The sequence below is a fragment of the Tamandua tetradactyla genome, chromosome X (assembly GCF_023851605.1).
Source record: "Tamandua tetradactyla isolate mTamTet1 chromosome X, mTamTet1.pri, whole genome shotgun sequence".
NCBI classification, from domain to species: Eukaryota; Metazoa; Chordata; class Mammalia; order Pilosa; family Myrmecophagidae; genus Tamandua; species Tamandua tetradactyla.
The window spans coordinates 94,200,478-94,322,373 of record NC_135353.1 but is presented as its reverse complement, the minus strand read 5'-3'; the positions used below and the strand labels follow the sequence as shown (position 1 = coordinate 94,322,373).

The window sequence follows — 121,896 nt, the reverse complement described above, 5'->3', positions numbered from 1 at the left end:
TTTAATACGTCATAACTATTGTGTTTTTCATTTGCTAACTATGGTGTCTTATTGGGTTACTCTTTAAGAAAAAGTTGATTTGGGTCTTTTTAAAAACGAAGTTATATACTTTAAAATAAATGATTCAGATATGTCAAGACCTAAATTACCTAAGCACCTTTCTAGATTGAAATGCCAAGAATTACTTAAATCCTAAAACCCTTTAATTCATATTATGCTCTTAGTAGGGTCTGTGCCAACCTGTACAGTATACAAGGGAGATGGGATGTGTTTTGTATATATATATCTATATCTATCTATCTATATATGCCTTTGTATATACACATATTGAAGAACTTATTTCCTCATTAAAACATCTCTCTCTGTCCCATCAGTTACTCAACTCCAGAAGTTATACCTTTATCTTGAGCTATGTATAGGTAGAATAAGAAGGTCTTTTCATATAGTTATTGTATCAAAAAGTAAACAACATTCTAAAAATTAACATTCATTGTAATCAAATAATGTTATCTCTCCTCTCTTGAAACCTTGCTGGATTTCTTAGGCTACAATAAAAAAAAAAACCTTGCTCAAATAAAAATTAAAAAAAAAAGATTACTGTTAACTATAGTCCATGGTTCCTGAGCTTTTTGATGGAAAAATTCATAGCTCTCTGTCAGTTTGCCCCTTGTGTATGCCAACATTTGAAAAGAGAGTATCTATCAATCATATGCTCAAATAGTATGACATTGTTACACTTGTACCGGACAAAATCCGTGGATTCTTTTGCCCGATGCACTCAAATGACCAATTCCTGAGACACTGGGGTTTTAAAGAGAGAAAGGCTTTATTGGTCCATAGTAGGAGAGCAGGTGACCTACAGGCCCAAAATCTGTCTCCCTGTGTTTAGGGTGTTCAAGGTTTTTATGCATTTTAGCAAAGGGAGATAAGGTCGTTACAATTTCAACTAGCAAGTTCTAAGCAGAAAAGGAGACAATGTTATTATTATTTCTTAAAGTAACTTGTAGTGCAAAGGCCTTAATGCTAATGAAGAATTTGAAGTCAGGCATTAATTAGTTCTAGCCCCTCACATTTGTAAATACTATGGGCTAAATTCTGCTATTGAAAAGATAGCTTGTCTCCCTTCCTTTGGTTTACACCTTTAGTATTGAAATGATAGCTCTGCCACACCCCCTTTCAGATTACATTCTCTGCTAGCCTACTATGGAATTCCCCACCTGGGGATATTTTCTTAAGGGAAAGGGGCCCCCAATTTAACAAGCCAAGGCCTTAACCATGAGGCTTGCCCTTATGAAACTGATTTCTGTGATAACAAAATGAACCTACTTATAATTAGTGCCTAAGAGTCATCTCCAGAAAATCTGTGCTGTTACTGAAATGTGGGCACTCTCTCTATCCAAACCTTGACCTCCCCCCAGTCCCCGTTCTAGTTTGCTAGCTGCTGGAATGCAACACACCAGAAACAGATTGGCTTTTAATAAAAGGGGATTTATTTCATTAGTTCTTCAGAGAAAAGGCAGCTAACTTTCATCAGAGGTTCTTTCTTACGTGGGAAGGCACAGGATGGTCTCTCCTGGCCTTCTCTCCAGGCCTCTGCGTTCCAACAACTTTCCCAGGGGTTATTTCTTTCTGCACCTCCAAAGGCCTGGGCTGAGCTGCGAGTGCTGAGATGAGGTATGCTGAGCTGCTTGGGCTGTGCTGCATTGTGCTCTCTCATTTAAGCACCAGCCAATTAAGTCAAACATCATTCATTGCAGCAGGCACGCCTCCTAGCCAACTGCAGATGTAATGAGCAACAGATGATGTTCATGTACCATTGGCTCATGTCCACAGCAACAGAACTAGGTACCTTCACCTGGCCAAGTTGACAGCTGAATCTAACTACCACACCCCCTATGTGGGAAATAATTTTCAAGAGCGTAAGCCTGGCATTGTGGGACATAACTGGCCTTGGTATCATGAGACATAAGCCCCAAGGATGAGCCTGGTCCTGGCATCATGGTTTAGCTGATCAAAAGGGAGAAAAGAAATAGAGCTTCAGTGGCTAAGAGATTTCAAATTGAATCAAGAGGTCATTCTGGAGGTTACTGTTATGCAAAGTTTTAGTCAGGTATTGCAAAGTGCCACAATGTGGCAAACCCCAACAAACAGTAGTCCTGGAAACCCTGAAGATATCCTGGGTTCTATAAAATTTTACTTATTAAGTTTGTTTTTCAAAGACTTATAGCCTCCGGGTTGTTCTAATGCCAGAGAAGCTCTGAAACTCAGAAATACCAGACTCTGCCCCTTAATGACAATGCCTCTTTCAGCCTTGATAGAAAAGTTGTTGCCAGATTTTCCCTCAAGATTAAGAGATAGTCATCAAATGAGAGGGAGGAATTGTAACTGAGAAATTAGGATTTAAGGGATATTTTGATTACTAAATCATTATATAGTTATCCCTTTTTGCCTTCTGGTATATTAGAGTATGCAGGAGAATACCTGAAATCCTAAAGTGTAATTCAGCTGCCCTGATATCTGAAATGATTGTTAAAAGCCTTTATTTTGTGCCTTTGTGATTGTAAGAGCTGTTGCTCCCCTTATCCAGTCATTTCTTAAAGTAACTGATAGGGCAAAGGCCCTAATGCCAATGAAGTAAACCATTAACTAGTACAACCCCTTACATTTGTAAATTGTATTAGCTAGACTCTGCCTCCACTGTTTTCTGATTAAGTTCTCCTATTGAAATGATAATGGTAACACTGTCTCCTTTTCTGCTTAGAACTTACTACTTGAAATTGTAATGACTTCATCTCCCCTTGCTAAAATCCATAAAATCCTTGAACCCCCCCCCATGTTAGTTAGATTCAGTTGTCAACTTGGCCAGGTGAGCATAACTAGTTTTGTTGCTGCATACATAAGCCAATGGTACGTGAACCTCATCTGTTGCTAATTACATCTGCAGTCTGCTAGGAGGCATGTCTGCTGCAATGAGTGATGTTTGACTTAATTGGCTCCTGCTTAAATGAGAGAACGCAAAGTAGCACAGCCTAAGCAGCTCGGCATTCCTCATCTCAGCACTCGCAGCTCAGCCCAGGCCTTTGGAGATGCAGAAAGAAGTCACCCTGGGGAAAGTTGTTGGAACCCAGGGGCCTGGAGAGAAGACCAGCAGAGACCATCCTGTGCCTTCCACGTAAGAAAGAACCTCAGTGGAAAGTTAGCTGCCTTTCCTCTGAAGAACCGACAAAATAAATCCCCTTTTATTAAAATCCAATCTGTTTCTGGTGTGTTGCATTCTGGCAGCTAGCAAACTAGAACACCCCCTAAACACAGGGAGACAGATTTTGAGCCTGTAGGAGCCCATCTGTTCTCCCTTTACATACCTAATAATTAACTCTTTCTCCCTTTGAAACCTCGGTGTCTCAGGAATTGGTAGAGTGCATCCCGTAAAAGAATCCATGACCTTTGTCTGGCAACATAATCACTGTTAGCATTTAGTTTACTTCTCAGCAATCTGTTTTCTATGAGATGTGCTGTTACTTTTTTAAAAATACTGTAGCAACTTACCTACCATCCTGGGATTAAATGATGTCCTTTGCTGCAAACCAGACATTGTTGGATATGTGTGGCAACCTGGAGGAGTATCCACCACCCGCAGGCCCCTCTCCCACGTTGTCCATCATCCTTTATGGAAAAGAAGATGCTTAACCTCAAACTTACTCAGGCAATGAAAAATTTAACTCATAATGGGACAATGATTCTTTTCTATCAGAACACTATTTGATTTATGGACTGAAAGGACTAGTAGGAAATGACATCCTAAGGGAAGAAAGAACTATAAACCCAGCTTCATCCAGTAACATCTCTGCAGTTTTTTGAGGGAGGTGGTGATTCTGAAGACAGGAAGATTTTGGTTACTCAGCTTTGCCCTCATGAGCATAAATATGAATCCAAAGAGGGGCTAAGAGTAAAACCTGAGAGAGTTGTTACCATAAGACTAATGAACACTGCAAGTCATTTGGCACAGCCCGAACGGCTGCTCTCATGACACAGTGCACTCGGTAGTCTTGTGGTCAGAACAAATGATGTCCCTGGCCACCAGCACCACAGAAGCCAGCGGCAGAGAAAACTGCTGGTGATACCTGGGTCCAGAGTCCCAAATTCTCATGCAGATATGGTTAAATCAGGACAGAATAAACACCAGGTCGGCTGGATTGTAACCGTGAAGCTAAGAATTAACAAATGATTTTGATTATGCAATCAGTATATAGACACAATTTTTAAACTTTTTTATTGCATAGTATAACATATATACAAAGCAAAGATATAGAAAAGCAATAGTTTTCAAAACACTCTTCAAAACGTGGTAACAGGATAGATCCCAGAGTCAGTCATGGGCTACCATACAATCCTCTCATATTTTTCCTTCTAGCTGCTCCAAATACACAAGGTTAGAGGGCTTAAATACTTTTTTATCATCACAATCAACTGTTTTTTCCTTCTTTTTTTGTGAACAATGACATATATACAAAAAAACTACAAATTTCCACGCACAGCACCACAATTAGTTGTAGAACATATTTCAGACTTTGAAATGGGTTACAATTTCCAATTTTAGGTTTTCACTTCTAGCTGCTCTAAAATACTGGAAACTAAAAGAGATACCAATTTAATGATTCAGCATTCCTATGAATTTGTTAAGTCCTATCTTCACTGTATAATTCCACCATCACCTTTGTTCTTTCCATGCCTCTCACCAGGGTTGTTTGGGCTATGACAATTCTAAATTTTTGATACTTGAAGTGTCTGTCACTAATATGGGGTACGGAGATGGAACTATCTGATGTTCTGGAGAGGCTGGATTAGGTTTCAGGACTTATCTGGACCAGGGGCCCATCTGGAGGTTGTAGGTTTCTGGAAAGTTATTCTAGTGCCTGGAACACTTGCGGAATTTTATAAATTGCCCTAGGTGTTCTTTAAGATTGGCTGGAATGGTCCTGGTTGGGAGTTGGCAGGTTATGATGGGTAGTAAGGTCTACCTGAAGCTTATATAAGAGCAACTTTCAGTAGCCTCTCGACTCTATTTGAACTCTCTCTGCCACTCATACTTTATTGCACTTGTTTTCCCCCATTTGGTCATGATGGAATTGTTGATCCCAGGGTGCCAGGTCTGGATTCATCCCTGGGAGTCATCTCCTATATCACCAGGGAGACTTTCACCCCCGGATGTCATGTCCCACATAGGGGGGAGGGCAATCATTTCACTTGCAGAGTTGGGCTTAAAGAGACTCAGGCCGCATCTGAGCAACAACAGAGGTCCTCCAGAAGTAAGTCTTAGGCATGCCTATAGGTAGTCTAAGCTTCTATGCTACCTACATAAGCTTACAAGAGTAAGCCTCATGATCCAGGGCATGGCCTATTAATTTGGGTATGCCTAAGGTTTGACACAGTATCAGGGGATTCCCTGATGGTAAGGTTTAATAGTTCCATAGTCTTTCTCCCCTCCCTCGGGGGACTTTGCCAATATTTTCTGATTATCTGCTTAATGTACTTTAGGATGTTTCCAGGCATTACAATAATCTATACAGGATTAAAGGACCTCTTTCTCATTCTGTGCTCCCTGTGCTTCAATTGTTCAAATGAGCTATACAGATAGGTTGAATTCGATTATGCACTACAGAAAATTTCAGTTCCAGATCAAATAACCCTTTCTTTCATTGGTCTCAAAGAGTATGTGTGGTTCTAAAATACAGACACTGTCTTCCTTACCCCTATGTTCTGAATTACTTTAACCCCAATCTGTTCGGCTTTCATTCTTATCTCTAAATATCAGGTTATATATACAAAACACCCTCTCAAAATCCAGAAACTATGATCACCACTCCGGACTTAATGTGCTGCTCTAAAAGCTTAAATTCTAGGCTCCTGTTTTCTTATAAGCATTTTCTAAAAGTGACCATAATGTTGTTTATTTTGTTTCTGGCTTATTTTGTCTCACAAATGTCCCACATGTTCGTTCACATTGTTGCATGCCTCACAACATTGTTCCTTTTCTGCAGCAGCACAGCCTTCGTTCATTAGTACTGTTCTGGTTTGCTAGCTGCCGGAATGCAACATACCAGAGACAGATTGGCTTTTAATAGAAGGGGATTTATTTTGTTGGTTCTTCAGAGGAAAGGCAGCTAACTTTCCACTGAGGTTCTTTCTTACGTGGAAGGCACAGGATGGTCTCTGCTGGTCTTCACTCCAGGCCCTTGGGTTCCAACAACTTTCCCCAGGGTGACTTCTTTCTGCATCTCCAAAGGCCTGGGCTGAGCTGTGAGTGCTGAGATGAGGAATGCCGAGCTGCTTAGGCTGTGCTACAGTGCGCTCTCTCATTTAAGCAGGAGCCAATTAAGTCAAACATCACTCATTGCAGCAGACACACCTCCTAGCTGACTGCAGATGTAATTGGCAACAGATGAGGTTCACATACCATTGGTTTATGTCCGCAGCAACAAGACTAGGTATGCTCACCTGGCCAAGTTGACAACTGAATCTAACTATCACAAGTACACACCAGCATTCACCAATCTACTTCTCTGTCAGTGCATCCTTCAGCCACCTGCATTCACTGGGCATCATGTAGAGGGCCCAAAGTCCACAGTCCATCAGCATTCTCAATTTTAGATAATGTCATTGTTCCCAAGAGACAGAAAACCAATAAACACACCCTCACCAAATAGGAGATCAAAACCTCTTCTTAACTCTTGTCCCTCACCCCATTATTTATCTCTGCTGTTGCTGTGCGTGCTGATTTGAAAGGATGTATGTCCCCTAGAAAACCCATGTTTTAATCAAAATCCCATTTCATAAAAATAATTGAATAATCCCTATTCAATACTGTATGTTTGAATCTGTAGTCAGATCATCTCCCTGGAGATATGATTTAATCATGAGTGGTTGTTAAGCTGGATTAGGTGACGACATGTCTCCACCCATTTGGGTGGGTCTTGATTAGTTTCTGAAGTCCTATAAAAGAGGGAACATTTTGGAGAATGAAGGATATTCGGAGAGAGCAGAGAATGCTGCAGCACCACGAAGCAGAGGGTCCACAAGCCAGTGACCTTTGGAGATGAAGAAGGAAAACGCTTCCTGGGGAGCTTCATGAAACCAGAAGCCAGGAGAAAAAGCTAGCAGGTGATGCTATGTTTACCATTTGCCCTTCCAGTTGAGAAAGAAGCCCTGACTGTGTTTGCCATGTGCCTTCTCACTTGAGACAGAAGCCCTGAACTTCATCGGCCTTCTTGAATCAAGGTATCTTTCCCTGGATGCCTTTGATTGGACATTTCTATAGATTTTTTTGATTGGGACATTTTCTCAGTCTTAGAACTGTAAACTAGCAACTTATTAAATTCCCTTTTTAAAAGCCATTTTGTTTCTGGTATATTGTATTCCAGCAGCTAGCAAACTAGAACAGATTTTGGTACCAGACAGTGGGGTGCTGCGGTTTGCAAATATCAAACACGTTGGAAAGGCTTTTTAAATGGATAAAGGGAAGATTCTGGAAGAGTTGTGAGAACCTTGATAGAGAAGGCCTAGAATGCTTTGAAGAGACTATTGGTAGAAATGTGGACTCTAAAGACACTTCTGATAAAGACTTAGACAGAAATGAGGTGTGTGTTATTATAGACTGGAAAGAACATGAGCCTTCTTTTAAAATGGCAAATAATCTGGCAAAATTGGCTAGTGGCTTTGGCTGGAAGGCAGATGTAAAAAGTCATGAACTTGGATATTTAGCAGAACAGATCTCCAAATTAAATGTGGAAAGTGCAGCCTGGTTTCTCCTTGCAGCTTATAGTGATATGTGACAGGAAAGAGATAAGCTGAAAACTGAACTCTTGGGTACAAAGAAACCAGAAATTGAAGTTCTGGAAAATTCTGGGCCTGCAGAAAGGGAGACCCCAGAGAATAGTGCCCTGTGCGAGGATTTAACCAAATGTGGAATCAGCCAGCCATTTCAGAGAAAGCCAGGATTAGACATGGAGTTATCCAGGAAGGATTTGTGGAAACTCCTTATGTCTGATGGGCATGATCCAAGGCTACTGCATAGAAAGCCAATGAGAGTGTTGCAGGATCTGTATAAAGAGAACCACTGCCAATCAGGACTGAGAGGGACAGAGAAGGGACACATTGGAGGAAAAATAACATCAGAGCCAAAACCCTGGAGGCTGAGGTCTGAAGTCAAGAAGCCTTGGGCCAGGAGAGCGAACCCACCCAAGCCCATGGAGAGGGTGAGTTTGTCCTAAAGGCAGAGGATGGGCCTTCCACCTCGTTGCAGTGGAAGAGTCATGCTGCCTCAGGCCTTGGAGAGAGTGAAGCACATTCCTTGGGGTTTGGGGAGAGCCTGGCTGCCACCACATGGAGGGGTTGAGCATGTGCCCCAGAGAAGGCAGAGAGCCTGGGTGCAGTCCCGATGCTTGGAGAGTGTGGAGCCAAGATAAATGTGGTTTCCCCAGTGTCCCCCAAGGCTGCATTTGGAGAGAAGCAGTCCTCTGCATAGGCCTTTGGAAAAGATGGGATTGCTGCTTTCTAAAGCCCTGAGGATAAATGACTCTCAGACTTTGAAATCTAATGGACTTTGCCCTGCAGGTTTTCAAAACTGCTTGGGTCCAGTGTCCCCTGTGTTCCTTCCTTCCTATGGAGGTGTTTGTATGTCAGAGGGTGGGAAATAAGTCCAACAAAAATACAGGGGCCTTCTGCTTCAGTGAAATTTCTAGGTGTCCAGTGGTGTGGGGCATATCAAGATATCCCTTCTAAGGTAAAGGATAAGCTGTTGCATCTGGTCCCTCCTATGACCAAAAAAAGAGACACAATGCCTAGTTGGTCTCTTTGGATTTTGGAGGCAATATATTCCCCATTAGGGGGTGCTACTCTGACTTATTTACCAAGTGACTAGAAAAGCAGCTAGTTTTGAGTGGGGACCTGAACAAGAGGACTGACAGGTCTGCTGTAGAAGCTGCTCTGCCATATGATTGAGCCATTTGATCCAGCAGATCCAATGGTGGTGGAAGTGTCAGTGACAAACATAGATGCTGCCTGGAGCCTTTGGCAGGTCTCTGAAATGAGAACCACAAACGGACTCCTAGGATTTTGGAGTAAGGCCTCACCACCCTCTGCAAATAACTACTCTCCTTGTGAGAAATAGCTTTTGGCCTGCTACTGGGCCTTAGTAGAAACCGAACACTTAACCATGGGACACCAAGTTATCATGAGACCTAAGTTACCTATCCTGAGCCAGGTACTGTTTGACCCACCAAGCTATAAGTTGGGCATGCACATCAACACTCCATCATAAAATGGAAATGATATATACAAGATAGGGTCAGAACAGTTCCTGTAAGTTACCTAAGAAAGTGGCCCAAATGCCCATGACCCCCATTTCTGCCACATTACCTTCTCTTTCCCAGACCGGAGCTATGCCCTCTTGGGGAGTTCATTACAGTCAATTTTGACTGAGGAAGAGAGATCTCAGGCCTGGTTTACAGATGGTTCTGCACAATATGCAGGAACTAGTGGTGGTGGACAGCTGCAGCTCTGAAACCCCTTTCTGGGGTGTCCTTGAAGGACAGTGGTGAGGGGAAATCCTCCCAGTGGGCAGAACTTTGAACAGTGCACCTGTTCATTTTGCTTGGAAGGAGAACTGGCAGGAGGTGCATCTGTAAACTTATTCAATGATATTGCAAATGGCTTAGCTGGATGGTCAGGGGCTTAGAAGGAGCTTGTTTGATAATTTGTGACAAAGAGGTATGTGGAAAAGCCTTTCTGAGTGGGCAAAAAGCATGAAAGTACTTGTGTCCCATGTGAATGCATACCAGAGGGTGACTTTGACAGAGGAAGGTTTTAATAATCAAGTGGATACGATGACCCATTCTGTGGATAGCAGTCATCCTCTTTCTACAGCAACTCCTGACATTACCCAATGGGCTCATGAACAAAGTGGTCATGGTGGTAGGAATGGAGGTTATGCATGGGCTCAGCAACATGGACTTCCACTCACCAAGGCTGACCTGGCTACAGCCATTGATGATCGCCCAATCTGCCAGTAGGTGAGACCCACACTCCGCCCCTGATATGGCACCATTCCCCGAGGTGATCAGATTGTGACCTTGTGGCAGTTTGATTACATTAGACCACTTCCATCATGGAAGGGGAGTGATTTGTTCTAACTGGAATAGACACATACTCTGGATATGGATTTGCCTTCCCTGTACCCAATGCTTTTGTAAAAACTACCATCCATGGGCTTACAAAATGCCTTATCTATCATCATGATATTCCACACAGCATTGCTTCTGATCAAAGAACCCACTTTTCAGCAAATGAAGAGCAGGAATGGGCACATGCTCACAGAATTCTCTGGTCGTACCATGTTGCCCATTATTCTGAAGCAGCTGGATTGATAGAACAGTCGAATGGCCATTTGAAGAGCCAATTACAGTGCTGCCTATGTGGTAGTACCTTGCAGGGCTGGGGTAATATTATCCAGGAGGATGTGTTTGCTCTGAATCAGCATCCACTTTATGCTGCTGTTTCTCCCATAGCCAGGATCCATGGGCCCAGGAATCGAGGGGTGGAAATGGGAATGGCACCTCTTACTATTACCCCTAGTGATCCACCAGGAAAATGTTTTCTTCCTGTCCCCGCAACCTTGAGCTGGTCTCCAGGTTCTAGTTCCAGAAAGGGGAGTGCTTCCACAAAGATACACAACGACTCTTTTGAACTGGAAGCTAAGGCTGCCACCTGGCCACTTTGGGTTCCTCATGTCCCTGGATCAACAGGCAAAGAAGGGGATTACTTTACTGGCTGTGGTGACTGACCTTGACTATCAACAGGAAATAGGACTGCAATTGCCCAAGAGAGATAAAGAACATTTTCCCTGGAATACAGGAGATCCCCTAGGGCATCTCTTAGTATACCACGCCCTGTGCTTAAAGTCAAAGGAAAACTGCAACAACCCAATCCAGGTAGGACTATCAATGGCTCAGAAACTTCAGGAATGTATGTTTGTACCACCCACCAGGCAAAGAACCATGACCGGCTGAGGTGTCTGCTGATGGTAGGAGGAACATGGGATGGGTAGTGGAAGCAGGTAGTGATAAATATGAACTATGACCACGTAACCAGTTACAAAAACCAGGACTGTAATGCTATGAATATTTCTTCCTTGCTTTGTAATGAGTATCTATGTATTTGTATGTAAAGCAAATATCTTTGTTTTCCCTTCTATTTTATCCCCTTTATCATATGACAGAAGTTGTACTGGTCATGTTATAATATTTAAGTTGTAGGATATCAAATTTAAGAGCAAATGTTACCCAAGGACTTGCACCTTATTCTGGAGAGATTTAGTGTGTTTCTGGTTGTACACAGGACAATTGAGTATTGTTAGGTGAGAAAAAAAATGTGTCTGTTATTGCTTTCTATTTAGAGATTAAGTATGGTTTAGGTGATGTGTATAGTTGCCAAGTTGACAAGGGGTGGACTGTGATGTTTAGGTTCATGGGTCAACTTGGCAAGGTGATGGTGACCAGTTGTCTGGTCAAGCAAGCACTGGCCTATTTGTTGCTGTGAGGACAATTCTTGGACTTAAATCATGAGCAAATTGGTTGCATCCATGGCTGATTACATCTGAAGTCAGCTAAAGGGACTGTATTCTGCAATGAGAGATGCTTAATCTAACCACCCAAAGACTTTTAAGAATTCAGAAGAGAGATTCTCCTTTTCTGCTTCAACCAGCCAGCCTTTCCTGGGGAATTAGTTGAGGACCTTCATTGGAGCTTTACAGCTCCTAGCCTGCCCTACAGATTTTGGACTCTTATGTCCCCATGGTGGTGTGAGACACTTTTATAAGTCTCATATTTACAGATATTTCTTTTTGGCTCTGTTTCTCTATATAACCCTGACTAATACACCATTTATCCAGTTGTTCAACTCTAGAGTCTTGTAATCACAAAAGATAACCCCTAATGTTTGTTAATGAAGGAACTTGGATCTGCTCAGAACTAACCCACCTCAGGTCCAAAGTCATCTTGATAACCGAGACTGAATCTAACCAAAATGGGCCCAACTGATGTGAATAGTAGCTTAAACTTCTACCTACAAGTCACCTATACCTTATTCCACCATTTTCTTTTATACATTCTGTGACTAAGCATATAATCAATCTGCACCTGCTGAATAATTAGATCACCTCTAATTACATAATCTGGGGCCACCGTGCTCATTATCCTAAACCCTGCCCATCTTTTTCTCTAATAAAACTGTCCACATTACTACAGTTCAGGAAGACAGGTTTTGGGCCAATTGGCCATCTGCTCTCCTACTATGTGCCTAGTAATAAACTCTTTCTCTCTTTGAAACCCTGGTGTTTCAGTAATTGGTTATTGACTACGTCTGCAAAAGAACCCACGCCCTTTGTCTGGTAACAAGATGGGCTCATCACCATTCCCATTCCTGCCTTTTCTGGATACTCATGGTCTCATTAGCCCTCCTGGCTGAGCTCTGCAGTGGCCCCAAAGAAGGTGTAAGGGTCACTAAGGCTGTCATAAAGCTCAAGCAGGGATCTCATTTCTCTTTTCCCTCTTTTGGTTGTGAAGGTTTTCTCAATCTTTTTATGCTGGGTCTCCCGTTCTGGGATTTCTGTTCCATGTTGTCAGGGATATTTGCACTCCTGGGAATCCTGTCCCATGTAGAGCTGTTGGGCAGTGAGTTCCCTTGCCATGTTAACTCAGAGAGCGAGGCCTCATGTGAGCAACAAAAGAGGTTATCTGGGGGTCACTCTTAGGCATAATTGTAAGTAGGCTTAGCCTATCCTTTGCAGGGATAAGTTTCATAGGGGCAAACTTCAAGATTGAGGCCTTGGCCTATTGATTTGTTGTCCCCATTGCTTGCAACAATATCAGAAATTTTCCAAATGGGGAAATTGAGTATTTCCCCTTTTCTTCCCATTCCCCCAAGGGGACTTTGCAAATACTTCTTTATTTACTGCTCAAAATCTCTCTGGAATTTATCAGGGTATCGTCGTAACCTGGATAAACCACACTCATGCCCTATTCAAGATCCATGTGCTTATGGTGTTCAGTTAAACTGACCATAGAAGTTAATTTAGGAAATACATCATCCAAAATATAAATTTTGCAGCAAATAAACACCTCTCCCTTTAGTATCACACAGAAGTTGAAGTTTTAAAATATGGATGATATTATGCCTTACCCAGTCTTCTGATGTAGCTTAGGCCTATCCAGATAACTTCATTCATATATCTATTCAATGTCTGATCACTTTTTCAACTTTTTAAATAGTTCCTATATGGTGTACTGCTGACTTTCATAGCTTCAGAGCTCTAACTCTTGAGTCTCAGGTGTCACATAAATACCCGAAGTTCCTGGGAAAAACCATGTTATATACAAACAGCTCAGTATCTCAGAATTTAGAATTAACAGTTACACTTCCTGAATATATGTCACTGCTGTAAGAGTTTACAATCTTGGACCCTTTACAATATGCCGCAACCTGATATCCCATACTCTCAACTTTAGTTTATCGAATTTTTATATTACAGTTAGTCCATATGATTGAGGCATGATAATATTTGTCTTTTTGTTCCTGACATTTCATTCAACATACAGCTCTTAAGATTCATCTAGTTGCATGACTCACAACTTCATTCCTTTTTGTGGCCGCTCAGTAATCTATTGTATGTACACACCATAGTTTCCTTTCTGTCTCCCTCATTTTAATGGCCAGGTACTTTGAGTCCACCTGAAACAATAGGTATGAGTGCAAAGGCAAACCCTTATCCTGACACTTCCTGCCTAAGATGGTTCCCTTGACTGGCAATGAGAAGAGCTCTGGATGGCAGTTTTATCTCCTGTGGTTTTGGGGTACAGAAGCAGCTGGCTTTTCCATCTTGTGAGGATCCCGTTGTGGTTCCATCTTGTGAGGACCTGATTCCTGGTCTCTGCAAGCATCCAAATTTGTGAGCTGTTGGGAATACTCTCACTAAAAAGATTAAAAATAACCCTAGCAACCCATGCACATACTATGCATTTTAAAAATTTGAAATCAGTTAATCTGCCTAAAGCAGATGAAGAAAATTACCCAAGTTCTCCCTCAGGTAAAAGGTCTGTGGTGTCTTTGGAATTCTATTCATGTTCGCTAGTTAGCCTCCAGTTTGGCCGTAATTTGGAGGGAGTGCCAAAGTATACTCCTCCATTTTACTGTTTCCTATTGATCTCATGGCCAGGCTTCCACATTCACTAAATTTAGCATCCATGTGAAAGATCCATCTTACATCCAAGCCTCTGAATTCGATATGACCTGACACTCTGTCTTGAATCTTTGCTTAATTGTCACTGACAACTTGTGATGTAAAGCCTAAAATTAAGATTTAATATTATGTGCTGCTTTGGCACTTGCAAAAACTAGGAGGGCCTTGAACACCCTAACTACAAATCCCATTCACTGCTTGGCTCCAGAGGATAAGATCCCCTAGCCAAACAACCCTTTCTTATCATAGGGACCAGGCATACTTTCTGCTTACCCTTGAGGAGTGGGCTTCTGTTCTCTGCTAGCCTGCAGAATTATTCAAACAAGCCAATCACATCCTCTTTCAGGAACCAGGGGGCCATTGCATCCTCTTAATACTACAAAATCTGCCTCCCACAGCCCCTGGTTGCTCACCCTGTTCCCCAGTGCAACCCCTGTGTGGCGCTGTGTGGCATGCGATGTCCTCCTTCCTCAGGCTGTATGTGTGACTAAAAAACTGCTGCCATCTCATCTATCCAGTGCCAGGTGTCATGTTTTCAGTCATCCCTATAATTCTAGGGTGGGGATCACTTGTCCACCAGCAGGGTGAAGAGAAAGTGATCAAACCATGACTTGTTTTTTCAGTCTTTTCTGCTGGCTTCTCTTCTTCATCAGTGGTATTGCCCTTGGCCGGCTGCTGCTTGTATTGTTTACAGTTTCCTTGAGAAATCTCAATCAATCCTGAAGCACTAGCTATCAAATTTATATCCCCAATCAGATCTCCCCCTGTTTGGTTAAGTCTACCTGAAAGTCGTATAGGCTCATCAAACTGAGATCCTCAAACTGATCTCACCATCTCTCCCTCCAACCCTGCCCTTCTTATTTTCTAGCGCAGCGACATTCTCCCCACTCCGGTCCCCCCCAAAACCTTACTCTGAAAACTGGGAGTTACAATGTCACCCTAATTCTCCTTTATGCCCCATATCCAATTAGTCAAAAAGTCCTACTAATTCTATTTCCCTTAGTAATTCTCCAATACCATATCAACTGCCACTGCCTTGGCTTAGGGTTTGATCACCCACTGCCTTCTAGCTGGGCTCTCTGCCTCCAAATTTGTCTTTCTCAAATGCATCTTCCATATTGTGTTAGAATGCTCTTCCTAAAACCTAAGTCAGATCATGAGGCTGACCTTCAGTAGCTTACCATTGCGTTTAGGGTGATGTCTCAAGGCCTTAATAGTCACCATACAATGCCCTTCTCTTCCCCAGAAGAATCATAGATGAGTGCACTATTGCTCTGGCTATGCTACTTTTGCACTGCCCCGCAAGGTGTCATGATGATTAATTCATCAATGCCTTTGCACACCCGGTTCCCTCTGCCTGGAGTGTCTTTCCCAATCTACTTTGGCTACCTGGCTAAATGTCCTTCTCATAAAAGCTTAGGTGTCCCTCCTTGGTGTTGCAGAGCATATATGGTGCTATGCTGTGATCACCACTTTCATTCCCTCACTACATCTAGTTCTTACAAGGCAAGAACTTAGGTTTTCATCCCTCTGCCTCGCCTAGCGCCATGCCTGTTTGTGATGTATTCCTTTATTTCGGGTGTGAATTCAACTCTCTGTGGACAGACTGCGCGCTGGGGCCAGGAAAACCGCATTAAATGAACTCGGGCTCCTCCCGCAGTCTCCCCCCTCCTTCTCTGCGGCAGCAGCGACCGCCCAGGAAAGCAACTCTTCTGCGCCTGCGCAGGGCGCGTGAAGCCGGCCAGCGCCTACCGCCACCCGGCGGGGGAGGGGACGGTGCACGCAGACGCAGCAGCTCCAGAGCGTCCCTTGCCTGTCCCTCCCTTTCCAGGAAAAAAAAAAAATCACTTCCGGAGTTGAAGTCACGCTTTCCGGGCTGCAACATGGAGTCGGCAAGTGGAGCAGATGAGCTGGTGAGACGCTGCTGTGGGGCCGGGTGAGTGGGGAAGTCGAACCGGAGCGGTGCTTGAACTACAACTACCCCCTTCCCATTTTTTTTTCTTTCCCAGGTTTCGGGGGAGCTGGTGTCTGTGGCACAGGCTCTTTCTCTCCCAGCAGAGTCTTATGGCAACGATGTGAGTATCGGTCAACCTCCCGGCCAGCCGGGGGTCTCTGTAGGGCCTGTCACTAAATTAGAATCCCCCTGCTCCGATATCTTCTGCAGACTCTTCCCGGTTCCGCCAAAAACAGCACCGTCTTTCAGTTTATCTTAATCTTTTTGGTCCAATTCATCCTCATCTTTTTGGTCCACAAACGCGGGTCTAATGCCTATGCAAGTGACTTCCAAACTTCCTGCACTTGAGAATCACCAGGGGAGCTTTCAAAAATCCCTGTGTCCAGGTTGTAATCCATACCAATTAAATCACAGTGTCTGGGTGTGAGAACTAGGAATCAGTATTTTTTAAGGTTCCCGGGTGAGTCCCACGTGCAGCAAAATTGCACTGGCTTAAGGTGTGACTGGTTCAGAGCGTTAAGGAGAAAGCACATGATGTATTTTGAGAAACAACACCCAGGGATGTGAGAATAGTAGTAACACCCAAATGAGAATGTCATGCCTGCTAGATGAAGGGGTCAGGCCATAAGATCCAAAGGAGTTTAGCCGAAGGAGAGATCCCTAAGGACTGGGGCAGTAGGGGAAGGCTGCAGGGAGGAACTGGAGCTGGAGCTGGATCCTTAAAATGTAGGTGGACAAAGGATGTGGGTTGGCTGAGAGGAGAGTGGATTGCAGGCAGGAAAAGGCATAGAGGCAGAAATGCAAATGGCCTTTTCTGGCATGAGTGAAATAGAATGGGAGATTTCAGTGGAGCAGGTGGTGGGCCAGGCTTGGTAAAGATTGTTTATAACCTGGCCTGCTTCCTAGCACTGATTTACTGACTTGGTGCTATGGGATGGGGAATTAATTGGCTGTCTGATAAGCACAAACAGATAGGAGGTATAGCAGTCTTGAAGATGAAAGGTAGTTCCACTTCCGTTATCTTCCTTTGTCCTCACAACAACTCAGTGGTTTAAGTCGGTAAATTTGTTGCTATTTTACAATGATCAAAGTCATTCCTTTGGAAGCGATTTGTCTACTGCTTTATGTGTTTCTCAGGCTTTCACTAGCTTCTGGGAAAAGATGGCCAGTGGCTCACTGTTTATTAAACTGTGTAAGTAGCTTTCTTGGCTTGTCTTAAGGACAAAATAATTATATTATCCAAACCCATTAGAACGGCTTTTGTGCTTTGACAGTAACCTCATGCTTCGTAGCCCTTCTAAACATTGACTAGACATTCACTGACTTTCTTAGTTTGCCTTCCAGTAGCAGGATTGGGAGATTTCTTACCTGGCGTCCTTCATTCCTTTGCAGCCTGATATTGAGATAGCTTGGGCTATGAGAGCAATGCAGCATGCTGAAGTCTACTACAAGGTGGGTTGTGTGTCTTCATCATTATTATGGACAATTAAATATATAATTGTAGTGTGCAGTGTGCTCTGGTTATCACTCTTCTCAGCAAGCTAAGTGGTTGTGTTTTGGACATAATTTTTGTTACTACAGAATCTTATGCACGAGAAGAGGAAGGTAAAGCTATATATATATATATATTTTGGCCATTAGGATTTCTGCTTCTTTGTCCAGTTTTCCTATGTCTTGCTAACTGGTACAATAGTGCCTAACCCTTGGTAAGCACTTATTAAGTATTTGTTGAATAAATGAATGATCTACAAATGGTAACAACCAGGTAGTACTAGGGCCAAATGGGTTTGAATTGGTGGAAAGGACTGTAATATATTATGACTTTTTAAAACTGTGTCATAATTTCATCCTGGACTTAGGCTTTTTATACTTCCCAGTGAAATATTCTGCCTTGAGGACCATGTTTCCTTAGTATTTAGCAAATTAAATACTGGCATCTGTATATTGTCTTATTGTCTGACAGCTGATTTCATCAGTTGACCCCCAGTTTCTTAAACTCACCAAAGTGGATGACCAAATCTACTCTGAGTTCCGGGAAAGTTTTGAGAATCTCAGGATAGATGTTTTGAACCCAGATGAGCTCAAGTCTGAATCTGCTAAAGAGGTAAGAATTCTCTCTCTTAAATATGACCTAGCATCTGACCAATCATTATTTATTATGAATACATTTGCACATATTCATACTCTTGGTTTTAAGGAAACTACTTAAATAACGAGGGCTTTTAATTAGGTATAAGGAACTAAATAACTAAGTTGTGAAAGGAATCTTTATCTGGTTTATGGATTTCTTATGTTCACTGGATATTTTTTTTCTCCTTTTTGCCCTGACCATCTCATCCCCACGTACCTGGACTTTGCAGAGGAAGATAAATTATTTTACCTATGTGAATAGGTTAGCTGGAAGGTTTGCATGGGGAAATGGTAAATATAGTACAAGGAGATATTTTGATTCTCTGGATTTAAGTTCATGGTATCACAGGCCACCCATAATTGGAAAACATATGTTTTGCATTGCTTATTTGATTATCTTGTACTTTCCAGGGCACTAAAACTCTTTCAGTTGGGAAAAAATTTCCTTGAGAGTATGCCCTTGGCTTATGAAGAATCTGAACTTTTAAGTTCTAGCAGACTGTTACTGGTCTTTGGAAAATTGGCACTACTGAATGGACTTTTTTCTTAAAGTCTAACTTTGTAATTTTGGCTCTTTTGTCTCATTTGTGCGTTAGTGGAATGAATAACAATTTTGTGCTGAACTGGCCAGTAACTTAAAAATGGAACAGAGTGTCCACTTAAGAAATCATATTTTAATTCTGTAGTAAAAGATTTAGATTTTTTTTTCAGGTTGAAATACTGTTCATGTTGGGAAATACCAGTCTAAACACACAGTAAAGTGCACAAAAACTTGCACAGTTTCACTCTCAGTGAAATTAGCAGTCATCCCCAATCTTGGTCTCTTCCACAATATTTATCTCACTGGGGAAGTGGAAGCTGGCTTGACTACTTCATCTTTCTGCATTTGTCAGCTAAGGCATCATTTTTGCTTTTATAGAAGTGGAGGCCATTCTGCTTGAAGTTTGATGGAATTGTAGAAGACTTCAACTATGGTACTTTGCTGCGATTAGATTGCTCTCAGGGCTACACTGAAGAAAATACCATCTTTGGTGAGTTTCTTTGCCTGTGTAATTATTTATGTATAAGGAGATTGAGTGGTCTGGTTTTACTGATAAATCAGTTACATGGATAGTTAGGGGTTCATCTTATTTGTTATATCTAAAGATCATGTTGCTACTTCTTAAGGATTGTGACTTAGTTAAGTATTTTCAACTTCATTTAGCATAAAATTCCAGATCTGAAACTTATAATTGTACTTGAATGATTTAGACTTTAGTCCGGCTTTGCCAATAGATTTCCTGTAGGTTTAAGGAAGTAACTGAGGCTAGGACCATAATTAGTACTATTTACCTTCTAGCCCCCAGAATACAATTTTTTGCCATTGAAATTGCTCGAAACCGGGAAGGCTATAACAAAGCAGTTTACACCAGTGTTCAGGACAAAGGAGAGAAAATAGCTGACAACCAAGGAAATAAAAGAGCTGACAGAAAAGGAGAAAATGAGAAAGCCAGCAATGGAGGAGAAAAAGAGAAAGAAGCCAACAAAGAAACCAACAAAGGTGGTGAAACAGCTTTATCAGGTGGACAGGGAACAGCACTCTAGAAGCGCTGATTCAACTGAGCCTATAAGAACCACACTGCTACCTATACAGATCCCTTTGGATAAATGTATGTTTTTGTGCAATTGAAGAGTGTGCAGAAAGACATCTTTCTAACCTAATAATTATGAGCTGTTCTGGTCATTCCTTTTAGAAACTGCTTAAAGACTGTTAGTGGAGTCTTAGTTGATTGTTTCTTTGTTCTTACCGCTGGTTAAGAAATTTTATAAATAAATTTCTTGCAGTTCATACAATTATCTATATTTGTTTTTGACTATAAAAGGTATTTAAAATTATTTGGTGCTTTTAGCCATGTCTTATATAAAATGATTTATGCCCGTTTCTTAGTTCTTGACACTCTTTCCTATAATGAAGTTCTCTTATACCTAATGCATCAGTCAGGTTCCTCCAGAGAAAAAACACCAACAGGATATATGTGTGTGTGTGCATATATTAATAAAGAGATTTGTTTAACGAATTGGCTTACGTGATTGTGGAGGCTAAGTCCAAATTGTGTAGGTCAGGCTGGAGGCTGGAAATTCCAGGAAGAGTGATGTTGAAACTTTGAGTTTGAAATCCATAGAGGAGCCACCTGACTAGAACTTGGAGAACAGTAGAGGGTACAGCTTTTTGTTTTTTTTTAAGCTTTTTTTATTGTGAAAAATAACATATATAAAAAAAGCAAAAATTTCAAGTACCTTTTAACAAGTAGTTATACAACAAATTTTAAAGTTTGGTATGGGTTACAGTCCCATGATTTTTCATCTTTTCTTCTAGCTGCTCCAAGACCCCAGAGACCAAAAGAAATAATCAATATAATGATTCAGCAGTCATACTCATTTGTAAAATACTATCTTCTCGATTATATGCCTCCTTCTCTTTAAATAACATATATATATAAAAGCAATAAATTTCGAAGTACCTTGAACAGTTTGTTATGCTACAGATTTCAGAGTTTGGTATGGGTTATAATTCCACAATTTTGGGTTTTTATTTATAGCTGCTTTAAGGTACTGGAGAGTAAAAAAAAATATTAGTATAATGATTCAGCACTCATACTCATTTGTTAAATCTGACTTTCTCGATATAACTCCACTATCACCCTTGATCTTTCTCTCATTCTTTAGGGGTATTTGGGCTATGGCCATTCTAAATTTTTCATGTTGGAAGTGGAGGGTGCAGTTTTTTTTTTTTTTTAATGGGTAAAAATATTTTATTTTGTCATCATCAGTAACTAGTACGTTACCAAGTACACAATAAATTTTCAATAAATATTTTTAAAATAAATGAAGGCCTGAATATTTGAATCATCACATCCTTCATGACAATAAACATAAACCCACATTATTTAATGAGTGTTTTAAGTCATTGCTATGAATGCAAATTTATTTATCTAAGTTATCCACTATTGAGGAGCATTTAGATTGTTTACACATCTTGTCTGTTTTAAATAGCACCAGGTTAACACCCAGTACATTAATCTATATACACTTAACTTTGCCAATACCAGAAGTTGAGAATGAGAAAGCTGATGTACCACCTGCCAGCTGCAGGTTTCCATCACTTTACCTGCACTGTGCAATCTAAAAATCAAGAAGTAAACACCAGAACTGTTGGATCCAGAGTCACTACATCTTTGCTTACCAGGTGAATACCTTGCTTTTCTTTTATATTTTGTGTCTTGTATCTCCTCCTCCTCCTCTTTCTTTTTCCTCTCTCTCTGTCTCTCTGTCTCTTTCCATCCACTCATCCTTTTTTTTTCAGTGCAGTTTTATTGAGATATATTCACAGTACCATGCAATCCATCCAAAATATACAATCAGTGGTTCACAATATTATCATCACATAGTTGTGCATTCATCACCACAGTCAATTTTAGAACATTTTCTTCACTCCGAAAAATAAAAAAGAGAGAAAACTCAAAACACCCCATTTCCCTGACCCCCCCATCGTTGATCTCTAGCACTGGTGTGGTACATTTGTTACTGTTAATGAAAGAATATTAAGATATTACTGTTAAATATAGTCCATGGTTGGCAATAGGTGTGTTTTTTCCCCATATACCACTCTATTATTAACTCCATATAATAGTTCTGTACATTTGTTCTAGTTCATGGAAGACATTTTTTATGTTTGTACTGTTAATCACAGTCATCATCTACCACAAGATTTACTGAGATAGACCATCCCAACTTTTAACCTCTGACTTCTGGTAACATATGACTCTAAACTTCCGTTGTCAACCACATTCATGCCCAATTCAGCACTGTTAATTATACACACAAAAATGTGCTACTATCACCACTATCTGTTTCCACTTACTTAGGTTCAACTTAGTTAAAAATTCTGTACATCTTAAGTAGCCTCTCCCCATTCTCTAGTCTCATTCTGTCTTCTGGTAAACTATGTCTATGAGTTTACATATTATAATTCATATTAGTGAGGGCATATAATATTTGTCCTTTTTTGTCTAACTTATTTCACTCAACATAATGTCCTCAAGGTTTGTTCATGGAAGATGTAGTTGATTTTTTTTTTAGTTATAATGTGACGTTTTATTTTCACTTATGGATGTATAGTACATGAATTTAGAAATAAAATCATTGCAGGGTTCTGAAATATTGATACCCTAAGATCTAACACCCAGTAGGAGCCCATTCACTACAAAGCAGGCACATTAGCCATTCTGATTTGGTCTTTGTTGTAGTTGTTGAAATACTTTCTTAATGTGAAATGCCCAGTACCATTTGAGTAATATAGTACAGTAGACATGAACTAAGTTTCAATATTCAAGGTATCTTTGGAACAAATTATGCTTATTTACATATTAAGGATATGTAGCTGTATTTTATCTATTGTAAGTTTTAATGACTGATTTTAAGCTAGAGGATTTTCCAGCTATTATTTCCTTTAGAGTTTCTAAAAGCAACAACTCTTATTAATGTTTATAAAAGATAATATTCAAAAAAAGATAATGTTGAAACAAAGGTGCTTTTAAAAATATTTAAGGACAACGTGAGGTATTACTGTTGGAAAAATACTGTACATATTTTCAAGCACAACAAAATATTGGAGCAGTGTTTGTTTTAAAATAGCGGCAATTATATTATCTTAATACTCTTCTAACATTTACACCTCATAATTACAATTTGAATATACAGTCCTACTATAATTAGAACTATGCACAGCTGCTAAAGCTTATGTTTCACCCCCCCCATAATAAAGTTTAAATTGGTCCTTGATTAGGAGAACTATAACTACCTGGGAGCACTAAATTTGAGACACACATTGATAGCCAACACAAATCTTTAGAGAATGAAAAGCATCAACAGTACCATGCGTGAAAAGAAGCTGCTACCTCCAAATGAAACTTCAAATCTAGTACAAGACCCTCCCTTGGGTCTGCATGTCTTGACAAGTGATCCCCAAAGAAATAAAAATGTGCAGGAGGAAACAGCTCCCCAAACAAGGGTATTTTCCACACTAGGGCAATCCTTAAAATAGAGAAAGCTTTGGACATTTAACGTTAAATACCGAGTTTACATTCTTTGATTTCACTTGTACCTTTTAAAGTATATAAAATATATCTGAACTTTTTCATCATGCTTAAAACTGCTGGTCCAATTGCAGAAGTTCAAGCTAACTGAACTCATTGGGCAGTTCATCCAAAACTTCCAAAGAATACCAGACCCTATTCTTTTCTCTATCATGAAGTTACAGACTCTTTCATCAAATCACTTGATATATGAGAAAGACTTACATTTTATAAACATCATAAACTTAGCTTATTATTAAACTTTTAAGAAAAGGCCAAAGAAGTGTGGAAAAGTATGCTGGCTAACAAGCAACTGCTTCTTCAATGACAATGAAACTCAGGTAGAAAAATAATTCTACTGTTTTAAATAATGAAAGAAGCTAGAGTTTTAGTACATTTCTTATTCTATAACAGGTGATTTAACTGACAATGAATAGATTCCATCCATTCTGGTTAGTTGAATTTAGGTTGCATTTTTATTACAGAAGAGTTTCAAATTATAAATGTAACTATCCCAATTATAAAGAGATCAATCAAGGCAGTAACATCAGAACAATTATAAGTCATCACCAATGCAAAGAGCACAGATACACTTTTTCATAAAAGCTTTAAAAAAACACCTGGACTGATGTGGAAAGCAGGTCAGTAAAGACTCCAGTTCTGCATAATGGAATCTCCCAAGCCAAGCCACTTTCCACAGACACAAATTTAGTCTATCTTTTGTGTCTGGACCAATCCGGGAGCACCAACAAAATCTTTGCCATTGTAAATGATAATAAGAAATGTTCCAATACTTGTAACGCCCCAGAAGAGCACATAGGCAGTGTTTCTGTCCATGTGTCACTAGCCATAAGCAAACATAATGCACATTGAAAATGCAACAACCATGGTAATAGGCAAAGTCAGAAATTTCTAATCTCTTGGAACACTTAAAGGGCTGTGAGATTTTAATTCATCCACTAAATAGTTCCCAAGAAATGAGTCTATGGAATCTTGTCTAAATCCATTAGAAAAGTTGTTCTAGTAATACTGTTTAAGTGAGTTCCAGACATCCATTAGCAGTCCCAACTGAGTTCTCTTCCCAGTTCTGGTAAAATCAGCCTTTAAGGCACCAGTTCCTGCATCCTGTTCGGCACAGGCATTCACATTGTCAGCCCAGGCATTTTTATAAATCTTTTCAAATTCATCTTGTTCTTCAAGCTTTTATCCCACATGCAAAACTTCTAGTCTCTGAAGCTAGGCCCAGAGTGAACGACGTGCTGACAAACTCTGGATCCCATTGGTTCTATCTAGACAATCCATGCAGTTGCTGTGGAACATGCCTTCCTGGTTTGTCACTACCTTTCCAGCAGAGTCCACTACAAGATAATTTAATTCATCTAGCATTTCTGTAACCTGATCCAATAAAATACTTAGTCGATCCCATCTCATGTTTCTGCATTCCTTATGGAAATCAAAGGCAATGTATCCAATCATTCCACTTCCTAAGGAAGATACCATTGTTGCAAGTGTCTGCTCAAGTGGCTTCTCTGAGCCCTTCTGATTAACCAGGTTGAGTATGATTGTTTTCCATAAATAATTTCTTGTGAATCAAAGTGCCTTTGGAAACCATTCACATGATTTGCTACTTTGTTGATGGTTGGCAGTGGTTTGTACTTGAGATTTGGTCTTTGGGACCAGAAAACCGGTATTGATCCTCAAGTCTGTACGAATGAAGCCCTGCTCCCATTGTAGTGCAGAGTTTGTTCTGTTTCTACAAAGTTAGCTGCATGGCTTTCAGAATCAATCCCTCTTATGTAATACCACACAACCAGCTCTGAAACTACCCCTCCTTGATATGAGAATTGAATCAAAGTATTTTCCATTAATAGAACATAAATGCATAGTAATAAAGCCATGTAGCACTGGAAGAACAAACTGATGGACCTCTGGCTGAATAGAAAGTTCTTTTAGAAGATGACCATTCCATACAAACTGCTGATCTGCTCATTCCAAGAGACTCATTTCTTGGAATTCTGGACTAGTGCTGCAAAGTATGGGTCAAATCATATGTTGTTAAAAAGTAAAACCCATCCACACTTAAGACATGGTTTATCATTGCTAGGAAAGTTTTAGTAGCTTGTAGCTGAATATCAATTAAGTGCAACATTGTTTTAAAGAAAACATCAAAATCTGTTGCTTTCTGGTTTGTCTTTTTGGTAATGACAATAAGATCATTACCTGCCCCAGATGGATTGTGCCCAATATACCAAATATTGGTCTTGTGACAGCTGAAGGAGGAACATCTTTCTTGAAGCATCAGCTGCTCACAGACCATTGCCACCACCATCCTGCATCACTACCTCTTTCCTCCTTTCTCCACCTGCTCTGCCCCATGCTGCCACTTCAGCTACCATATTTCCAGTCAGCGAGGTATGGTGGCAGCAGCTGTAGTTGTTTTTTTCCCTCAGAAAAATTTTATTAAACAATTCCTATGGTTAATGAGACATATATGACATAAATTGTGGTTATATGTTGGGGGTCATGGGAGAACCTTGGAATCAGTGTGGTGGGGACCTTCATTACAGGTTATTTTCATAAATCAACATCATCCTTTAGAAAAGTAGTTTTTTCATTTAGGAAATCATATGTAGCTGAATATTATATCTCATCTAAATTGTAAAAATTGTTTAAAATCTTGAATTGTTGAAATTTCATTGCAGTAACTATCATGCAAAGTATTTAATCATTGATCTGAGATTAAATATATGCATTGATTGATTGAGTAGAAGGATATTATGATGTCTTGAAAATTATAAGAATTAAGTAGTTACTTTCTAAAACTAAGAACCATTCTAAACTAACAGTGGCCCTGTGATGGTTAGGTTCTCGTGTCAACTTGACCAGTTGTCTTTTCAGGCAAGCACTGGCCTGACCATTGCTGCAAGGATATTTCATTTCTGGTTGATAAATCTGAAGGCAGTTGTATTAAACCAACAGTCAGTTGATTACAGCTGTGGCTGATTACATCTGTGATCAACTAAGGGCGTGTCTCCTGCAAATGACATAATTCAATCAGTTGAAGACTAATGAAGAAGAGAGACTTTTTCACTGCTTCTTCAGCCAGCAAGCCTCTCTTGTGGAGGTCATGGAGACCTGTCATCAGAGCTGCCAGCCTCATGGCCTGCTCTACGGATTTTTGACTTTTCATTCCCACAGTTGTGTGAGACACCTTTATAAACTCATAATTACAGATATTTCCTGTTGGTTCTTTTTCTCTCAAGAACCCTGACTAATAAAGCTTGGTACTGGGAGTGGTTCTTGAGAAACAGAATCTTATTTTTTTCTATTATTCCCTCCACCCCAAAGGTAACACTTATTCTTTTCTTTTAATACAGTTTTATTGAGATACACTCACACGCTATACAAACCGTGTGAAATATACAATCCCTGGCTCACCGTATCATCACATAGTTGTGCATACATCCCAATGATCAATTTTGGAACATTTTCATTAATCCAGAAAGGAAACAAAAATAAAAAATAAAACCCAAATCCTCCCATACCCCTTATCCTTCCCCCCCACCCACCCATTGACCCATAGTATTGGTGTGGAACATTTGTTAACTGTTAATGAAGTAATATTAAATATTACTATTAACCATAGTCCATAGTTTGCAATAGGTACATTTTCCCCATGTATCCATCTATTTTTTTAACATTTGTTCCCCCTATTATTTATTATTTTTATTTTTTAATTTTTTAAAATTTTTATTGATACAACGTACAAGCACATGCATTCTCTTTTTTTTGTAGGGCCAACAAATATTTTTATTATTAGGTGTTAGATGATAAAACATTCAAATAAGAAACAGCACTGTGATTTCATAATATAAACAGAAGTGAAAGTCTACAAAAAGGAACTCAAGGTGTGTTAAGCATGTGAAAAGAGCAAAATAATGGCAGAACCTGTTTTATTAGATAACAAATAAAAGCTTTGATTTATTTTTTGTTAAATAACAATGATGTTGCTAGCAAAGGATGAAAGTTTCAGATAAAGGGGAATATAAAACTGCAGTAGATTGAAAGTCTGCAGATGTATGGTTTGCTACACAGCTACACTGTCATAAAACAGTCAAAAGGGTAAGATGTGCTAGTTCAGAACAATGACATAATATTTATAAATATTTATATGTATGCTGAATTAGACCATTACTAAGAGTTGCAACTGTGGTCTAGAAAGAAAGCTGGGACTTGTTTGGAGTTCCTCATTTTGCCAGTTACTAGGCTCCTTGATTTGTGTAAATCACAGTCTCTGAGCCTCAGTATCTTATCTGTAAAATAAATGAGATGCTACCCAGCTCAGAAGACTAAAGGTAAATGATAAAGATGCCTTGCAGACTATAAAGTACTATATAAATGTAAGTGATTATTATCATCATGTAGGGACCTAATAGAATCTTTTTTTTAATTATTATTAAAAAAATTTTTTAATTAATAAAATGAATCAACATACAATATGAACATTCTTTTTTCCCATCACATAGTTCTGTATTCATCATCATGATTGTTTCTTAGAACATTTGCATCAATTCAGAAAAAGAAATAAACAGAAAACAGAAAAAATTCATGCATACCATGCACTTTACCCCTCCCTTTCATTGATCACTAGCATTTCATCTACTAAATTTATTTTAACATTTGTTCCCCTATTATTTATTTATTTTTAACTCATATGTTTTACTCGTCTGTCAATAAGGTAGATAAAAGAAGCATCAGACACAAGGTTTTCACAATCACACAGTCACATTGTGAAAGCTATATGATTATGCAATCATCTTCAAGAGCCATGGCTACTGGAATACAGCTCTACATTTTCAGGCAGCTCCCTCCAGCCTCTCTGTTATGCCTTAACTAAAAAGGTGATATCTATTTAATGCTTAAGAATAACCTCCAGGATAACCTCTTGACTCTGGAATCTCTCAGCCACTGACACTTTATTTTGTCTCATTTTTCTCTTCCCCCTTTCGGTCAAGAAGGTCTTCTCAGTCCTTGTTTTTTTTTTTTTTTTTTTTGCATGGGCAGGCACCGGGAACTGAACCTGGGTCTCTGGCACAGCAGGTGAGAACTCTGCCACTGAACCACTGTTGCACTGCCCCAGCACATACATTCTTAACATGCAAACATTCCGTGCATGGTATAAAATCAATGGCCTGCAATACCATCACATAGTTGTATATTCATCACCATGATCATTTTTAGAACATTTGCATCACTCCAGAAAAAGAAATGAAAAGAAAAAAGAAAAAATGCATACATACCATACCCCTTACTCCTCCCTTTTATTGACCACTAGTATTTCCATCTATCCAATATATATATATATTTAACTTATCATTTGTTCCCCCTATTATTTTTTTCCATATGCTTTACTCATCTGTTGATAACATAGATAAAAGGAGCATCAGACACAAGCATCGCACAGTCACATTGTGAAAGCTATAGCATTATACAATCATCTTCAAGAAACATGGCTACTGGAACACAGATCTACAGGAGAAACAGAATCTTAAAAATGGTTTGTTTACGTTTGGTTTTCTACTCTGATTAGACTGAAAGGCACTAGTGACCATATCCAGTAATCAAGATTGCACTGACAGTCCATTGGGTTAGTTGGCAAGAGAGATAAGCAAAATACCACTATATGATTTTGCTAATTGTACACTTATATGAGGCAAGGCTCTGGGTGAGAGTGGTTTTTTTTTTTGTAACTTTTTTTAATTGTGAAATATAACATATATACAAAAAAACATTAGATTTCCAAGTACATTTTAACAAGTAGTTATAGAACAGATTTTAAAGTTTGGTGTGGGTTACAGTTCCACAATTTTTAGTATTTTTCTTCTAGCTGCTCCAAGACATGCAAGTTCTTTTTTTACTTTTTAAAATATTTTTATTGACAAAACAACATACAAACACAAACATTCTTAACATACGAACATTCCATACTTGGTATACAATCAGTGGCTCACAATATCATCACATAGTTGTATATTCATCACCATTATCATTTCTTAGAACATTTGCATCACTCCAGAAAAAGAAATAAAAAGAAAAAAACTCATATATACCATACCCTTTACCCTTCCCTCTCATTGACGACTAGTATTTCCATCTTGGGTGAGAGTGTTTTTGACACCTTCATGGAGTTTTGTGGAATGAAAAGGTATAATGATGCTGGCTGGTTGTTGTTAGATATGCCAGCTAGAGTTATGAGGTAAAGGGATGAGCTGAAGGTTTCAAATTTGCAACTTAAACACCATATGAATGATGTAAAAGTTTGATGTATGCCCTTATTGTCTGTGGTCGCAGACTTGAGATCTCTGAAAACCAGACACAGAGCTTTATGTGCAAGTAGCAGATTTAAAATGTAAACCGAAATCTCCACCTTGCAGGGTGTCTGCTGTTAAAGTAAGGGCTTTTATTTGGAAAAGAATGGGATCCTGAAACTTGGGATAGCAACATATGGCTTGATAATGATGGTAAGAGGAGATGGACTCCCTGGAATCTGCTGAGCCTTTGCCAGATAGACCTGTAATAGACTGCCCTGAGGAAAGAGCTTCCCAACCTCCAGTCTGCCCAGAGAAGTCTGCCATCCAGCCTCCATCCAACTAGATTAACTCTTCAGTGCCTGCTAACCCTGTAACCAGCCCTCATTCCTCTGTCTAGAGCCACGAATCCTGTTTCACCAGACCAAATTGCAAAGGAATGCCCTGAGGTAATTGGCTTGAAAGACAGTTCTATTTCTTTTTGTTATCCACCCCCACAACACCTCTTTTCTTCATGACCTATAACTAGCCTTAAGTCCCAACAGACCCTGAAAGGTGAAGTACAAAGTGTGACCCATGAGGAGGTATGTTACACTCCAAAAGAACTGCATGAGTTTCCAATCTATATAGACAGAAATCAGAGGAATATGTGTGGGAATGGACATTAAGAGTGTGTGATTATGGTGGAAGGAATGTAAAGTTGTATCTGGCTGAATTTATTGATATAGGCCCACTAAGCCAAGATTTTGCATTTAGTGTTGTAGCTCCAAGGGTTAGAAAGGGCATTAATGGTTTGGGTGGTTGGCTGAAACATGGATCAAAAGGTGGTCAACATTACCTGAGGTCAAAATGCCAAAACTGCCCTGGTTTATTGTAGATAATGTAGATGAGGAGATCCAGAGGCTTAGAGAGATTGGAATGTTAGAGTGGATCTATCATGGAAGACCTGCTCACACACCCCAGGAATGTCCAGAGGATACATCTTTCACCAGAACCTTGAGAAATAAATTTGTGAGATTAGCTCTGACATCCCTGAAGAGTTCTGTAATCGCTGTTCTCTGTAGGTCAAATAATACTCTGGGAACTACTATCACTGAGCTGGAATCCTTAAACACAATGAGGATGATGGGATCCCGAGTTGGCAGAAGCCATGTGGTGACACTTAATCACCATAGATAAGGTGTATGGACATTTTGCTTGGAAGGAGAACTGGCAGGAGGTGAGTTTGTATACTGACTTATGGGTTTTTCTTAATAGTTTAGCTGGACAGTCAGGGACTTGGAAAGAGCAGGATTGGAAAATTGGTGACAAAGAGTTCTGGGGAAGTGGTATGTGGGACCTTTCTGAGTGAGTAAACATATGAAGGTATTTGTATCCCATGTGAATGCATACCAGCGGGTGACTCCAGCAAAGAAGGTTTTAATAATCAAGTGGATACCAGTCTTCCTTTTTCCATAGCAGCTCCTGACATTGCCCAATGGGCTTATGAGCCAAGTTGTCATGGTGGTAGGGATGAAGGTTATTCATGGGCTCAGCAACATGGGCTTCCACCAAGGCGAACCTGGCTACAGCCACTGCTGAGTGCCCAATCTGCCAGCAGCAGAGACCCACACTTAGTCCCTGATAAGGTAACATTCCCTGAGGTGATCAAGCTGCTACCTGGTGGCAGGTTGATTACATTGGATCTCTTCCATCATGGAAGGGGCAGCTATTTGTTCTAACTGGAATATACTCATACTCTGGATATGGGTTTTCCTTCCCTGCAAACAATGCTTCTGAAAAACTACCATCTGTGGATTTATGAAATGCTTTATCTACCATCATGGTTGTATTAGTTAGAGTTCTCTAGAGAAACAGAATCAGCAGGAAATATTTGTAAAATATAAAATTTATAAAAGTGTCTCACGTAACCATGTGAACATAGAGTCCAAAATCTGTGGGGCAGACTGTGAAGCTGACGATTCTGATGAATGGTCTGGATGAACTCCACAGGAGAGGCTCGCTGGTTGAAGCAGGAAGAGAACTTATCTCTTCTGAATTCTCCTTAAAAGGCTCCCAGTGATTAGATTAAGCATCACTCATTGAAGAAGACATTTCCCTTGGCTGATTACAAATGGAATCAGTTGTGGATGTAGCCAACATGCTCATGATTTAATTCTATGAAATGTCCTCATAGCAAAAGACAGGCCAGACTTGCCCAACCAGACAAACAGGTATCACCACCTGGCCAAGTTGACACATGAACCTGAACATGAGAATGGTATTCCATACAGCATAGTTTCTGATCAAGGAACCCACTTCACAGCAAATATAGTGTGGGAATGGGCACATGCTCATGGAATTCTCTCGTCTTATTCCCTATCATCCAGAGCCAAGTCGGTTGATAGAATGGTGGAATGGCCTTTTGAAGACCCAGTTACAGTGCCAACTATGTGGCAGTACCTTGCAGGACTGGCACAATGTTCTCCAGAAGGCTGTGTGTGCTCTGAGTCAGTGTCCACTGTATGGTGCCGTTTCTCCCATAGCCACAATTTATAGGTCCAGGAATCAAGGTGTGGAAATGGGAGTGGCATCACTCACCATCACCCCTAGTGATCCATTAGAAAAATTTTTGCTTCCTGTCCCTGAAACCTTAAGCTTTGTTGGTTTACAAGTCTGAGTTCCAAAAGGAGGATTGCTCCTGTCCGGTGACACAACAATGATTCCACTGAACTGGAAGTTTAGACTGCCACTTGGCTACTTTGGGCTTCTCATTCCATTGAATCAAAAGCACGAAAGGGGATTAATGTACTGTCTGGGGTGATTGATCCTGACTATCAAGGGGAAATAGGACTGCAGCTACACAATGGAGGTAAAGAAGTATTTGCCTGGAGTTGAGCACATCTCCTAGGGTGTCTCTTAGTACTACCCTGCCCTGAGATTAAGGTCAATCAAAATCTGTAACAACACTATCTAGGCAGGACTACCAATGGCCCAGAAACTTCAGGAATGAATGTTTGGGTCACCCCACCAGGCAAAGAATGACAGCCAACTGAAGTGCTTATTGAGGGTAAAGGGAACATGGAATGGGTAGTAGAAGAAGGTAGTGATACATATGAACTGTGACCATGTGACCAGTTACAGAAATAAGGTCAGTGATGGTATGAATATTGCCTCCCTGTTTTGTTCTGAGTATGTTTGTATTTGTACATAAACAAATATGTTGTTTTCCCCTTATATGACATAAGTTATATTATTCGTGCTATAATATTTAGTCACAGGATATGAAGTTGAACAGTGAATGTTACTTAAGGACTTGCACCCTATTCTGGAGAGATGTGGTGCATTTCTGGTTGTACACAGGACAGTTGAGTATAGTTAGGTGAAACATATGTCTGTTATTGTGTTCTATTTGGAAATTAAGCATGTTTGAAGGTGAAGTGTATAGTTGCCAAGTTGACAGTGGGTGGATTTTGATGGTTAAGTTCTAGTTTCAACTTGGCCAGGTGATGTGCCCAGTCATCTGTTCAGGTAAGCACTGGCCTAACCATTGTTACCAGGATATTTCATGGCTGGTGGATAAATCAGAAGACTGGTTTATTAAATCATCAGTTAGTTGATTGCAGCTGTGGCTGGTTACATCTGCAACCAACTAAGTGCATATCTCTCGTGAAAGATAATCCAATCAGCTGTAGACTATTAAAGCAGAAGAGAGATATTTTCTCTGCTTCTTCAGCCATCAAGCCTCTCCTATGGAAGTCGTCGAGACTTCAGAGCTGCCATCTTCATAGTCTGCCCTATGGATTTTTTTTTTTCCGCATGGACAGGCACTGGGAATCGAGCCTGGGTCTCCGGCATGGCAGGTGAGAACTCTGACTTTTGAGCCACCGTGGCCCGCCCAGCCCTTTGGATTTTTGATTCTTCCATTCCCACGGTTGCATGAGACACCTTTATAGATATCATATTTAAAGATATCTCCTGTCGGTTCTGTTTCTCCAGAGAACCCTGACTAATAGAGGCCGTCTCTTGGTAGTTTTGTAATGACAAAGTGTTTGCATGTCATATTTTAGAAAATTGCTTTCTCTGCTGGTTTGAAAATATTATGTATCCCAGAAAAGCCATGTTTTAATCCTGATTCAATCTTGTGGAGGCAGCCATTTCTTTCAATCTTGATTTAATAATATAGGTTGGAAGCTTATGATTAGTTTATTTCCATGGAGATGTGACATGCCCAATTGTGGGTATTAACTTTTTTTATTGTATAGCACAACATATATACAAAGCAAAGAAATAAAAAGCAATAGTTTTCAAAGTACACTTCAAAAAGTGGTTCGGGATAGGGCAGGCCATGGTGGCTCAGTGGCAGAGTTCTCGCCTTCCATGCCAGAGACTCGGGTTCGATTCCTGGTGCCTGCCCATGAAAAAAAAAAGTGGTTACAGCACAGATCCCAGAGTTTGTCATGGGCTGCCATACAATCCTCTCATATTTTTCATTCTAGCTGCTCCAGAATATAGGAGGCTAGATGGCTTAAATACTTTTTTATCATCACAATTGACTTTTTTTCTTTCTTTTTTATGTGAACAATAACATACCTACAAAAAAAGCTACAAATTTCAAAGCCAAGCACCACAATTAGTTGTAGAACAACAATTGTAACATGGGTTACAATTTCACAATTTTAGGTTTTTACTTCTAGCAGTTCTAAAATACTACAGACTAAAAGAGAGATCAATTTAATGATTCAGCATTCATATTCATTTGTTAAGTCCTATCTTCTATGTATAATTCCACCATCAGCTTTGATCTTTCCATGCCTTTCTTTGGGATTATTTGGGCTATGGCAATGCTAAATTTTTTATATTGGAAGGGTCTGTCACTAATATGGGGTAGGGAGATGGAACTATCTGATGTTCTGGAGAGGCTGGGCTATGTTTCAAGACTTATCTGGACCAAGGACCCATCTGGAGGTTGTAGGTTTCTGGAAAGTTACTGTAGTGCCTGGAACCCTTATGGAATCTAATGTATTGCTCTAGGTGTTCTTTAGGATTGGCTGGAATGGTCCTGGTTTGGGGTTGGCAGGTTATGATAGGTAGCAAGGTCTACCTGAAGCTTGCGTAAGAGCTACGTTCAGAGTAGCCTCTCGACACTATTTGAACTCTCTTTGCCACCGATACTTTATTAATCACACTCCTTTTCCCCCTTTTGTCAGCATGTAATTGTTGATCCCACACTGCCAGGTCTGGGTTCATCACTGGGAGTCCTCTCCCATATCGCCAAGGAGACTTTCACCCCTGGATGTCATGTCCCACGTAGTGGGAAGGGCAATGATTTCACTTGCAGAGTTGTGCTTAGAGAGACTGAGGCCGCATCTGAGCAACAACAGAGGTCCTTCAGAAATAACTGTTAGGCATGTCTATAGGTAGTCTAAGGTTCTATGCTACCTACATAAGCTTCACAAGAGTAAGCCTCATGATCGAGGGCATGGCCTATTGATTTGGGTGTCCCTAAAGTTTGAAACAGAATCAGGGGATTCCCTGATGGTAGGGTTTCATAGTTCCATACTTTTTCTCCCCTCCCTCAGAGAACTTTGCCAATACTTTTTGATTATCTGCTTAATATACTCTAGGATGTATCCAGGCATTACAATAATCTATACAGGATTAAAGGACCTCTTTTTCCTTCTGTATTTCCTGTGTTTCAATTGTTCAAAGAATCTATACAGATAGTTTGAATTAGATTATGCACTACAGAAAATTTCAGTTCCAGATCAAATAACACTTTCTTCCATTGGTCTCAAAGAGTATGTGTGGTTCTAAACTACAGATGCTGTCTTTCTTACCCCTGTGTTCTGAATTACTTTAGCCCCAACCTGTTTGGCTTCATTCTTATCTCTAGATATCAGATTATATATATATATAATAGCCTCTCAAAATACAGAAATAATAATCACCACTCCTGACTTAATGTGTCTGCTCTAAAAGCTTCCAATCTAGGCCCCTGCAATCTAGGCCCCTGTTTTCTTTTTTTTAATTTAATTTAATTTTTAAAATTTTTATTAATAAAACCAATCAATATACAATATGAACATTTTTATCACATAGTTGTATATTCATCATCATGATCATTTCTTAGAACATTTGCATCAATTCAGAAAAAGAAAACAAAAAAAAAATGCATGCATACCATACCCCTCACCCCTCCCTTTCATTACTAGCATTTCAATCTACTAAATTTATTTTAACATTTGTTCCCCCTATTATTTATTTATTTTTAATCCATATGTTTTACTCATCTGTCCATAAGGTAGATAAAAGAAGCATCAGACACAAGATTTTCACAATCACACAGTCACATTGTGAAAGTTATATCATAGTACAGTCATCTTCAAGAAACATAGCTACTGGAACACAGCTCCACATTTTCAGGCAGTTTCCTCCAGCCTCTCCGTTGCGCCTTAACTATAAAGGTGATGTCTATTTAATGTGTAAGAATAACGTCCAGGATAACCTCTCGACTCTGTTTTAGGCCCCTGTTTTCTTATAAACATTTTCTAAAGGTGACCATACCATTGTTGTTGTTTTGTTTCTAGCTTGTTTCATCTCACCAAATGTCACACATGTTCATTCACGTTGTTGTCAGGACATTGTTCCTTTTTGTAGCAGCACAACCATTGTTCATAAGTATACACCATCGTTCACCAATCTGCTTCTCCATCAGTGCATCCTTCAGCCACCTGCATTCATCGGGCATCATGTAGAGGACCCAAAGTCCACAGTCCATCAACATTCTCAGTTTTAGATAATTTAATTGTTCCCATGAGACAGAAAACCGATAAACACACTCTTACCAAATAGGAAAGCTAAATCTTCTCTTAATTCTTGTACCTCACCCCATTATTTATCTCTGCTGTTGCTATGGTAGTGCTGATGGTTTCCTTTTAAATATACCTCATAGCAAGCAATAGCAGTTTTCCCCTTGTACCCTGGACTTAAACATTGTTTATACAAGAATCATATCTTTGAAGTAATTCTTACAAAAACTCATTCATATTTCTAGTGTGAGTCAGTGGGACATGTAAGTCTATACAACCCTTTTCAATCTTGTTCATCTTCAATATGGTAATATTTCTTACAGACCCACTAGAGAACCACCTTCACTCCTATCTATTCCCTTCCATTGGAGTTCAACCTTATTAGCTAACAGCCCACCCATCTCTAGCTTCTATGTTAATCTAAGTCCCCTATATTCTGTATTATAAGCCTCTGGTTATACCTTTATGCTGGTCATAAAAGTAGAATCATACAGTTTCTGTCCTTTTGTGTATGGATAATTTCACTCAGCATTATGTCCTCAAGGCTTAGCCATCTTGTCATGTGCTTCAGGATGTCATTTTGTCTTACTGTGCATAATATTCCATCATATGTATATACCACATTTTGTTGATCCATTTGTCTGTTGATGGGCATTTGGTTTGTTTCCATCTTTTGGCAATTGTGAATAATGCTGCTGTTAATATCAGTATGCAAATGTCTGTTTGTGTCATTGCTTTCAGCTCTTCTGGGTATATACAAGTAGTGCTATTGCTGGGTCATAGGACAACTTGATACTTAGTTTCCTAAAGAACCGCCAAACACTCTTCTATAGTGGCTGTACCATTATACATTCCCATCAGCAGTGCATAAGTGTCCCAGTTTCCCCACATCCTTCCCAACATTTATGGTTTCCTATTTGTTTAATAGCAACCATTTTTATAGGTGTAAGGTGGTATCTCATTGCAGTTTTGATCTGCATTTCCCTTATAGCCAATGAAAATGAGCACCTCTTCATGTGCTTTTCAGCCATCTGTATTTGCTCTTTGGAAAAATACCTAGTCATATCTTTAACCCATTTTATAATTGGATTGTTTGTTCTTTTGTTGAGTTGTATGATTTCTTTGTATATATAGGAATCAAACCTTTGTCTGATATGTGATTTCCAAATATTTTCTCCCATTGAGTTGGTTGCCTCTTCACCTTTTTATGATCCGAGAAAGTGTTGTGTATGATTTCAATCTTTTTAAATTTGTTAAGACTTGCTTTGTGACCCAGCATATGGTCTATCTTTGAGAATGATCCATGAGCACTTGAGAAAAAGGTGTATCCTGCTGTTGTGGGATTTAATGTCCTATAAATGTCTGTTAAGTCTAGCTCCTTTATAGTAATATTCAGATTCTCTATTTCTTTATTGATCCTCTGTCTAGATGTTCTGTCCATTGATGAGAGTGGGGAATTGAAGTCTCCAACTATTATGGTATTTGTGTCTATTTCCCTTTTCAGTGTTTGCAGTGTATTCCTCACGTATTTTGGGGCATTCTGGTTCAGTGCATAAATATTTATGATTGTTATGTCTTCTTGTTTAATTGTTCCTTTTATTAGTATATAGTGTCCTTCTTTGTCTCTTTTAACTGTTTTACATTTGAAGTCTAACTTGTTGGATATTAGTATAGCCACTCCTGCTATTTTCTGGTTGTTATTTGCATGAAATATCTTTTCCCAACCTTTCACTTTCACCCTATGTTTATCTTTGGGTCTAAGATGTGTTTCCTGTAGACAGCATATAGAAGGATCCTGTTTTTTAATCCATTCTGCCATTCTATGTCTTTTGATTGGGGAATTCAGTCCATTAACATTTAGTGTTATTACTGTTTGGATAATATTTTCCTCTACCATTTTTCCTTTTGTATTATATCATATCTGACTTTCCTTCTTTCTACACTCTTCTCCATACCTCTCTCTTCTGTCTTTTCGGTTCTGACTCTAGTGCTCCCTTTAGTATTTCTGGCAGAGCTGGTCTCTTGGTCACAAATTCTCTCAGTGACTTTTTGTCTGAGAATGTTTTAATTTCTCCCTCATTTTTGAAGGACAATTTTGCTGGATATAGAAGTCTTGGTTGGCAGTTTTTCTCTTTTAGTAATTTAAATATATCATCCCACTGTCTTCTAGCCTCCATGGTTTCTGCTGAGAAATCTACACATAGTCTTATTGGGTTTCCCTTATATGTGATGGATTGTTTTTCTCTTGCTGCTTTCAAGATCCTCCCTTTCTCTTTGACCTCTGACATTCTAACTAGTAAGTGTCTTGGAGAACGCCTATTTGGGTCTAATCTCTTTGGGGTGCGCTGCACTTCTTGGATCTGTAATTTTAGGTGTTTCATAAGAGTTGGGAAATTTTCAGTGAAAATTTCTTCCATTAGTTTTTCTCCTCCTTTTCCCTTCTCTTCTCCTTCTGGGACACCCACAACACGTATATTTGTGCGGTTCATATTGTCCTTGAGTTCCCTGATACCCTGTTCAAATTTTTCCATTCTTTTCCCGATAGTTTCTGTTTGTTTTTGGAATTCAGATGTTCCATCCTCCAAATCACTAATTCTGTCTTCTGTCTCTTTGAATCTATCATTGTAGGTATCCATTGTTTTTTCTATCTTTTCTACTTTGTCCTTCACTTCCATAAGTTCTGTGATTTGTTTTTTCAGTTTTTCTATTTCTTCTTTATGTTCAGCCCATGTCTTCTTCATGTCCTCCCTCAATTTATCGATTTCGTTTTTGAAGAGGTTTTCCATTTCTGTTCGTATATTCAGCATTAGTTGTCTCAGCTCCTGTATCTCATTTGAACTATTGGTTTGTTCCTTTGACTGGGCCATATTTTCAATTATTTGAGCGTGATCTGTTATCTTCTGTTGGCGTCTGCGCATTTAGACAGATTTCCCTGGGTATTGGATCCAAAAGTTTGGAAGATTTTTCTGTGAAATCTCTGGGTTCTGTTTTTCTTATCCTGCCCAGTAGGTGGCGCTCGTGGCACACGTTTGTCTGCGGGTCCCACCAGTAAAAGGTGCTGTGGGACCTTTAACTTTGGAAAACTCTCGCCATCCGGGAGGTTCGCTAGCCGAAGCGGCTTGGAAGAGTGCGAGCCGGCCCGGGGTCTGAACGCGGGGAGGGTCGCTGGCCGCCGCAGCCTGGGAAAGCGCCCGTCCGAATTTCCTAGTCGGCCCGGGGCAACAAGCGTGGCGGGAGGGCGCCAGCGGCAGTGGCCCGCCCGGGAGAGTGCACGTTCCCGGGGAGTCACGGGTTTGGAAGGGGCCTCCCCCACCCGTCACCGTTCTCCGCGGCCTGGGGATTTCCGATCCAATTCTCTCAGTTGGTCCGGGGGGCCGCGCGTGGTGTGGGCACCAGCCGCCGCAGTTTCAGGGGACCGCCTCTCCAATTCTCCCAGCCAGCCCAGGAAGGGGGAAGGGAGTGACTCCGGCCGCTTGCCGCCCTGCCCAGTGAAGCCCGCGCGCCTCGGCGATCTCACCCGAGCGGCTTCTCTCAGCCAGCCAGCCGTTCCAGGATGGGGTACGCTGTCTTTTTTATCTCTGTTGTGGCTTTGGGTGCTGTTCTGTATCGTTTCTACTCCCCTAGTAGCTGTCCTGGAGAAGAAACTAAGATCCGCGCATCTTACTAAGCCACCATCTTCTCCGGAAGTCCCCCTCTTCACCTTTTTGACAAATTCTTTTGAGGTACACAAGCATTTGACTTTGAGGAGTTCCCATTTATCTATTTTTTCTTTTGTTGCTTGAGCTTTGGGTGTAAAGTTTAGGAAGCTACTCCTATTACTAGGTCTTGAAGATGTTTCCCTACATTTTCTTCTAGAAGCTTTATGGTGCTAGTTCTTATATTTAGGTGTTTGATAGACTTTGAGTTAATTTTTGTGTAGGGTATAAGGTAGAGATCCTCTTTCCTTCTCTTAGCTATTGATATCCAGGTCTTCCATGCCCAACTATTGTAAAGACTCTTTTGTCCCAGTTCAGAGGATTTGGGGGCCTTGTCAAAAATCAGTTGACCATAGATTTGGTGGTCTATTTCTGTACTCTCAATTCAATTCCATTGGTCAGTACTTCTGTCTTTGTGCCAGTACCATGCTGTTGGCTTTATAATAGGTTTTAACATCAGGAAGTGTTAATCCTCACACTTCATTCTTCTTTTTTAGGATGCTTTTAGCTATTCGGGATGTCTTTCCCTTCCAGATGAATTTGGTAGTTAGCTTTTGCAAATCTTCAAAGTAGGTTGTTGGAATTTTGATTGGTACTGTGTTGAATCTGTAGATCAACTTGGGGAGAATTGACATCCTATCTATATTTAGCTTTCCTATCCATGAGCAGGGAATATCTTTCCAGCTATTTAGCTCTCCTTTGATTTCTTTTAGTAAAGGTATGTAGCTTTCTGTGTGCAAGTCCTTTATGTCCCTAGCTAAGTTCATTCCTAGGTATTTGATTCTTTTAGTTGCTATTTTGAATGAAATGTTTTCCTTAACTGACTTCTTAGCTAAGTCATTGCTTGTTTATAGAAATGTTACTGATTTTTGTACATTAGTTTTATATCCTGCCACCTTGCTGAATTTGTATGTGGGTATTAACTTTTAATTAGTTGGAAATGTGACTCCATCCATTCCAGGTGGGTCTTGATTAGTTTACTGGAATCCTTTAAAGGAGGAAGCATTTTCAAGAGAGTCTGAAATGACAGCACCTAGAAATATGACAGAAGTCTCAGAGCTGGCAAAAACTTCAAAGCAGATCTAACACAGGTGTGGATACATAGAGAACAGGGACAGAGGTGTTTGGAGATGCCTGAACCCCAGGAAATATTGCCATGAGATGTTAAGCAAGCCCATACCTGGAGAGATCCAAGGGAAGCCAAGAGATAAAAGCCAGCTCTGGAGAAATAAAGTGAGGAACCTCCACAGGAACAGAGGCTGAAAGCAGTGAGTCCAGGAGCAAGGGACCAGTGTGCTTCCCAGCTGATAGAGGTGTTGCAGATGCATTGGCCTTCCTTGAAGTAAGATATCTTTCCCTGGATGCCTTAGTTTGGACATTTCTACAGGCTTAGAACTATAAATTTGTAACTTAAAATAAATTTCACTTTATAAAAGCCATTCCATTTCTGGTATATTGCATTCTGGCAGCTTACAAATTAACACAGTTTCTAAGATATATTGCTGGAATTTTCTCATCTATATTATTTTCTTCATTCTGTTTCCTGGTTGGATAGGAAGGAGACTACCACCAGATACCTCACTGATCATTTGTGAACCTTCTAGTTGCCCAAGGGAGGCAGCATGCTGTGATGAATTCACTGCAGTGTCATGTAAGCCAGCAGCACTACACCTGGCTCTGTGTTCTTCTTTGAACCTCCTGTGGAGCTGAGGGCTGCCTGGATATGTGTTGGGAGCTACCATGCTGAGGTGCCAGAGGCTGGGGCAAGGTTTGCAGACTTTGATCCCTGTCCCTTCTCAGACTCCTGACACTGCTTCAGACTTGGTCCTCAAGGGCAGGACAGTGCAGCTCCCAAGTGTATGGATACTTGGCACATGTGACTGATTAAACACTCCTATCTTATCATGGTTGACATCTTCAATGGTATTTCCTTTTGAGAGCATATACCCTTGATATGATGTGATGGGAAGGGCACTTTATCTCTGTGATCTTCCCTCAAGCCCATAATCCAGTCTCCTCACAAGGAGAACATCAGATAAATCCCCATATAAGGGGCTATTGCAGGGTCCCTGACTGGTCATCCTCAAATGGCAAAGGTCGTCAAATAAGGACAGTCTGAAAAAACATCAGTGCCAAGCAGAGCCCAAGGAGATGGGACAACTAAAAATGCTGTGGTGTCCTGGATGGATGCAGAGACAAAAAGGGGCATTCAGGAAAACTAAGGAAGTCTTTTTGTAACTGAAATCTTTAACAATAATATATCAATATTGGTTCTTTAAGTTTGACAAATTTCCATGCTAATGTAGCATGGTACCTACAGGGGACTGAATGTGGGATGCCCGGTAACACTCTGTGCCACTTCCCATATTTCTATAAATCTAAAACTATTGTAAAGAATGAATTTGCTTTATGAAATAACAAAGGGGGTGCAAGGGTAGTTTAGTGGTAGAATTCTCACTTGCCATGCAGGAGGCCTGTGTTCGATTCCCCTTCTTTGCACTGCCACCACCACCCCAAATCAACAGTGCTGCAATAACAGGATAGTCACATGGAAAAAGGGTGAAATGTGATCCCCACCATACAGCATACAAAAAATAAAAAAATAAAAAAATAAGGAAGACTTCCAGCAAGATGGCAGAGTTAGGAGAGGCTAAGTTCACCCCAGCTCCAAGCAACAATAAGAGACACAATAGAATAATTATCAGAACTGTAGTTCCAGTGTGCAAGTCATCATGGGGCATCTTTTACCCTGCATAGGGAGGCCCTGGGTGAAAAACTGATGAAATTGGGATGGAGAGAAGAGGGTGAATGTGCTCTGTCGTGATACCACCTACCCCACAGCTGGCTTGGGGAGATTTTCCCTTCATCTCCATAGCTGGGAGTTCCCATGGCAAACTTGGGAGACAGACATGCTTTTCCTGTGCACAGATGCACTTAGTCAAGATCTAGTTCCTACTCCCTGCCCTTGTGACATGCTGCTGTGGGTGCTTTTTTTTTTTTAGACAAGGACTGGGTGGCTCTTCCCCAGGGAGGAGGGGGAGACATGGAGTGTACCAGTCCAACTTCTAGCAAAACAGATTTGTTTGGCTCCTGGTGCTGTTCCCCTTTTCCCATGGATGCCCGAAGACTCCAGGTATGTGTGGACAGAGAGGTGAGGCTAAGGAGTGCTGAGACTGACCACCAGACATTTCTGGACTGGTTATGGGTGGATGAAACTGAAATACCAGATTCCACAGCCCAGGATCATCCTGGGCATGAGTCTGGGGGGCCACTAGATCAATTGGCCAAACAGGAGAATTCTGCTTTGGAGTGTATGCTGCTAATCCCCTAGCACCAGGGATGGCAGATTTTGGCATGTGCCAAGGTTGGTGGCCCTGGCTGGAGTTCTGTCGGGATTCCACTTGGTTCAGCCAGAACCTGCAGTCAGGGACAAGTAGGCCTAAGGAGATGAGATGGCTCAAGAGTGCCATCTTATTAAGACATTAAAATGCCCCATCTGCAACAGATAACCATAAAGCATGTGAAGATCCAGGTAGATATGGCTCAGTCAAATAACCAAATTAAATCACCATGTCTGTGAGGTGTAGTGGCCTTGCCATTGGGAAGCAGATGTCAAGTGATATAATCTGGCTTTCCATTTTAGTGACTTGAAAATTTGGCTAGGTCTCAGTGGGTGGGGAGCCAGAGATGCATATGTTTTCATTGTATTTCCTCTTCTGGAAATTATGCTTATTGTTCATTCCTGAACTAGGTCCAACTGGCAGGTAGGTTACAAAAGTGAAGGCCCAGGGTATAGTTTTGAGGCAGAATTTCTTCTGGAACCCTCAGTTCTTTGCTCTTAAGTCTTCTGATTGGTTGAAACCCACCCTCGTTATCAAGGATAATCTCCTTTAGTTAAAATCAGGTGATTGTCGATGCTAATTGTATCTACAAAATGCCTCCATGGCAATATCTAGGCCATTGTTTTACCCAGTTTTGGTATTAAAGTTACCAAAGATGTTCACTTCATAGAATGAGTTTGATAATGTTATTTTGTCCTCAGTTTTTTGGAAAAGTTTGAGCTGGATTGGTCTTAGTTCTTTTTGCTGGGTGAGATCTTATGTTTGTTTCCATGGGGCTGTGACTCACCCAGTTATGGGTGGAAGCTTTTGATTAGTTGGTTTCCATTAAGATATATCTCTACAAATACAAGGTGGAGTTGCATACTGGAGTCCTTTAAAAGGGAATCTGTTTGGAAAAAGAGTCAGTACCAACAGAGCCTATGCAGCCAGAGATCTTTGGAAATACAGAAGGATAATGCCCCCAGGGAAACCTTATGGAATGAGAAGCAAAAGCTAGCAGGAGTTTCCATGTGACTTCCAAGCTGATAGAGATTTCCAGAAGCCAGAGACTGCAGCATATGCCAGCTGCATGCCTTTCCAGCTGACAGTCATGTTCCAGATGATATCAACCTTTCTTGAGTGAAGTTAACCTCTTGTTGGTGCCATAATTTGGACATTTGCGTGGACTTAGAACTGTAAACTTGCGACTTAATAAATTCCCCTTTAAAAAGCCATTCTGTTCCTGGTATGTTGTGTTCCAGCAGCTTTACAAGCTAAATAGATTTTGGTACCAGTGAAGTGAGGTGCTGCTGTTTGCAAGTACCAAACGTTTTGGAATGGCTCTTTAAATGGATAAGGGGAAGATTCTGGAAGAGTTGTGAGGAGCTGTATAGAAAAGCTCTATAATGCTTTGAAGACATTGTTGTTAGAAATGTGGACTCTAAATATCCTTCTGATAAATTCTTAGACAGAAATGATGCATGTCTTATTGCAAACTGGAAGGAAGGTGTGCTGGTTTGAAAAGCTGTATGTCCCCTAGAAAAGCCATGTTTTAATCTAAATCCCATTTCATAAAAGCAGAATAATCCCTATTTAATACTGTATGTTTGAAACTGTAATCAGATCATCTCCCTGGAGATGTGATTTAATCAAGAGTGGTTGTTAAGGTGGATTAGGTGATGACATGTCTTTACCCATTTGGGTGGGTCTTGGTAAGTTTCTGGAGTTCTATAAAAGAGGAAACATTTTGGAGAATGAGAGATTCAGGGAGAGAAGATCAGAATGACATAGACATGAGAAGCAGAGTCTACCAGCCAGCGACCTTTGGAGATGAAGAAGGAAAATGCATCCCAGGGAGCTTCATGAAACAGGAAGCCAGAAGAAGAAGCTAGCAGATGATGCCATGTTCACCATGTGCCCTTCCAGATGAGAGAGGAACCCTGGCCGTGTTCACCATGTGCCTTTCCGGATGAGAAGCTCTTACTGTGTTTGCCATGTGCCCTTCCACTTGAGAAAGAAACTGTGAACTTCATCGGCCTTCTTGAACCAAGATATCTTTCCCTGGATGGCTTAAATTGGATATTTCTATAGACTTGCTTTAACTGGGACATTTTCTCAGCCTTAGAACTGTAAACTAGCAACCTATTAAACTCCCCTTTTAAAAAGTCATTCTGTTTCTGGTATATTGCATTCCAGCAGCTAACAAACTAGAACAGAAGCCAATCCATATTTTCAAGTGGCACAAAATTTAGCAAAATTGACTATTCATTTTGGATAAAAGGCACATTTTTAAAGCCATGAACTTTGATATTTAGCAGAAGAGATTTACAAATTAAACATGAAAAGTGCAGCCTGGTTCCTCCTTGTAGCTCATTGTGAAATGCAACAGGAAAGAGATAAGCTAAGAACTGAAATTTTTGGTGCAAAGAAATGAGATATTGATATACTGGAAAATGCTGGGCTTCCAGAAAGGGAGACTCTAGAGAATAGTGTCCCACATGAGGATTTCACCAAATATGGCAACAGTCAGCCATTTCAGAAAAAGCCAGGATTAGGGATAGAGTTATCTAGGAAGAATTTGTGGAAAGTCCTACTGTTTGACTTTATGATCCCTTCCTACTACATAGAAAACCAACAAGCATGCTGTGGAATATGTAAAAATGGAACCACTGACTGTCTGGACTAGAAGAAACAAAAGAGGGACAAATTAAAGGAAAAATAACTTCAAAGGCAGACCCATGAAAGCTAAGGTCTGAAGCCAAGAAACCTCAAGCCAGGAGAGCAGACCCACCCATGCACTTGGAGATGGTGAGTTTGTCCCAAAGGCAGAGGACAGGAGTGTCTGCAGCCCAGGCCTCGGAGAACATGGAGATTGGGAATTGGGGAGAGCCTTGCTGTGACTACATTGTCTGGGGAGTTGAGCATGTGCCCCAGAGATGGCAGAGAGCCTGAGTACTGCCCTGATGGTTGGAAAGGGTAGAGGTGAGAAAAAGATGGTTTCCCCAATGTCCATAGTTGTAATTCTCACTTCAGCATTTGGAGGGAGCTGGGCCACTGGGTAGGCCCTGGGAAAGGGTAGGACTGCTGCTTTCTAAAGCCCCATGGATAAATGACTTTCAGACTTTATAATCTGAGTTCTCCCTGACAGTTTTAGGAACAGTTTGGGTTCAGTGACCCCTGTATTCTTTTGAATTCTCCCTTATCGAAATGGGAATATGTATCCTATGACTGTCCCTCCTTTGTATATTGGCAGCAGATAACTTGTTCTGAGACTCACAGGTATAGAGCCAGAGGAGAATTTTGCCTTAGGACTGGCCATTTCTGTGGCTGACTTTGATGAGATTTGGTATTGTTCCTGACCTTGTATTTGTATTGTTACTGAAATAGTTTAAAGCTTTGTGATATTGTTATGGAATGAATTTATTTTGCATTTGGAAAGACCATGTGTTTTGTGGGTCCAGAGGGTAGAATATGCCAGTTTGAACCTGTCATATAGCCCAGAAATGCCATGTCCCTTAATCCTCATTCAGTATTGCTGTGGGTAATCTTTTAAATTGTTTCCATGGAGATGTGACCCACTCGATTGTGGGTGGTACCTTTTGATTAGTTTGTTTCCATGGAGATGTGTCTCCATCCATTCAAGATGGGGTTGCCTGCTGGTGCCCTTTAAGAGGGAACCCTTTTGGAAAAACATCAATGCCTACAGAGCCCACACAACCAAATATCTGTGGGAATATAGAAGGTAAACACCCCTATAGAAGCCTTATGCAATGAGGAAAGAAAGGTAGTAGATATGGCCATGTGCCATTTCAGCTCAGGGTGGTGTCAAGAAGCCAGAGATTCCAACAGATGCCAGCCACTTGCCTTCCCTACTGACTGAGGTGTTCCAGATGGTATCAGCATTTCTTGAGTGAAGGTAACCTGTCATCGGTGCCTTAATTTGAACCTTTTCATAGCCTTACAACTATGAACTTACAACTTAATAAATTCCCTTTTTAGAAACCATTCCACTGGCAGCTTTAACAAATTAAGACAATTTCTTTTAGCAATGTTATGTAGTTTTCTGTGTACAGGTATTTTACATCTTTAGTTAAGTTTATTCCTAGATACTTGAATATTTATTATTTTAAATGGAATTTTTCCTTAATTGTCTCCTGTTAGGTCATTTCTTGTGTATAGAAACATTACTGATTTCTTAAATGTATTTTTATTGTGAAAGATAACATATATACAAAACAGCAAAAAATTTCTAAGTACATTTTAACAAGTAGTTATACAACAGATTTTAAAGTCGTTTATGGGTTAGAGATCCACAATTTTTCATTTTTTCTTCTAGCTACTCCAAGACACTGGAAACCAAAAGAAATAGCACTATAATAATTCAGCAATCATATTCATTTGCTAATATTACTAATGTTTACACATTAATCTTATATCCCTTCACTTTGCTGTATTTGTTTATTAGCTCAAGAAGCTTTGCCATAGATCTTTCAGAATTTTCGAAGTATAATGTCTTGTAATCTACAAATAATGAAAGTTTTACTGCTTCCTTCTGATTTAGATGCCTTCTATTTCTTTTTCATACTTGGTTAGTCTAACTAGAACTTCTAATACAATGTTGAATATTAGTGATGAGAGGTCATCTTTATCTCATTCCCAATCTTAGGGGAAGGATTTCAGCCTCTCACCATTGAGTACAGTGCTGGCTATGGAATTTTTTATATATGCCCTTAATCGTATTGAGGAAGTTTCCTTTGATTACTACCTTTTGAAGTGTTTTTTATTAGAAAAAGATATTGAATTTTTTCCCATAACTTTTGATCATTCTGTTCTACATATATAATCAGTAATTCACAATATCATCACATACTTGCATATTCATCATCGTGATCATTTCTTGGAACATTTGCATCTATTCAGAAAAAGAAATAAACAGAAAACAGTAAAAAATTCATACATACCGTACCCCCCACTTCTCCCCCCTCACTGATCACCAGCATTTCTATCTAAATTTATTTTAACATTTGTTCCCCCTATTATTCATCTTTATTCCATATATTTTACTCACCTGTTGATAAAGTAGATAAAAGGAGCATCAGACACAAGGTTTTCACAATCACACAGTCACATTGTGAAATCTATATCATTATACAATCATCTTCAAGAAACATGGCTACTAGAACACAGCTCTACATTTTCAGGCAGTTCCCTCCAGCCTCTCTATTACATCTTGAATAACAAGGTGATATCTACTTAATGCGTAAGAATAACCTCCAGGATAACCTCTAGACTCTGTTTGGAATCTCAGCCATTCATACTTCGTCTCATTTCACTCTTCCCCCTTTTGGTCGAGAAGGTTTTCTCAATCCCTTGATGCTGAGTCTCAGCTCATTCTAGGGGTTTTCTAAATCCCTTGATGCTGAGTCTCAGCTCATTCCACGATTTCTATCCCACGTTGCCAGGAAGGTCCACACCCCTGGGATTCATGTCCCACATAGACAGGGGGAGGGTGGTGAGATTGCTTGTTGTGTTGGCGGAAGAGAGAGTCCACATCTGAGCAACAAATAGGCTCTCTTGGGCATGACTTTTAGGCCTAATTTTAAGTAGGCTTGACCTATCCTTTGTGGGGGTAAGTTTCATATGAACAAACCCTAAGACTTTGGGCTCAGCTTATAGCTTTGGTTGTCTACCCTGCAAATTCTTGCTTGTGAACCAAGAATTCAACTTGGGGAGGTTGAATTTTCCCCCGTTCTCACCATTCCCTGAAGGGGACTTTGCAAATACTTTTTTATTTTCTGATCAAATGATTCTGCGATTCATCGGGGTGTCACTCTGGACAAACCAACAAAATCTCATGTCCTACTCAAGATTCCATGTACTTATGCTGTTCAACCAAGCTACCTACATAAGTTATATTGGGAAATGCACTAGTCAAACTATAAATTTTATACCAAATAAACATTTTTTGCTTTTGTCTCACACATAAGTTGAAATTTTAAAATATTAATTTACCATCTATTTTCAGCACCCTGCTGTAATGACATTCCTTTGTTCTTCCTCATGCAAAAGCATTTTTAAAATTTCTACCTTTAGTCAATATCATTATACACTCTAGGCATTCATATGAGTGGAATTTGCTGTGGATTTTTCATGGTTTTCGACATATTGTTTCATATGATCTGCAAACAGTGAGAGTTTTACTTCTTCCTTTCCAATTTTGATGCCTTGTATTTCTTTTTCTTGTCCGATTGCTCTGGCTAGAACTTCCAACACAATGTTGAATAACAGTGGTGATAGTGGACATCTTTATGTTGTTCCTGATCTTAGGGGGAATGTTTTCAGTTTTTCCCCATTGAGGATGATGTTAGCTGTGGTTTTTCATATATTCCCTTTATCATTTTTAGGAAGTTCTCTTCTATTCCTATCCTTTGAAGTGTTTTCAACAGGAAAGGATGTTGAATTTCGTCAAATGCCTTTTTGCATCAATCAAGATGATCATGTGGTTTTTCTGCTTTGATTTGTTGATATGGTGTATAACATTAATTGATTTTCTTATGCTGAACCATCCTTGCATAGCTGGGATGAATCCTACTTGGTCATGATGTATAATTCTTTTAATGTGCTGCTAGATTCGATTTGCTAGAATTTTGTTGAGGATTTTTGCATCTATATTCATTAGAGAGATTGGCCTGTAGTTTTCTTTTTTTGTAATGTCTTTGTCTGGCTTTCTTATGAGGGTGATGTTGGCTTCGTAGAATGAGTTAGGTAACTTTCCCTCCTCTTCAATTTTTTTGAAGAGTTTGAGCAGGATTGGTACTAATTTTTTCTGGAATGTTTGATAGAATTCACCTGTGACGTCTTCTGGTCCTGGACTTTTCTTTTGGGGGAGCTTCTTAATGACTGATTTAATTTCTTCACTTGTGATTGGTTTGCTGAGGTTGTCTATTTCTTCTTGAGTCAAAGTTCGTTCTTCATGCGTTTCTATAAAGTCCATTTCATCTACCTGTCTTGTTTATTAGCATAAAGTTTTTCAAAGTATCCTGTCATTACTTCCTTTATTTCTGTGGAGTCAGTGGTTATGTTTCCTCTTCCATTTCTGATCTTATTTATTTGCAACCTCTCTTTTCTTCTTTATGTCAGTCTTGCTAAGGGTCCATCAATCTTATTGATTTTCTCCTAGAACCAACTTCTGGTTTTGTCGATTTTTCTCAATTGTTTTCATATTCTCAATTTCATTTATTTCTGCTCTAATCTTCATTATTTCTTTCCTTTTGCTTGCTTTGGGGTTAGTTTGCTGTTCTTCTTCAAAGTGAACAGTTAATTCCTTGAATGTTGCCCTTTCTTGTTTTTTCATATAGGCATTTAGGGCAATCAATTTCCCTCTTAGCAGCCTTTGCTGCATCTCATAAGTTTTGATATGTTGTGTTTTCATTTTCATTTGCCTTGAGATATTTACTGATTTCTCTTGTAATTTCTTCCTTGACCCACTGGTTGTTTAAGAGTGTGTTGTTGAGCCTCCACATATTTGTGAATTTTCTGGCACTCTGCCTATTATTGATTTCCAACTTCATTCCTTTATGATCTGAGAAAGTGTTTTGCATGATTTCAATCTTTTTAAATTTATTGAGACTTGCTTTGTGACCCACCATATTGTCTATCCTTGAGAATGATCCATGAGCACTTGAGAAAAAGGTATATCATGCTGTTGTGAGGTGTAATGTTCTATCAATGTCTGTTAAGTCTAGCTCAGTTATTGTATTATTCAAATTCTCTGTTTCTTTATTGATCCTCTCTCTTGATATTCTATCCATTGATGAGAGTGTGGAATTCAGGTCTCCAACTATTATGGTAGGTGTGTCCATTTGTCTTTTCAGTGTTTGGCACATGTATTTTGGAGCATTCTAGCTTGGTGCATAAATATTTATGATTGTTATGTCTTCTTGTTGAATTGTTCCTTTTATTAATACACAGTATCCTTCTTTACCTCTTTTAACTGTTTTACATTTGAAGTCTAATTTGTTGGATATTAGTATAGCTACTACTGTTCTGTTCTGATTGTCATTTGCATGAAATATCTTTTCCCACCCTTGTAGTTTCAACCTATGTTTATCCTTGGGTCTAAGGTGTGTTTCCTGTAGACAGCATATAGATGGGTTCTGTTTTTTAATCCATTCTGCCAGTCTATGTCTTTTGGGGAGTTTAATCCATTAACATTTAGTGTTATTACTGCACGGGTCGTACTTTGTTATACTATTTTGTCTTCTGGATTTTATGTGTCATATCTAATTTTCCTTCTTTTTACTCATAGTCTTCATTTCTACACTCTTCTCCACACCTCTCTCTTCTGTCTTTTCATATCTGTCTCTAATGCTCCCTTTAGTATTTCTTGCAGAGCTGGTCTCTTGGTCACAGATTCAGTGATTTTTTGTCTGAAAATGTTTTAATTTCTCCCTCATTTTTTTGAAGGACAACTTTCCTGGATATAGAATTCTTGGTTGGCAGTTTTTCTCTTTTAGTAATTTAAATATATCATACCACTGTCTTCTTGCCTCTATAGTTTCTGCTGAGAAATCTACATATAGTCTTATTGGGTTTCCCTTGTATATGATGGATTGCTTTTCTCTTGCAGCTTCCAAGATTCTCTCTTTCTCTTTGACCTCTGACATTCTGATTGGTAAATGTCTTGGATTACGTCTATTTGGATCTATTCTCTTTGGGGTACACTGTACTTCTTGGATCTGTAATTTTAAGTCTTTCATAAGAGTTGGGAAATTTTCCGTGATAATTTCCTCCATTGGTTTTTCTCCTCCCTTTCCCATCTCTTCTCCTTCTGGAACACCCATAACACATATATTTGTGTGGTTCATATTGTCTTTCAATTCCCTGAGTCCCTGCTCATATTTTCCCACTTTTTCCCTATATTTTTTTTGCTTGTTGCATTTCAGATGTTCTGTCCTCCAGTTCACTAATCCTATCTTCTGTCTCTTGAAATCTAACAATGTGGGTTTCCATTGTTTTTTTCTTTTCATCTCTTCTTCTGTGGCTTTCATTCCCATAAGTTCTGTGATTTGTTTTTTCAGACTTTTGATTTCTTCTTTTTTTTATCCCTTGCCTTCCTTATATCCTCCCTGAATTCATTGATTTGATTTTTGATGAGATTTTCCACATCTGTTCAAACATCCTGAATCAATTGTTTCAACTCCTGTATCTCATTCAAATTGTTTGTTTGTTCCTTTGGCTGGGCCATATCTTCAGTTTTCTTGGTATCATTCATTATGTTTTACTGGTGTCTAGGTATTTAATTTCCATAAATAGTTTATTCTGGAGATTATTTCCACTCTCTTACCTAGGATTTTCTTGCTCGATGGCTTTGTTCTCTTTCTGTTCTTTGACATTCAGTTCAACTTATTCTAGACCTCTAGCATATTTGATTAATGGATCTAAATTTTTCTTTTCTTGTCTCCTGCCTTGCCTGTATTGTGCCTTTTTTTAAAACCTTAGAATGGTCTACTTGGGTATTATAGACCCCAGTCATATTTTGCCAGATCAGGCTGGCCTCCTCTCAGTAGGGAAGAGTCACCCGCATCAGTTTTCCCTGAGGGTGTGTCCCAGCAGGTGACAGACTTTCCTATGAAGGCTCTAGACTCTATTTTTCCAATCCTGCCCCATTTGTGGTTGTTGTCTGCCTGCGGGTCCCACCAGCAGAAAGTGATATGGTCCCTTTAACCTCAGCAGACTCTTCCTCCTGGGGATGTGGGTGAGATTGAAGAGAGGTTGTAGGCTGGCTTTCATTGCTTCAATTTCCCTGTCCCTGGGGTCTAAATTCCTTGAGGGAGGGATTCCACCTGATCTGGGCCCCACCCCTCTCCTGGGAAGGCACAGCCTTCTGGGAATTACCTCCTTTCACCTGACCAGCCTCTTTGTGTCTCAGACAAGCTTAATTCTGCCTTTGCCTGGGGAAGTTGGAGGCTGAGAATCCTTGAGGTTGTAAAAAATATCCTTTTCTGAGCAGGCCCCCTATTCTTTGGGTTTGGTAATCAAGATTTTAAGTTGGTACATTGCTCTATATATTCCAGGTCTTTGTCCCCCCCCTCCTTTTTTTCATGTCCAGGCCTTTTCAAGTACTTTGTGCTGTCTAATCCCAAAAATCTGTTGTTTTTTTTTTTTCCATCAGCCCTGCCCACTCTGTGCTGGGGCAAAAAAAGTAGAACGTTTAGCTTTTATGTGATGTTTAGCTGAGTTGGGGGCCTATTTTTAGTAGTCAGAATTTGTTAATTAATTCCACAATTGGTGTTTGATTGAGCTTAGCCCCTTGCTGTTAGTAAAGTCCTTTTCCTTTCCCCTCTGGGAATCAGCCTACGGGGTGGGGTTCTGACCTCTGCAGCTTGGGGGGCTTATGGTTCTGGATGGGATTGCAGCTGGTCCAACTTGTCCAGACTGGTGTATAGTGTTTGCCTTATCACTGATGTGGCCCCGGCAGTTATTCTGTGCTGTTCCTGGCTATTTCCTAGCTGCTCTGGAGGATGAACTAAATTCCACACCTCACTAAGCCACCATCTTGCACGTCTGCATTGCAAATGCTTTTTAATTTTCTGCCTAGATTACTTTATGACTTATTGGAACATCACACTAACATGTACAAATCAACAAGATCTCATGCTGTATTCAAGATTCCATGTACTTACGGTGTTCAAATAAACTGACCATATAAGTTAAATTAGATAATGTGCCACCCAAAATATGAATTGTTCATCAAGTAAACCTCACTCCTTTTGATCTTGCACAGAAGTTGGTTTGAAAACGTGGGGCATATCATTCTTTACCCAGTATTCTGATTTACCTTAGTCCTTTCCAGATCAGCTTCATTCATATCTTTAGTTGAAGTCTGATCACTTTTTCAGCTTTTTACACAGTTGCTGAATGGAGTAATGCTGACTTTCATATCACTGATCTAACTTTGAGTCTCAGGTATTACATAAATAGCCAAAGTATCAAGGAATGACCAGATTACATACAAACAGCTCAGTATCTCAGAACTTAGAAATATCAGTTACAACTCCTAAATATATGTGATTGTTGTAAGAGCTTACAATCTAGGAACCTCTTCAATAGACCCCAACCTGATAACACATGCTCTCAACTTCAATTCTCTGAGTTTGTACATTATAGTTAATCCATATGTGTGAGGCATAATATTTGTCCTTTTGTTTTGACATTTTTGTATGCTGTCCTTAAGGTTCATTCACCTACTTGCATGCCTCACAACTTCATTCCTTCTTACAGCCACTCAGGTGAATGTTGTATATAACATCACAGTTCCCCATCCATTCCTCAGTCATTGTACCCTTAGGCTACCTCCATCCATTTTGAATTTTGAACACTGCCACCATAAACACCAGAGTGCAAATGCTGATTCATGTCCCCACTCTCAGTTCCTCCAGGTATATACCTAGCAACACGATTGCAAGATCATATGACAACTTCACCCCTTGCCTCCTGTGGCATCATCACAATGCCCTCTGGAACTGTTACACCTCTCAGCTTCCCTACCAACTATGAATATTTACATCTTTTTCTCCACGTTTTCTCTAGCACTTGTTTCTCTCTGTTCATTTTTAACCAATTTTATTTGCACATCATACACTCCACCCTAAGTAAATAGACATACCTCATCATCATAATCTATATGAAGACATTTCCTTTTCTCCTGCATAGACTCCACACCCCTCCCCCATGCCTCCCACTTATTGATAGTTAATTTTGGCATAATGCCTTTGTTACATTCAGTGGAAGCATACTACAAGGTTACTGTTGACTATATGCCCTAACTTGCATTGATTATACCTTTTCTTATATACCATCCGTTTTCAACCCCTTGCAATGTTGACATCATTTGTTCTCCCTCATGCAAAAATGTTTTTATATTTGCACATTTAACTGCCATCCTTGTCTACTCTACGCATTCTTATGTTTTACTGTCTCAGTTTATCCTCTATCCTTTCTTCTGGTTTCATACATACTCCCAGCCCTTCTCCATCAACCATGCTGACATTCAACTTAATTCAGTCATTTGTGCCCACTTTTAGTTCTTCCAAGTTTATACCTAGTCACAGGATTGCATCATGATATGGCAGTTTATATTTAGCTTCCTGATGAACCCCCAGACTGCCTTCCAGGGCAGCTGCAACATTCTAAATTCCCACCAACAGTGATTAAGTGTACCTATTTCTTCACAACCTCTCCAGCACTTGTAGTTTTCTGGTTTTTTTTTTTTTGATAATGGCCATTCTAGTGTGTGTGAAATGCTATCTCGTGATTTTGATTCATTTCCTGAATGCTAGAGATGTTGAACATCTTTTCATATATTTTTTGGCCATTTGTATTTCCTCACTAGAAAAGTATCTATCCATTTCTTTTGCCTATTTTTAAATTGTGTTGTCTTTTTGTTGTTGAATTGTAGGATTTCTTTATATATTCTCAATATTAGAACCTTATCAGAAATGTGGTTTATGAATGTAGTCTCTCATTGAGTAGCTCTCATTTTACTTTCTTGACAAAGTGCTTTGATACACACGTGTATTCAATTTTGGGGAGAGCCCACTTATCTATTTCTTCTTTCATTGCTTGTCCTTTGGGTATAAGTTGTAGGAAATGACTTCCTACCACAGTATCTTTAAGATATTCCTTATGTTTTATTGTGAGAACTTTATGTTATTAGGTCTCATGTATAGGTCTTTCATCCACTTTGAGTTAATTTTTCATAAGGTGTAAGTTAAAGATCCTTTTTCATTCTTTTGGATGTGGATATCTATTTCTCCCAACATCACTGTTGAGAAGGCTGTTCTGTCCCAGATAAGTGGACTTTTCAAAAATCAATTGGAAAAAAAAAATCAATTGGCCATAGATTAAAGAGTCTATTTCTGAGCTCTTGATTTGATTTCACTGGTCAATATATCAACCCTTATGCCAGTACCCTACAGTTTTGAGCACAGCAGCTTTGTAATATGCTTTAATGCCAGGAAGAGTGAGACCCCCAACTTCATTTTTCTTTCTCAAGATGTTTTCAGCTATTCAGGGTACCTTGCCCTTCCAAATAAAGTTGATTATGTGGTTTTTCTATTTATTCAAAGTAAGCTGTTGGAATTTTGATTGTTATTGCATTGAAACTGTAAATCACTTTGGGTAGAATTGACATTTTAACTATCTCTAGCTTTCCAATCCATGAACACAGTACATCCTTCTATCTGTTTAGTCTCCCTTGATTTCTTTTAGCAATGTTTTATAGACTTCTGTGTATAGTTCCTTTACATCCATGGTGAAATTTATTTCTAGATATTTGATCCTTTTGGATGCTATTGTAAATGAGTTTTTCCTTGATTTCCTCCTCAAGTTAGTCCTTATTACTACATAGAAATGCTACTGACTTTTTCTCATTGTTCTTGTATTCTGCCACTTTGCTGAAATTGTTTATTAGTTCTAGTAACTTTGTGGTAGATTTTTCTGGACTTTCTACATACAAGATCATGTCATCTGCAAACAGTGAAATTTTTATTTCTTCCTTTCTAATTTGGATGTCTTTTATTCCTTTTTCTTGCTCAATTGCTCTAGCTAGAAATTCCAGCACGATGTTGGATAACAATGGTGACATTGGGCATCCTTGTATTCTTTCAGATCTTAGAGGAAAGGTGTCATGGTCAGGTTCATGTATCAACTGGGCCAAGTGGTGGTACCTCTTTGTCTGCTTGGGCAAGTGCTGGCCTGTCTGTTGCAATGAGGACATTTCATAGAATTAGATCATGATCACGTCAGCTGCATCCACAGCTGATTCCATTTGAAATCAGCCAAAGGGGAGTGTCTTCTGCAATGACTGATGCTTAATCTAATCATGGAAAACCTTTGAAGGAAGATTCAGAAGAGACAGTCTCTCTTCCTGCTTCAGCTGGTGAGCCTGTCCTGTGGAGTTCATCCAGACCTTCCATCAGAATCATCAGTTTCACAGCCTGCCCTGCGGATTTTGGACTCTGCGTTCCCATGGTCATGTGACCTTTATAAATTTTGTCTTTGCGAGCATTCCAGTTGATTCTGTTTCTCTAGAGAACCCTAACTAATACATCTTGGTACCAGGAGTGGGGTTCTTAAGAAACAGAATCTTAAAAATGGATTTTTATAAATGGTTTTGTACTCTGACTGGGCTCAAAAACACTAAGGACTCTGATTCCCATAATCAGAATGACACTCTCAATCCATGGAGTGGGTTGGTAAAAGAGATAGTCAAAATATCACTGTTCAGGTCTCCTAATGCTTTGCTTGTATGAAGCCAAGCTCTGGGGGATAATGTTTTTGACACCTTTACAGAGTTTTGTAGAAATAAGAGGTATAGAGATGTTCGTTGGTTGTTGTTAGATACACTGGCTACATTAAGGAGTGAAAGGGATGGGCTTAAGGCTTCAAATGAGAAGCTTAAGTGCTGTCTGACAGATGTAGACCTTTCTATCAGTATCCTGAAGGAAAATCTTATTTCCTGTAACCATAGACTTGAGATCTCTGAAAATCAGACTCAGAATCTTATTGTTAGAGTAGCAACTTTACAATGTAAACTGAAATCTTAATCTTGCATGGTGTCTGCCATTAAAGTGAGGGCTATTATGGTGGGAAAGGCCAAGTGGAAGCCCTATAACTGCCCTTACCAAGCAAAATAGTAAATCAGAAGCAATACTGGATTCCTGGAGGGATTGCAGAGATTATTGCCACTCTTAAGGACTTGAAGGATGCATTCAACTCTCCAATTTGGCCTGTGCAGAAAACAGATAGGTCTTGGAGGATGACAGTGGATTATTGTAAGCTCAACCAGGTGGTAACTCCAATTACAGCTGCTGTTCCAGATGTGGTATCATTGCTTGAGCAAATCAATACATCCCCTAATACCTGGTATGCAGCTATTGATCCGGCAAATGCTTTTTTCTCAACAGCTATTAGTAAGGACCACCAGAAACAGTTTGCTTTTAGCTGGCAAGGTCAAAAATATACTTTCAGTGTCCTACCTTAGGGGTATATCAACTCTCCAGCCCTATGTCATAATCATGTCCACAGAGACCTTGATCGTTTCTGCCTCCCACGGGACAGCACACTGGTTCATTATATTGATGATATCATGTTGATTGGACCTAGTGAGCAAGAAGTAGCAACTACTCTAGATTTACTGATAAGGCATTTGCGTGTCAGAGGATGGAAGATAAATCCAACAAAAATATAGGGGCCTTCCACCTCAGTGAAATTTCTAGGTGTCTGGTGGTGTGGGGCATGTCGAGATATCCCTTCTAAGGTGAAGGATAAGTTGCTGCATTTGGCCCCTCCTACAACCAAAAAAGAGGCACAATGCCTAGGTGGTCTTTTTGGATTTGGGCGACAACATATTCCTCATTTGGGTGTGCTACTCCAGCCCATTTATTGAGTGACCAGAAAAGCTGCTAATTTTGAGTGGGGACCTGAAGAAGAAGAGGCTCTGTGACAGGTCCAGACTGCTGTACAAGCTGCTCTGCCACTTGGGCTGTATGATCCAGCAGATCCCATGGTGCTGGAAGTGTCAGTGGCAAATACAGATGCTGTCTGGGGCCTTTGGCAGGCCCCTATAGGAGAATCACAATGCAGACCCTTAGGATTTTGGAGCAAAGCCTTACCATCTGCTGTAGATAACTACTCTCCTTTTGAGAAACAGCTTTTGGTCTGCTACTGGGCTTTGGTAGAGACTGTGTTCTTAACCATGGGCCACCAAGTTACCATGAGACCTGAGTTGCCTATTATGAGCTGAGTGTTGTCTGAACCATCAAGCCATAAAGTTGGGTATGTGCAGCAACACTCTATATTAAAATGGAAATGGTATATACGAGATAGAGCTAGAGCAGGTCCTGAAGGCACAAGTAAGTTACATGAAGAAGTGGCCCAAATGCCCATGATCTCCACTCCTGCCACATTACCTTCTCTTTCCCAGACCAGAGCTGTAGCGTCTTGGGAAGTTCCTTACAGTGAATTGACTGAGGAAGAGAAAACTCGGGCCTGGTTTACAGATGGTTCAGCACGATATGCAGGCACCACCCAAAAGTGTACAGCTGCAGCATTACTACCCCTTTCTGGGGTGTCCTTGAAGGATAGTGGTGAGGGGAAATCCTCCCAGTGGGCATAACTTCGAGCAGTGCACCTGGTTGTTCAGTTTGCTTGGAAGGAAAACTTACCAGAGGTGCATTTGTATACTCACTCATGGGCTGTTGCTAATGGTTTGGCTGGATGGTGAGGGATTTGGAAAGACCATAATTGGAAAATTGGTGACAAAGAGGTCTGGGGAAGAAGTATGTGGATAGACCTCTCTGAGTGGGCTAAAAACATGAAGATATTTGTGTCCCATGTGAGTGCACACCAGAGGGTGACTTCAGCGAGGGAGAATTTAATAATCAAGTGGATAAGATGACCTGTTCTATGGATACCAGGCAGCCTCTTTCCCCAGCAACTCCTGTCATTGCCCAATGGGCTCATGAACAAAGTGGTCATGGTGGTAGGAATGGAGGTTATGCATGGGCTCAGCAACATGGACTTACATTCACCAAGGCTTGGTTACAGCCACTGCTGAGTGCCCAGTCTGCCAGCAGCAGAGACCCACACTCAGCCCAGCCCCTGATATGGCACCATTCCCCGAGGTGACCAGCCAGCTACATGGTGGCAGGTTGATTACATTGGACTACTCCCTTCATGGAAGGGGCAGTGATTTGTTCTAACTGGAATAGACACATACTCTGGATATGGGTTTGCTTTTCCTACAAGCAATGCTTCTGCCAAAACTACCATCCATGGGCTTACAGAATGCCTTATCCATCGTCATGGTATTCCACATAGCATTGCTTCGGATCAAGGAACACACTTCACAGCAAATGAAGTGCGAGAATGGGCACATGCTCATGGAATTCTCTGGTCTTACCATGTTCCCCATCATCCAGAAGCTGCTGGATTGATAGAACGGTGGAGTGGCCTTTTGAAAACTCAATTATGGTGCCAACTAGGTGGCAAAAACTTGAAAGGCTGGGGTAATGTTCTCCAGGAAGCTGTGTATGCTCTGAATCAGCGTCTACTGTATGGTGCTGTTTCTCCCATAGCCAGGATCCATGGGTCCAGGAACCAAGGGGTGGAAATGGGTGTGGTGCCACTCACTATTACTCCTAGTGATCCACTAGGAAAATTTTTGCTTCCTGTCCCTGCTACCCTGAGTTCTGCTGGTCTACAGGTTTTAGTTCCAAAATGGGGTGTGCTTTCTCCAGGAGAAACAACAGTGATACCACTGAACTGGAAGTTAAGATTGCCACCTGGCCACTTTGGGCTACTTATGCCTCTGGATCAACACACCAAGAAGGGGATTACATTATTGTCCGGGGTAATTGACCCTGACTATCAGAAGGAAGTAGGACTGCAACTACATAATGGAGGTAAAGAAGAGTTTTCTTGGAATATAGGAGATCCCCTGGGGCGTCTATTAGTACTACCATGCCCTGTGATTAAAATCATTGGAAAACTGCAACAACACAATCCAGGCAGGACCACTAATGGCTCTGAGACTTCAGGAATGAAGGTTTGGGTCACCCCACCAGGCAAAGAACCACGGCCAGCTGAAGTGCTTGCTGAGGGGAAAGGGAACATGGAATGGGTAGTGGAAGAAGGTAGTGATAAATATGAACTTCGACCACGTGATCAGTTACAGAAACGAGGACTGTAATGCTGTTTTGTTTGTGTTATACTATTTAAGTTGTAAGATATCAAGTTTAAGAATGAATGTTGCCCAAGGATTTGCACGCTATTCTGGAGAAATTTAATGTGTTTCCAGTTATATGCAGGACAGTTGAGTATTGTCAGGAAAAAAAAAATGTGCGTTTATTTGTTTTCATTTGGAAATTAAGTATGGTCTAAGGTGATATATATATATATATATGTGCCAAGTTGACAAGGGGTGGACTGTCATGGTTAGGGACAGGTGTCAACTTGGCCAAGTTGTGGTACCTGTTCATCTGATTGGGCAAGCGCTGGCCTGTCTGTTGCAATGAGGACATTTCATAGGATTAGGTCATGATCACGTCAGCTACATCCACAGCTGATTCCATTTGTAATCAGCCAAAGGGGAGTGTCTTCTGCAATTAGTGATGCTAAATGCAATCATGGGAAGCCTTTTAAGGAGGACTCAGAGGAGACAGGTTGCATTCCTGCTTTGGCTGGTGAGCCTCTCCTGTGGAGTTCATCCAGGCCATCCATTGGAGTCATCGGCTTCACAGCCTGCCCTGTGGATTTTGGACTCTGCGTTCCTACGGTCACATGAGACACTTTCATAAATTTTATATTTGCAAGTGTTCCCTGTTGGTTCTGTTTCTCTAGAGAACCCTAACTAATACAGTTAGTAAAGATGACCAGAAAGAAGTTACTTTCAGTGGAAAATTCCAGTAATAAATCTATGTTGCCCTACTTCAGGCATATATCAACTCTCCAGCCCTATGTCATGATTGGTTTGCAGAGACCTTGATTACCTTCCTGTTCCAGTGGACATCACAATGGTCCATTAAATAGATAGCTTTCTGCTGACCAGATGTGTTTTGCAGAAGTCTCAACTACACTAGATACATTTGTAACACACTTATATGCCAGGAAGTGGAAAACATATCCAACTAATATTCAGATGCCTTTCATGCCTGTGAAATTTCTATAGGTCCAGCGGTCTGGAGCATGTAGAGATATCCCTTCCAAAATGAAGGATAATTCTTGCACCCAGCTCCTCCTACCACTAAAAAGGAGGCCAATTTGGATTTTAGAGGAAATATATATCTCATTTGGTGTACTACTATGACCCATTTATTGAGTGACTAGTTTGAGTGGGGCTCCGAACAAGAAAAGGCTCTGCAACAGGTCCAGGCTGCCATGCAAGCAGCTCTGTCACTTTTGCAGATTTTGAACCAGAAGATTTGATGGTGCTTGAAGAGTAAGTGGCATATGGAGATACTGTTTGGAGACTTATAAGTTACTCACAGTACAGACCCTTAGGATTCTGGAGCAAAGCCATGTCATCCTCTGCAGATAGGTACTCTCCTTTTGAGAAGGAACCTTTGGTTTACTACTGAGCCTTAGAAAAGCATGAATGCTCCACCATGTGCCATAAATTTACCCTATGACTTGAGCTGCTCATCATGAACTAGGTAGTATCTGAACCAAGCCATGCAACCATAAAGTTGGTGTGCACAGCCTCACTCCTTACTAAGTGGAAGAGGTCTGTCTGAGATGAGGTTCAAGCACATTCTGAAGACCCACAGATATTACATGAAAAAGCTACTTCTGCTAAATTCCTTTCACTCAATCTGCCCCTATGATCCCATAGGTAGTTCCTTATGAACAGTTCTCAACTAACTGAGGAAAGAAAAACTCTGGTCTACTTTATAGAGGGTTCTCCATGAAATGCATTCATGACCCAAAAGTAGGCACTTGTAGCACTGCCAGTCCCTTTTGGTACAACCCTAAAGGACAGCAATGAATGGAAATCCTTACAATGCATAGATTGTTGAGCAGTGCACTTACTTGTTCACTTTGACTGGAAGAAGAATGGCTAGAGTTAAGAGTCTACAGTGATTCATGGGCTATTGCCAGTGGTTTGGCTGGATGCTCAGGGTCTTGGAAGGAATGAGATGAAAAAATCAGAGACAAGGTGGTGTTGGGAAAAGATCTATGAAATACACTCTCCAGATGGGGACAGAATATGAAGATATTTGTGACCCATATGAATGCTGACCAAATGGTGACCTCAGCAGAGATCAGGTAGATAAAATGATTCATTCTGTGGCTATTAGTTCGTCTCCTACAGCCACTCTTGTCATGGGCTTATGAACAAACTGGCCATGTGGCAGGGATAAAGATCATATGATGACTTTGTAATGTGTCAGCCATGCTAGGCTGAACTATTTCCAAGGATTCCATTGTTTATGTTTCCACTATAAATAGGTAGGATGGGCCACTAGGGAGATTCTCCAAGACTTTACAAGGTGGAAGGGAGGCAGCAGCTTTTTGGTAACATAAGCATTTTATTGCTGATCTGATGGTTTATCTCAGTATGAATCAGGATCTGAACCAGTTGTTTGTGTTTAGCTCCATGGCAAAGTGCCCTGGCTTTTGCATTCTTCAATAAAATCAGAAACAACAAGAGTGGACATGAACTTCAGTCCATCCTGTGGGGTTTCAGCTTGTGCTCATGGGGTTCCAGTCTGCTTATGATCTTCCTTCCTGCTTGCCTGCTCTGTGGATTTCAAGCACCTACATCACTTGTGGAGACAGCACTACAGGAACTGCTTAACTAATGCTGATAATCGTGTATACCCATTCCTTGTAATATCTAGTTGTATCTATCAATTTAACCTTCTCTCTATTGTTGATCTATCCATCAATTATCTATCTATCTATCTATCTATCTATCTATCTATCTATCTATCTATCTATCTACCTGTCTATCTATCTATCTATCTATCATCTTTCAGAATCGTTATCATCATCTATCTCATCTACTGGTTCTACTTAGCTTGTTGATCTCTGACTAATGCAGGAATTGTTTTTATGTTTTGAGGGTAGACCTTCTTCTTTGAGCATAATCTTCTTGAAATTTGGGGGTGGGTAACCTAACCTATTCCTACTTCTAGTGACTCCAGCCAGTGGAGCAACATTGTGGGCCAAAATGGAAAGCCATCCACCGGACAGGAGATCTTACTGGCAGTCAAAGTGATGCTGTCTACTAAGCCAAATTTATTGACTAATTTTCCAGTCACAAGTGAAGGCAGTGACTTACCTGTTAATTTCATGAGACGTGGGCCATCCCCAGAAATCTAAATATTTAGGGGAAAGTTTGAATTTACCATAAAACCTCAGAGCTACATTTTTGGGGGGAGAAAAAATTCAGTTATATGCAAACTCTCAATGGTAAGAATTAAGGTGTAAAAATCTTATTGAAAAGGCTGTCTTAATCCTTACATCTTTCAGTCTCCAAGGTTACAGTGGCAGAACTTCCATCCAATTGTCATACTGATGATGTCATCCACCACAGAATAAAGAGCATTGGAAGAGATGTTACTCTGTATGTAGTACCCCTTCAACTTGGACTGGACAAAGGATGTTTTTAAGGAAACTATACTTGTTTTCTGTCCTCCCACCATTGGATGTTAAAACCAAGTTTTACAATTTGGAGATAGATGACTTATTTCTTGAAGTCCAGATTCAGAATATTTCATCATCAACTGTGTTTATACAAAAGGTTTCCCTAGATCCATCTTTAATGTACACTGTAACAGAATTAAATACTTTCAAAGAAACTGGAGAAGATGAGTGCACCTTTGGAACTAGGACATTTTTGCAGTCAATGGAAGGACGCCAGTACTTATACCATCTTCAACTTAAGCAGGAGTTTGCACAGAAAGCTGACACCATTAGAGGACTAACAAAAATGGGAAAATTGGATATAGTATGGAAAAGAAATCTAGGTGAAATAGCAATGCTACAGACACTCCAACTTGAAAGAGAAGCCCCAGGTTATAGAAACATGAGGCTGTCTTTGGTGACAGTCCCAGATACTGTAATTCTAGAAGAGCCTTTTCATATTACCTGTAAGATAACAAACTACAGTGACAGGAAAATGAAATTGGCTTTGAAAATGTATGATAGAGACTCTATTCGTTGGTGTGGAAGTTCAAGAAAGTATCTTGGAAACCTGCCTCCAAATTCATCTCTCTATTTTACCCTCACACTCTTGTTCTTAAAATTGGGCCTTCAAAGTGTTTCTGGCTTACACATAACAGACAAGGTATTGAAGAGAACATATGCGTATGATGATATTGCAAAAGTTTGTGTAATACCTTCCACTATTAAAATGAAAAGCTGAGGAGAATTTCCAAAGTTATGCTTTCCAAGAAATTTCACAGAAACACTTTTCATGTTTTTGTGAGCAGTAAAATCCTCAAGTAACATCAAATATGAAGGAAAATAGTTTTATTTACTGTAAGGCTTTAATGGCTTTGAGTATTAAACAATTTATTTAAAAACTATCTTTTGATTTTTATCTTATGCAAATTACTTTCTGTTTCTACAGTTGCACATTCCCTCATTGTTATTACTTTATTAAGATCATTACTAATGGCCATTGGGCTTTTTTTTTGAGAATGAGAACATCATGTAAAAATTATTATACCTGCTGTCAGGAATCCTTAATAACATTTGACATTTAATGTTTCAGTAAAGTAGGCATTGAGAGAATATATAAATTTCTTAGAAATCATTCGCTGTTATAATTAATGTAATTATCATAGTTCATTTGATAAGGTTTCAAATTTTTCCATTTTTCCTCCCTTCTATTATAAAGAACTATCAATAATAGTGCTTAAAATAATTGAGAATATTCCTCATTATTAAACTTGTTGACATTTGCTCCTTGGAAAGGATGTTATCTTTTCTAATAGTACTTCAAATTACTGGAGCTGTAAATTTACCTTTATGTGGAAAATTGAATTGGCTCTTTTTCATTTACTGGTCTTAGTAGAATTCTATGAACTGAAGAGTTGGCTTATTTCCATCAGTTGTTATTCCTACAGTGTGGCCTTATTAAAACTACATGAACTACCCAGTTTGCTCTTAACAGTTAACCAAATATGTTATTTCTTTTTTATTCAAAGCTAAATATCAGCCTTTTAGTTTGAGACTGAAAATGCATCACTTTATTTCAAGAGGTAGATTTAGTGGGTTCATATATTTTGGTAAAGGGTTTGAAACTCTAAATCAAAGAGGTGACCTATTTATTGAATGTTATGTTTGATCATTACTTAGAGCAGTATCCACCAGATTCTCTATATCAAATGTAGTTTGTAACCTTTGTAATTAATAAAAAATCTGCTGAGTCATACCTTTAGTCTGTGAATATCCTGTTCCTCAACAACTTTACAGATGGTTTTTACATCCATTGGTGATATTTGCCTGAATCAACTATCACATTGGGTGCCAAGTGGCATCCTATTAATGCTTTCATATTTATTAACAGGTATTCTTCTACATGAAGGATTACCCTCCCCACCTTCACCATGTGTGTTGCTGTAGACAAGTTCTTTTTTTAAATTTCAATGTCATAATCCACTACAGTCATTGCTGCATTAATATTTTAAGTGTCCACAAGTAGAATCTTCTTCAACACGATCCTTGGTCCATTTGATATGAGTGCAGTTGTTTCTGAGTCCTTCCTTGCCTTCTGGCACACGATGTTCCAAGCTTTCCAACTTGTACTTTCTTTGTTGCAAACTTGGAATGAGGCATTTCTGCCAGAGACTCTATTTTCATGGTGAGGAATAGTATTTACAAATTAAGATGTGTGTGAGGACATGAGCACATATTAATTTTAATTTTCCCAGCTTCTTGGGATGACTTAAAGTTCTCATTAGCAAATTATTTCCTTTCTTGAAAATCCATCAATTTTCAGAATGATTATGTAGGTAATACTTTTTAAACCTATTCTTAAATAACAATACTTAAACTTTATTAGGCATTACTAAATGCAAGGGACTATTCTAAGCACTTTAGCTACATTAACTGATTAACACTAGGTTTATTTGAAGTATAACTCACATTCCATAAGATACAATATTTTAAAGTGTACAATCTGCTGTTTTTCATTATATTCACATAGTCATGCAGCTGTCATTGCTATTTAAATCCAGAATAATTTCTTCACCCCCAAAAGTTCTTATACACATTAGCGATCATTCCCCAATACCCTGCACACTTGGTCCCTGAACAACACTAATCTACTTACTATCTCTATGATTTTATCTATTCTGGACACTTCACAAAATTAACATCACACAATATGTAGTCTTTTGTGACTGGTTTATTTCAACTGACATATTTTGAAGATTTGATCATGTTGTAGTGTGTATCCATATTTCATTTTTTATGGCTGAATAATATGCCATTGTATGGTGTGCTGGTTTGAAATGATGTGTGTACCCTAGAAAAGCCATGTTTCAATCCTAATCCCATTTTGTAAAGGCAGCCATTTCTTCTAATCCCTATTCAACATTGTATGTTTGAAACCGTAATTAGATCATCTCCCTGGAGATGTGATTTAATCAAGAGTGCTTGTTAAAACTGGATTAAGTGGAGGCATGTCTCCACCCATTTGGGTGGGTCTTGAATAGTTTACTAAAGTCCTATAAAAGAGGGAACATTTTGGAGAATGAGAGATTCTCAGAGAGCAGAACAACAAAGCCATGATAAGCAGAAAGCCCACCAGCCAGTGACCTTTGGGAACAAAGAAGGAAGATGCCTCCCAGGGAGCTTCATGAAAGGAAGCCAGGAGAGAAAGCTAGAAGATGATGCCATGTTCACCACATGTGTGCTGGTCTGAATCTGTGGTGGCCCCCAGAAAAGCCATGCCCTTTGATTCTCATTCAATATTGCTGGATGGGAGCATTTTGATTGTTTCTATGAAGATGTGACCCACCCAATTGTGGGTGGTAACTTTCGATTAGATGATTTCCATGGAGGTGTATCTCCACCCACTGAAGGTGGAGTTGCATGCTAGAATCCTTTAAAAGAGGAAACATTTTGGAGAGTGTCCCTTTTTGGTAGAGCCACAAGAAAGCCAGCAGATGCCACCATGTTCTCCATGTGCCCTTCCAGCTGAGAGAGAGACATTGAATGTCGTTGGCCTTCTTGAACCAAGGCATCTTTCCCTGGATGTCTTAAATTGGACATGTCTATAGACTTGTTTTAATTGGGACATTTTCTCAGCCTTAGAACTGTAAGCTAGCATCTGATTAAATTCCCCTATTTAAAAGCCATTCCGTTTCTGGTATATTGCATTCTGGCAGCTAGCAAACTAGAACAACATGCCTTTCCAGATAAGAAGAAACTGTGACTGTGCTCGCCATTGTGCCTTCTCACTTGAGAGAGAAACCCTGAACTTCATCGGCCTTCTTGAACCAAGGTTATCTTTCCCTGGATGCCTTTGATTGCACATTTCTATAGACTTGTTTTAGTTGGGACATTTTCTTGGTCTTAGAACTGTAAAATAGCAACTTATTAAATCCCCCCCTTTTTTATACATACCATACCCCTTACCCCTCCCTTTCTTTTTTAAATTAATTTATTTTTCATTTATGATACATAGCCACATACAAACATTCTTATCATATGATCATTCTGTTCTTGTTATATAATTATAACTCAAACTATCATGACATAGTTGTATATTCATCATGATCATTTCCTAGAACATCTGCATCAATTCAGAAAAAGCAACAAAAAGAAGACAGAAAAAAATTCATACATACCATACCCCTTACCCCCACCCTTCACCAATCACCAGCATTTCAATCTACTAAATTTGTTTTAACATTTGTTCCCCCTATTATTTCTTTATTTTTAATCCATATGATTTACTTGTCCATCAATGAGGTAGACAAAAGGAGCATCAGACACAAGGTTCTCACAACCACACAGTCACACTGCGAAACCCATATCATCATACAATTATCTTCAAGAAACATGGCCACCAGAGCACAGCTCCACGTTTTCAGGCAGTTCCCTCCAGCCTCTCCGTTACAACTTGACTAACAAGGTGATATCTATTAATGTGTAAGAATAACCTCCAGGATTACCTCTCAACTCTGTTTGGAATCTTTCAGCCATTGACACTTTATTTTGTCTTATTTCACTCTTCCCCCTTTTGGTCAAGAAGATTTTCTCAATCCCTTTATGCCAACTTCCAGCTCATTATAGGATTTCTGTCCCATGTTGCCAGGAAGGTCCACACCCCTGGGAGTCATGTCCCATGTAGAGAGGGGGAGGGCAGCCAGTTTTCTTGCTCTGTCAGCCGAGAGAGAGAGGCCACATCTGAGCAACAAAAGAGGTTCTCTTGGGGGTGACTTTTAGGCCTAATTTTAAGTAAGTTTAGCCTGTCTTTTGTGGGATTAAGTTTTATGTGAACAAACCCCAAGTTTGGAGGCTTGGCCTATTGCTTTGGCTGTCCCCACTGCCTGTGAGAATATCAAGAATTCTCCACTTGGGAAAATTGATATTCCCCTTTTTTAAAGGTCATTTCATTTCTTCTATATTGCATTCTGGCAGCTAACAAGCTAATCATATGGATATATCAGATTTTATTTCTACATCTGTCATTTGATTCACTTTGATGTGGTTTCCACTTTTTGACTGTTGTGAATTATACTGTTATAGATTATTCATATGAGTTTTTGTTGTGTCATATGGTAATTTTGAATAATTTTTAAAAGATTTTTAATAAGTTTTTATTAGAACAGTTATGGTTAACAAAACAAAATGCAGAAAGCACAGGGTTCCTATATACCTCCACATTATTAACATTCTGCATTACATCAGTTTTTTTTTTACAATGGGTCAAAGAATATTATAGTTGTATTATTAACTATAGCACATAGTTTACATAATGGTTTACTGTTTGTGTTTTATAGTGCTATGGTTTTAAAATTTTTTGCTGTAGTGTCTATATACAGTTTAAAATTTACCCATTTAACCATATTCATATATATATATAATTCGGTAGTGATAATTACATGCACATTGCTTGGCTATCATCACCACCATCCATTACAAACCCATTACCAAAAATTCTGTAACTTAAGCCTTTAAACCCCATTCCTTACATTCACCCTGACTTTTGGTAACCTCTATTCTAGTTCTGACTCTGGAATTTACTTATTCTAATTATTTCATATCAGTGACATCATACAATATGTATCCTTTGTATCTGGTGAATTTCACTCAACATGATGTCTTCAGTGTTCCTCCATGCTTCCACATGTATCAGAACATCATTCCATTTTACAGCTGAAATATTCCATTGCCTGTGTACACCATATTTTGTTTATACATTATCTGTTGATAGACACCTGAGTTGTTTTTATCTTTTGGCAATTGTGAATAATCCTGCTAATGAACAGCAGTGTGCAAATATTTGTTTGAGTACCTGCTTTCCATTCCTTTGGTAATATACCTAGATGTGGGATTACTAGGTCATATGGTTTTTCCATACTTAAGTTTTTGAAGAACTGCCAAATTGCCAAACTGTTTTCCACGGGGGCAGCACTATTTTACATTCCCACCAAAAATGAATGAGAGCTTCTATTTCTCCACGTCCTCTCCAACATGTGTTATCATCTTTTTATTTTTAAATGCTCATATCCACCGTTTGTATGTTCTTTGGAGAAATGCCTATTCAAATCCTCTCCTCATATTTTAATTAGTTGATTGGTTTGTTTTCTGTTAAGATGTAAGAGTGTATGATATATTTTTGACTCTAAACTCTTACCTGATATATGATTTGCAAATATTTTCTCCCATACTGTGGGTTGTGTTTTCATTTTCTATTGTGGTAACAAATATACACATATAGTGACAAAAATCCCCACTTTAATAATTTTAAGTGGACACCTCAGTGGTATTAATTACATTCACAGTGCTTGGCTACCATATCAACCATCAGTTACCAAAACCTTTTTATGAACCCAAATGGAACCTCTACCTATTAAGCAATAACCCCCCCATTCCTCCTTCACCCTGGCTCCTTGAAAATCTCCAGTTTACTTTCTGTCTATATGAATTTACTTGTTCCAGATATTTCATATAATTTGAATAATAAAAGTGGGAAGGAGAGTGCCATCTCATTACTGCTTCTGTCTGGGCCTCCACTGATTCTGTGGGGGTTGTTCTTATTACCACTCAGTGTTTGTGAAAATTCTAACTCTCCAGTGGTCTTCCTTTGATACTGCTTCAGTAAGGCTAGGGAGGTCATCTTGCTAATACCATGGAGGTTGAATCTCCAGGCTCCCTGTCTGGCAGGGCTTTGTTCCTGCTGAGTGGTGGTGAAAGCCCTGACTCTCCACTAGACCTCCTTTGACAATACCTCAGTAAGGAAGATAAGGAGCACCTCATTATTGCTGGGATGGTATGGAAATATAAGCTTCCACATGATTTGCACTGAATCACAGATTAGGGGAAATTATTGCTGCCTGGTAAGGATGAAAATCCTAGTTTCCCTTTTGGTCTTCTTTGATAGCACCCCAGTTGAGGGTTTAGAGTCTGGTAAAGTTAGAAATCTAGACTCCCCAATTGGCCTTGCTGTTGAGGATGGAGCTACAGTTTTCTTTTCTGTATGTTTGGCTGTAGGAGAGTGGTTATTCCTTAGAAGTTTTCTGTCTTTCCAGGCTGCCTATTTCCTGGATCTTTGACTCAAAAGCAATGGCTTTTGCCTACACTTACCAGTGTTTGCACATTTCCAACTACTCCAGTACCCAACCTGGGATATAAGAGGCAAAAAGATAACCCAGAAAACTCACTGCAATGTTATTCCTCAGATGTTGAGTTCCCTAGATAGTTTTACTTCTTCTCTTCATCTTTCAGAGACTTTGCACATTTGCTTTATATGTAGGATTTCAAAGACTTTCAGCTGTACTTAGCAGGAGGACTAGGAAACAATACATCTACTCCATTTTTCTTGAAGTGGAATTTCAGAAGAAACAATTTTTAATATCAATATAAAGTTGTGGAAGACTTGTAATTTTCTCCCAAAATATTGTATCAAGAGAAATTTTATTCTTACTTTTGTAATGTTTGTAACACAGAGAAGATATATTCATGAGAATGTATTTTTGTAAAACACTGGAAAATTCACAATTAGAAATAGTTAGATGTAGACTTCTGTGGTGGTTTGAAGCTCTATGTATCTCATAAAATATGTTCTTAAATTTAATCCATTAAGTTTTGTGTGCACCCCTTATAATTTGATGAGGCTATTTCAGTTAAGTTGTGGCCCTGAACTGAATAGGATGGGTCTTCTTCCCATTACTGGAGTCCTGTATAAGAGAATGAGATTCAGACACACAGAGAGAAAGCAATAAAGGGAGCAGCCAGACGCTGAAACCAATGGAGGAGAAGGGAGAGGTTAAAAGAGACCTACTTGTGCCTTGCCATATGACAAGCAAAGTGCCAAGGATCACTGGCAACCAGCCCCAGAAACCCAGTCCTCAGGAAGAAGGCATTGCCTTGATGATGCCTTGATTTAGAATTTCTCTTAGCCTCAAAACCATGATCAAATAAATTCTCATCATTTAAGCCAAATCATGATATTTTCTTGAGCCACCCATGAATCTAAAACAACATAGATATTAATATAGATAGAAATACATGTGTGTCATAGACAGGCTAACTACAGAAATTTTGGTTTCAATAAAACAAGTAGAAGTTAATGAGTTACTTTTAGTTTCAAGGGTTCTTTTATTTTTTTCAACCTCAAACCAAGGAGTACACTGAAAGGAAAAGAAAATTGAACTGAAGGTCAACATATATGTGCTCAAATATTGGCCTTTTCGCTTACTTGTTTTCCCTGGCAGTTTTTTTGAATCTGAGTTGTTTTCCTCACACACTGGAGATTTTATAAGAACTTTTGTGGTAGGTTAAATTATTTATGCCAACAAACACATGTTCTTAAACTTAATCTGCTTACCTGTCTATATGAACCCATTGTAAATAATGCATTTTGAAGATGTTATTTTAAGTTGAGGTGTTTCAAACGGAAGCAGGAAGGGCCCTATTATGGATTACTGGAGTCTTTACAAAGAGATCCTGGAAGTGATGATTATGAGAAAGAAGAGAATACTGCCATGTAACAAGGGGCAGAAATATAAGCCAAGGAAGTCTAAGGATGGTGACAGCCAGCAGCAGAATGTTACAGTCTTGGGGAAGAAAGTAAGACTTGCTAATATCTTCTTTAGATCTTTAACCTACTTTGAATTAATTTTTTTATACAATAATATGCTTTTTTTTCTTCACACACATTCAGTCCATACATGGTTTACAGTCAGTGGCTCACAATATCATCACATAGGTGTGTATTCATCACCATGATCATTTTTAGAACATTTGCATTACCCCAGAAAAACAATTAAATAACCCTCATATATTCCATACTACTTACCCCTCCCTCTCACGGATCACTAGTATTTCAATCTACCCAATTTATTTTACCCCTTACCCCCTATTATTTATTTATTTTTTTATCCATATTTTCTTACTCACCTGTCCATATCCTGGATGAGAGGAGATAGATACAAGGTTTTCACAGTCACACAGTAGACTTGCTAATATCTTCATTTTGGAATTCTAACCTCAAAACTCTCAGCCAATATATTCCTGTTGTCTAAATCAACCCACTGTCTGGTAGCAGCCTGTCATACTAAGACAACTTTCAACTTTGCAATGATTTTTAAATGTGTTTAATTAATTTATTTTTTCTTTGAATGCCATATGGTGGGGGTCACATTTCACTCTTTGTCTATGTGAGTATCCCCTTATTGCAGTACCATTTGCTGAAATTTTTTGTTTGGTTTTTTTTTTCATTTGTTTGCTTATTTGTTTGGGAAGTGCATGGGCCGGGAATTGAACTTAGGTCTCCTGCATGGCAGGTGAGAATTCTACCACTGAACTACCCTCATACCCCTGCAATGATTTTTAGAGAATTAAATGAGACTAGTATATGAAATTTCTTAGTAAAAAGTCAAACAAATGTTTTGACAAATTTGAGAAGTTTTAAATGATATAAATTTCAAAGTAGTACCTAATAAATGTTTTACAATTAAGAACTTCTGTTCATTAAAATCTATGAAGAGACCAAAAAAAACAAGTCACAAACTAAGATTAGCATTTAGGTAATATGGAGGAACTCTATGCCTGTTGAGGAAAAAGACAAGGAACAATAGAGAAAGCCTTTAATAAAATTTTCACCAGAGAGAATAATGAATAACCCACAAACAATTGAATGGATGATAAATCTCATAAGAAATCAAGAAAATGTAAAATGTATCAGAAAAATTCACATCCTCCATATTGACAGAGATAAAAATGTTGAATTACAATAAGTGATGACAATGTATAGCTATAAACTGTAATCCACTCCCAGTGGGTGTGTTTCTTGATGCCACTATTGTGAAAAAGGGATTGTAATTGCATGGCATACATGAACATGCTCATCTGATAAGATGCAGCATTTCCATTCATAGGTGACATGCATTAAAAGAAACTCTTGCTCCTTTACACCATGAAGCATGTGAAAGAATATTTATGCAAGCATTTGTATAATACCAAAATGAGTGTTGTAGTCATAATTCTAAGGTGACTCTGAAGAGTTCCTATTCTCTCACTGGTCATAGAAAGGAAACCAGAGAGTCAAAGAATGGGAAGAATTTGATGTCATGACTGGCTTGGTGGAGGGGGCCATGTGGTAAGAAATGTGGGTGGCCTCTAGGAGTTGAGACCAGCTCCTGTCTTGCAGATAGCAAGAAAGCAGGGACTTCAGCCCTACAGTTGCAAAGAAAAAGAATGAATTTGGAGGCTAATTTCTCCCAGATCCTCCAGACAAGAATGCAGTCCAAGCAGTGAGTTGACCAATTGGGACGCTATAACAGGAAAGAGATTATTGTAGATTGCACCAGCATGATGGTGAAATGGAGACATTTTGACAGATTTGAGATACATTTAGGAATAAAATGGACCAAATTATAAACATCTGATATGGAAGGGTGGAAGAGAGATATGAGGAGTTTGACTTTCGAGTTTCTTTCATACATAATTGATGCTTGATAGTGTTGTCCTTTGGCATGGGGGATAGTGAAAGGATAACCAGTGTGGGGATTTGAGTGTGGGAATATCAGGAGTTCTGTTTTAGATATGATTAATTTAGGGTGTCTTTGAAACATGATGGAACAGAATATTTTCACAAGATAGCCGAACAAGCAAATAAAACTCAGAAGAGAGGGTGGAGTTAGAGTGTGGGTCATCTCCATAGAAGTTATAGTTTAGGTCTCATGCCAGGATGATATCCTTAAAGGTGAGACTACAGAGTGAAAGGAAAAGTTGACCAAAGACTGAGCTTTAAGGAATTCCAACATTTAATGGCTGGTTATAAGAGGACAAGCCTGTAAATAAAACTAGGAGGCAACAGCAGATGAAGTACTCTGTAAGCAATGCTGTAATTTTCCTCTACACTGTAAAGTGTTTTCCATAGGAATTATATTGAGATTAAGTTCATTCAAGCTTAAACCTATAACAGAATTATCATTTATCTTTGGTGGCTCTATTGTACAGAGTTTGAAATATGGCTAAAATTTTACATGTCACTGTTAGTACGTAATAAAATTGATTGCTGTAACAAAATATAATTAAGGAGAATATAATGATATAGTATATACTAATTTTACATTTTGTTATACCAATTTTTCTTTCATAAGTCTTACATTTAACTAAGATTTATTGCATATATGATATTAATTTTAAAGTGCCAATTTTATACCTGATAGTCAAGTAAATGAATATAATATAATCATTTTGATAATCAAATGTTTATTTAGAAAATAACAGTAGCTTATGTAATTGATATACGTTAATTGATGTATATTATGTACATTGAGCACTATTTACAGGACAAAATGCTCATTTATTCAACAAATATTTATTGAATAAATTCTGCATGTAATGGAGATAACGGTTTGTTAGGGATAGAGATGGCCACAACAAATAAAATCTTAGTGCAAATGTATGTCATTAAAAATGCATTTATTAGAAAGTATGATATTTGCACTGATAAGAAGTCATAATAAAACGTCCTTGAAGAGGCAATTTTTAAGGGATGTCTTTAAGTTGAATGAGACTTAGTCTGGCTAAGAATAGGGAGAAGAATAATTCAGACAGAGAGGATATTATATGTGAGAGCTATTAAGTAAAAATTTTCTTGGCTCATTTACAGAACTGGAATTCATCTGTTGTGGTTGTAGTATCATTAGCAATTGGAAGAATGGAATGAGATGAAGTTGGAGAGATATGCAGGGGCTAGCTCATGCAGGATTTTGGGACCATAATAATGATTTTTATATTATCTTAATTTTACTTAGAAACTATGGAATGTTTTAGGAGGGGGAGAATTGTGAATTGATTTATGTTTTTAAAGGTCACTCTGGCTGCTCTGGCAAGGTCAAGTGTCACTGTGGAGGGCTTGATTTAAGGGAATAAACTTTCCAGTTGTTTGAGATTTAGATGGAGTTCATTGTTTGTTTTTTCAATTTTACTTTCTAAACATCTCATCTGTACTCATGGGAAAAGAGGCGGAACTCTACTGATCACTTAAAAATGGACAATGAGAAAATTGCAGAGTTGAAAACAGTAGCAAAATAAAATTTTAAAATATTGAAGACTGAACTGACAAGATTACCTCAGTGAAGTCTGCCACTCAGGCTTTGCTCAAGAGAGATTTCTATACAAAATTAAATGGGGAGACTCCCCTTTCTACTTAAAGTGGAGAAAATTGAAAAGAATTTTATTCTTATTTTATAAAAAAGAAACTTCTGCAAAATCATACCTCTTCTTGAGCTCAGGAAGCTGGGGTTGTGGGGCAGCCAAGTTGCCTTGGCTAATCTTCTTTAGCTCCAAAGAAAGATTAGTCTCTCCAAGGAAAGATGAGATACATGGTCTGTTTCATCATTAGCAGAGCATGGCAGGAAATGATAGCATTTGCTGGAGAAGGAAGATCATCAAACCCTCTCTCCTCAGAGAATATGAAGATACATGTTGCTTCTGTAGTAGTAGAAGCCAAAAGCCACTACCCCTGAGAAAGGGTCAGGAGAATGTCTCATAACAAAGATCTCAAACTAACCACATCCTCTAGTGCAGGGGGTGTGGGGGAAACTCCTCCTAAAAACCAACTACAGACACAGGGCAGAGTTTGGCTGCCACAAGAGAAGAAATGCTGAGAAAAATCCACCCCTGAGGCCCAGGCTGATGATTAATAATACAATGAGAGCATCTCCTTCCCTACAGGCCTAGCAAGAGATGGAAACCACTATCAGTTGTGCAGAAAGGATTAACCTAACAGATTTGAGACTTCTGTATTTATATAATAGTTACAAAATTTAGCCCTTGGACAATGCTGGTAAATACTTACCTCCACTAACATAAAACTTTCCCTAAATGATGAGAGTGGAGGACTTAGTAAAAAGGCATTTTAAAAAGGAACCAAACAACTACTGGAGTTGAAGACTACTTAACATTTGTCAATTTTATTAGCCTTTATTGTCTTGTCTTTGAGTTCACTGATTCTTCCACCAGCTACAATCTTCTCTTGAAATCATCCTAGATATTTAAAAACTTCTCTTATTGTGGTCTTCCACTCCAGTAATTCCATTCGATTCCTTTTTAAAATTTTTAGCTCTTTACTTAGAGTCTCATATCATTCGTTCATTGTTTTCCTCACGTCCTTCAATTCTTTCTCTGTACTTTCCTTCATCTCCTTGAGCATTTTTAAGATCATTTTTAAAAGGCTTTGCTTGGTATGTCCACATTCTTGGATTCTTAATTGGTGTTTTCTGTACTTTTATCCTCTTCCTTTGGATTGGCTCTCATTTCCGGTTTCTTTGTCTTGTAGTCTTTTCTTGTAAACTGTCATTTTAATATTTAAAAATATTAACTCTGGGTATTCTCTGATTGTCTGCTTCTTATTTTTGTAACTAGCTGATGTTAGGACAGATTTTCTTGGGCTTCAGCCCTCATATCTTGAAAGTCTGCCAAGGTGAAGGCAGTTCATATGGCTTTCTTTGTCATTCTGGACCTCTGTATTGTCATGAGTTATCATTTTTTAATTGTTTTTGAGTTTCCCTGTTTACAGGTAAACAAACAGGTGCTTGTTTTCCCCTCTGTTTCCCAGGGACAGACCTCCCTCTCCCAGGTGTTTGAGGTTGGTAAGCCTTTGTTCCAGACTGTCTGCCTCTACAGATTTTTAAATACTCCTTTCATTGTCTCAAGCTATTGTTGTCTGGAGGACAAATTCTGGGAGGAGGGCACAATGGAGAGGACTTTCTTAAATCAGCCTTTCCCAGCCAAAACAGGGCCAGGAACCTTTGATGGTGGCACAAACTGGATCCAAAGTTACCTTTGGAAGGAATTAGGAAGGGCATCAAGAGCTTCTCAGACTGATCCCCAAAGATAAGCTTTCCTGGCCTGCCCAGAGAATGCAGCGCTTCAGCTAATTGTCACCCACAGCTCTGAGGAAACACAGCATATTTAAGTCTCCACTGCCATTACCTCTGTCTGGGATGTGCTGTAACAATGGTTGCCCTCATAGCCAGCACTCCAGTGATCTGAATGCACTAATCAAAAGTCATGAGCAGTGATCAGCCCTGCCCACCCCAGACTTGAAGAAGAAGATTTTATGCCCCTTCCAGTCACCAGTGAGTTACCCAGGGGCTAGGCCCCGGGCAGCCTGCTGTGAAAGTGGGGAATGGGTGTTGATATCCACCACCACACAAACAGTGCAATTTAATGTTCTTTATTATAATGTTTCAGCCTCTTCCTCCCACTCCCACATGCTGTACCATGTTCTTCCAGACTTTGGAGTTTCAAAATAGCTGTTTCATACATTTTCTGCCTGTTTAAAACTTGTTTTGATGGATGAACTGATTCCTGGAACTCCCTACTCGGCCATCTTCCCACAATCCCCACCCCACACTATGATATTTTATTTTATATTTTATTTATATAGCATACTCATCATATCAAAACAAGAGAAGAGAAAATAAACTTCAAGTGTGGCTGTTTTAAGGTAGAATGGACTGTGGCTTATTTTTCTATTGAGCTACATGGCAAAGCTTCATGTTAAATGTTAAAACAGGAAGATCTGCATTTTCAAACAAATTTGCAAGCTTATATATTTTCCAAGTTCAAGCAGTATTTCCAGCAGCATTTATGGACCTCAGTATAAATGGGATGGCATTTCCATATTTCAAAACCCATTGAACTATGCAGTTGTTGAGTTTCACCAAACCTTCTTTTGGAAATAATTATTTTGCAGTACAATGACATGTCAATTGAATTAAATAGTTGATTTCCAAGTGAATATAATCAATTAGGGCCATATACTTGTGAGTTTATATAAGTAGTTGGCAGTACTTACATTGCTGAAAGATAGTTTTCAACATGAAATATAAATTTCATTTCAGGAAAACATCAACAAATGAAAATTTGTCATAATTTTTTCCTATTTTAACCATTTAAAAATGTACAATTCAGTAGAATTAATCACATTCACTATGCTGTGCTACCATTGCCACCATCCAGTATCCAAATTTTTAATTACCCCAAACAGAAACATTGAACCTATTAAGCACTAACTTCATTCTCACCAACAATGTACAAGCATTCTGATTTCTCTTCATCATCAACAATACTTGCTATTTTTCATTTTTTATTAATAGCCATCTGCCACGATCAGATTCATCTGTCAACTTGGCCAGGTGGTGGTGCCTGGTCATTTGGCTGGGCAAGTGCTGGCCTTTCTGTTGTTATGGGGCCATTTCATGGACTTAAATCATGATTACATTGACTGCATCCACAGTTGATTGCATTTGTAATCAACTAAGAGGAGAGTGTTCTGCAATGAATGGTGCTTAATCTAATCACTGGAAGGCTTTTAAGGAGGATTCAGAAGAGACAGTCATTCTTCTGGCTCCAGATAGTGAGCCTCTCCTGTGGAGTTCATCATGATCCTTCATCAGAGTTGTCAGCTTCACAGCCTGCCCTACAGATTTTGGACTCCTCTTCCCACGCTTGTCCAGCCAGCTTCTCCTGAGAGTTCGTTGAGGACCTCATCCAGAGTTACCATCTTGTGGCCTGCCCTACAGACCTTAGACTCTACATTGCCATGGTTATGTGGGACACTTTTATAAATTTTATATCTATGTATAGCTCCTGCTGATTCTGTTTCTCTAGAGAACTCTAGATAATACACCTTGATACTAGGAGTGGTTCTTAAGAAACAGAATCTTAAAATGTTTTTTTACGATTGGTTTTCTACTCTGACTAGACTCAAAGGCACTAAGGACTCTGTTTCCAATAATCAGAATGACACTGCCAATCCATGGGGTGAGCTGGCAAAAGAGATTTCACTTGTATGAAGCCAGGCTCTGGGGCATAATGTTTTTGACACCTTTACAGAGTTTTGTGGAAATAGGAGGTATAGAAATGTTGACTGGTTGTTGTTATATATGCAGTATACATTGACAAGGGAAAGGGATGAGCTGAAGGCTTCAAATGAGAAACTTACACTCTGTATGATACATATAAACATTTCTATGAGTACCCTGAAGAAAAATCTTATTTCCTATAGTGGCAGAGTTGAGATCTCTGAAAATCATACTCAGAATCCTATTGTTAGAGTAGCAACTTTACAACATAATCTGAAATCTCAGTCCAGCATGGTGTCTGTCATTAAAGTGAGGGCATTGATTGGAATGGAGTGAGACCCTAAAAAATGGAATGGTGACATATGGATTGATAATGACGGAGGTGGAGAATTTGAAACCCTAGGTCATGCTGAGTCTTTTCTAGATAACTCTGTAATAATCTGCCCTGAGGAGATAGCCACCCCACCTCCAGCCTAGCCTGAGGAGTTGGCCACCCAAGCTCCACCTGAAGGAATTAACCCTAGAATGATTAATCCTGGTTCACCAAATGAAACTGCAAATGAATGCGCCAAAGCAATTGCTAGCAAAATACTTCTAATTCTTTTCATGACACCCCCACCACCCCTCATTTCTTCTAGACCTATAACTTGACTAAAGTCCCAACAGGCCCCTAAATGTGAGGTACAAAGTGTCACCCATGAGGAGGTATGATATGCTCCAAAAGAACTGCACGAGTTTTCCAATTTATATAGACAGAAATCAGGGGGAAATGTGAGTCAATGGATTTTAAGGGTGTGGGACAATGGTCGGAAGAACATAAAGCTTGATAAGGCTGAATTTGTTGATAAGGGCCCATTAAGCAGAGATTCTGCCTTCGATATTATACCTTGAGGGGTTAGAAAAGGCACTGACAGTTTGTTTGAATAGTTGGCTGAAATACGGATCAAAAGGTGGCTGACATTACCTGAGATTGGAATGCCAGGGCTGCTATGGTATAATGTAGATGAGGGGATCCAATGGCTTAGAGAGATTGAAACGTTAGAGTGGATTTATCATGGAAAGCCTGCTCATACATCCCAGGAATGTTTGGAGGATGCACCTTTTACCAGAACTGTGAGAAATAAATTTATGAGACTAGCTCCATCAACCCTGAAGAGCTCTGTAGTTCCCCTTCTCGGTAGGTCAGATATTACTGTAGGAACTGCTGTCACTGAACTGGAATCCTTAAACACAGTGGGGATGATTTGATCCCAAGTTGGCAGAAGCCAGGTGGCAGCACTTAATCACCAAAGACAAGGTGGACATGGCTATCATAATGGTCAGCAGACTCGAAGCAGGAGTCAAAATAATCTGACTCACAGAGACTTGTGGCACTGGCTAGAAGATATGTGGTACCTAGAAGTAAATAGATGGACAATCTACTAAATTCTTGCTTGGGCTGTTGAACAGAAGAGTTCTAGGTGAAGTGAACAGAAGTCTAACTTGAATTACAGAAACAGAGAGTCATGGCTCCTTAATCTATTTCCAGACTTGAGACAGTTTATAGACCATAGCCCCTTGAATGGGGGAGGTCAGGCCCCTTTGGAGGAGGATCTTATTACACTGCCATAAATTTATACTGTTAACCTTCCTCCAAGCCTTCCCCAAGGAGATTGACGGCCTTTTACCAGAGTAACTGTGCATTGGGCAAAAGGAAATGATCAGATATTTGGGGGATTATTAGACACTGGCTCAGAAGTGACATTAATTCCAGGGGACCAAAACATCACTCTGATCTACCAGTGAGAGTGGGGGCTTATGGAGGTGAGGTGATGAATGGAATTTTAGCTCAGGTCCATCTCACAGTGGGTCCAGTGGATCCCAGACCATTCTATAGTTATTTCCCAGTTTCAGAATGCATAATTGGAATAGACATACCGAGCAACTGGCAGGATCCCCACATTGGCTCTCTCACTCATGGAGTGAGGGATATTATGGTAGGAAAGGCCAAGCGGAAGCCACTAGAACTGCCCTACCTAGTAAAATAGTAAATCAGAAGCAATACAGGATTCGTGGAGGATTGCAGGATTACTGCCACTCTAAGGACTTGGAGGATGCAGGGTGGTGATTCCCACCACATCCTCGTTCAACTCTCCTATTTGGCTGTGCAGGAAAGAGAAGGGTTTGGAGGATAACAGTGGATTATTGTAAGTCAACCAGGTGGTAGCTCCAATTGCAACTGCTGTTCCAGATGTGTCATGATTGCTTGAGCAATTCAGTACATCCCCTGGTACCTAGTATGTCATATTGATCTGGCAAACACTTTTTTCTCAATAGCTGTTAGTAGGACCACCAGAAACAGTTTGATTTCAGCTGACAATGCAGTGATATATTTCACTGTTTACATCAGTAATATACCAGCTTCCAGCCCTATGTCATAATCTTGTCCGCAGGGTCTTGATTGTTTCTCCCTCCCACAACACATCACACTGATCCATAATATTAATGTATCATGATGATTGGACCTCAAGAGCAAAGATAGGAGCTATTCTAGATTTATTGGTATGGATTTGTGTGTCAGGAGATGGAAGATAAATCAACAAAATACAGGGTCTTCCACCTCACTGAAATTTATAGTGTTCAATGGTGTGGGGCATGTAGATATCCCTTCTAAGGTGAAGGGTAAGTTGCTGCATCTGGCCTTTCCTACAACAAAAAAGTGGCCCAATGCCTGGTTGGTCTCTTTGGATTTTGCAACAACATATTCTCATTTGGGTGTGCTACTCCAGCCCATTTATCAAGTGACCAGAAAACAGTTAATTTTGAGTGGGGACCTGACAAGAGGAGGCTCTATGATAGGTCTAGTCTGCTGCACAAGCTGCTCTGCCACATGGACCATATGATCCTGCATATTCAATGGTGCTGGAAGTGTCAATGGCAAATAGCTGGAGAATTGGCAGGGCTATTGAGAATACCAATGCAGACCTTAGGATTTAGGAGCAAAGCCTTACCATCTTCTGTAGATAAGTACTCTCCTTTTAAAACAAGCATTTATCTGCAACTGGGCCTTGGTAGAGACTGAATACTTACCATGGGCCACCAAGTTACATGAGACCAGGGTTGCCTATCATGAGGTATGTGTTGTTTGACCCAGCAAGCCATAAAATTGGGCATGTACAGAGCCCTCCATCATAAAATGGAATGGGTATACGAGATAGGGCCTAAGCAGGTCCTGAAGGCACAAGTAAGTTACATGAGGAAACAGTCCAAAGGCCCATGGTCTTCACTCCTGCCACATTTCCTTATCTTTCTCATACCAGAGTTATGTCCTCTGGAGATTTCTTACACTGAATTGATGGGAAGAGAAAACTGGGCCTGGTTTGCAGATGGTTCTGTATGATATGGGGGGTACCATCCAAAATTGGAAAGCTGCAGCCCTCAACCCCTTTCAGGGATGTCCCTGAAGGACAGCAGTGAGGGAAAGAGGGAGATGGTTGGCTGGATGGTTAGGGACATGGAAAGAGCATGGTTGGAAAACTGGTGACAAAGAGGTCTGGGGAAGAGTTAGTGGATAGACCTTTCTGAGTGGGCTAAAAACATGAAGATGTTTGTGTCCATATGAATGTGCACTAGAGGGTGACTTAGCAGAGGAGGTTTTAATAATCAAATGGATAAGATGACCATCCTGTGGATACAAGCAGCTTTCCCCAGCAACTCTGTCATTGCCAATGGGCTCATGAACAAGTGGTCATGGTGGTAGGGATGGAGGTTATGCATGGGCTTAGCAGCATGGATTTACTCAAAAGATGACCTGGCTACAGCCTCTGCTGAGTGCCCAATCTGCCAGCAGCAGAGACCCAACAGCCCCGATATGGCACAATTTCTCAGGTGATCAGCAGCTACATGGTGGCAGGTTGATTACATGGATCACTCCATCATGGAAGGGTCAGTGATTTGTTCTAACTGGAATAGACAATACTCTGCTATGGGTTTGCTTTCCTGCATGCAATGCTTCACCAAACTACCATGTGGATTTACAGAATGCTTATCCATCATCATGGTATTCACATAGATGCTTCTGATCAAGGAACGATTTCACAGCAAATGAAATGTGAGAATGGGACATGCTTACGGAATTCTTGGTCTTACCATGTTCCCCATTATCAGAGGCAGTTGGATTTATAGAAACTGGAATGGCCTTTGAAAATAAATTATGTGCAAGTAAGTGGCTATACTTGCAGGACTGTAGTGATGTTCTCCAGGAGGCTGTGTATGCTCTGAATCAACACCCACTGTATGGTTCTGTTTCTCATAGCCAGGATCTATGGTTTAGGAACCAAGGGGTGGAAGTGGGAGTGGCATCATCACTATTACCTAGATCACTAGGAAAATTTTTTTATTTCTGTCCCTGTGACCTTGAGCTCTGCTTGTCTAGGTTTTAGTTCCAGAAGGTGGAGTGCTTCCACCAGGAGAAACCAATGCTCAATTGAACTGGAATCTAAGACTGCACCAGGTACTTTGGACTACCCATGCCTGAATCAACAAGAAGAATGGAATCGTTTACTTTCTAGGGTTATTGACCCTTACTAGAGCGAAATGAAAGTGCAACACACAATGAAATAAAAACAGTTTTCCGGAATATAGGCAATCCCTAGGGCTCTTAGTACAACCATGCCCTGTCATTAAAATCCATGGAAAACTGCAACAACCCAATCCAGGCAGGACTACCAATGGGTCGAATTCAGGAATGAGGTTTGGGTCACTCCCAGGCAAAGAATCATGGCCAGCTGAATTGCTCGTGAGGGTAAAGGGAAAATGGAATGGGCAGTGGAAGAATGTAGTGATAAATATGACTTATGACCATGTGATCAGTTACAGAAATGAGGACTGTAATGCTGTTGCTTCTTTGAAACAGAGCTTGAAGGATATTCAGGAATGAAAAGAAAGAAAGAAAGAGAGAGAGAGAGAGAAAGGAAGGAAGGAAAGGAAGGAAGGAAGGGAAGGAAGGAAGGAAGGAAGGAAGGAAAGGAAGGAAAGGAAGAAGGAAGGAAGGAGGAAAGGAAGGAAGGAAGGAAGGAAGGAAGGAAGGAGGAAGGAAGGAGAGACATGGACGGGATCAGGGGGTCTGAAGCTTAACTTTAACAAACCAGACAACTTTATTCTGAACAGATCTGCTTATATCTGAGGGTAACAAAAGGATGCCTGCTTTCTGAGGAAGCAAAGTACTTAACTTTCTTCCTCTTAACGTAACATTTGGGGGTGCAAAGATTCTTTCCCAGACTGTTCCAAACAAAGCAGATAACAACTCCTCAATTTCGTTGCCACCTAATGCAGTGCTCCCAACAAATTTTCAGGTCTTGTTTTAACCTTTGACTCCTACATAATGCTGTTTATTCATGTTATTTTTCTTAAGTTGTAGATATCAAATTTGAGAGTGAATATTACCTAAGGACTTGCACTCTTTATGGGAGATTTAATGCATTTTGGTTGTATGCAGGAAGTGAGCATTAGGTGAAGAAAAATGTGTCTGTTATTGTTTTCTATTAGAGATAAGTATGGTTTAGGTGATGTGTATAGCTGTCAAGTTGATAAGGGATGGACTATCATGGTCTGGTTCATGTGTCAACTTGGCCAGCTGGTGGTGCTCAAATGTCTGGTCAGGCAAGTGTTGGCCTGTCTGTTGGTATGTGGACATTTATGGATTAAATATGATTACGTGGCTGCATCACAATGATTGTGTTTGTTATCAGCTAATGGAGTGTTTCTGATTGGGTGATGCTTAATCTAATCGTTGGAAGGCTTTTCAGGGGGATTTGGAAGAGACAGTCATCTTCTGCTTCAGCCGGTGAGCCTCTCTTTGGAATTTGTCAGACTTTCATTGGAGTCACCAGCTTCAAGCCTGCCTATGGATTTTGGATTCTTCCTTTCCTGGTTGTCCAGCCAGCCTCTCTGAGAGTTCAATGAGGAACTTCATTGGAGTTGCCAGCTTGTGGCCTGTCTATAGACTTGCACCTTACATTCCCATGGTTGCCCAGCCAGCCTCTCTGAGAGTTCATTGAGAACTTTATCAGAATTACTAGCTGAGGCCTGCCTAAAGACTTGGGCTCTACATTCCATGGTTGTGTGAGACACTTTTATAATTTTAAATCTACAGATATTCTGCTGATTTGTTTCTCTAAGAACCTATTAATACATCATCTAGTGGATGTGAATTGTATCTTGAAGTTTAGGTTTGCATTTCCTGATGAGTTACACTTTTGAGCAGTTTTTCATGTGTTTATTGGACATTTGTAGATCATCTTTGGAGAAATGTCTATACAAATGTTTTGCCACTTCTTAATTTGGTTGTTTTTGTTGCTGAGTTGTATAGTTCTTTGTGTATTCTGGATTTTTAACCTTTTCAGATGTATGATTTGCAACTATCTTCTTTTTTTCAATTATTTTATTTTTTTTTTAATACCAAAAAAAAAACACCAAACAAACGTGAACATTCCTATTTTGATCATTTGTTCTACATATAAAATCAGTAATTCACAATATCATCCATGGTTGCATATTTCATATGATCATTTCTTGGACATTTGCATTATTCAGAAAAGGAATGAAACACAGAAAAAAAAAAATTATACATACCATACCCCTTACCCTCCCTTTCCTTGACTTCATAGCATTTCAAACTAAATTTATTTAACATTTGTTCCCCTATTATTCTTCTGTTGACAAGGTAGATAAAGGAAGCATCAGACAAAGGTTTTCACAATCACACAGTCACATTGTGAAAGCTATATCATCATACAATCATCTTCAAGAAACATGGCTACTGGAACACAGTCTACATTTTCAGGCTGTTCCTCAGCCTCTTCATTAATCTGAATAAACGTGACTATCTTCTATTTTTTTTTGTGTGTTTCATTTTACTGATAATGCCCTTTGAAGCATAAAGTTTTTATTTTGATGAAAAACAGTTTATTTTGTTGCTTTTGTTGCCCATGATTTTGGGGTCATGACTAAGAAATCATTGCAAAATTCACATGATTAGATTTCCCCTTGTATTTTCTTGTAGGAGTTTAGTGATTTGGACTCTTATGTTTAGATCCTGAGTTATTTAGAGTGAATTTTTGTACATGGTGTGACATAGGGGTCCACTTTCATTCTTTTGCATTTGAATATCCAGTTTTCCAGCACTATTTGTTGAGGACTTTTCATACCCAAATTATTGTATTTAGTGCCCTTGTGTACAAGGCAGTTAAAAGACAAGTTTATGACATTTTTCTGATTATGTTTTCAATGTAGGTTGATGTATATTTTTAAGAATAATTATGGCAGTTTGAGCAGTTAAGTTTCATGAATTTGTCAGCATCCAAACTGCATTAAAAAGTATCTCCAGGAAGGGGTGGAAAGGGAAGTTTATACCAGACAAATGCAGAGAAGCAATGAATATTTGCTTGGGTGATGTTAAGTTTCTATTTTATATAAGGGTCTTACAACATGTCGACAGAATACATTGGTTATTTTTGTATATTTGTTATTCTGGTAGCTATCTCTACAGGACCAAAACAGGTTCACCAGGTTTTTCTTATCTGCATTCTGTAGCAGTGTTCCATTCTTCCATGTTTAGAAAGCCCCTGCAGGTCAATTTTTGTTTGTGGAAAATCTTTTAATAAGGTGTTCCTACCAGCAATGCCCAATGCAGGTGACCATTTCATTTTACATAGCTCTCCTATCTTTTTGTTCATTTTCAGTGATTCATTGGAAGTTGACCATAGTGGTACACCACTGATTTCTTCTCTTCCTGGACAGTTGAGGATGTTTGGTCATCATTTTATCCTTTTCTCTTTCCATTTCATGTTTGTTCCCTCTCTTAATTTCAATATGGGCTACTGAGTACCTGTTCAATGACATTTATCTTCATTTTTTTATCAAATATAATTTTATTGATAGGTTCATACACCATACAATCTACTAAAGTGTACAATCAGTGGTTGACAGTATATCATGTTTGTGCATTCATCCTGATCAATTTTAGAATTTTCATTACTCCTGAAAAAGAAATAAAATGAGAAAGAAACCCCAAACATCATACCCATTATCCCCCCCTTATGACTCTAGTATTGCATTCTGCAAAATTTAAAGAGATACAATAAGGGTAAGTTAACTGAAACAGTGTAGTATTTCACAGATAGATATATAGATCAGGGGAACACTAAGACATCCAGAAGTAGAGCATACAAACATGGGCAACAACATTTTTTCTTTTTTGCTATAAAGCTATCAATTATTATCAAAGATCAGGGTTACTGGGTTACAATGCAACAATTTCTGGTATTTCTTCCAGCTATTATAATACACTGAAACTAAAAAGAAACTAAAAAGAATATTATATATGAGTCAGTATTCACAGTATTTGTTAAATCTGAATGATCTGTTACACCTCTCCTCTCATTTAATGATTTCTCAATCTTCAGGAATATCTGGACATTAACCATTTTAACTTCTGCATCTACCTTATGGGGTAGAGGTATGCAACTGGTTGAGTTTTGGAGAGACTGTTACCTCTGGTTACAGGGCTTTCTGGCATAGGAACAATCTGGAGGCCTAAAGTTTCGGAAAAAAGTAAACTTATTAGGTAAACATTTATAGAGTATTAGATAGAGCCCAGGGTATTCTTTAGGGTTTTCAGGAATATGTTGGATGGAGCTTGTCATACTGTGGTAATTTTCAATATCTGGCTGAAGCTTGCATAGTAACCTTTAGAATGATTCTTCACACTAACTGCAATCTCTTAGCCACTGAAACTTTATTTTGTTCATTTCTTTTCCACCTTTTGGTCAAGAAGGCATTCTGAATCCCACAGTTCCAGGGCCAGGCTCATCCTGTGATCATGTCCCCAGTGCCATAGAGACTATACCCTGGGAGTCATGTCCCATATATAGGAGAGGCAGTGGCTTTATTTGCAGGGTTGGTTAGAGAGAAAGCCACATCTGAGCAATGAAAGAGTTTCTATGGGGGTATAGATATATAACTTGGTTTAGCTCACCATTGTAGAGATTAGCTTCATAAGGGCAAGCCTCTAGTTTGAGACTCAGTTTATTAAATGGTAGTTCTAATGCTTGAGAGAGTATCGGAATCCTCAGGTGGGGAATATTAATAGTTCCACATTTTCCTAGACCCTCAAGGGGTTTGATATAATTTAAAAAAAATTTCCTGTCCCATATATCTGGAATTTATTGGGGCATTACTTTAATCTGTACAAATAAAAGTTCCTGTTCCCTATTGTAGATTATATGAAATTAAGTTGTTTAGATAAACTGACCAGACAAGGTTCAATTGGATGTGCTACAAAAAATCTAAATTTTGGACAAAAAAACATCACTTCCTTTGATCTCACACAGAAGTTAAAGTTTCAATACAGACAATATCATCCTTTACTCTGTATTCTGATTTACCTTGGTTCTAGCAAGACAATTCATTCATATCTCTAATTGAAGTCTGACTTCTTTTTCAGCTTGTTTAACTGTTGCTTATGAAGTAATGCTGAGTTTCAGAGCTGCAAAACTCTAACTCTGAGCCTCAGGTGTCAACATAAACTCAATTTCCAGGAAACTATGAGGTTTTACAAAAAGAGCACAGCATCTCAGAATTTAGAAATAACTGTTAAAACCAAGAGTAGATGACTTCTGTAAGAGCTGACTATACAGGAATCTTTTAATGAGACTTATTGAACATTCCATTCTCCCTGATCTTTGATTGCCAATCTTGCAATTTTATATCCCTGATAACCTGTGATCCCAAATTCAATTCTCAGGGTTTTCTCATTATAGTAAGTTTATATCAGTGAGACCAGGCAATTTTTATGTTTATTTCACCAACATAATGCCTTCAAGGATTTTCATCTATTTCCATGTCACACAACTTCATTCTTTCCTGAAGCCTCTCATGTTACATAGTATGTAGACACACAATTTGCCCTGCTGTTCATCAGTTGATGAACCCTTAGAACACCTCCATCCATTGCAAATAATGATAATGCCACCTAAACACCAGTGTGCAAATGTCTAATTGTGTCCTGCTTTCAGTTCTTCTAATGATATATCTAATAATGGGTTTGCAGAATGAGATGGTGACCCTATACTTATCCTCCTGTGGAACCACCACACTGTCCTCCAGAGCTGCGCATCACTCTCCCTACCAAAAGTTAATAGATATATATCTCTTTTCATATCTTCTCCAGAACTTGTATCCTTTTGTGTTTTTTAATTTTTATTCCTACACCATACAAACCTAAGTGTATAATCAATGATTCCAGTATAATCAGTTAGACATTCACCACCACAATCTATATAGAACATGTCCATTTCTTCTACAAAGAGAAAATATGAGGAGAAAAGAAAAAAGGAAAAGAGAAACAACAGCAAGAATCCATACCACTCCATTATATCCCCCTTTTATTGATATTTAGCTTTGGAATATTGACTTTGTTGCAATTAATCAAAAAAACACTACAATGTTACTGCTAACCATAGACCCCAGTTTGCATTAATTGTATTTTTCCATATATCATTTCAATTTTAACACCTTGCAATGTTGACATTCATTTTTTTCTGTCATGTAAAAACTTTCTTTTATTTTACATTTAATCACATCATTGTCCACTCTAGGTTTCACTAAGTTATACAGTCCCAGTTTTTACCCCCATCTGTCCTTCTGATGTCATATATGCCCCTAGCCTTCTTGTTTCAACCATACACTCACTTAACTTGATCAGTACTGTGAATTCCATCTCACAGTATTGTGCTATCCATTTCAGAATTTTTACAACCAATTCTGTTGAATGTTCTGTACTCCTTCAGCATCAAATATTAGTCTCTACCATCTTTCTATCTCTGGTATTCTATGTTCTCAACTTTAACTTCAGAGTTTGCGTTGTAGTTAGTTCATGTTACTGAGACCATACAGTATTTGTCCTTTTGTTTCTGTCTTATGTCACTCAACATAATGTCCTCAAGGTATATATACATTGTTGCATACATCAAGACTTTATTACAACTCACAGGTGCATAATATTCCATCACATGTATATATCAGTTTGTTTATCCACTTGTCCATCGATGGATTTTGGGATAGTTTTATCTCTTTGCAATTGTGAATAATGCCACTATAAACATTAGTGTGCAAATGTCCGTACATGTCTGTGCTTTCAGTTCTTCTGACTATATACCTAGTAATGAGACTGCTGGATCATATAATAATTCTGTACTTAGCTTCCTGAGGAATTACCAAATTGCCTTCCAGAGTGACTGCACTTTCCACCAACAGTGAATAAATGTGCTTCTTTCTCCACATCCTTTCCAGCACTTGTAGTTTTGTTTTTTTTTATAATGGCCATTCTAGCAGGTGTGAGATGATATCTCATTGTGATTTTGATTTGCATTTCCCTAATAGCTAGTGATGTTGAGCACATTTTCATATGCTTATGAGCCATTTGTATATCCTCTTTGCAAAAGTGTCTGCCCATGACTTTTGTTCATTTTTTAATTGAGTTGTTTGTCTTTTTGTTGTTGCATTGTAGAATTTCTTCATATATTCTGGATATTAGACCATTATTTGATTGTGGTTTCTGATTATTGTCCTCCATTGCATAGGCTGCCTTTTTACCTTATTGACATAGTCCTCTGATGCACAAAAGTATTTAATTTTGTGGCGCTCCCATTTATCTATTTCTTCCTTCATTGCTCACAATTTGGGTGTTCGGTCTAGGAAACCACCTTCAACCACAAGATCTTAAAGTATTTCCTTACATTTTCTTCTAGAAGTTTTATGTTATTAGCTCTAATGCTTAGGTCTTTGATAGATTTTGAGTTAATTTTTGTATAAAGTGTGAGATAGAAGTCTCTTTTCTTCTTTTTGATATGGATATCTGCATCTCCAAACACAATTTGTTCAAGAGGCTGATCTGTTCCAGTTGAGTAGACTTGACTGCCTTATCATATACCAATTTTGGGGTCTCTCACCTTTCTCACCTCCATCTTTGTAGAGTTCTTACATGTTCTGTCACATGTGTACCTTATAAATATTCTATCTGCTTACTCTGTGCTGTGCTGTGCCATTGAATTCTTTCTTATAGCATGGCCAAGAATCTGGAAACCAAAATCCAGCAACATATTTTGTCAAGCTAGTCAGGACTGAGTTCCCTTCTCCAACCATCCAGACTGCAATCAAAACAAGGTCTAGGAGGAGAAGACAAAGAAAGAAAAGTCTTCTCACTCTTAAAGGAAAACTGTTACAAAGAAATTGTTCTTACTTTGTAAACATGAGGTGCTATAATGGTTTTATTTAAAAGTGTTTAGGAAATATTACAATAATTAAAAGAAATTTTCTATTCTCTGTTAAGCTAAAATTTATCATATATTTAGAAATGTATAAAATTCCTACAAACAACAATATTCTCATTGTCCATGTTATATCCTAATACTGTGGGGCCTGGAAACATTACTCTTTATAAATAGCCTGCTAAGATGGCCTTCATAAGTTCTGGGGGAACATGATGCAGCATAGCTTGTGTAACCAATGATGTAATATGCACATATCTAATCATGTATCCCACAAGTGAAGTCACTTGTTGAAAAAATGCCACTTTTGTGTAATTTAGTATATAAAAGACTACTGCTCTGTAAGCATCAGAGTGGAACACAAAGAATGATTAAAGATGACCAGCCTACCAGTGGCTCCTCGTGCTTTCTTCAACTTGCTACTGAACCTTAAGCCAAAGCCTGACATTTGGTATAGTTGAGTGGATGAGTGCTGAGTGGCACCTCTGCCCTGGAGGAATCCAGACTGGGATGTGGCCGTCCACAAGCTTGTGGTATCCCACAGAGGCAGTTTTGCTGTAGTGGTCTGCTCCAGAGGCTTGGGATCATGTGACTTCCACCCCACAGGGGAGTGCCAAGGCTTTAAAGGACTTTAAATCTGGCATCCAGTTTCACCAGCATGGTATAGTGGGGAAAGTGTCTTGTTTTTTTTTGTCTATGTTGTGGGAGCAACATAAGGAATGTTTAGCAACACAAGCACACGTTGGGAGACTGCACAGAAGCAAGAATTGGAAACTCATTTCCAAGCCCTGGAAAAAGAGGTGACAGAGTAGGGGCCACTTGAAACAGGGAGTCGAGAATGAATTGGCACCATCCCAGGTAAGTAGCCCTCACTTGCTCCATGCCCATCCCATAGTGAAGCAGCAGATCGAGTGTGACCACCCCTTTGCACCAGTGGGTGGGCCAGTGGACCCCCTACAGTTCCACTGATGGACAACATACACAGCATATACTCTGGAGGGACCCAGATCTCATGAAACAGGTTCAGCAAAACCTGACAAGACACTCCCAGCATGGCTGTTGTACCTGTGAGACAATGGGACTGATAGCCTGGAACTCTCAGAAAGCAAAAGGTACAGTTATGGGACATGAAGCTGTGTGAATGTGAAAAGGGAGTGTGCCCAGTAAAGCAAGGGGTGGCGCTGCCATCCAAATAAAAACCACCCTGTGAGCAGAAAGGGGCTGGCAAAGCTGGCCACCCCACCAAAGTATCTCAGTTGCATATGTGGGTGATTTAATAGCTGCAGGGGTAAGTCCTGAGAACATTGATCAACAGCTCAATAAAGTATCATTAGCTTTGTGGAAACAGTTGCCCTGGGAATAGTGATTCACTTAGCAAAGGAGAAAGGGCAGGCTGAGCCTTGCACTTTCATGATGTTTTATGCCTTCACAGCCAGGATGACATGAACTTAATTGACTGACACACTGGCCATTTGGTCCAGGGGGAAGAAGTACAGGGGAACCAAAAGCCACATGTAAAACTTGAAAAATACTCATCTCTCCACAATATACAGCATGTCTTGGCCCTAGTGGATACAGGGGCAAAATGCACATTGTCCTATAGAAACCCAGACAAGTTTGATGGCCCTCTGACTCACATTGATGAATCCATGTGAAACAAGTCACGTTAGTGCTTGGCATTGGTCACTTGCCCCCCTTGAGCTTATATAGTATACATCTCTGCTATTTCTGAATCTATATTAGGCATGAATATCTTGCAAGGACTGACTTTAAGAATCACCAAGGGGAATTTTGGTTATGGGTGTGAGTAGTAAAACCTGTGCTTAGAGATCATCCTCACCATTCCCCAGTGTGCTTGCCTGAGCCCCAAAGAATTGCTAAGGTGAGGCAATAGTGGTTGCCTGGGGGACATAAGGAAATTGGGCAAATAATCCAACAATTGGAAAAGACTGGGATCATGAGGATGGCTCATAGTCCTTACAACTCCCCAGTTTGGCCTGTCTGAAAGCTGGACAGCACATGGAAAATGACTGTTGATTACCATGAGCTCAATAAAGTCACTCCTACCATGCATGCTGCAATATCATCAATGACTGATATGATGGATCAATTGACTCTTTCCTTAGGACAATATCACTATGTGGGTGGACTTGGCAAATGCATTTTTCTCCATTGGCCTGGCTCCAGAGAGCCAGGACCAGTTTGCATTCACGTGGAAAAAGTGGCAATGGACATTTGTGGTGCTGCCGCTGGACAATATACATAGTCCTACTGTGTGCCATGGGCTAGTGGCTCAAGACTTGGCCACCTGGCAATATAAGGCTATGGTGTCTTTATATCATTATAGAGATGATGTTATGTTAAACTCTGATTGTCTTACAGATTTAGAAGAAGCGTCAGACAGCCTGTGCCATGCACTATATACCTGGGGATGGGCAACCAATAAGACCAAAGTCCAAGAGCCTGGATTGTCTATAAAATTTTTGGGGGTCGCCTGGTCAAGTAAGACCAAAATAAAGGTCTTGAGAGTTGTCTGGTGTCATGGTCAGGTTCCTGTGTCAACTTGGCCAAGTGGTGGTACCTGCTTGTCTGGTTGGGCAAGTGCTGGCCTGTCTGTTGCAATGAGGACATTTCATAGAATTAGATCATGAGCACATCATCTGCATCCACAGCTGATTCCATTTGTAATCAGCCAAGAGGAGTGTCTTCTGCAATGAGTGGTACTCAATCTAATCACTGGAAGCCTTTTAAGGAGGATTCAGAAGAGACAAGCTCTCTTCCTGCTTTGGCTGGTGAGCCTCTCCTGTGGAGTTTGTGCAGACCCTCCATCCGAATCATCAGCTTCAAAGCCTGCCTGTGGATTTTGGAATCTGCGTTCCCAAGGTCACGTGAAACACTTTTATAAATTTTATATTTATGAGTGTTCCCTGTTGGCTCTGTTCCTCTAGAGAACCCTAACTAATACATCTGGTCAGGTAAGATCAAAGTAATCTCAGAAGCTGTGATGTATAAGGTCCAAGCATATTTGAGACCAGCCAAGTAAAGCAGCTTCTGTAGCCCTCTTGGGGTATTGGAGAATGTTTATCACCCATTTGGTTCAGGTCTTTTATCATTTTTTTGTGTGTCCTTTTTTAGTAAAAAAAAAAAGTGCCCTGTGAGATTGGGGAGAGATCAAGAAGACAATTTACTGCAGCAAAAAAGGCAGTAGCACAGGTCCAGGCTCTACAGATGGTGGATAAGGGGGTTCCTTTCCATCTGGATGTGACAGCCTATGAATTAGACTTCGGTTGGGGACTTTGGCAATATTATGGTAAATGCAAGGTTCCCATAGGGTTCTGAATCCAGTTATGCAAGGAAAGTTATGGAAGGGAGCAAAGATGAGATACGTCCCCATTGAGCAGCAAGTAACTCTTGTCTATGCTGCTTTGCAAGCAAGTGAGTCCAGTACAGGCCTGTAATGGAAGACCAATGGAAATTGCAAGTGATAGAGGCAACCCCCACATTGGATGCAGTGGGTTTGTGGTCCAGGATTGGGCCAAAGGTCTGGCCAGGAATGAGCCAAAAGTCTGGATATACAGTGGACACAGCATGTCCCATATGAAACACAAGCTGCAGAAATTATTGGAAGATACAATGGCCTCCTGAAACAGTAGCTTCAGGCTTTAGCTCCAGGAGAGCTGACATTGAAGGGTTGGGGTATATGAGGCTACTGCTTTATAAGTGTCAGAGCAGAGCAGAGGGAATGATTAAAGATGACCACTCTACCAGTGGCTCCTCATGCTTTCTTTCAATTTGCTACTGAACCTTAAGCTGAAACCTGACAATACTTACCTGTATAATAACCAAGTTATTTGTCAGTTACACTACTTTATTCCAAGGCTTTTGTAAAAGTACATGTGATTAGCTATAAATCACAACTTCATCATCAACAAAAGAACTTTAAAAGAGATACAAAGCAAGTGTACAAACTATATTCTACCAGTTAATTAACCGAAACCTAGCAAGTGTATATAAGTAAACAGGAAAAAATCTCTGTTGTAGTTTGTCAAATATTTTTATCTCTAAGAGTAGCTTCATTTACCAAAAAAAACAAAGAAAACAAAGTAAATGGTAGTCAAGCTAGAGTGAAGGCAAAGCCTTACCCACAGGGATTTGAGTGAAAAAGCAGAACTAATTGCCCTCACTTGAGCTCTAGAACTGAAAATAGGGAAAAAGCTGTGCCTTCCTACTCCTGTATGCTCAAGTAGCAGTGTAGAAAGAGTGAGGCTTTCTCCCAACTAAACACCCCCAAGAAATACTCAATCTCTTAAATGTTGTGCTTTTGCTAATAAAAAACAGCAGTAATTCATTGCTTTGGCCATCAAAAGTAATATTAACATCTCTCAAGGAAATAACTACGGTGACACAGCAGCAAAAGCCACAGCCTAATCAATTGAACCCCTTCTAAAGCCAAATTCTGCATCCCTTAACTTCCTACATGCACCCTCTTATTCCCCAGTTAAGCAGGAATGAGTCACTCAGCTAAAATTCACTCTTGGATGTGAAGGATGGTCATTTCCTTCCCTGTTCACCAGCCCCATTTAGCCAATGCCTCCCTTAGGCCCACTCACTTCTGTCCTCTTCTTGCTATCAATCAGCCCTTGCCTGTTAAACTTCTCACCAAGTTTGTTTCTTCCAGATTAGAAACATTTCACGACAAACTTCTCCTTGCCAGAGGCTATGCTGCTATTCCCCGTGTTGAATGAGCTACCTTCAATAGCATAGTCGGAGACTTCTATACTTCCACAAGTAGGGCTTATGAGCCACTAATAGCTTGAAGTAATTACAGAAGACAGAACATAAGCCCACCTTCCCTTAAGATTAAGGGTAATTAGAAGTCTCTTGGGAGGGGGGGATGATGCAAGGTTAGAATTAGGGTGGTGGCTGGCTAAGCAAAGGACAAACTCCAGAAAGTGGAGAAATATATCTCTGAGAAGAACAGCAACAAACAGAACCTGGAGCCAATTGACCCCCACCTGAGTGAGTCCTCTATGGAAAAGTGTGGAGCCAACTGACCCACACACCCAAATGCCCTATCTACCACCAGACCCTGCCCTGGAAAGGAGGAAGGATAAGAAGAAGATGCTTGAACAAGGAATGGGGAAGGGAAGTAAGTAAAGCTAATATATGCAAGTAAATGAGCTCACATTGCCTTTATTTTAAAACCTTTTTTTATTGTATAGTATAACATATATACAAAGCAAAGAAATAAGAAAGCAATAGTTTTCAAAGCACTCTTCAACAAGTAGCTACAGGACAGATCCCAGAATTTCTATGGGATACCATACAATCCTCTCATGTTTCTTCTTCTAGCTGCTCCAGAATATAGGAGGCTAGAAGGCTTAAATATTTTTTATCATCACAATCAACTTTTTTTACTTCTTTTTTTTGTGAAAAATAACATATATACAAAAAGCTATAAATTTCAAGGCACAGCACCAGAATTAGTTGTAGAACATATTTCAGAGTTTGACCATGGGTTACAAATTCACAATTTTAGGTTTTTATTTCTAGTTGCTCCAAAATGCTGGAGATTAAGAGATACCAATTTAATGATTCAGCATTCATATTCATTTGTTAAATCCTATCTTCTTTGTATAATTCCACCATCACCATTGATCTTTCCATCCCTCTTTTTAGGGTTGTTTGGGCTATGGCAATTCTAAATTTCTCATATTGGAAGGGTCTGTCACTAACACAGAGTAGAGAGATGGAACTATCTGATGTTTTGGAGAGGCTGGGCTAGGTGTCAGGACTTATCTGGACCAGGGACCCATCTGGAGGTTGTAGGTTTCTGGAAAATTACTGTAGTGCATGGAACCCTTGTGGAATCTTATATATTGCCCTAGGTTTTCTTTAGGATTGGCTAGAATGGTCCTGGATGTGGGATGGCAGGTTATGGTAAGTAACAATTTCCAACTGAAGCTCGCATAAAAGCAACCTCTGGAGTAGCCTCTTGACTCTATTTGAACTCTCCCTGCCATTGATACTTTATTAATTACACTTCTCTTCCCCTTTTTTGGTCAGGATGGAATTGTTGATTCCACAGTGCCAGGTCTGGATTCATCCTTGGGAGTCCTCTCCCACATCTCCAGGGAGACCTTCACCCCTGGATGTCATGTCCCATGTATGGGGGAGGGCAATGATTTCACTTGCGGAGTTGGGCTTAGAGAGCTGAGGCCACATGTGAGCCACAAAAGAGGTCCTCCAGAAGTAACTCTTAGGCATACCTATGGTAGTCTAAGCTTCTCCACTACCTACATAAGCTTCACAAGAGTAAGCCTCCTGATCAAGGGCATGGCCTATAGATTTGGGTGTCCCTAAAGTTTGACACAGTATCAGGGGATTCCCTGATAGTAAGGTTTAATATTTCCATGTTTTTGTTCCATAACACAGAGGACTTTACCAATACTTTTTGATTATCTACTTAATATACTCTAGGAGGTATCCAGGCATTACAATAATCTATACAGGATTAAAGGACCTCTTTCTTATTCTGTGCTCCCTGTGTTTTAGTTGTTCAAATGAGCTATACAGTAGGTTGAATTAGATTATGCACTACAGAAAATTTCCATTTGAGACCAAATAAACCTTTCTTCCATTGGTCTCAGAGAGTATGTGTGGTTCTAAAAGATCGACACTGTCTTCCTTACTCCTATGTTCTGAATTACTTTAGTCCCAATCTGTTTGGCTTCGTTCTTATCTCTAAATACCAGCTTATATATATATATATATATAACAGCCTCTCAAAATCCAGAAATAATAATCACCACTCCGGACTTAATGTTTCTGCTCTAAAAGCTTACAGTCTAGGCCCTGTTTTCTTATAAGCATTTTCTGAAGGTGACCATACCATTGTTGTTGTTTTGTTCCTGGCTTATTTTGCCTCACCAAATGTCCCACATGTTCATTCACATCATTGCATGCCTCATGACTTTGTTCCTTTTTGTCACAGCACAACCTTTGTTCATAAGTATACACCATCGTTCACCAGTCTACTTCTCCATCAGTGCATCCTTCAGCCACCTGCATTCATTGGGCATAACATAGAGGGCCCAAAGTCCACAGTCCATCAGAAGTCTCAATTTTAGATAATTTCATTGTTTCCAAGAGAAAGAAAACCAATAAACACATCCTCACCAAATAGGAAATCTAAACCTCCTCTTAACTCTTGTACCTCACCCCATTATTTACCTCTGCTGTTGCTGTGGTAGTGCTGATGGTTTCCTTTTGAACATAGCTTATAGCATGCAGTAGCAGTTTTCCCCGTGTACCCTGGACTTAAACGTTTTTATACAAGAATCATATCTTTGAAGTAATTCTTGCAAGAATTCATATTTCTAGGGTTAATCAGTGGGACATGTAGGTCTATACAACTCCTTTCAACATTGTTCATCATCAATATGGTAATATTACTGACAGCACCACTACAGAACCACCTTCACTCTTATTTCCTTACATTGGAGTTCAACCTCATTAGCTAATGGCCCACCCATCTCTAGTTTCTATGTATCTCTAAGTTCCTTATATTCTGTATTACAAGCCTCTGATCATACATTTATGCTGTCATAAAAGTGGAATCATACAGTATCTATCCTTTTGTGTGTAGTTAACTTCACTCAGCATTATGTCCTCAAGGCACATTCATCTTGTCGTGCGTCAGGATGTCACTTTGTCTTACTGATGCAATATATTTCATCACATGTATATACCACAGTTCGGATATCTACCTGTCTGTTGAAGGGTGTTTGGTTCGTTTCCATCTTTTGGCGACTGTGAATAATGCAGCAATGAACATGGGTGTGCAAATGGCTGTTTGCATTGTTGCTTTCAGTTCTTCTGGGTATATACCAAGTGGTGTCATTGCTGGGTCATAAGGTAACCTGATATTTAGTTTCCTAAGGAATTTCCAAAGAGTTTTCCATAGTGACTGCACCATTATACTTTCCCACCAGCAGTGCATAAGTGTCCCAGTTTCTCCACATCCTCTCCAACATTTATAGTTTCCCATTTGATTAATAGCAGCCATTCTTATAGGTGTGATTTGGTATCTCATTGTAGTCTTGATCTACATTTCCCTTATAGCCAATGAAAATGAGCATCTCTTCATGTGCTTTTAAGCCATTTGTATTTCCTCTTCAGAAAAATGCCTATTCAAATCTCTGGCCCATTTTATAGTTGGATAGTTTGTTCTTTGGTTGTTGAGTTGTATGATATCTTTCTATATACAGGAGATCAAACCTTTTTCCAATATTGGATTTCCAAATATTTTCTCTCATTGAGTTGGCTGCCTCTTCACCTTTTTTTGACAAAGTCTTTTGAGGTGCAGAAGCATTTGGTTTTGAGAAGTTCCCGTTTATCTATTTTTACTTTTCTTGCTTGTGCTTTGGGTCTAAAGTTTAGGAAGCTACCTCCTATTACTAGGTCTTGAAGATGTTTCTCTACATTTTCTTCTAGAGGTTTTATGGTGCCACTTCTTATATTTAGGTGTTTGATCCACTTTGAGTTAATTTTTGTGTAGGGTGTAAGATAGGGGTCCTCTTTCATTCTTTTGGCTATTGATATCCAGGTCTTCCATGCCCAATTATTGAAAAGACTATTTTGTCCTAGTTCAGAGGATTTGGGGGCCTTGACAACAATCAGCTAACCATAGATTTGGTGTACTATTTCTGCACTCTCAATATAATTCCATTGGTCAATGCTTCTGTCTTTTTGCCAGTACCATGCTGTTTTGACCATTGTGGCTTTATAATAGGTTTTAAAGTCAGGGACTGTTAATCCTCCCACTTCATTCTTCCTGTTTAGGATGCTTTTAGCTATTTGGGGTCCTTTCCCTTCCAGATGAATTTGGTAGTTAGCTTTTGCAAATCTTCAAAGTAAGTTGTTGGAATTTTGATTTGTACTGCATTGAATCTGTAGGTCAATTTGGGAAGAATTGGCATCTTAACTATATGTAGCTTTCTTATCCATGAGCAGGGAATGTCTTTTCAGCTATTTAGACCTCCTTTGATTTCTTCTAGCAATGTTATGTAATTTTCTGTGTACAAGTCCTTTACATCCCTAGTGAGGTTCATTCTGAAGTACTTGATTCTTTTAGTTGCTATTTTGAATGAATTTTTTTCCTTAACTGACTCCTCGGCTATGTCATTGCTTGTATACAGCAATGTTACCAATTTTTGCACATTGATTATATATCCTGCCACCTTGCTGAATTTGTTTATTAGCTCAAGTAATTTTTCCTGTAGATTTCTTAGGATCTTCCAAGTATAGTATCATACTATCTGCAAATAATGAGAGTTTTACTTCTTACTTTCCAATTTGGATACCTTTTATTTCTTTTTCCTGCCTGATTGTTCTAGCTAGAACTTATAGCACAATGTTGAATAATAGTGGTGACAGCGGTCATCCTTGTCTTGTACCTGATCTTAAGGGGAAAGCTTCCAGTCTCTCTCCATTGAGTACGATGCTGGCTGTTATAGTTTGCTAGCTGCCAGAATGCAGTATACACGAAAAGAAATGGCTTTTAAAAGGGGGAATTTAATAAGTTGCCGATTTACAGTTTTAAGAGTAAGAAAATGTTCCAATTAAAACAAGTCTATAGAGATGTCCAATCTAAGGCATCCAGGGTAACATACCTTGGCTCAAGAAAGCCGACGAAATTCAGGGTTTTGCTCTGAAGTGGAAAGGCATATGTTGAACATAGAGTTTCTCTCTCATCTGGAAAGGCACATGGCGGATATGGCATCATCTGCTAGCTTCCTCTCCTGGCTTCCTGTTTCATGAAGCTCCTTGGGAGGAATTTTCCTTCCTCATCTTCAAAGGTCGCTGGCTGGTGGACTCTGCTTCTTGTGGCTATGTCATTCTGCTCTGCTCTCTCTGAATCTCTAAATCTCCAAAATGTTTCCTCTTGTATAGGATTCCAGTAAACTAATCAAGACCCACCCAAATGGTGGAGACACATCACCACCTAGTCCATTTTAACAATCACTCTTGATCACTGAAGATCACATCAAGATCTCATCTCCAGGGAGATGATCTAATTACAGTTTCAAACATACAGTATTGAATAGAGATTAGGAGAAACAGTTGCCTTTACAAAATGGGATTTGGGTTAAAACACGGCTTTCCTAGGGTACATACATCATTTCAAACCAGCACACTGGTTATCATTTTTTCTTATATTCCTTTTATCATATTGAAGTAGTTACATTTGATTACTGCCTTTTGGAGTATTTTTTATCAGAAAAGGATGCTGAATTTTATTGAATGCTTTTTCAGCAGCAATCGTAATGATCATGTGATTTTGATTTGTTAATATGCTATATTACATTGATTGATTTTCTTGTGTTGAACCGTCCTTGTAATCCTGGTATGTATAATTCTTTTAATGTGCTCTTAGATTCGATTTGCTGATATTTTATTGAGAATTTTTGCACCTACATTCATTAGCATTTTTACCTGGTTTTGTTATTAAAATGATATTAGCTTCATAAAATGAATTAGGTAGAGTTCCTTTTTTCCTCAATGTTTTGGAAAAATTTGAGAAGGATTGGTGTTAGTTCTTTCTGGAATGTTTGATGAAATTCCCCTGTGATGCCATCTGGCCCTGGGTTTTTCTTTGTAGGAAGATTTTTAATGACTGACTGAATCTCTATAATTATGAGTGGTTTGTTGAGATCTTCTATTTCTTCCTGAGTCAGGGTAGCTTGTTTGTGTGTCTCCAGAAATTTGTCCATTTCATCTAAGTTGTCTACTTTGTTGGTGTACAGTTGTTCATAGTATCCTCTTATGATTTCTTTAATTTCTTCTGGGTCTGTGATAATGCACCCCTTCTCATTTCTGATTTTGTTTATTTGCATCCTCTTTCTTTTTTTCTTTGTCAGTCTTGCTAGTGACACATCAATTTTATTGATATTCTCAAAGAACCAACTTTTGGTTTTACTGATTTTTTCTATTGTTCTCCCATTCATTTACTTTTCTTTAATCTTCGTTATTTCTCTCCTTTTGTTTGCTTTGGGGTTAGTTTGCTGTTCTTTCTCAAATTCCTCCAGGTGTGCTGTTAAGTCCTCGATTTTTGCTCTTTCTTGTTTTTTAATATAGGCACTTAGGACAATAAATTTCCTTCTCAGCAAAGCCTTTGCTGCATTCCATAAGTTCTGGTAAGTTGTATTCTCTGTTTCATTCATCTCCAGATAGCTACTGATTTCTCTAGCAATTTCTTCTTTGACCCACTGGTTGTTTACGTGTGCGTTATTTAATCACCATATATTTGTGAATATTCTCATTGTTTGATGGTTATTGAGATCCAACTTCATCCTATTATGATCAGAGAAAGTGCTTTGAGTAATTTCAATGTTTTTACATTTTTAAAGATCTGTTTTGTACCCCAGCATATGATCTCTCCTCGAGAATATTCCATGAACACTAAAGAAGAATTAATATCCTTGTGCTTTGAGGTTCAATAACCTATATCTGTTAGGTCTAATTCATTTATCATGTTATTTAACTTCTCTATTTCCTTGTTGATCTTCTGTCTGGTTGTTCTATCTATAGAGGAGAGTGGTATATTGACGTCTCCTACTGTTATTGCTGAAACATCTATTGCTCTTTTCAGTTTTTCAATGTCTTTCTCACATACTTTGATGCTTCTTGATTAGAAGCATAAACATTTGTGATTGTTGCATTTTCATGGTGAGTTGACTCTTTAATTACTATATGGTGTCCTTCTTTGTCTCTTATGATGTCTTTTCATTTAAAGTCTATTTTATCTGATATTAGTATAGCTACTCTTGCTTTCTTTTTGGTTACAACTTGCATGGAAAATATTTTTCCATCCTTTCTCTTTCAATCTATTTGTATCCTTGTGTGTTCGATGAGTTTCTTGTAAGCAGCATGTAGCTGGATTATGTTTCTTAATCCAGTCTGCCAATCCGTATCTTTTAATTGGTAAGTTTAGTTCATTAACATTCAAACTTATTACTGAAAACACGTTTCCTGATTCCATCATCTTATCTTCTTAATTTTATTTGTCAGATCTATATATTCTTTTCCTTCTTTCTCTTTGTATTCTTTGAATTACCCTTAGTGGTACTCTTCAGTTCTATACCCTCCTCCAGACAGCCCTCTCCTGTCTTTTGTTTTCAGCCGGCACAACTCCTTTTAGTATTTCTTGTAGTGCCAGTCTCTTGTTGACAAATTCTTTCAGGATTTCTTTTTCTGTGAAAACTTTAATCTCTCCCCCCAGTTTTTTATTATCATTATTTTTGTTTTGCATGGGCAGGCACTGGAAATCAAACCCCAGTCTCTGGCATGGCAGGCGAGAACTCTTCCACTGAGCCACCATTGCCCTCCTCCTCAATTTTGAGGGATAATTTGGCTGGTATAGAATTCTTGGCTGGAAGTCTCTCTTTTGGCATCTTGAACATATCGTACCACTGCCTTCTCACCTCTAGGGAGCTGGTTGAGTAGTCTGAACTCAGTCTTATAGGGTTTCCCTTGTATGTAGTAGATTATTTTTCTCTTGTCACTTTCAGGATTTTCTGCCTCTCTTCAATATTTGATAGACTGACTGGTATGTGCCTTGTGGAAGGCCTATTTGGATTTATTCTGTTTGAATTTCATTGGGCTTCTTTGATTTGTATATTTATGTCCTTTATGAGGGTTGGGAAGTTTTCCCCCATTGTGTCTTCAACTACTCTTCCTAGCCCTTTACTCCTCTCTTCTCCTCCTGGGACACCAATGATTCTTACAGTGGCATGCTTTGTTTTGTCTATCATTTCTCTGAGATCCAATTCAAGTTCTTTCATCTTTTTGCCGTTTGCTCTTTTGAGTCTTCAAAGTCAGTTATCCTGCCCTCTGTATCACTTATTCTTACTTCCATCTCTTCAAATCTCGTTTTATTTGCCTCTATTTTGTTTTTTATTTGGTCAACAGAATCTTTAATCTATATGAAATCTGCTATTTTCCTGTTTATTCTTTCAAATTCCTCTTTATGCTCTTAATCTCCTGTATGTCATTTGCTACCCACTTATTTCATGAAGTTGAGTTGTATGAACATCTTTGATTAGTTGTTCCAATGTCTGTGTTTCCTCTGGTATTTTAATTTGGTCACTAGGCAGGGTTATATCTGCTTGCATTGTGCTATAGTTAGTGATCTGCTCTCTTTGTGGCACATAAATATCTATTTTTTTCTTTCTTTTTTATTAATTTTTAAATTTTTTCTTAAAATACCAAAAAACCTCACAAACATTCATAATATTTGATCATTTCATTCTACGTATATAATCAGTAATTCACAATATCATCACATAGTTGCATATTCATCATCATGATCATTTCTTGGAACATTTGCATCTATTCAAAAAAGAAATAAAAAGAAAACAGAAAAAAATTAATACATACCATACCGCCCACCCCTCCCCCTGATTGATCACCAGCATTTCACTCTAAATTTATTTTAACATTTGTTCCCCCTTTATCATCTTTATTCCATATGTTTTACTCATCTGTTGATAAGGCAGATAAAAGGAGCATCAGACACAAGGTTTTCACAATCACACAGTCACATTGTGAAAGCTATATCATTATACAATCATCTTCAAGAAACATGGCTACTGGAACACAGCTCCACATTTTCAGGCAGTTCCCTCCAGCCTCTCCACTACATCTTGAATAATAAGGTGATATCTATTTAATGCATAAGAATAACCTCCAGGATAACCTCTCAACTCTGTTTGGAATCTCAGCCATTGACACTTTATTTGTCTCATTTCACTCTTCCCCTTTTTGGTCGAGAAGGTTTTCTCAATCCCCTGATGCTGTGTCTCAGCTCATCCTGGGATTTTGCTCAATCCTTTGATGGTGAGTCTCAGCTCATTCCAGGATTTCTGTCCCATGTTGCCAGGAAGGTTCACACCCCTGGGAGTCATGTCCCATGTAGACGGGGTGGGTGGTGAGTTTGTTTGTTGTGTTGGCTGGAAAGAGAGGCCACATCTGAGCAACAAAAGAGGTTCTTTTGGGGGTGACTCTTAGACCTAATTTTAAGTAGGCTTGACCTATCCTTTGTGGGGTTAAGTTTCACATGAACAAACCCCAAGATTGGGCACTAAGCCTATAGCTTTGATTGTCTGCACTGTTTGTGAGAATATCAAGAATTCAAATTGGGAAAATTGAATTTTCCCCCTTTCTCATCATTCCCAAAAGGGGACTTTGCAAATACTTTTTTATTCACTGTTCAAATCACTCTGGGATTTCTCAGGGCATCACTCTGACAAACCAACAAAATCTCACGTACTACTCAAGGTTCTGTGTGCTTATGGTGTTCAATTAAATTGCCTACATAAGTTATATTAGGAAATACTCTAGTCAAAATATGAATTTTGTATCAAATAAACATTTTTTGCTTTAGTCTCACACATAAGGTAAAACTTTAAAATGTTAATTACCATCTATTTTCAGCACCGTGCAGTAATGACATTCCTTTGTTCTTCCTCATGCAAAAACATTTTTTAAATTTGTACCTTTAGTTACTATCATTATACACTCTAGGCATTCCTAGATTATACCATCTCAGTCTTTGTTGTCTATCTTTCTTTCTGATTTCATTTGTGCCCACCACTCTCCTCCTTCTATCATTCTCACATTCAGCTTCATTCAGTGTTTTTTCTATCTTTTCTTTTTTTTTTTTTTACATGGGCAGGCACCAGGAATCGAACCCGGGTCCTCAGGCTTGGCAGACAAGCATTTTTACCTGCTGAGCCACCGTGGCCTGCCCTTCATTCAGTGTTTTAACATCATTGTATTACAGTTAGGTAGTATTGTGCTGTCCATTTCTGCATTTTTACATTCAATCCTGTTGTACAATCTGTATCCCTTCAGCTCCAATTACTCAATATCTTACCCTATTTCTACCTACTAATGGTCTCTGTTACCAATGAAATTCTCCAAGTTTATTCACTAATGTCAGTACATATCAGTGAGACCTTACAGTATTTGTCCCTTTGTTTCTGGGTAATCTCACACAGCATAATGTCCTCAAGGTCCATCCATGTTGTTACTTACTTCATAAATTTATTCTGTCTTATGGCTGCATAATATTCCATTGTATGTATATATCACAGTTTGTTTAGCCACTCATCTGTTGATGGACATTTTGGCTGTTTCCATCTCTTCGCAATTGTAAACAATGCTGCAATAAACATTGGTGTGCAAATGTCTGTTTGTGTCCTTGCCTGCATGTTCTCTGAGTAGATACCTAGCAATGGTATTGCTGGGTCATGTGTCAATTCTATATTTAGCTTTTTTGAGGAACTGCCAAACTGCCTTCCACAGCAGTTGTACGATTTGACATTCCCACCAATAGTGGATAAGTGTCCCTCTTTCTCCACATCCTCTCCAGCACTTGTCATTTTCTGTTTTATTGATAATGGCCATTCTGGTGGGTGTGAGATGATATCTCATTGTGGTTTTGATTTGGGTTTCCCTAATAGCCAGGGAAGTTGGCATCTCTTCATGTGCCTTTTGGCCATTTGTATTTCCTGTTCTGAGAAGTGTCTGTTCAAGTCTTTTGCCCAGTTTGTAATTTGGTTGGCTGTCTTTTTGTTGTTGAATTGAACAATCACTTTATAAATTCTGGATACTAGACCTTTATCTGCTATATCATTTCCAAATATTGTTTCCCATTGTGTAGGCTGTCTTTTTACTTTCTTAATGATGTTCTTTGATGCCACTTTGCTGTACTCATTTATTAGCTCTAGTAATTTTGCTGTGGATTTTTCGGGGTTTTCAACATATAGTATCATATCATCTGCAAACAGTGAGAGTTTTATTTCTTCTTTTCCAATTTTGATGCCTTGTATTTCTTTGTCTTGTCTCATTGCTATGGCTAGAACTTCCAACACAATGTTGAATAACAGTGGTGATATTGGACATCCTTGCCTTGTTCCTGATCTTAAGGGGAAAGTTTTCAGTTTTTCCCCATTGAGGATGATGTTAGCTGTGGATTTTTCATGTATTCCTTTTATCATTTTGAGCAATTTCTCTTCTATTCCTATCCTTTGAAGTTTTTTCAACAGGAAAGAATGTTGAATTTTGTCAAATGCCTTTTCTGCATCAATCGAGATGATCACGTGGTTTCTCTGCTTTGCTTTGTTGATATGATGTATGACATTAATTGAGTTTCTTATGTTGAACCATCCTTGCATATCTGGGATGAATCCTACTTGGTCATGATGTATAATTCTTTTAATGTGTGGCTGGATTCAATTTGCTAGAATTTTGTTGAGGATTTTTGGATGTATATTCATTAGAGAGATTGGCCTGTAGTTTTCTTTTTTTGTAATATCTTTGTCTGGCTTTGGTATAAGGGTGATGTTGGCTTCATAGTGTAGCGCAAAAACCAGGATTGAGGTCATAGGCCTCCAGGAACGTTCCTCGAAATTAGAGCAGGCTGAGACTAAGGGTCCACAGTTTCGGGAAGGAAGTGATTTATTAGCTCATGTGCACGAGGCTCAGCCGAGTCACCTTGAAAGTCTGAGCCCTGAACAAAAAGGTAACATTGGTTTTTATAGACACTATTACATGTTACAGATAGGGCAAGCCTAATACAGTAAATAGCAATATTAAAGGAAAGATAATTGGTCAGTTTAAGGCACAAAGCAAATTGCAGAAGCAGATAAGCTATTAGGGGTATGTCCGCATCCCAGGTGTCTTATCTTACTTGCCTGCAGTTTTACCCAGTCCTGAAGGTCAGGAGAGGGGGTTTGGGGATTTCTACAGAAAGGCAGCCCAACTAAGGGAGAGAAAGGGGGGCCTGCTTACTACATTTCCCCCCTTTGATGCTTACCCTGACTTAATAGGGAGGGGCTATAGCCTCACCTTAAATTTAATGGTTTGTACCTTCTCCTTAGGGGGATTCATGCTGTGGCTCGCCGGGCTACAGCATTTTTAATGAATTTGAAGAGGGCTCTGATTACACAGGGACCTTCAGTGATTAATATGGTAAATAGGGGACTGGTTAGCGGCAGGATCCAGTTAGTCCAGTTTTTTTGTTTGTTTGTTTGTTTTATGTTCCGGTTTCGTACCCATTTTCTATGTTCCTGAATTTTAGCAGCACTTATGCCAGACTGGTTTACAAAGAAACAGCACTTTTTACTATGAAGATACATATACCTTTATAACAGTTGCTGCTGGGTGGGAGGCTACCGCTGCTTAGAAACCTTAGAAGGGCACACAGGATAAGATACAGATACATCCTACACAACACAAGTATGTTAGAGCAAGAAGGACCTTTTCCAGCAAATTCCAGTCTGAGGGAGCTACTGCTGCTAACCCAATACTAAATAATAGAGCGAGGAGCTCAATTGGGAGCAGGAGCCAACAATTCACCTAGCCATATAAGGAATACTAGGGGCTGTGGCTAGGGAAACACAGGGGAGTTTAGGGAGTGTGCTCAAAGTTCAGGAGTACTTATGAGGGGAGGGACGGGATACTCAGACTGGTTTGCAGCTCCTCAAGCTTTGGCCGTGCGTAGATCAGTCAGCTTCCAGGGTGACTGAAGCAGGGCTTGACGATCTCCTCAAGCCTCAGCCGTGCATGGGTCAGCTGATTCCAGTCAGTTTCCGGGGGTGCAGAAGGGGGATGTGATGGCTTTCAGAGAATGATGCGGGTCGGGTGTCCAGGGACAGGGGTACACTCCCAGGGGTCATCTGCCATGGCTCTCTTGACCCGGGAGTGGTGGATCCACAGAATGATCTCTGCGACTTTGACAGCTGTAGGGGTAGCTAAGACAACACAATAAGGGCCTCTCCATTGAGGCTGGAGGGAGCCTTTTTTCCAGTCTTTGACCCACACTAAATCCCCCGGCTCAAATTCATGAATGGGAGGGTAGATGCTGAGAGGTTCAGACACTGCTTCCAATGCTTTCCCTTTTAACTCATTCAGGACCCATCCCAGCTGCACTAGGTGTTGATTCAGACTTAGATTTCTGATTTCTCTGAGGTTTCCCTGTAGAACCCTAGTAAGGGGTGGCGGCCTTCCATATATTAATTCAAAGGGAGAGAATCCCGTTTTTTTAATTGGGGCAGACCTGATTCTAAATAAAGCTATAGGGAGTGCCTGTACCCAGGTCAGTTTCACCTCCTGGCAGATCTTTCTTAATTGTCCCTTTAGAGTTTGATTCATCCGCTCCACTTTCCCACTGCTTTGTGGCCGGTAAGCAGTGTGGAGCTTCCAAGTTATCTGTAAAGCTTTTGCCAGCTTTTCAAGGGCTTCAGCCACAAAAGCAGGGCCGTTGTCAGAGCCAATGGTAAGTGGCATCCCATACTGAGGAATGATGTCCTTCAGGAGGGCTCTTGCCACTTCCTGTGTGGTTTCTGAACGGGTGGGATATGCCTCTACCCATCCTGAGTAGGTACAAACAAATACCAAGAGGCATTGATATCCCTGGGCCCGCAGCAGCTCTGTGAAGTCCACCTGTAGATTTTCAAATGGGCTGAGGCCAGCCAGCTGGTTGCTCAGACTTGCTAGTTTTGTGCTGGGCTGCTTGGCATTGTTCTTTTGACAGGTAATGCATCTTTTGCATGCCAGTTTCACCCAGGAGGGAAGCCTAGGTATGTATAGGTGAGCGCTCAGGCTGGCAGTAAGAGCTTTTTCCCCAAAGTGAGTCTGGTGATGGACATGCTGTACGAAAGGCTATGCTAAATTTTCAGGAATTACAATGCATCCATCGTGTAATATCCAACATCCCTCATGATTTACTTTTCCCTCCTTGTGTAACCAGTTGTTTTCGAGCTTTGAGTAAGTTGGTGTTTTCTTCTACCACCGTAATAGATGGGGGATGAGAGGGGCGACAAGCAGTTTGTCTTTTGGGGGAAGGGTTAGGTGCCCTAGTGCGGCCTGCTTGGCAGCTGAATCCGCTTTTCGGCTGCCTCTCGCTGTTAAGGAGTTGCCTTTTTGATGACCGCGGCAATGAATAACCGCTACAGCGGTGGGGGCCCACACTGCTTCCAACAGAGCTAGAATTTCTGGTCCATATTTAACATGCTTTCCCCCAGTTGTCATTAGTCCCTGCTCTTTGTATAATGCCCCATGTACATGTAGGGTTGTGAACGCATACTTTGAGTCAGTATAAATATTAGCCTCCTGTCCTGCTGCTAATTGTAGACCCCAAGTGAGCGCTATGAGCTCAGCTTTCTGGGCTGATGTTCCTGCAGGCAGGGCTTCTGCCTCTAAAACGTCTGCTAAAGTAATGATGGCATATCCTGCATAGCGCACTCCTTCTTTTATCATACTGCTCCTATCAGTGAGCAGTTCAATGTCAGCATGTTTTAATGGTTGGTCTTTAAGGTCAGGTCGGCTGCAGTAGACTTTGTCTACAGTTTCCACACAGTCGTGTTCTGGGGCTCCCGGCCCCACGGGCAGCAGGGCGGCCGGGTTGAGGGTCTGACAGACTCCAAGCTGTAACTTTGTGGTTTCACATAACGTAGACTGATACTTGGTGAGCCTTGCATTTGATAGCCAGAGATGCCCTTTTGTTCTATGAGACTGGTGACTGAATGGGGGGCCAGCACAGTTAGCTTCTGCCCAAATGTGAGCTTCCCGGCTTCGTGGACCAGGAGGGCAGTGGCTGCAACAGCTCTCAGGCAAGAGGGCCACCCCAGTGCTACATTGTCTAGCTGTCTGGAGAGATAGGCGACAGGCCTTTTCCATGATCCAAGGGTTTGGGTAAAAACCCCAATGGCCATTCCTTCCCACTCATGGACAAACAAGGTGAAAGGTTTTTCTAAGTCTGTGAGGCCTAAACTTGGAGCTTGCGTGAGCAATGTCTTCAGACGCTGGAAAGCATACTCCTGCTCAGTTCCCCATTGGAATGGGTTCCGATCATCCCCCCCTTAGTGGCTTCATAGAGGGGCTTGGCTAAGAGTGCATAGTTTGGAATCCAGACTCTGCAGAACCCAGTGGCTCCTAAAAATTCTCTAATTTGTTTTCGGGAGATTGGTGTGGGGATTGTACAAATTACCCACTTGTGCTCTGGCCCCAGGCTTCAGGTTCCCTGTTGCAAGTAAAAACCTAGGTATTTAACCCTGCTGTTGGCAGAGTTGAGCCTTTTTACGAGACACGTGGTAACCCGCCTGATCTAGGTGGTGGAGGAGACGCTCCGTCCCTTGCTTACAGTCATTGAGAGACTCAGCGGCGAGCAGGCGGTCATCTACATACTGCAGTAGAGTACAATTATAATTTCTGGCTTGGAATCATTGTAGGTCTTTTCCCAGTGCTTGCCCAAAAATAGTAGGAGAATTTTTAAACCCTTGAGGCAGCCGGGTCCAGATGTATTGCCTTTTGTTTCCCTCATAGGGCCTTTCCCATTCAAAGGCAAATATCTCCTGACTAACTGGGGCTTATTCGTATGCAGAAGAAGGCATCTTTAAGTCCAAACAAGAGAATCAATTAGCTTTCCCTGGGACCAGGCTGAGGAGTGTGTATGGATTTGGAACCACAGGATGGATAGTCTCCGTGGCTGCATTAACTGCTCACAGGTCCTGGACGGGGCGAAATTCCCTGGTTTGAGCTTTTCTCATGGGCAGCAGTGGACTGTTCCATGGAGAGTTGCACAGTCAGATGATTCAGTGTGCTTCTAACCGCACTAAGTGACTTTGAATCCCTTTGAGAGCCTTTTGAGGGATTGGATACTGTCGCATTGCCATGGGGTGAGTCATGGGTTTCAAAGCAATTATTACCGAAGGGCAGTTTTTGGCTAAACCTGGTGGGTTATGCTCTGCCCAGACACTTGGTATGTCTGGGAATGGTAGTTTAGAGGAAATTTCCCCTCCCTTTTCGGGCTTCTCATGCAGCCGCCACTCGTCTTGTGTAGGTGTAGTTAAAGACAGGATTTTCCGTGGGCTGTTAATTTTCAGACAGGCTTTTCCTCACTGAGGAAAGGTAATTTGGGCATGCAGCTTCCTGAGGAGGTCTCAGTGGCAGTGGGCATTCAGGCATATGCAGAAACTGGTGGCACACAGAGTGGCCCCCAATGCTGCACACTCTGGCTTTTAGGAATGGCCTCCTTCATATTATACCTGTGGCACCCATAACGTCTATCATTCGGCCAGAAGATGGGCAAGTATTCCCCAGGGGCTGAGTCACTACAGAGTGCTCAGCACCAGTATCCACCATGAAGTTCATTGTTTGGTCCCCTAATTTCACTTTGACCATGGGTTCCCGGGGACCTAAAGATATGGAACCTGGTCTGTCCTAGTCAGAGAGTTCATCAGTAACCACAGCAATGGTGTCGGGGTCCAGACAAGGTCTGAGGATAATGTTCTGCCTCCTTCTACCTGCTTGTGAGGTGGTTTTATTGGGACACTTGTTCTTCCAGTGCCCCTCTTCTTTGCAATAAGCACACTGATTCTGACCTAAGGGCGCTCGGGCTTGCCGCATTTTTCTCGTTAGGAGCCCTTGATCCCACTTCTCAAAGGCAGCAGCAATTATTTGAGCTTTCTCTCTGAATTCTCGCTTCCTTTCTTTAGCTCCTACCTGGTCCTGATTGACAAATACCTTTGTGGCCACCTCTATTAGATGACTTGTGTTCATACCTGCAAACCCATCTAGCTTTTGGAGCTTACACCGAATGTCAGGGGCTGCCTGCCCTACAAAAGCAGCATTGATTGGCATTTGGCTCTCTGGGGCTTCAGGGTCAAATGGTGTGTATTGGCGGAAGGATTCCATCAGGCGCTCAAGAAATTCGCTCCGAGGCTCATCTGGCTTCTGCAAGGCCTCTTTGATCTTGGTCATGTTGGTGGCTTTTTGGCTGCCTTTCCAGAGGCCCTGGATTAGGGCCTCACAGAACCTTTGGAGGGTCTGCAAGCCCACATCAGTGTTTGGGTCCCACTCTGGGTCCTCTCCCGGAAAACTGCGGGCGGTGTATTGGGCTGTGTCTAGGGTGCCATCAGGGGCGTTCTCCTCCAGGTGTGTCCGCGCCACCCCTACCACATGCCGATGCTCCTCAGTGCTGAGAAGAGTTACAAGTAGCTGATTGCAGTCAGGCCAAGTGGGCTGGTGGGTCTGGATAATGGACTGGAACAGGTCAATCATCATCTGGGGTCTCTCAGTGTAGGACGGTGTGTGATTCTTCCAGTTTAGCAAGTCAGTAGAAGTGAAAGGGATATATACGAAGTTTCTTCTCCCTTCCTGAAAGCCTCCCTGGGCATTGACATAGGGAAGGCCTCGGGTCTCTCTCAGAGGCATTAAGGGTGTGGCTGTGGGTGGAGCAGCTACAGCTGGCCGGGGCCGCAACTGCCGCAGCTCAGGGGCTCCAGGGATGGCTGGGCTCAGCGGAGCCTCAGGAGATGCCTCTGGGCTGCTGGGGGGGTCAGGAGTTGCTGCGGAGGAGCTCGGCTGGGCCGTGGGTATCGGTGGCACAAAGTAAGGTGGGGGTGTTTTCTTCTTCTTGTGGGCTGGGTAAAACTGGGACCTTGGACTTATTGCCTGGCTTCTTGTGGGATCCCTCCAATGCCTGGGCCAGAAGCACCTGGCAATGTCCATCAAAGCAAGTCTTTGTCCACTCTGGCTTCTTCTTTGCGACCTCCAGCCAGGTGGCAATGTAGGGAAACTGATCTGGGTGTCCAGGCATCCCTGACACTATATTATGAACTGCTTGTACTTTCTCTAAGTCAAAAGTTCTCTCAGGTGGCCAACCTACCCCAAGAGTGGGCCATTCTAGCATAAAGAATTTCCTGAGTTGACCAGGGGTCAGCTTGGCTCCCCAATCACTAGTAAAAGCCTCCTTAAAGTTGGACATCATGCACCGCAAGGGTGTCTTACTAGATCCCCCCCCCCATATCGGCGGAGCCAACAGATAGGGGGAAGGGTGTACACACAAACAATGAAGGGATTTTAGACAATTCAGCGCTTCGTTTGGCCTGGCCGTTCCCCTAGTGGGGATGTTGGGCACCTCTTGGCTTTGGTGGTCCAGTATAAACCCCCGGCTGGCCCCCCTTTTGGTGTTGCCCACCCTTAACTGTATGAGGATCACCATGGACTCACAGAATCCGAACTCACTCGCGGCCTGGTGCTCGGCTCCTGTGGCCCAGGACTTCCATTCACTCACTCAGTCACGCACATTCAATCAACACGTCTCCTGCACCGCCCTTCCCGAAACCGAATCTGAAGACTCCCGTTTCCCTTGGTCCTCCAGATGGAGACTGGTACTTGGAGAGTCTTGGGGATTGAACAGGCCCCCCTTCCACTCAGGCCCTGGCCTTCTATGGGTGGCCGATAACCTGACGCACTCGAGTGCTTACCAGTCAGACAGGTGGTGCTCCTGATGGGTGGTTCCCAAAACTGTCCCAGATTTGTCGCCGCTCCAGTGTTGACGATGCCCCGGCCGGGAGGTCAGGAGTCCAAGACAGGAAAATCCCAGTGCCGGCACTGGATTCCATTGGGTCTCTGGTCTGGGTGATGCTGCCGCCACGGGCAAGGAAGGGGAGAACATCGCCCCCTCTTAGATCCCGGACAAGCCCCCAGAAATGTAGCACGAAAACCAGGATTGAGGCTGCAGGCCTCCAGGAATGTTCCTCAAAATTAGAGCAGGCTGAGACTAAGGGTCCACAGTTTCGGGAAGTAAGTGATTTATTAGCTCATGCGCATGGGGCTCAGCCAAGTCACCTCGAAATTCTGAGCCTTGAACAAAAGGCAACATTGGTTTTTATAGACACTATTACATGTTACAGATAGGGCAAGCCTACTACAGTAAATCGCCATATTAAAGGAAAGATAATTGGTCAGTTTAAGGCACAAAGCAAATTGCAGAAGCAGATACGCTGTTAGGGGAGGGTCCCCATGCCAGGTGCTTATCTCACTTGCCTACAGTTTTACCCAGTCCTGAAGATCAGGAGAAGGGGTTTGGGGATTTCTACAGAAAGGCAGCCCAATTAAGGGAGAGAAAGGGGGGCTTGCTTGCTACAGTAGAATGAGTTAGGCAGCTTTCCCTCCTCTTCAATTTTTTTTGAAGAGTTTGAGCAGGATTGGTACTAATTCTTTCTGGAAATTTTGGTAAAATTCACCTGTGAAGCCATCTGGTCCTGGACTTTTCTTTTGGAGGAACTTCTTAATGACTGATTTAATTTCTTCACTTGTGATTGGTTTGTTGAGGTTGTGTATTTCTTCTGGATTCAGAGTTGGTTCTTCATGCCTTTTTAGGAAGTTGTCCATTTCATCTACATTGTCGTTTTTATTAGCATAATTTTGTTCATAGTATCCTGTCATTACTTCCTTTATTTCTGTGGAGTCAGTGGTTATGTCTCCTCTTCCATTTCTGATCTTATTTATTTGCAACCTCCCCCTTCTTCTTTTTGTCAATCTTGCTAAAAGTCCATGAATCTTATTGATTTTCTCATAAAACCAGCTTCTGGTTTTGTTGATTTCCTCAATTGTTTTCATATTCTCAATTTCATTTTTTTCTGCTCTGATCTTCCTTATTTCTTTCCTTTTGTTTGCTTTGGGGTTAGTTTGCTGTTCTTTCTTTACTTCCTCCAAGTGGACAGTTAATTCCTCGATTTTTGTCCTGTCTTGTTTTTTGATATAGGCATTTAGGACAATAAATTACTCTTGACACTGCCTTTGCTGCATCCCATAAGGTTTGATATGTTGTGTTTTCATTTTCATTTGCCTTGAGATATTTAATGATTTTTCTTGTAATTTCTTCCTTGGCCCACTGGTTGTTTTAGAGTGTGTTGTTGAGCCTCCACATATTTGTGAATTTTCTGGCACTCTGCCTATTATTCATTTCCAACTTCATTCCTTTATGAACTGAGAAAGTGTTTTGTATGATCTCAATCTTTTTAGATTTATTGAGACTTGCTTTGTGACCCAGCATATGGTCTATCATTGAGAATGATCCATGAGCACAGGAGAAAAAGGTATATCCTGCTGTTGTGGGCTGTAATATCCTATAAATGTCTGTTAACTCTAGCTCATTTACTATGTTATTCAAATCTCTGTTTCTTTATTGATCCAATGTCCAGATGTTCTATCCATTGATGAAAGTGTGGAATTGAAGTTCCAACAATTATGGTAGATGTGTCCATTTCTCTTTTCACTGTTTGCCTCATGTATTTTGGAACATTCTGTCTTGGTACATAAATATTTATGATTGTTATGTGTTCCTGTTGAATTGTTCTTTTTATTAATATATGCTGTCCTTCTTTGTCACTTTTAACTGTTTTACATTTGAAGTCTAATTTGTTGGATATTAGTACAGCTACTCTTGCTCTTTTCTGATTGTTATTTGCATGAAATATCTTTTCCCAACCTTTCACTTTCAACCTATATTTATCCTTGGTTCTAAGATGTGTTTCCTGTAGACAGCGTATGGATGGATCCTGTTTTTTAATCCATTCTGCCAGTTAATGTCTTTTGATTGGGGAGTTTAATCCATTAACATTTAGTGTTATTACTGTACAGGTAGTACTTTCCTCTACCATTTTGCCTTTTGGATTTCATATTTCACATCTAATTTTTCTTCTTTTTACCTTTACTGATAGTCTTCCTTTCTACACACTTCTCCACACCTCTCTCTTCTGTCTTTTTGTATCTGCCTCTAGTGCTCCCTTTAGTATTTCTTGCAGAGCTGGTCTCTTGGTCACAAATTCTCTCAGAGATTTTTTTGTCTGAAAATGTTTTAATTTCTACCTCATTTTTGAAGGATAATTTTGCTGGATATAGAATTCTTGGCTGGCAGTTGTTTTCTTTTAGAAATTTAAAAATATCATCCCACTGTCTTCTCACCTCCATGGTTTCTGCTGAGATATCTATACAGTCTTATTGGGCTTCCTTTATATGTGATGCATTGCTTTTCTCTTGCTGCTTTCAAAATTCTCTCTTTCTCTTTGACCTCTGACATTCTGATTAGTAAGTGTCTTTGAGTACGTCTATTTGGATCTATTCTCTTTGGGGTATGCTGCACTTCTTGCATCTGTAATTTTAAGTCTTTCATAAGAGCAGGGAAATTTTCAGTGATAATTTTTTCCATTAGTTTTTCTCCTCCTTTTCCCTTCTCTTCTACTTCTGGGACACCTGCAACATGTATATTCATGCACTTCATATTGTCATTCAATTCCCTGAGTCCCTGCTCATATTTTTCCATTCTTTTCCCTATATTTTCTTTTGCTTGCCGAATTTCAGATGTTCTGCCCTCCAGTTCGTTAATCCTATCTTCTGCCTCTCGAAATCTAACATTGTAGATTTCCATTGTTTTTTTTTTTTCCATCTCTTCTACTGTGGCTTTCATTCCCATAAGTTCTGTGATTTGTTTTTTCAGACTTTCAATTTGTTCTTTTTGTTCATTCCTTGCCTTCTTTATATCCTCCCTCAACTCATTGATTTGATTTTTGATGAGGTTTTCCATGTCTGTTCGTACATTCTGAATTAATTGTTTCAACTCCTCTATCTCATTTGAATTGTTGGTTTGTTCCTTTGACTGGGCCATATCTTCAATTTTCCTAGTGTGATTTTTTTGTGTGTGTGGCATCTAGGCATTTTATTACCTTAATTAGTTTATTCGTTTTCACTTCTTTTGCCTACTTTTCTTGCTGCATGAATTTGTTGTCTATCTGTTCTTTGACATTCATTTCAGCTTTTCTGGGCCACTAGCTTTGGTTTTCTTTAACAGAGGAGAATTTTTCAGCTTTTGTTTTCTTGTTTCTTGCCCTGACTGTATGGTGTCTTTTTCCCCCCACCCTTAGGAGGGTCTACTTAAGTATTATAGACTCCAGCCAGATTTTCCCAAACCAAACTGGAGTCCTGTCAGGAGGAAAGTGTCGCCTGCATCAGTTTTCCCTGAGGGTGAGACCCAGCAGGTTGACTTTCCTGTGATGTCTCTGGACTCTGTTTTCTCATCCTGCCCAGTATGTGGCGCTTGTCTGCCTGCAGGTCCCACCAGCATGAGATGATGCAGTACCTTTAAATTTGTCAGATTCTCCTTGCTGGGGTCTTGGTGGATATAGAGGAGAGGTTGTAGGCTGGTTTTAATGGCTGCACATTACCAAGCCCTAGGGTCTGATTTCCTTGAGAGAGGAATTCCACCCTAGTATAGTCTTGCCCCTCCCCTGGGGAAGGCACCGGCTCCAGACAAGCTCTCAAAGAAGCTTTTTTCTGCCTATGCCTGGGGCAATTGCAGCCTGAGAAGCCCTGCTGCTATGTCCAAGGGCAGCCAAGCCTCTGTAAAAACACAGCCACAAAAACCTCTGTTCTGTTTTGTTTTTTCTTTTTCCTTCAGCCCTGCCCCGTTAGCACCGGGGCAAAAATCAGTGCCCTCCACTTTGACTAGGTTCACCTGAGCTGGGGCCCTATTTTTAGTAGTCAGAATTTGTGAATTAATTCCACACCTGACATTTAGTTGTGCTAGCCCCTGCTGCTGGTAAAGTCCCTTTCCTTTCCCTTCTGGGAAGCAGCCTGTGGGAAAGGGGCACTGGCTGCCCTGACTTGGGGAACTCACGGTTCTTGGGGGGGCTTGCAGCAGGTACAGCTGGTCCAGACTGGGGTACACTGTGTGTCCAGTCACTGACGTGGCCCCAAGAACTGTTTTGTACGGTTCCTGGTTATTTAGTAGGTGTTCTGGATGACAAACTAAATCCCACACCTTGCTAAGCCACCATCTTGGCTCTGTTTCCCACATAAATATCTTGATTGATTTAATTTGGGAGTTGATTTCTTTCAGTAGTGTAAGGCCTTGTGTTTGTGGAATGGTTGTATAGGAGGAAGCAAGGCATGGGGTACAGCACTCAGTATGGTGATTTGTTTCAGGGCAGTATGGGTGCAGTTTGGGGATGTTATGCTGATGCTTGTGAATGTGGGCACCCAGTGGCCAGGGAGGATGCAGCTGTGCTGGTGCATTGGTCTGGAGGGTGTAATCCTTGTGTGTGCTGGTCCAAGGCACAGGGTCCTTTGTGTGCATGTGTAGAGCTATGGCAGCTGTGTGGCATTATACCTTTATGGATTGGGGGCAGATGTGACCCAGCTGCACAGATCAGCAGTATCTCAGACATGATACTTCTGATCTCAGCAGTATCATCAGAAGTGAGTCTGATGACTGTGCACATGTGTGGTTCTAGGACTGCTGTAAAGTGCATCCCAGAGCTGAATGATGTGATTGGGGGCCTATGTGCATGCATGGGCCTAGGAGTGCTTTAAATGGATGCACTGAGCTCAGCGAGGGTGGAGTGAGGCCTTGCAACACTATGGGTGTGGGGCAGGGGCAGCCAAGGTATGGAGGTTAATGCCCTCAACCTTTATGTGCTGGCAATAGCCTGCAGGGAATAGGGAGGGGGAGGTAATGCTCAGGAGTTCAGGAGAGGTGGGTTGGGCAGCAGTTGGGGTGTGAGGCAGGTACATGCACTGGGGGCTGCTGGGGTGGGTGTGACTGGAACATAGGGAATAGGAGCAGGTGCCAGGGTTCAGGTGTGTGGGGTGTGGGGTGATTCGCTGTCATGGAGCTGTGCTGGTAAAGGTAGTGCACCCAAGGAACACGACATGTTTTAATTCATAGTCCTGCACTCCCGTCCATGCACTCCCATCCATGCACTCCCATGGGGTCCAGGGCTCCGCACCTCCATGCCAGGCTCCAGCTTTCTGCCTCTCAGTTCCTTGGCCTCTGCAACCAATGCTTCCATGTGTGGTACAGATGGCTCTCCCATGTCATCCATACTCCCAAATGGCTGCCTCAGTTGCCCTCCTGTCCCTTCTCTAACTTTTCTGTGGAGCAGGGCTAATCTCAAGCTACTCTAGTCAACCATCTTCCCTGAACTCCCCAACCCATATTGCCTTTTGTCTCTCACCTTTCTCACCTCTGTCTTTGCGAGAGTGCCCAGATGTTCTGT

The 121,896-nt window shown here is 40.1% G+C and overlaps 1 protein-coding gene and 2 pseudogenes across 4 annotated transcripts; 2 read left to right on the top strand and 1 right to left on the bottom strand.

Annotated features, from left to right (window-relative positions):
* The first annotated feature begins 16,067 nt into the window (after positions 1 to 16,067).
* PBDC1 (polysaccharide biosynthesis domain containing 1) lies at positions 16,068 to 20,207 on the top strand. The gene is made up of 6 exons (XM_077145920.1): positions 16,068 to 16,203; positions 16,300 to 16,365; positions 17,637 to 17,696; positions 18,208 to 18,348; positions 19,294 to 19,405; positions 19,714 to 20,207. The coding sequence occupies exons 1-6, from the start codon at positions 16,174 to 16,176 to the stop codon at positions 19,956 to 19,958; spliced, it is 654 nt and encodes a 217-aa protein (XP_077002035.1). The 5' UTR covers positions 16,068 to 16,173; the 3' UTR covers positions 19,959 to 20,207.
* LOC143670882 (trafficking protein particle complex subunit 13 pseudogene) lies at positions 19,295 to 68,070 on the top strand (annotated as a pseudogene). 3 transcript variants are annotated; one of them, XR_013169469.1, is made up of 5 exons: positions 19,298 to 19,405; positions 21,464 to 21,600; positions 29,923 to 30,245; positions 30,861 to 31,015; positions 64,642 to 68,070. The product of XR_013169469.1 is annotated as a trafficking protein particle complex subunit 13 pseudogene, transcript variant X1 (transcript). The 3 variants fall into 3 exon arrangements; XR_013169470.1 differs by lacking the exon at positions 21,464 to 21,600 and having other exon boundaries at positions 19,295 to 19,405; positions 29,923 to 31,015; XR_013169471.1 differs by lacking the exons at positions 19,298 to 19,405; positions 21,464 to 21,600; positions 29,923 to 30,245; positions 30,861 to 31,015 and adding an exon at positions 61,042 to 61,070.
* Positions 24,197 to 25,637, bottom strand: LOC143670881 (phosphatidylinositol-3-phosphatase SAC1 pseudogene; annotated as a pseudogene).
* Positions 68,071 to 121,896: the final 53,826 nt, after the last annotated feature.

What these genes read in the sequence shown, in the direction of transcription:
- PBDC1 (XM_077145920.1), top strand. Translation starts at nt 16,174, where the DNA reads ATGGAGTCGGCAAGTGGAGCAGATGAGCTG. An exon ending in ATGCTGAAGTCTACTACAAG is followed by an intron (nt 17,697 to 18,207) that starts GTGGGTTGTGTG and finishes ATTGTCTGACAG; the next exon opens with CTGATTTCATCAGTTGACCC. An exon ending in AGTCTGAATCTGCTAAAGAG is followed by an intron (nt 18,349 to 19,293) that starts GTAAGAATTCTC and finishes TTGCTTTTATAG; the next exon opens with AAGTGGAGGCCATTCTGCTT.